The 119,368-nt window shown below is 39.9% G+C and overlaps 1 protein-coding gene and 1 pseudogene across 1 annotated transcript; one reads left to right on the forward strand and one right to left on the reverse strand.

Annotated features, from left to right (window-relative positions):
* Nucleotides 1–24,747: 24,747 nt before the first annotated feature.
* Nucleotides 24,748–28,138, forward strand: LOC100459909 (peptide chain release factor 1-like, mitochondrial; annotated as a pseudogene).
* Nucleotides 28,139–54,904: 26,766 nt separating this feature from the next.
* GSDMC (gasdermin C) lies at nt 54,905–96,551 on the reverse strand. Its single transcript, XM_002819427.3, has 14 exons — nt 95,931–96,551; nt 79,508–79,731; nt 78,235–78,418; nt 72,390–72,555; nt 69,383–69,488; nt 67,278–67,322; nt 59,397–59,519; nt 58,806–58,847; nt 58,563–58,592; nt 58,244–58,270; nt 57,138–57,277; nt 56,698–56,827; nt 56,161–56,234; nt 54,905–55,449 (listed from the first exon to the last, which is right to left on the reverse strand). Exons 2-14 carry the CDS (start codon nt 79,725–79,727, stop codon nt 55,210–55,212), a joined length of 1,527 nt encoding a protein of 508 aa, XP_002819473.2. The 5' UTR covers nt 79,728–79,731; nt 95,931–96,551; the 3' UTR covers nt 54,905–55,209.
* Nucleotides 96,552–119,368: the final 22,817 nt, after the last annotated feature.

A 119,368-nucleotide genomic window follows, 5' to 3' on the forward strand; every position in this document is an offset into this window, starting at 1 on the left:
GGCACTAAGCCATGTGCTTTCACAGATGCTGTCTGAGATAGTCCCAGAGCTCTTCAGGGTCAAAAAAACCCCTTCTTTCCCAGCCTCCACCAAGACCGAAGCACCCTCCATGACAGCCTGTGCTTGAGCCAAAGTTCAGTTCTGTCTTGTACTTTTTCTTTAAACTGAGCTGGACCACACCACCCAGAAGAGGCTATTTTGTCCTGAACCTCTTAGGTTCATATCTTTATGATCTTTCGTACACATAGGAATCCCGCCTTCCTAGGTCTAGGCAGGGGGCTGATGATCTTTAGTACACACAGGAATCTTTAGTACACATAGGAATCTTTAGTACACATAGGAATCCTGCCTTTCAAATCTTTAGTACACATAGGAATCCCACCTTCCTAGGTCTAGGAAGGGGGCTGATGATCTGCATGTTTAACAAGTATCCCCAGGTGATGTGTTTAGGTAGGTTGTCCCCAGAGCACACTTTGAAAGCATTTCTTCTTTTCTAGGCCATTGTCTTAAAGCCCCTTTTTTGGGACCAACACTAGCATGTGGCCCTACTGCCCTCTGCCCTCAGAACTCCCTGCTTCTGCCCTGATATCCAGGCCAGCTTCCAGCATCTTCATTTCAATAGCCCCTTGGTACAGCCTCCATGCACAGAAATGTGGGTTTTGTACCTCCCAGGTCACCTGACCATATTCCATCAGCCAAGCCATACACACTGACAGGTATGCCTGCAGGAGGACCCTTTATAAATTTGTCTTGCCCCTGTGAATTTCTCTTCTTGGCCTTCTGGATCCCAGCTCTCCTCTCATCCCTCGGTGCTTTTCCCCTAGCCCACCCCACGCCCTCGTACTCCACCCTTGGCCCCAAAGAACTCCATCATCTGAGCTGACTCCTTGTGCCCTAAGACTACATGGCAAGGGAGAGAGTCTTAAGGTCTCCAGAAGTTCTCAGGTGTCATACACATATGCGGTCTGGCAGGAAGGAGAAATTGAGCAAGTAAGTGCTTTTCAGAGTTTACAAAGGAAGTAGGCCAAATGGCAGGAGAAAATTCAATGATGTTGGAAATCTGACATGGAAGCCGAAATTAGCCTTCTGGAAAAAGGATGCTCCTTTAAGTTTCCAGTCTTGGCTTAAAGTTTTCTATGGATCATGCATACTACTCCATGCTAGAGCTGTGGTAGCTTGAATGCGAAATGAATGTCTTAAATAGGTTATGGCTAAAGGGGAAAAATGAAGAAACCTGTGCCTTTCTCTATGATGTGCTTAATTCTAGAGGTTAGGTTTTCATACTCCGACACAGCATAAAAAATCTCTAATCCATTTCTCAGAGATGCCTAGGAAGAAGGAGGCGAGGTGACTTTGGTTGTAGAGAATGGAGGGGCAAGAGCCCAGTGCATGAAATGAGCCAGTGTTTCAGGGGCTCAGTGATGAGCTTGGGCTTCGGAAGAAAAGGACATGACAGGAAGCAAGGTGATATGGACAGCACAATCTGCCATCGTTGGTCCTGCTAAGGGAGCACACATGCAGCAGAAGATCAGAGTGTTGTGTTATTCACTAGTGATAATTAGCAGAGAATAATATTAGTGCAGAAAAAAATGATACCCTCCCCAAAAAGAAAATCATCTTGCTCAGCCCCTCATTTTACAGATTGGAAAACTGAGGCCCAAAAAGAAGGAACCTACCCAAAAACATTGGCCTGGCTGGTCATCTACAGCAAAGATGAGAACAGCTGCCCAGTGAGCCCTGCTGCTCCCCAGCCCTGAGCATCTCCCTTAACAGTATCTGGCTTCTAATTCATCACGAGGCTTCAAGGGCTTCTGTGTTTGGCACAAAAGTGCAGCACTTTGACCTGCAATAAATCACTGTAGCTAATGATCTCCTTGCTCCTTGTCACTGTCTGTGGACAGCCTGTTCTCACTCACTCATGCAGTAAGACAGCTGAGGCCACTGCTTGCCTTGAGGGAACCAAGAGAAAGGGGGCATCAAAAGGAGGAAGCTAGATTTATATTCTTTTCCCCTCTCCCTCACCTCCTGTTCCTTCCTTCCTTCCCTCCTTCCTACCTCCTTTTCTCCTCCCTTCCCTGTGTCCCTTTTTCCTTCTGCCCCTCCCTTCTTCCCTCCTTTTTTCTTGTGTCACACAAATATGACGCTATAAACAAGCAATTTCTATGTTAAATCCCGATGCCACAGCCTTGATCATTTGGAATAGCCCCCTAATATGGTCACTTCAAGGTTGGAGTCTTATGCAGTGTGGAAGCACTTGGAGGCAAGCTTGGCCATTACCTCCTGCCACACAGCAGACTGCAAAGAGGCCCATGCCCTGGTCCCCCGGCCCTCCAGGTTGGACAGTTTCTGCTGCTTCGGGGCCAAGCTTTGGCCACAGGAATCCTTTGCCAGGCTGCCTCAGATCCCATCTGAATTGATGACCACCCAGCACCCTTTCCTGTGGCTCTTGCCTAGTATTCAGCTCCCTAGTATTCAGCTCCTGAATCTTCACTGCTATGGAACCTACAGATTCTGCTCGACTCCCCCAACCTGAGGGACTCTCATGCTGGCTTTAGGGTCTAAGTCAAGCACTTTCATTGCTTCTCATAGACATTGTGTCCATATATGAGACACGGCTTCTTCTAAGGACTCAGGCCTAAACCATTTGCCTCTCTGTGCTTCAGTTTCCTCTTCTATAAAAATAACTACCTACTCATAAGATTATTGAAAGGATTAAATAACTTAGTATTTAACAGTGCAACTTATTTAGAACAAACAGTGCAACTTATTTAGAACATTGGCTACCGTATAGAAAACACCATATAATCAATTACTATTATAACTAATGATGTGTTGCGGCTGCCAAAAAAAAAAAGTAATCATTCTTTAGGCTGCATTAATGGAAATATAATAAGTATAATAGTGGAGGTGACAGTCCTTGTATAATTGCCACTAATGAGATCACACACAGTATATCTCAATTTCAGAGGAACTATTTTAAGAGAAATTTAAATAAACTGAAGGGTATTCAAAGGAGATGGACCCAAATGGTGTAGATGAGCAACACTTTCTTATGTGAAAGGGGGCTGCATTAGTTCGTTCTCATGCTGTTAACAAAGACATACCTGAGACTGGGTAATTTATAAAAGAAAGAGGTTTAATTTACTCACAGTTCAGCATGGCTGGGGAGGCCTCAGGAAACTTACAGTCATGGCTGAAGGGGAAGCAAACACGTCCTTCTTCACATAGCAGCAGCAGGAGAAGTGCCAAGCAAAAGACAAAAAAGCCCCTTATAAAACCATTAGTTCTCATGAGAATTCACTCACTATCATGAGAACAGCATGAGGGTAACGACCCCCATGATTAAATTGCCTCCCACTGGGAACCTCCCATGACATGTGGGGATTACGGGAACTACAATTCAAGATGAGATTTGGGTGGGGACACAGCCAAACCATATTAAGGGCTGAAGATCAGAGATGGTTAATTGGATGCAGAGAAATGTGGAGTGAAGGGGAGGAGTAGAAGAGAGGGGGCATAGCATTTGTCTTCAAATATAGGAAGGGCTATTTTGCCATCTTCATCTTTGTGTCCCCGGGTCCTGGTAGGATGCTCGGCACTAAGGTCATGCTTAATAAATTTTATTGGTTCTACTTGGTTGAAAAGTCAATCAGGTAATCAATCAATCAATATATTCATATGGATGAACAGTGACCTGATATTGGAAATTATAGGGAAATAATAGTAATTAACATGAAGAAATTTTAAAAATAATTTTTACAGATAGGAAGGGAATTCCCTTGCTCTTGGAAGGATGACTCTTAGTGTCTGTTTAGGAAGGTGATGCTGCCGGAGGAGGGGCTCAGGTGTAGAGGAATTGAAACTGGATGATGTGGATGCTTTCCAGATTTTCTATTTCTCAGACAAATACAAATTTTCTCTACCAAAAAAAGTCAGAGGAATTACAGAGGGTTGCCAACTGTTTGCCAACAATGGATATTACAACTAATTCAATTATCATCCACTATCGCCATCATTCTGTAAAAACAAAAACCAAAAAAAGCACATTTTACCAGAGGGAAGAAAAGGAAAAACATGATCTCAGAAGAAAGGAAATGCTTTAAAGTCATAACCTTAGCTTTCCAAACATCACTCTTTTCCTCACTTTTCTGTAAAGCAGTGAAAACATCACTGAGCAGCACCAGTTTGAGGGTCTATATTTGAGAACTACTGAATTCAATGACTTCAAAGTCCTTTCCTGGCCCAGATACTTGCCGTTTCCAGTCCAAAAATGGAGCCAGGCACTTAGCATGCACTCAGTGTATATCTGTGGAAGAAATGATGGAATCACTTGCAGGCATTTGATTTTAGGCAACATTCCTCATCCTCAAGATGGAAACCCCATGCTACAAGTACAGAAGCAACTCCCCAAAAAGTTCATGGAGGAAAAAGTTCAGTTAAAACCATGAGGACAGAAGAGAGGCTACATTGCTCTGTTCCAGCTGACCTTTGGAAAACCATATTCTCTCTACCACCTGTATTTCCCCCACCATTAATGAACACCCTACTATTTCCATAGTATTCAGCTGTTAATAGGGCACTTATGTTCATTACACCATTTGTTCATTTATTAAACGTTTATGGAGTATTCACTGTGTACCAGGCACTGTGCTAGGTTCTGGAAAATAGAGAATATTTAATAATAAAGTGTTCTCTCTCCTCCAGACATGGTGATACCCCCATTCTGTGCTCCCCAGGCATCATTACCTGTCACTTCCCCTCACGGCACTGTAAACTCCTCCAGAGCAGGGGTTGCATCTGTTTATCTCTGGATGCCCAGTGCCTGGAAGGATGAAGTGATCAGATGGAAAGAACCAAAACAAGCTCTGCCATATTCCCAGCCTGGATAGAAAAAAAATGCCCAGATAAGTAATGTGGCTGGTGCTGATCAGGCATCTAAAAAATATTTGATTGGATAAGCCCTGAATGCAAGGATGGCTACACAATCTGCAGGGCCCAATAGGAAATGCAAATATAGAGCCTCTTGTTCAAAATGCAGGGAAAACATGACCTCATAAGAACTAAAATATAGAGCTTTTTTTCTTCCTTTCATGGTTTTTTTTTTTCAGTTAGGCATGGTGAGGGTTTTGTATTTGTTACTCAATATCATTCTAAGGAAAAAAATCTAAGTACCATTAATTTTACTGTTCTTTATATTGTGCCATGCCAGTTTTAAATGCAAATATAAGAGCATTTAACTCAAATGCAGAATCACCAAAATTATATAATTCGAAATTGGTAGTCTGTATTTCATTCTTACCAGAACAATGGAAATAGCACAGAGCTATTCTTACCAGAACAATGGAAACAGCACAAATGTTTTTATTACATTTCTTGATACACATATGTTCTACCAATGCTTTCTACCTTTGGTTTACTGATGAGTAAGGAAAGACTTCAAGGAAAGGAAACCATGGCTCATCTTATCTTTGCTTTTCATCAACCATCATTCTTGGCATAAGTGGTTGACTAATACAAGGAAGTAGCGCAAATAAAAACAGAGATAAGAGGATAGAATTCTTTGGTGGTTCATGCTTCTTTGAATGCCATTGCCTTCTTTTTGCACTCAGAGTAAGCTCTAGTCCAAATGGCCTGTCTTGTATGCACTTTAAGTCATGCTGATCTCCCAGGCATCGTGAGTCCACCAGAGTTCTGTGCTCATGGGCATCATGAATGCCCCAATGTGAATGGCATGGTGAGGTACTGTGGACACCCATACTGTGCATCTCTCCTCTGTTCAAGTGTGTGCTTCACTGTCCCGTTGGACTCCACTTACAAAACGTAAGTTCAAAGATAAAAAGACTAAGAATTTAAGACTGTGGCAGCAGAGCATTAAGCCAAGAATGAGTCATGGACAAGCTCCTAAAGCCAGCTCTGCTTAGAGGGGCCCCAGATTTCACAGCCAAGGGAACGGTTCCTGAAAGCTGACTGAGATGTTGAGTCCAGAGCCCTAAAGACCCAGGCTAGTTAGGCCAGGTAAAAAGGGGAGATTGGTTGCTTATGGGAGCTGCCTTAGCAAGGAGAAAATCACCCCAGGCTCTGCAGAGAAAATGGCAAATGAGCTTCTGTCTCCCTGTAGGACTCAGAGAGGAGTTTGGGATGAGAGGCAAAAGAGAGCAGTTACAGTCCTCCTACACTCAGCCTCAAGGAACCTCCTAGAACCCAGAAAGGGAAAAGTAGCCAAGACGACATTCTCATATTCACCAGGACTCTGAGGCCTGAGCAATTTCACTGCTAGCCATAGAAGGACCATCTTTCACATTGGTGATAGTTGTCATGGGAACGGAAGTTGGGGCAATGGATTCAGCACTGGCCACGCGGCCAAGTGGGTTTTCTCCTAGGACAGGGCCTAGGACACGGCCCACTCCTGGACTTTATTCAAGCCTTGCTAGATGGAAATTGGGAATGCCATCCTTAACTAACAGCAAACAAAACAGCTGAAATGCCTCTTCTAGCACCAAGTCTTCTTCAGCTGTAGGTGAACCATTGGTTTTCTCTCTGGTTCACCAGCCAGATGTTGAAAACCTTTCCAACTCTGGACAATGGCCCATGCCACCTTCTGGCTGAGTGTCCTTGGCTAGGTACCTTTATGGGCCTCAGTTTCCTCATCTGAATATAGGGGAAATAATGCCTTCCTCAAAGAGATGTTGTGGAGGTTAAACGAGGTAACACATGAAGAAGGGAGTATTCTCTTTGTTTTTCCTTACATGTCCCCCTTCATTTTGTATATTCTATGTCCCTGTTCAGAAGCATTCCTGCTCTCTGTGTCCAAGAAGGTCCTGAACAAATCTTACCCCATCCATGGTGCTTCTATTTCCAGCTGTCCCTGAATTCCCCATTTTTTTTTAATCTATCCCACACATTGGAGCAATTGGTTACATTCAGCTGGCTGAATGCTACTGTGAAAAAGGGACGAATGGTATTGGAGGAATTTCTAAACTCAGTAAGTCTCAGTAGTGTTTGTTTACTTTATCATCAGAGTCCTCAGCACAAATCCTGACACATCAGAGGCACACAGTAGATTGAATTATGACAGTGTTCAGCTTCAAACTCTTTTAAAAAGTTTCCCTTTGGCCTCAAAAGGTAGATGATAGATAGATAGATAGATAGATAGATAGATAGATAGATAGATAGATAGATAGATATAGATAGATGATAGATAGACAGATAATAGATAGATGATAGACAGATGATAGATATAGATGATAGACAGATAGTTGATAGATATAGATAGATAGATAACAGATAGATGATAGATAGATAGATAGATAGATAATAGATATGGAGATAGCTATTTATCTCCACACTTCCATCATGGCCTGCCAAGGCTCTCTGCATTATGTGGCCCCTTCCCAATTCTCTGTCCTCATCTCTTGTCATCCTTCCCCTCCATCATTACTTTCCAACCCCATTAGCCTGTTTTCAAAATGTCTTCTCAAAAATGTCAATCTCTTTCCTACAATAAGGCTTCACGTATGCCCTTCCCTCTGTCTGAAATGACCTTTCCCCACTGGTGGCAGCGCTAGTTCTTTCTCGCCATAGAGGTCTCAGCTTTATTGTGGTGTTCTCTGATCATCTCATCTAAGGTGGTCTTTCAAGTTTCTGTGATGTTAGAAACTATGTCGTTGTTGTTCATCTCTGGGTACCAGCATTTAGCATTGTGCATGACACACAGTTGGTAATTAACAAGTTGAATGAATGAATGCAAGCATATATGATAAATGAAGTAAATATTATTTTTTTCTTCTCCTCATGCACGTATTTTTTTTCTGGGTGCTTTGCAAATGCAAACAGTATCTTCCACTAGAATGCCAGCAGGGTGAGCATTATAGATTTCTTTTGTTTCCAGTCTAGCATGCAGCACAGTACAGTGCTTGTATACAACACTCAAAGAAATTTTGATGAATGAATGAATTATTAAATGAATGAGCAAATGGGCACGTACCCAAAACTTGCTGGACTGAACTGAATTAAGTAGACCTGCCGGCATAAAGGAAGTGCCACGTCCTTGCACCGGCCAACATGTGTTCTGCATTTGTCAGTGATGCTTTCTTGTGTTTGGTGTGTTCACATGGTCGTCACCATCAGCCTGCTAATGGGATCATAAAAGAAGGGGAATCAGGGTCCTGGGCTTTTTCAGAGTCATCAGCTCAAAGCCCTTTTAATGTGAGTTCCTGATTCGATTGGGTGTGGAGAGAAGAGAAAAGGTGATAAATGGCCCAAATACAAGGAAAATTCAAATACCTGACTTTGTTCTTATCTCGGGAAGAATGTGACAGCCTGAAAGAGTCAGCAGCAGGCATACTGAGTCATGATGAACTAAGAAACTCAAGAATGTCCCTTGATAAATGTTTGCTGGATGAATGAATGCTTCTGTTGCTTATTACCTTTTAAGTGAATAGGGTCAAAGGTTGCTATTAACCCAAGGCTCATGGGGGAAAGATATTCTTTGTGACCTGGCAGGAATTATTACCAAGGGCAGACAAGGCCAGCAAGTTCACATGGCTAATGAAGACAGGGTCACAGGTTTGAGGTCCCCTAGAGACTAGTTATCTGCAGGCAGAGGGAAAATCTGCTTCACAGCCATGTCACATGCCCTAATGCTGGGCAACCGTCTTGCAGATTCATGCATTCCTCCTGGACCATCTCGTCCAGGAAGGGAAGGTGTAGGACCGATGCCTTTGCTGAAACCCCTCATCAAAGGAAAACAATCAAATATTTGTTTACATTTGATTAGGACATGCTACTGGTGTTGGTGATGATGATTATAGTAGCATTTATTGAGTAGTTACTCTGTGACAGGTGGTATGCTAAGCTCTTTACATGAACTTTTTCACTTGATCTTTACATGCATGTACAATCATGCCACCTTACAAATGAGAAAACTGAAGTTAACAAAATTACTTCACATCCACTCTCTTACCCATGTCATCTAGTTGAATTCATGGCAGCCTTGCAAGATAGAATTTATTCTCTTTCTTTTACAGATGGGAAAACTGAAGGTGGCAGAGATTTGTTGATTTACCAAAAATTACTTATCTGGGAAGTGGCAGAGCCTCCTACCAGATTCCAAAAGTCAGTTCCATTCTCTTAGCTAGGACAAAACAGAGACCATTTTTTGATGAGTAGATTAATAACATGGTCTTTACACATGAAGTGTGATGAGTTCAAGACCAAGGAAAGCAAGGCTGACCGTTGCAAAGAATTGCCATCTAAGAGGTGACCTGACCCAACCCAAACCCAGGGGTTTCAAGGCTGATGAGGGGGCACAATGAGATACAAAGGGAGAGACCAAGGGTCCTTCCTGCAAGCCCAGTTTTGCCACTTACTGTGTGTGCTGGGCAAGTTACTTGACATCTCTAGGCCACTAGGCACTGCTCTAAATGTTTTAAACATACCAACTGATTTAGTCCTCATACTACCATTTGAAGTGATCATTAGTTAACCTCATTTTATGAATGAGATAACTGAAAAACAAAGAGACCAAGCAGCTTATCCAAGGTACCCAACTAAAACGAGGCACAATTGGGATTTCGATCCAGGTAGTCCAGTTATAGTGCCTGTGCTCTGAAGAGTCACAACATGCTACTAGAAATAATGATAAAAGGGCCTGGCATGATGGCACACATCCATAGTACCAGCTACTTGGGAGCCTGAGGCACAAGGATCACTTGAGCCCAGGAGTTTGAGGCCTGCCTGGGCACCATAGCAAGATCCTATCTCAAAAAATAAACATCTTAATTAATTAAGAATAATAATAACAGTAATAATAATACCTAGTTCATAGGCTTTGGGGGATAGAATGCATACAAAATGCATAGCAAAGTGTCTAACATGTAGCACTTATTCAATACATGGCATATTTTATCATTGAATACATTTCTACCTTAGGAGCTTTATTTTTCAATAGGTATACAGGAATATCATGATTAGCTACAGTTAGATGATAAGACTGATGGATGGTCCAGGATGGTCTAAGACTTGAAATTAAACATTTCGTGCATGGGCCAAGCTACAATTCCCAGAAAAGCATCTAACTCAGCAGGCCAGTTCTGGTTCTAGGCCTATTTCCTAATGATGGGTTCTAGTTTAGGGTTACCAGCAGTCACAGGAATACAAGCAGCAAGAAAACAGGGGCAAGTTGTACTCTACACAAGTCTATATCTAGGAGGTCCATCATCAGCCACCAAGACCCGAATCATTGGGCTGCAGCTCCAGGACAAGGCTATAAATCCTGGGGAGGAAGATCCCATGAGGGCAAGGCAGGTCTGGGAAGTAGATATGTTATGAAAACAAGGGCTTGGGCACAGAGACTAAGGGAGAGATAGGTGGCTGGGATCAAGATAAAGTTTATCCCAGTTACCAGATAACTGGACAGATGATAAATATTAGACAGGCAACCCAAGTGAGACCTGAAATTAAGTTTCATTTGACCCATCTAGAGTTTCTTAAAACTCTCCTGCCTTGGGGCAGCAGGGAGGCTCAGAGCTTGGCATGAGGGGAGACATAGATGAGGCTCAGAGGTTCCAGCTGGCAGTGAAGAGCTCACCAAGGCTGGGATCCAGGCATGGTCCAACACATTCAGACTGAAGCTGGATGAGCAACTGTCAGGGATGTTGGGGTGAGGAGGATGACCTCTGGTAAACGGTTGGATCAGTGATCTTTGCTATGCCTTTAACTCTGCAAACCCTTGAATGCAACAGACTCACGCACTTTTGCTCTTCACTCCTCCCTGGATCCTCATGAACTCACTATGGACTAAACAGAGACTTGCTAGAACCGCTTTACACGATAGCACTTTTGTTCCAAATGTGGAGACAGCACAATGCTCTAAGAGCTGAACCTGACAGAGATGTCTCTGAGAACAATCTCCCTACAACAGCAAAGCCATCCTGAAACCTACAATTTCACAGCCGTGTGTCTGTTTTCAAAGGTGATGCGACTGGCCGTGGGGAGGCAGGAGCCCCAAGAATGGTGCTGAAGCTCTCAAGGAGCAAGGAGGGGACAGTCCCAGCCATCAATGGAGCCTTGTGGCCTCAGTGGAAAGGGAGGAACGCCCTGTCTCAGGAATGCAACCTCCAGAGTGCAGAAGACAGCCACGCTTTGCCATTATGAAACCCCAAACACTCTGGGTGTGGTGAGACTTTTAAAAGCCTATTCTGCTGTCACTGAGGAGCCTTGGAAATGTGGAGAGCATACCACCCAAGGCCATTAAATACCCAGACAGCTCCGGACAGAGACAAGAACAAGGATCCAATGAGCTTGAGGCAGAGTGTCTCAAAGAAATAAACATGCGGTGAAGGTATTTCCATAGCCAGTAAATACTGTCTTTCAGGGGGTTCAGAAGGAGACCAAACAGCCTGCCCCCACCATCCCCCAATAAAAGAGTGACACTGTGTATCTAAGGAGTGAGCGGCCAGGCACAGAAGCCAGATTTCCCAACCACCCTTTAATTTATAGGCTATAAATGATGGAGCCCATGATCTATTGCCCCTGACTCAGGGGGGATTTATTCTGACTAAGAGCACACACAGAGCCCACTGATATAACTAATGGCCTTGGGTGGAAAAAGGTCGGGCTCTCACTAAATGCTAAGTAAAGACGTTTGGAGCAGACAGTTATAATACTGAGAGATGATTCCAAACATCACATGAAGCAGCAAACACTACTCATCTCAGCTGAGGTCAAGCTGCAGGGGAGAAAAACCCGGGATGCTGCAGACAGGGAGTGACAGCCTGAAGCAATTGGCAACAGAGCTTCATCTCTCACAACCTTTCCATTTTACATCTTTTCAAGTGTGCCTCTTACCCGAGCTTTCACCCATCAAAGCCCACTCTCAGGTAAAGGTTGGATCCACTCCTTCACACTAAGCTGCCAGTGCTGGGAGGGCCTAAACCTCGTCTGTCCCATGATTATTGCAGCTCCAGAGATAGTTCAGTGCCCATCACAGAATGTGGGCTTAATAAATCTTTATTCAATGAATAAAAAGACAGAAATAGTCTGTTTTTATTCATTCACTCATTCATTCATTCCTCTGTCCATCCATTCATCCAGCCAGTGTTTCTCAAAGGGAACTTGTTACAAAGAGAGAGGTTCTTTCATGACCAGTGCCAGGAAGGCAAAAGAGACTTTAATAATGTTTTATTTTCACTGTGTATCTTATTGCTGTCATCTATCTATAGCAAGCGATACTGATTTTCCATTTATGGTAGTGATTTCAAGTTTCATTTTGTCCAAATTTCCTCCTCCAAAATAAGAAGTCGATTTAAATAAAAAAAAACTTCAGTAAATAAACACACAGATTTTATAATTATATGGCAAAAATCTTCTAAAATAAAGACATTCTCAGATGAAAGATAGCTAAGAGGATTTGTCATCAGCAGACCTGCTTGAAAAAAATTGCCAAAGGAAGTTCTTCAGGCTGAAGAGGAATTATATCAAAAGGAATAAAACTTCAGAATTAAAAGAAGAGTGGCATAAATGGAAATAACTTGATAAATATAATAGTGATTTTTCTTCTCTTAAATTCTTAAAAATATGTACGACTATTGAAAGCAAAAATTCTAACATTGTCTGGGAGGTCTCCAATGTAATAGACATAATATACATGTCAATTATAACACCAAGGGTAAGGGTAAAATGACCTGAATGATGGTAAGGCATCTATGCTTTACCTGAAGTGATAACATATTAACTCTAAATAGAACATGAACATTTAGGTGTGTATATTGTAATGCTCAGAGAAACCACTAAAACAATATAAATATTATGACACAGGGTCATAAACAGTGTCTCTTCCCCAAGCTAGATGTGAAAGCCTTATGATTTTCTGGGCAGTAGATAGAATCCTCAGAGGGTCTTCTTAACTCAGTAGTGGAAAATAATCAGTCCTAGACTAAACACTGTTCTGGCCCAGCCTATAAAAAAGACATAAAAGCAACACTCCAAAAAATCTGTTTCCAAGTAACTTAACTGTGTCCCAGAACAAGACTCTGTAATATAGGAACACAAAAATATCCAGCATCAAACAGGGTAATTAGAGTCCTAAAGGAGAGTGATAGGAGACAGAAAAAAAAATTTGGAGAAATATTTCTCTAAAATGTCCAAATTTGATGAAATCTGTAAACCCACAGACAAGAATCTCAAAACCCTGAGTACAAGTATTGAAAGAAAAACTATCAACCTAGAATTTTATGCCCAGCTTAAAGGAGTTTCAAAATCAAACTAAAATAAAGTCAAAACAAAAACTTTTACAGATATATGAAAACTAAACAAATTTATTCACCAGCAAAGCTGCATTACAAGAAATAAAAAAAGACATCATTATTTAGGCAGAAGGAATACCATATCAGATGGAAATGTAGATCTACACAATTGAATGAATAACCCTGGAAGTGGTAACTGCATGAGTAAACATATAAGATTTTTTATTATTTAAATATCTTTAAACAAACTAGTCTGTTTAAGCAAAAACAATAACAATGTAGTACAGGTTTTATAACGTATGTACAAGTAGAATATATGTCAAAAATATAAGATTGTAAGGAGAAAAATAGATAATGCTATTGTAAGATTTTTATACTGTACATGAAGTAGTATAATATTACTTGAACCTAAAGCAACTTCTAAAATAACAATACAGAGTTACAGCAAATAAGCCAATAAAGAAGATAAAAAGGAATTCTTTTTTAAAAAAAATTACTCATTCCAAAAGAAGGCAAGAAAAAGGAAACAACATATGGACAAATTTTTTAAAAAGTGAAAAGATGAGAGACTTAAACATGCCATATCAAGAATCCCATTAAATGTAAGTGGTCTAAATATCCCAATTTAAAGGCAGAGATTTTCAGAACGTGGGAAAAAGCAAGACATAACCATATGCTTTCTACAAGAAATGTACTTTAAATATGTAGACACAAAGAGATTAAAAATAAAAAGGGAAGAAAAGATATAATGTATTAATACCAATCAAAAGAAAGGTGCATTTGTATATTATTCTCTTTGTAGCAATTGTAAATGGGAGTTCACTCATGATTTGGCTCTCTGTTTGTCTATTATTGGTGTATAGGAATGCTTGTGATTTTTGCACATTGATTTTGTATCCTGAGACTTTGCTGAAGTAGCTTATCAGCTTAAGGAGATTTTGGGCTGAGATGATGGTGTTTTCTAAATATACAATCATGTCATCTGCAAACAGAGACAACTTGACTTCCTCTCTTCCTATTTGAATACCCTTTATTTCTTCCTCTTGCCTGATTGCCCTGGCCACGACTTCCAATACTATGTTGAATAGGAGTGGTGAGAGAGGGCACCCTTGTCTTGTGCCAGTTTTCAAGGGAATGCTTCCAGCTTTTGCCTATTCATTATGACATTGGCTGTGGGTTGGCCATAAATAGCTCTTATTATTTTGAGATATATTCCATCAATACCAAGTTTATTGAGAGTTTTTAGCATAAAGGTGTGTTGAATTTTATTGAAGGCCTTTTCTGAATCTATTGACATAATCATGTGGTTTTTGTCATTAGTTCTGTTTAAGTGATGGATTACATTTATTGATTTGCAAATGTTGAACCAGCCTTGCATCCCAGGGATGAAGCTGACTTGATCATGGTGGATAAGTTTTTTGATGTGCTGCTGGATTCGGTTTGCCAGTATTTTATTAAGGATTTTTGCATTGATGTTCATCAGGGATATTGGCCTGACATTTTTTGTTGTTGTTGTGTCTCTGCCAGGTTTTGGTATCAGAATGATGCTGGCCTCATAAAATGAGTCAGGGAGGAGCCCCTCTTTTTCTATTGTTTGGAATAGTTTCAGAAGGAATGGTACCAACTCCTCTTTTACCTCTGGTAGAATTTGGCTGTGAATCCTTCTGGTCCTGGGCTTTTTTTTTTTTTTTTTTTGGTTGGTAGGCTATTAATTACTGCCTCAATTTCAGAACTTGTTATTGGTCTATTCAGGGATTGGACTTCTTCCTGGTTTAGTCTTGGGAGGGTGTATGTGTCCAGGAATTTATTCATTTCTTCTAGATTTTCTAGTTTATTTGCGTAGAGATGTTCATAGTATTCTCTGATGGTGGTTTGTATTTCTGTGGGATCAGTGGTGATATCAGCTTACAAGGGATGTGAAGGACCTCTTCAAGGAAAACTACAAACCACTGCTCAAGGAAATAAGACAGAACACAAACAAATGGAAAAACATTCCATGCTTATGAGAGGAAGAATTAATATCATGAAAATGGCCACACTGCCCAAAGTTATTTATAGATTCAATGCTATCCCCATCAAGCTACCATTGACTTTCCTCACAGAATTAGAAAAAAACTACTTTAAATTTCATATGGAACCAAAAAAGAGCCCATATAGAGAAGACAATCCTAAGCAAAAAGAACAAAGCTGGAGGCATCATGCTACCTGACTTCAAACTATACTACAAGGCTACAGTAACCAAAACAGTATAGTACTGGTACCAAAATATATATATATAGACCAGTGGAACAGAACAGAGACCTCAGAAATAATGGCACACATCTGCAACAATCTGACCACTGACAAACCTGACAAAAACAAGCAATAGGGAAAGAATTCTCTATTTAATAAATGGTGTTGGGAAAACTGGCTAGCCATATGCAGAAAACTGAAACTGGACTCCTTCCTTACACCTTATACAAAAATTAACTCAAGATGGATTAAAAACTTAAATGTAAGACCTAAAACCATAAAAATCCTAGAATAAAACTTAGTCAATACTATTCAGGACATAGGCATGGGCAAAGACTTCATGACTAAGACACCAAAAGCAATGGCAAAAAAAGCCGAAATTGACAAATAGGATCTAATTAAACCAAAGAGCTTCTGCACAGCAAAAGAAACTATCAACAGAGTAAACAGGCAACCTACCAAATGGGAGAAAATGTTTGCAATCTATCCATCTGACAAAGGGCTAATATACAGAATCTACAAGGAATTTGAACAAATTTACAAGAAAAAAACAAACAAACCCAACAAAAAGTGAGCAAAGGATATGAACAGACATTTCTCAAAAGAAGACATTCATGTGGCCAACAAACATATGAAAAAAAGCTCATCATCTCATCACTAGTCATTAGAGAAATGCAAATCAAAACCACAATGAGATACTACCATCTCATGCCAGGTAGAAGGGTGATTATTAAAAAGTCAGGAAACAACAGATGCTGGAGAGGATGTGGAGAAATAGTAACACTTTTACACTGTTAGTGGGAGTATAAATTAGTTTAACCATTGTGGAAGGCAGTGTGGAGATTCCTCAAGGATCTAGAACCAGATATACCATTTGACCCAGCAATCCCATTACTGGGTATATACCCAAAGGATTATAAATAATTCTACTATAAAGACACATGCACACATATGTTTATTGCAGTACTATTCACAATAGCAAAGACTTGGAATCAACCCAAATGCCCATCAACAATAGACTGGATAAAGCAAATGTGGCACTTATACACCATGGAATACTATGCAGCCATAAAAAAGGATGAGTTCCTGTCCCTTGCAGGGACATGGGTAAAGCTGGAAACCATCATTCTCAGCAAACTAACACAGGAACAGAAAACAAAACACCGCATGTTCTCACTCATAAGTGGGAGTTGAACAATGAGAACACATGGAAACAGGGATGGGAACATCACACACCGGGGCCTGTCGGGAGGTGGGGGGCTAGGGGAGGGATAGCATTAGTAGAAATACCTAATGTAGATGATGGGTTGATGGGTGCAGCAAACCACCATGGCATGTGTATACCTATGTAACAAACGTGCACATTCTGCACATGTATCCCAGGGCTTAAAGTATAATAATAAAAAAAAAAACTTAAAAAAGAAAGATGCATTTGGCTATATTAAATTCAGACAAAATAGACTTCAGATGACATAATATTATCACAGATAATAATGTTCATTTCATAATAATAAGAGATCAATTCATCAAGAAAACATAACAATTCTGAATGTTTATGCACCTAATAATAGAGTTTCAAAATACATGAAGTAAAAACTGATAAAACCAAAAAGAGACATAGAAAAATTGACAATTATGATCTAAGATTTCATTATCACTAACTCAGTAATTAATCAAACAAATTGACAGAATATTGGTAAAGAAACTGAAGACTTGATCAATACTATCAACTAACTTGGCCAAATTAACATGTATAGAATCCCCCACTCTATATACGCATAATACACATTTTTTTCCAACAGTACATGGAATACTTACTGAGGTAGATCATATTTTGGGCCACAAAATAACTCAATACATTTAAAAATGATTCAAGTGGCCAGGCACGGTGGCTCACACCTGTAATTCCAAAACTTTGGGAGGCTGAGGCAGGCAGATCACTTGAGGCCACGAATTTGAGACAAGCCTGGCCAACATGGTGAAACCCTGTCTCTACTAAAAATACAAAGATTAGCCAGGTGTGGTGGTGTGCACCTGTAATCCCATCTACTCAGGAGGCTGAGGCACAAGAATCGCTTGAAATCAGGAGGCAGAGGTTGCAGTGAGCCAATATCACTTCACTGCACTCCAGCCTGGGCAACAGAGCAAGACTCCATCTCTAAATAAATAAATAAATAAATATCCATGTCACATAACTACTCTAATAACAAGTGTTCTCATCCATAAATGAGAACAATATCTATCCTTTAGGAGTCCCTATGAAAAATTAGAAACAATATGTAAAAGAATATGAACAGAAAAGGCACTCAATCATGTAACTATTATAATGTGCTCAAGATAGCCAAGCTAGAAAGTAGACAGGATCCAGAGTAGAAGCCCTAGTCTGCCAAACATCAAAGCCAATACTTCCCAATATACAAATCAGATACCCTCACAGTGTTTTGGTGAGAACAAATAGAATAGTGCTTGTGATCATCCTTTGTAGGCTAAAGACCACAAATTCACATGTAGCAAATAATTACTATTATTATCAACATTCAAGATTATGAATTTGAGTATTTACAATGTTCTGATATTAGGACATATCAAAAAAAGTTTCTTTTTTTGTCTAAATTCTCATGTAATAGAGTACATTTTAAAAGCCAACAACTTGATTGTCTCCTGAGTACTGTAATAAATATACACACATTCATAGCCACATAAATATATCATGTATGAATATACATATAAGAATAATTCCACATACATAAAATATTAATGTTATTATATCTGTATATATACACGTTTTATTACATATTACATGTTCATGCACATGTGTACAAATAATATCTACATTTGCAATAATATCACCTTAAACACACACAAATATATAGTCAATAACAGATTTGCAATAGTAATGTCAGCTTGTACTTACATGTTAATTTATAGTTTCCAAAGCAATTTCATATACATCATCCCATTTGATGTTTCCAATTGTCCTACACTGTAGGTAGGCTAAAAATCATCACAGCAAAGCTTAGTGGGAAAAGCATGCCTTCTAGAATCAGGAAGATTTGGTTTCAAATTCTAGCCAGGTCTGTTGCAGAAGCAGACTCAGAGACATAGTGAAAATAAAATGGGATAAGTGCAGTGGGAAACTGAAATAGATACTGGGAAGCCCAACCTCAGGTGCACAAGATGGACAGGCAGAGAAGATGGGCTGGAAGAAGTTCTATCTGAACTGTCTTACAGAAGTGACTGACATAAGAGTAATGGATACCAGGGTATCAAGGCCCCACATGCAAAGGCACTGGGACAATAAACCATTTTTGTTGGTTTCACTTTTTCTTCTGGAATCCCAAACCTGGGTCTTCCAATGGCCCATTTTTCTTACCTATTCACCATGTTCTCCCTTCATGATTTTACTGGCTACATCATTTTTAATTATTGCCTCCCACTTTAGAAATGATCTCTCTGCATTGACTCAGTCCCAAATTTTCACCTACTAGGTTAGATGCTCAGCTATCAGTAGCAACTCAACATGTCTACAGTAGGTTTCACTCCCACCGCTTTGCCTTACTCCAAATCATTTTCCTGACTTCTTTGTTTCTGTTAAGAACAGACAGCACCATCTTCTTAATCATCTGGCTGAAGCTGGCAAATCCTACTGCCTTACTCTTCTCTCCTTCATCTACCACATCTTTTTGTAATTCTTCTCAAAAGCATCCCCAATTTTAATTACTTTACAACTGTTAGTGTTAAAGACATGATACTGCTCAATATTCTAGTGTACTAGCCCAGGATCTTCTTGTGGAAATGGTAGAAATTCCAACTCAAATTGCCTCTAATAAAGATAATAATTTGTGGGAAAATGTAACTGAAAATTAGACTTCAGACAGGGCTGGATCCAGGTCCTCATTATTACCAAATATCACTCTCCATATCACTGCTCTAGTTCTCTCTGACTTGACAGCACTCTCAGTCACTTTTTCTTATGTAATAGCAAACAGAACTTTGGGTTTACATCCTACCAACTGGCAACCCCATTGGTAAGAGGATGCCTCATTCATGGTTCCAGCAAACATTCCATGAATGATTGTTGTGGTTTCAGAACAATGCGCTGTATGTTTTCTCCTTGGCCAGACCTAGTTCACTAACCCCACCCTCAGAGTGGGGGTTAGATTAGCCCCACCGAAATCACAATGACTTAGAGCGGAAAAGACAGTCCCCAAAAGCAGAATTGAAGAGCTACTACCCTAAACTGAGAAAGGACAGCTAGTTGGCCAAAAAAAATTAAAAACATATAAAATATCCCTCCAGTATGCTCCTTTATGGTATTTCTTAATTCCAATTTCATTCCACTTTAAGTCACTCTATTCCCTGTTTGCAAATTAATCTTAAAGATACATTTGATTATTTCTTCCCACTGTTGATGACTCTTCAATGACTCCTCACTAGAAGCCCTATGGTGCTCAAGGAATAGCAATTTGCAAGCATGTGTGAAAAATTTCAGAGCCCTCCTTGAATGAGAGGGACAGATTTTGAAAGAGGTGAAGCTTTAATGAATAATCAATGTGGGTGAGTGAAGGAGTTAGAGTTTTCTTTCTGGTAGCCCATCTGGACACCTTGGGTTAGTGCAGCTTATAAACAAGTCCGTTACATAAGAATTCACCTGTCGTGGATGGGATTCATAGAAAAGCATCCAGAAAGGCAGAATTTGGCAGCTCTGATTTTCCTGTGTAGTTGTCAAAATCCTTATTTCACCTACTGGAGTCCTTTGGCCCTTCTACTGCCCCAGGAGAGCTACATGAGTTTTTCTCTCTTTCTCATATGTCATGAGCCCCACTAGAATGCAATACTATGAGGACAAGGAATGTGTCTATTTTATTGATGTCTATATTCCAATGCCTAACAGAGCACCTGGAAAATTGTACCTTTAATATTTATTGAAAAAATGAATGAATGAATGGTAAATGCCAAACAATGTCTTTCTCACTTCAACATATGTTAACCCAGTCTTACATATAGCATAGTCTTGCATACAGATGGATTTAACTTTTTTCAGAACACATTTTTAAAAAGGATTCTAGTCATATGTTTTTGTTTGGGGCCAGCGCGAAGTTTGAGAAGTAAGCTGATTTGAATTATCTATGCACCAGAGTTCTAAAATTGATAGCTTCTAATCATAAAACTGTAGAATGTTCATAAACAAGAGGGACGTACTCACCACGTTCTATTTTTCTGTGTCATTCCCATTTCAGTGTAAGCACCGCTGAAAGCAAACACCAAGAACATTTTCTAACAAATGTTATCTATTCTTAGATGTGAATCACGCCACTGTTAGCCAAACATGGGTAAAACTACCATCGTGCATGCACATCCTTCCTCCCAACCTAGAAAAATTCTACCCGTCCCAGGGTCTTCTGACCTTGACACTCACCCTCTGCACTGCTAGGTGGCCATCCGGGCTCAGCATGTAGCAGTTTTTTTTGTTTTTGTTTTTGTTTTTTGAGACGGAGTCTCTCTCTGTCGCCCAAGCTGGAGTGCAGTGGCATGATCTCGGCTCACTGCAACCTCTGCCTCCCGGGTTCAAGCTATTCTCATGCCTCAGCCTCCTGAGTAGCTGGGATTACGGGCATGTGCCACCACGCCTGGCTATTTTTTCTTTTTCTTTTTCTTTTTTTTTTTTTATACTTTTAGTAGAGACAGGGTTTCACCATCCTGGTCAGATTGGTCTCAAACTCCTGACCTCATGATCCCCCCGCCTCGGCCTCCCAAAGTGCTGGGATTACAGGCGTGAGCCACCACGCCCGGCCGCATCTAGCAGTTTTTTACTGCTTGGGAAACCTAGTGAATTTTAATGCTATTGATCAACTCTGCTCAAACTGAGCATGAACTGAGCAAAGCCCTGGTTGCTAGGCAGCCATTACAAAAGCACAAGGATTTCCAAAATAAAAAGAGACCCAGAGCACACTTGAATCAAGTGCAATTGCACTGTTTATTTGCGAGTGATTGGATTGCACCCCTACCTTGGTTAAATGGTTTATTTCTCTATGAATTACTCTAGAAAATACTACTACTCTAGCCCTTTCAATTTTTAACTAAGCTGAAAGTATTTTTACTTTTTCCAGACTCTCAGTGAGGAAAGAATGAGGTATGTTTCAATGCTGGAACTTCTAGCAAATAGTAGGTGTTCAATAAACACTTGTTGAATTAACTAATTAGTTAATATGTGGGCACAAAAGCTTGCTTTTGCATCCTGAGGCAATCATGGCCTCTGGGGAAAGCCAGGCTTGCTGTATCCTGAGGCAATCACTCACTCTGGAGAAATCCAGCCTCCATGTTGAGAGGGCACTCAAGCCATCTATGGAGAGACCACATGGTTAGGAACTAAGGCCTCCTGCCTACAGCCATGCAAGAGAGCCATCTTCAAAACAGATCCTCCAGCCTCAATTAAGCTTTCAGTTGGCTATAGCCTTTGCCAACATCCAACTGCAGTCACATGTAAGACCCTAAGCCAGAACCAGCCAAGTAGGCCATTCCCAAATTCTTAACCAGCAGAAAAAGGAAAATATAAGTTAAATGTTTATTATTTTAAGCCATTATGTTTTGGGGGTGATTTGTTATGTAATAGATAATACAATCTATTTGTTTATCAATAGATTGTGTTGATAACACAATAGATAATACAATAATTTGTTATGCAATAGATAATACAATCTTCTTTCACCTTGTGTGAGATGACAGCTTATTAAAATACAAACTCCTGGAAGGCAGGTTTTCTGTCTTATTCGCTCCTGTATTCCTGATATCTTGTATGCATCTAATAAACAATGAGTAACAACTCACTTAATGACAAGCTGGTTCCTAATTTTTTATAGAAAACTATATATGTTCACACACAGAAACAGAAGTAGAATTCTTCAATAAAATGACACTTTTTAGCGAAAAAGCATTAGATAGCATAATTACCTAAAAAGGAACTATTGGAAATTATGGAAAAAAATGTTATTAGAATTCACATAATCCCCCTCCCTTACTGGGGTGGGAGGGAGCTACATGTAGAAGGAATACAGGGTCTTGAAGTATTCAAAGAAAGAAAAATTAACAAAGGGCATACTTTGAGAAGCCCAGCTTCTCATGAGAAGAAAAAGGCATTGCAAGGTGGCACAGAGGGACTAAGATCTCAAGCTCTACTTGGAGGTTTTCTTAAAGTGCTCCTGAAGCAATATCATAAAAGGAATTTGAGAATACAAGGCCAGTTGAACAAGTTGACCCTTTAGCCCCTTTCTAACTTGAGCTGTTGTGATTGCTCCTGTCCTCTGCTAGCCTCAGAAAGCTCAAGAGGAAGACCATGCGGCCATCATTTTCCACATTCACATTCACACACGCTCTCTCTCCATCAAGTATCTTATTAGACTATCTGTTTGAGCACAAGCTAAATAAGTGTCCTCAAATAAGAGATGGTGAATAATGGCAGCAAGTCCCTCTCCTGTTCCCTGACCATAAAGCTGGTATAGATTAAAGGCAAAATTTATCCTCCCTGGAACCTCAGGTAATGAAGAGACTACCTGTATTCAAATCAAAGACACAGTCATGCGTTCTTTTCTTTCTAACGGCTCAATTTCCAGAGTTGATATTGTGTACTCTGCCACATGCTGTGAGGTATGTAAGAAAAGTGGCATGTGACCTGGCATCTCAGTTACTTATCACCCCCCTCTAGAGCCAGGGGGCAGTTCAAATGTGTTCGATTGCCCAAGATCTAAAAATTAAAAATAGTAATTTAAATGTCCCAGATCAGAGAATCATATTCTTCTCTTCTCTCCATTTGTTGGTTTTCAGTCTCGCCACGACCACAATATCAGGTACACAGCAGGCCTCTAAAACTCAATATTGCTATTGCTGTTAGTTCCATTCATTCAAGAAAAGCTTGTTGGGCATCAACTATGTGCTAGCACTATACTAAGTTCTTTATATACACTATTTAATTTATGTCAATAGCAATCCAATGCGCTGAGAAAAATGAAGCTCAAAGATTTTGAATTATTTACTGGAGGTTGCAAAGTTAGAAATCGGCCCAACTCCAAACCCAGGTTTTTCTGGTTAGCCCTGCTGCCCTAATCAATACAGTCTTTTAAATGAAGACAACTTTGTATCCACCAAGATAATGAATCCCAAGATTCTCACCACCCCTGCTTTTTTATGTGTTAACCAAGATTCCAATGTTTTGAAAGAGTTTAATTGCCTGGCTGAATTTATTTAGAGATAATATTTTTCTGCTTATGGAAAAATATTTGAAACTCCCAACCCAGGTCTTTGCTCAGCGTGAGACAATCAGATTTATCACAGAATCCATAATGATCCTAGCATAAGCAGTTGACATTTTATCAAGGCATGGCTTTTCTGAAATATGGACAATTGTTCTAAGTTCCTCATCATTCTGCTCTTACCTCCCAGAGATTTTTAAGGGAGACATTTAATACTATCAATGTAGTGTTTCAAGAAGGAGGTTCTATTCTGATATTAATATAAAAGGAGACCAGTGTTAGGCCCTCTGTTGGTGCCCCACTTCTCCCAGCCCACTCCATGTTAACCCAGCAAGGAGAAAGACATGGAAGAGGGGATGCAGGAGGACAGGGGGTGTCAGAGAGGAGATGGCCATGAATTCAGTAGGTCCGGAAGCATGTAAAGGAGAGTGGCAGGCAGCACCAAGCATCCTGCTGTTTGACAATGCTGCCACCTTCTGGCATATATTGGAAATTTACTAGAAAAATATTACTAGTCACTGTCATTTTATAGATAACCCACAAAGATGTGATCGGATATACGAATAAAGTTTGTTTTAATTACCTCCAAGGTATTCCTGGCATCTATTGAAACTAGAATTCAATACACTTACTTTTCAAGCTCCTGTCTTTTAAAGTATTCCATACTGTGCCTGGACGATTAGAGAAACTTCCTGGATGTTGTACTTACCTCCATGCAGGCTCCCTTCCAATCCAGTCCCTCCCCTCACCCACCCCCTGCCTCTAGCAGTCAGAGTCTCCATGACTTAATTTCACTTGGAACAAATTCAAATGTGTTTCTCTGGCCCAGGAAGGATCCCAAACTGGTAGCCTGCAAGCCCAGTTACAGCAGCGCAGCTTTTATATATGTGACCAGAATAGTGTTTTAAATGACTATAGTGGGATACCCCCATGTCTTAGTCTTCCAGCAACTTCCCAACCACACACAATACCCACACACACACACACACACACACACACCCCTATTCACATACTCATTTACGCACATGGCCCCTGAAGTCAAGAAAGTTTACTTGGAAATTTACATTCATCCAGAACCTCAGAATGTGCCCTTATTTGGAAATAGAGCCCTTGCAGATGTATTTAGCTAAAAAGAAGTCATACTGGATTAGAGTGAGCTCTAAATCCATGACTTACGATGGACATATAAGGACATATGACTTATGTCCTTATAAGAAAAGACAAATTTTTTTTTCAAGATGGTGGATTAAAGGCTTTTAGTGTGTACTCAGCCACTTGGAAATAGCAAGACAGTGCATAAAGATCAACTCTGTGAGCTTAATTCAAGAAGGAAAATGGGAATCCACCAGAATTGTGAAGGACATTCCAAATCCCAGGGAGGAGAACGCTGGCAAACAGCCCCCATGACAGTGTATGGCTGATAAAAGTAAGTGAAGTCCCAGTACGTGAGAGAGGCAGAGAACCTCCCTCTGTAAGTCACATTTCCGTGGGGATCGAGAAAGACAGGCCGAGGGGGAGCACTTTGTTTCTCTCAAGCCGTGGAACCAAGTTGGGGAGAGGTTTGAAGCCACTGTGAAGGAATGGGAATGGGAAAAGCTACAGACATATTCCCAGACTCAGGACTGAGATCAGGATGCCATTTTTAATCTAGGCGCATACAAAGTCACCCATTCTTTGCTGACCCGGTAGCATGACTGCACAGGCATTTTAGTCTCGGGTAAGAGATTGGAGCACCTGCTCTGGAGTAGGGTAGGAGCCTCCACAGTCAGAACTGTGGAAAGTGCCTCAGCAGTAGGTGCTAGAATTGTATTCTCTCCCATCACAGGTCTGGGGCAGGAGGAAAGCTGCTACAGCTGCAGTTTTATGTGGGCAGCAAGACTTCAGCCACGGCCATCTTGGCAACCCGGAACCCACCTGCATATGCCATTGCTGGGTGCCCAGACTGCTCCTCTGAGATCATGGTGTAGCAGGGCCCTCTCCACTCCACCCCAGACAGAAATCCAGGCATTCAGAGCACACTTGGCCTGGACCAGCAGCCTAAGCTGCCCCATCCATCCTGCACATAGACTGTGGTGCAGCAAGGTCTTCACTGCTCTACGCCCAGGCAGATCTCCAGGCATTCAGAGCACCTGCTTGCCCAGATCAGCAGCCTGAGTCTCCTCACCCCTCTTGTGCAGAGATCTTGGTGCAGGGGTCCCTCTCTCCTCCATACTCAGGTAGATCTCCAGGCATTTGGAACACCCACTCAAATTGATAAGAAGCCTGACCTGCCTCACTGTTTCTGTGCAGAGACCCTGGTGCAGAGGAGTCCTATCTGCTACACACCCAGGCGGATCTCCAGGCATCTGGAGCATCCACTCTCCTGGATTAGAGTTCAGGTCGCCCCCCATCACCATACAGAGAACAGGGGACTGAGGAAGTTTTCCAGCTCCACACCTAGGCACTACTCTGGGTGCTTGGTGGCCACCCACTGGATTCTCCCTCAGCACAGGTGCTTGTGCTTGCCATCACGGGACCTGTAGGTGTACCCCCAATGAGCACCACCTCCCCCCAGGGGCTGAGCAGGGAGCTCAGACCACTATGCATTCCACGAATCAGTTCATTATCTAGGGTAACACAGAGCTTCTGCCAGTAAACAAGGATCAAGTATATACCCAGCCACACTGGCTGCACCAGCTCTTACCTATAAACACCATCTACTGGCTTGTAGATCAAACTGCACAGTGCGATATAAAACTTGCTGAGGGCGCTGCCTGGTGGCTCTGGTCCCACAGGGGCCGTTGGCCCAGCCCGATGGACCCTGAGCTGCGGTAGCCTGCTGCTGGAGAGGCTGTTAGTCTGGGGTGGGCTCTTGCGGACCTTCCTCAAGCGCCAGGTGGGGTCCGAAGCCCATTTGAAGGTCAGGAGGCCCGAGTTGTTGGCAGTGGCCAAGTTGCTGAATGAGAAGGAGCAGGAGCTGCAGAAGACCGAGCACTTGCTGCACAACGAGGATGAAGATTTAAGGAAATTTGCAGAGAATGAAATAACTTTGTGTCAGAAAGAAATAACTCAGTTGAAGCATCAGAAGAAACAGATGAAAATGATTTGATCCTGGAAATAACTGCAGGAGTTGGCGGTCAGGAGGCAATGTTGTTTACTTCAGAGATATTTGATATGTATTAGCAATATGCTGCATTTAAAAGATGGCATTTTGAAACCCTGGAATATTTTCCAAGTGAAATAGGTGGCCTTAGACATGCATCTGCCAACATTGGGGGTTCAGAAGCCTATAGGCACATGAAATTTGGTTTTTTTTAATTATACTTTAAGTTCTAGGGTACATGTGAACAACATGCAGGTTTGTTACATATGTATACATGTGCCATGTTGGTGTGCTGCACCCATTAACTCGTCATTTACATTGGGTATATCTCCTAATGCTTTCCCTCCCCCCTTCCCCCACTCCACAACAGGCCCCGGTGTGTGATGTTCCCCTTCCTGTGTCCAAGTGTTCTCATTGTTCAATTCTCACCTGTGAGTGAGAACATGTGGTGTTTGGTTTTTTGTTCTTGCGATAGTTTGCTGAGAATGATGGTTTCCAGCTTCATCCATGTCCCTACAAAGGACATGAACTCATCCTTTTTTATGGCTGTATAGTATTCCATGGTGTATACGTGCCAAATTTTCTTTATCCAGTCTATCATTGATGGACATTTGGGTTGGTTCCAAGTCTTTGCTATTGTGAAAAGTGTCACAATAAACATACGTGAGGCACATGAAATTTGAAGGAGGTGTGCAGAGTACAAAGAGTGCCAAAGACAGAAAAGCAAGGCCGCATCCATGCTAGCACCATGACTGTAAGCAGTATTGCCCCAACCTACTGAGATTAATCTGGTGATTAATCCAAAAGATTTGAGAATCGACACTAAGCGAGCCAGTGGAGCTGCAGGGGCAGCGTGTAAATACCATGGACAGTGCTGTCCAGATAGTTCATCTTCCAACAGGAAGAAGATAAAGGATGAGAAGGAAAAGGAGTATTCCTTGAAAATAAGTAAAGAAGATTTTTCTGTTAAAACTTTTTAATTCTTGTAACACTATTCAGGTGTTTCTGAATGTCAACAAGAGAGATCTCACCTGAAAAAATAAAGAGCTGGCTATGAAAAAGTTATGTGTAAAACTGTACAACATGTATCTAGAAGAAGAAATGAATAAAAGACACATGCTAGAAAAATTCAGATTGGAAGTAAAGGAAGATCAGAGAAAATAAGAACATATAATTTTCCACAGAACCAGGTCACAGATCACAGAATAAGCAAGTCACTGCATGATCTTGAAACTGTTATGCAAGGAGATTATCTACTGGATGAACTTGTACAGTCATTGAAGAAATACGCTGATTATGAATCTTTAGTAGAAATTATTTCCCAAAAAGTTTAAGTTGGTTTTTTATTCATACACTTTTGTAGCTTAGAAAAATTCTACTACAGCACATCCACATAGTGTAAAAATACCATTATTCTCTTAAAAAACATGAGTTAACACAGTTGGAAGTAATATGCATATTCTGAAGTCATAGATAATTTACACAGATCTCTTTCAATGCATTAGTAAAAATCACACAATATACAGATGGTCCTCAATTTACATTGTGGTTAATTCCCAATAAACCCATCATAAGTCAAAAATACATATAACATTAGCAACACAGCAGTCTCCTACTTAATGAAAGCTTGACTTAACAATTTTCCAACTTTACCGTGGTGTGAAAGAGGTATGATTCATAAGTCCTAAGGAGCTCCTCAGTTTGAAATGGGGCTACATGCCGATAAACCCATCATAAAGTCAAAAAATCCTAAAACCATCATAAGCTGGTGACCATCTGTAATCGTGACATGGTGGTAAATCCTGGATGCTTCTTTACAATAAGTAGACAACGGAAAATCATCCTTTGTCCTGTTCTATGTAAATATTTAGTGAATTATCAAAAATTCAGTTTAAATCTTTATTATGAAAAACTTTGAACATAAAGTAGTAGAAATATGACAGTAAATATTATATCCTAATATCTAGTCAGGAGACAGAAACCACACCATTAACTTGAACAGAGATAATTTTAATATAAAAAACTTTTAACTGATAATGGTATTAGCTATTAAGTAGGATAAAAAAGAGCTATAATGTCCTAGGACTGAGAGTACCCAAGGAAAGAATATCCTTGGAAGGGGCTCCTCTTCTCCATGGTGAAGTCAGACCTAATGGAAAGAGTGTGGCTACTCACTACTCAGTGATAGGGAAGTTCCCTGCCTTGCCCTGGGCCAGAGCTGGTGTGCAGCTGGTGGATCAGGTCTTGCAAGCAAACAACTTCACACCCTCAGGACTGGTAAGCCAGGAGCCTCCTGCTAGGGTGTGAGCAAAACTTGGACAGGAACTCTCAGTAGATGTTTGTGTTTGTCAAGGTTCTCCAGAGAAACTCCCTTAAAAGGATTGGCTTGTGTGATTATTATTAAGTCTAACAAGTCCAAAAGCTGGAATGTGAGGCAAGAGGCTGGAGACCCAAGAAAGCTGATGGTGCAGGTCCAGTCCGGAGGTATCTGTTGGAGGATTCTCTTTTTCTTGGAAGAGGGCAGTCTTTTTTCTCTTCAGCCCTTCAATTGACTGGATCAAGCCCACTAACATCGAGGAGGGCAGTCTGTATTATTTAAAGTTCACTGATTTAAATGTCAATCTCATGTAAAAACACTCTCACAGAAACACCCAGAATAAAGTTTGACCTTATAACTGGAAAGTCAGAGCAAAAGTTAAATATCTAAAATTTTAAAAAAATATAGACCAAATAGTTAGGCACCCTGTGGCCCAGCCACATTGACACCTAAAATTAACTGTCACAGCATCCTCTTAGAAGCAAGAGGAGAAGCAAGAGAAGCCCCTTTATTCTGCAGTGTCCCTCTACCACCACCTACTGACAAAGAACATGGTCCTATCTGGCAAAAGGGAAATGATCAGTTTGCCATGACTTGAATGGGTCCCCTCAAATTCAAGTGGTACCAATATGATAGCATCAAGAGGTGGAGCCTTTAAGAGGTCACTGGGCCATGAAGGGTTCTCTCTCAGGACTGGGATTAAGGCCCTTACAAAAGGGGCTTCAGGGAGCATCCTGCTAGCTTGCTTTCTGTATGTGAGAACACAGCAAGAAAGCCCTAGTCAAACAAGTACCAGATCATTGATCTTAGACTTCCCATATTCCAGAACTGTGAGAAATATATTTGTTCTTTATAAATTAAAAAAAAACTTGCTGAAAGAAGTGCACAGGGCTATAGAAGGAAAGCCAAAAGACCCTACCCACCATTCTCTACAGTTACACACCCTAGGGAGGGGGGAAAAGGGAAAGAAAAAATAATACTATTATAGGGAAATAAAAAGAAAAACTCCTACCCACACTAAAATAATTATAAATATTAGAAGTGCCAAGGTCTCCACATGAGAAGGAACCAGCACAAAAAATCTGAATGTAGTGACACCACCAAATGATCACACTGGATTTACAGCAATGGTCTGTAATCAAAATGGAAACTCGGAAATGACAGATAAAGAATTCAGAGTATGGATTGCAAGGAAGCTCAATGAGCTCCAAGACAAGGTTGAAAATCAACACAAAGAAACTTGTAAAGGATTCCATTCCAAGATGGCCGAATAGGAACAGCTCCAGTCTGTAGCTCCCAGCGTGATCAATGCAGAAGATGGTTGATTTCTGCATTTCCAACTGAGGTACCTGGTTCATCTCAATAGGACTGGTTGGACAGTGGGTGCAGCCCACAGAAGGCAAGCTGAAGCAGGGCGGGGCATCGCCTCACCCAGGAAGTGCAAGGGGTCACGGGATTTCCCTTTCCTAGCCGAGGGAAGCCGTGACAGACTGTACCTGGAAAATCAGGACACTCTCTCCCAAATACTGTGCTTTTCCAATGGTCTTAGCAAATGGCACACCAGGAGATTATATCCCACGCCTGGCTCAGCAAGTCCCACACCCACGGAGCCTTGCTCACTGCTAGCGCAGCAGTCTGAGGTCAACCTGCAAGGCAACAACCTGGCAGGGGAGGGAGGCATCTGCCATTGCTGAGGCTTGAGTAGGTAAACAAAGCAGCTGGGGAAGCTCAAACTGGGCAGAGCCCACCACAGCTCAGCAAGGTCTGTTGCCTCTGTAGATTCCACCTCTGGGGACAGGGCATAGCTGAACAAAAGGCAGCAGAAACTTCTGCAGACTTAAATGTCCCTGTCTGGCAGCTCTTAATAGAGCAGTGGTTCTCCCAGCATGGTGTTTGAGCTCTTAGGAGAGACTGCCTCCTCGAGTGGGTCCCTGACCCCCGTTGTAGCCTAACTGGGAGACGCCTCCCAGCAGGGGCCGACTAACACCTCATACAGGCAGATGCCCCTCTGGGATGAAGCTTCCAGAGGAAGGATCAGGCAGCAATATTTGCTGTTCTGCAGCCTCTGCTGGTGATACCCAGGCAAACAGGGTCTGGAGTGGACCTCCAGCAAACTCCAACAGACCTGCAGCTGAGGGACCTGACTATTAGAAGGAAAACTACAAACAGAAAAGAATAGCATCAACATCAACAAAAAGCACATCCACACCAAAACCCCATCTGTAGGTCACCAACATCAAAGACCAAAGGTAGATAAAACCACAAAGATGGAGAGAAACCACAGCAGAAAAGTTGAAAATTCTAAAAACCAGATCGCTTCTTCTCCTCCAAAGGATCACAGCTCCTCACCAGCAATGAAACAAAGCTGGATGGAGAATGACTTTGATGAGCTGACAGAAGTAGACTTCAGAAGGTCGGTAATAACAAACTTCTCTGAGCTAAAGGAGGATGTTCAAACCCATCGCAAGGAAGCTAAAAACCTTGAAAAAAGATTAGATGAATGGCTAACTAGAATAAACAGTGCAGAGAACACCTTAAATGACCTGATGGAGCTGAAAACCATGGCACGAGAACTACGTAACGCGTGCACAAGCTTCAATAGCTGATTCAATCAAGAGGAAGAAAGGGTATCAGTGACTGAAGATCAAATTAATGAGATAAAGCGAGAAGAGAAGTTTAGAGAAAAAAAGAGTAAAAAGAAATGAACAAAGTCTCCAAGAAATATGGGACTATGTGAAAAGACCAAATCTACATTTGATTGGTATACCTGAAAGTGATGGGGAGAATGGAACCAAGTTGTAAAACACTCTTCAGGATATTATCCAGGAGAACTTTCCCAACCTAGCAAGGCAGGCCAACATTCAAATTCAGGAAATACAGAGAACACCACAAAGATACTCCTCAAGAAGAGCAACCCCAAGACACATAATTGTCAGATTCACCAAGATTGAAACGAAGGAAAAAAATGTTAAGGGCAGCCAAAGAGAAAAGTCAGGTTACCCACAAAGGAAAGCCCAACAGACTAACAGCAGATCTCTCAGCAGAAACTCCACAAGCCAGAAGAGAGTGGGGGCCAATATTCAACATTCCTAAAGAAAAGAATTTTCAAACCAGAATTTCATATCAAGCCAAACTAAGTTTCATAAGTGAAGAAGAAATAAAACCCTTTACAGACAAGCAAATGCTGAAAGATTTTGTCACCACCAGGCCTGCCCTACAAGAGCTCCTGAAGGAAGCACTAAACATGGAAAGGAACAACCAGTACCCACACACTGCAAAAACAGCCAAATTGTAAAGACCATTGATGCTAGGAAGAAGCTGCATCAATTAACGAGCAAAATAACTAGCTAACATCATAATGACAGGATCAAATTCACACATAAAAATATTAACCTTAAATGTAAATGGCTAAATGCTCCAATTAAAAGACACAGACTGGCAAATTGGATAAAGAGTCAAGACCCATCAGTGTGCTGTATTTAGAAGACCCATCTCACATGCAGAGACATGCTCAAATAGAGAGATGGAGGAAGATCTACCAAGCAAATGGGAAACAAAAAAAAGCAGGGGTTGCATTCCTAGTCTCTGATAAAACAGACTTTAAACCAACAAAGATCAGAAGAGACAAAGAAGGCCATTACATAATGGTAAAGGGATCAATTCAACAAGAAGAGCTAACTATCCTAAATATATATGCACCCAATACAGGAGCACCCAGATTCATAAAGCAAGGCCTAAGAGAACTACATAGAGACTTAGACTCCCACACAATAATAATGGGAAACTTCAACACCCCACTGTTAATATTAGACAGATCAACGAGACAGAAGGTTAACAAGGATATCCAGGACTTGAACTCAGCTCTGCACCAAGTGGACCTAATAGACATCTACAGAACTCTCCACCCCAAATCAACAGAATATACATTCTTCTCAGCACCACATCGCACTTATTCCAAAATTGACCACAAAGTTGGAAGTAAAGCACTCCTCAGCAAATGTAAAAGAACAGAAATCACAACAGACTGTCTCTCAGACCACAGTGCAATCAAATTAGAATTCAAGATTAAGAAACTCACTCAAAACCACACAACTACATGGAAACTGAACAACCTGCTCCTGAATGACTACTGGGTAAACAACGAAATGAAGGCAGAAATAAAGATGTTCTTTGAAACCAATGAGAACAAAAACACAATGTACCAGAATCTCTGGGACACATTTAAAGCATTGTGTACAGGGAAATTTATAGCACTAAATGCCCACAAGAGAAAGCAGGCAAGATCTAAAATTGACACCCTAATATCACAATTAAAAGAACTAGAGAAGCAAGAGCAAACAAATTCAAAAGCTAGCAGAAAGTAAGAAATAACTAAGATCAGAGCAGAACTAAAGGAGACAGAGATACAAAAACCCTTCAAAAAATCAATGAATCCAGGAACTTGTTTTTTGAAAAGATCAACAGAATTGATGGACCGCTAGCAAGACTAATAAAGAAGAAAAGAGAGAAGAATCAAATAGACACAATAAAAAAATGATAAAGGGGATATCACCAACAATCCCACAGGAATACAAACTACCATCAGAGAATACTATAAACACCTCTTCTCAAATAAACTAGAAAATCCAGAAGAAATGGATAAATTGCTGGACACATACACCCTCCGGAAGAAATTGAATCTTTGAATACATCAATAACAGGCTCTGAAATTGAGGCAATAATTAATAGCCTACCAACCAAAAAAAGTCCAGGACCAGATGGATTCACAGCCAAATTCTACCAGAGGTACAAAGAGGAGCTGGTACCATTCCTTCTGAAACTGTTCCAATCAATAGAAAAAGAGTGAATCCTCCCTAACTCATTTTATGAGGCCAGCATCATTCTGATACCAAAGCCTGGCAGAGACGCAACAAAAAAAGAGAATCTTAGACCAATATCCCCGATGAACATCGATGCAAAAATCCTCAATAAAATACTGGCAAACCGAATCCAGCAGCACATCAAAAAGCTATCCATCACAATCAAGTCGGCTTCATCCTTGGGATGCAAGGCTGGTTCAACATACACAAATCAATAAACGTAATCCATCACATAAACAGAACCATCAACAAACAACACATGATTATCTCAATAGATGCAGAAAAGGCCTTTGACAAAATTCAACAGCCCTTCATGCTAAAAACACTCAATAAATTAGGAATTGATGGGACGTATCTCAAAATAATAAGAGCTATTTATGACAAACCCACAGCCAATATCATACTGAATGGGCAAAAACTGGAAGCATTCCTTTTGAAAACTGGCACAAGGCAGGGATGCCCTCTCTCACCACTCCTATTCAACATACTGTTGGAAGTTCTGGCCAGGGCAATCAGGCAAGAGAAAGAAAGAAAGGGTATTCAATTAAGAAAAGAGGAAGTCAAATTTTCCCTGTTTGCAGATGACATGATTGTATATTTAGAAAACCCCATCGTCTCAGCCCAAAATCTCCTTAAGCTAATAAGCAACTTCAGCAAAGTCTCAGGATATAAAATCAATGTGCAAAAATCACAAGCATTCCTATACACCAATAACAGACAAACAGAGAGCCAAATCATGAATGAACTCCCATTCACAATTGCTACAAAGAGACTAAAATACCTAGGAATCTACCTTACAAGGGATGTGAAGGACCTCTTCAAGAAGAACTACAAACCACTGCTCAACGAAATAAAAGAGGACACAAACAAATGGAAGAACATTAACGCTTATGGATAGGAACAATCAAGATCGTGAAAATGGCCATACTGCCCAAGGTAATTTATAGATTCAATGCCATCCCCATCAAGCTACCAATGACTTTCTTCACAGAATTGGAAAAAACTACTTTAAAGTTCATATGGAACCAAAAAAGAGCCCGCATTGCCAAGTCAATTCTAAGCAAAAAGAACAAAGCTGGAAGCATCACACTACCTGACTCCAAACTACAAGGCTACAGTAACCAAAACAGCATGGTACTGGTACCAAAACAGAGATATAGACCAATGGAACAGAACAGAGCCCTCAGAAATAATACCACACATCTACAACCATCTGATCTTTGACAAACGTGACAAAAACAAGAAATAGGGAAAGAATTCTCTATTTAATAAACGGTGCTGGGAAAACTGGCCAGTTATATGTAGAAAACTGAAACTGGATCCCTTCCTTACACCTTATACAAACATTAATTCAAGATGGATTAAAGACTTAAATGTAAGACCTAAAACCATAAAAACTCTAGAAGAAAACCGAGGCAACACCATTCAGGATATAGGCATGGGAAAGGACTTCATGACTAAAACACCAAAAGCAATGGCAACAAAAGCCAAAACAGACAAATAGGATCTAATTAAACTAAAGAGCTTCTGCACAGCAAAAGAAGCTACCATCAGAGTGAACAGGCAACCTACAGGATGGGAGAAAATTTTTGCAATTTACTCATCTGACAAAGGGCTAATATCCGGAATCTACAAAGAACTCAAACAAATTTACGAGAAAAAAACAAGCAACCCCATCAAAAAGTGGGCAAAGGATATGAACAGAAACTTCTCAAAAGAAGACATTTATGCAGCCAACAGACAGACATGTGAAAAAATGCTCATCACCACTGGCCACCAGAGAAATGCAAATCAAAACCACAATGAGATACCATCTCACACCAGTTAGAATGGCGATCATTAAAAAGTAAGAAACAATAGATGCTGAAGAGGATGTGGAGAAATAGGAACACTTTTACATTGTTGGTGGGAGTGTAAACTAGTTCAACCATTGTGGAAGACAGTGTGACGATTCCTCAAGGATCTAGACCCATTTGACCCATTGATCCCATTACTGGGTATATACCCAAAGGATTATAAATCAGGCTATAAAGACACATGCACACGTATGTTTATTGCGGCACTATTCACAATAGCAAAGACTTGGAACCAACCCAAATGTTCATCAATGATAGACTGGATTAAGAAAATGTGGTAAATATACAACATGGAATACTATGCAGCCATAAAAAAGGATGAGTTCATGTCCTTTGCAAGGACATGGATGAAGCTGGAAACCATCATTCTCAGCAAACTATTGCAAAGACAGAAAACCAAATACCGCATGTTCTCACTCATAGGTGGGAATTGAAAAATGAGAACAGTTGGACACAGGGTGGGGAACGTCACACACTGGGGCCTGTCATAGGGTGGGGGGCAGGGGGAGGGATAGCATTAGGAGAAGTACCTAATGTAAACGACGACTTAACAGGTGCAGCACACCAACATGGCTTATGTATACCTATGTAACAAACCTGCATGTTGTGCACATGTACCCTAGAACTTATAGTTTTAAAAAAAAAAGAAAGAAAAAAAAACTTCTAAAGCGATCTAGAAAATGAAGGAAGAGATAAACATCTTAAAAAGAAATCAGTCAGAGTTTCTAGATTTGAAAAACTCACTTAAGGCATTTCAAAATAAAATTGAAATCTTTACCAATAGACTGGACCAAGCAGAAGAAAAAGTCTCAGCTAGAGCTTGAAGACCAGTTTTTGAACTAATCCAGTCAGACAAAAATAAAGAAAAAAGAGTTTTTATTTTTTTATTATACTTTAAGTTCTGGGGTTTGTTACATAGGTATACATGTTTGATGTTGGTTTGCTGAAGACCTGAAGGAAGTGGGTGGCAAGCCATGTGCACGTTCAGGGCAGGTCATTCCAGGCAGAAGGAACAGCAGGTGAGAATGCCCTGAGATGGGACTGTGCCTGAGGGCTTAAGGGACAGCAATTATGCCATGTGGCTGGAGGGAGCAGCTAAGGAAAAATTATGAAGCGATAGGGACAGAAGCAAGCAAGGGCAAATCCTGTGCACTATTGGGATTCTGCTTTTTACTTTGAACTGGAGGGGAAATTATTAGAGCATTTTGAGTAGAAAAAAATGCAGAAAAGTTTATTTGTATCTCTCCTTTTGAGAAATGTCTATTTGGATCCCTTGCCCATTTTTTAATCAGATTATTTGTTTTCTTGCTATTGAGTTGTTTCAGTTCTTTATATGATCATGCATCATATAAAGACATTTCTGTCAATGACAGACTACACGTATGACGGTGGTCCCATAAGATTATAATGGAATTGAAAAATCCTATCGCCTGCTGACATTGCAGCTGTCCTAACACCCTGGCAGAATGCGTTCTTCACATGTATGTGGTGATGCTTCTGTCAACAAACCTACTGCACAGCCAGCCATAAAAGAGTATAGCACACACAATTATGTATAATACAGAATACTTACTAATAATCACAAATGACTGCATTACTGGCTTACGTGTTTACTATAGATTGTTATTTTAGAATATACTCATTTATCATATTTTTTTAATTTAATATAAAACAGACTCAGGCATGTCCTTCAGGATGCATTCCAGAAAAAAGCCTTCTTATGCTAGGAGATGACAGCTCCATGCATGTTATTGTCCCTGAAGAACTTCCAGTGGGACAAGGTGTGGAGGTGGAAGAAAGTGATACTGATTACCCTAACCTTGTGTAGGGCTGGGCTAATGTGTGCGGGTTTGTGTCTTCGTTTTTAACAAAAAGTTTACAAACTAAAGAAAAAGAAATTTTATGTAGAAAAAAGCTTATAGAATAAGGATATAAGAAAATGTTTTGTACAGCTTTAGAATGTTTGTGTTTTAAGCTAAATATTACAAGAGTCAAAAAGTTTGCAAAAAAATAAAAAGTTTATAAAGTAAAAAGTCACAGTAAGCTAAGTTTATTGTTGAAGAAAGAAAAATATTTTTTGTAAGTTTAGTGTAGCCTAAGTGTATAGTATTTATAAAGTCTACTGTAGTGTATAGCAATCCTAGGCCTTCTCATTCACTCACCACTCATTTACTGACTCACTCAGAGCAACTTTCAGTTCATAGTAAGCTATTTCTGCAAGCTCTGTTCATGGTAAGGGCTTTATACAGGTGTACCATTTTTAACTTTTATACTTTATTTTTACTGTACCTTTACTACTTTAGATATGTTTAGATACACAAATTCTTATAATTGCATTATAGCTGTCTATAGTATTCAGTACATTAACATGCTGTACAGGTTTATAGCCTTTGAGCAATAGGCCATACCATATAGCTTAGGCGTGCAGTAGACTATACTGTCTACATTTGTGTAAGTACACTTTATGGTGTTCCCACAACTGAAGCCACCTAATGATGCATTTATTAGAATGTAGCTCCATTGTTAAGCAACTGGTATATATATGACTATATATGTTGGATATTAGCTCCTTATCGGATGTATGGATTGCAAATATTTTCTCCTAATCCATAGGTTGTCTCTTCACTCTGTTAATTTCTTCTTTTACTGTACAGAAGCTTTTTAGCTTAATGGAATCCATTTGTCTATTTTTGCTATTGTTGCCTGTGCTTTCAGAGTTCTACCCAATAAATCATTGCCCAGACCAGTGTCATGGAGCTTTTCCCTATGTTTTCTTCTGGTAGCCTTGCTGCTTCAAGTCTTATGTTTAAGTCTTTTATCCATTTTGAATTGATTTTTTATGGTGTGAGTATAAAGGTCCAATTTTATTCTTCTGAATGTGGATATCCAGTTTTCCCAATACCATTTATTGAAGAGATTGTTCTTTCCCCATTATGCATTCTTGGCACTTTTGTTGAAAAGTAATTGACCCTAAATACTTGGGTTTATTTCTGGGCTTTTTATTCTGTTACATTGGCCAATTTGTCTGTGGTAATGCCAGTACCATGTTGTTTTGATTATAATATCTTTATAATATATTTTAAAAATCAGAAACCATGATGCCTCCAGCTTTCTTATTTTGACTCAAAATTGCTTTGGCTATTCACAATCTTTTCTGGTTGTATATGAATTTGGGGTTTTTTTCCTATTTCTGTGAAAATGATATTAGAATTTTGATAAGAATTGCATTGAATCTGTAGATCACTTTGGGTAGCAGGGATATTTTAACAGCATCAGTTCTTCCAATCCATAAACATGGGATTTTTCTAATTTATTCGTGTCTTCTTTAATTTTTCTCATCAATGCTCAATCATCAGGGAAATATTCTAAGCATCAGGAAAATGCAAATTAAAATTACAATGAGCTATCCCCTCACACCTGTTAGAATGGCTATTAGCAGATAAATGAAAGATAAATGTTGGTGAGGATGTGAAAAAAAGGAAAGTCCTATAGGCTGCTGCTGGGAATGTAAATTAGTACAGCTGTGTTAGAAGACAGTATGGAGGTTCCTCAAAAAACTAAAAACAACAGAACTACCATATGATTCAACAATCCCACTTCTAGTTATATATCCACAAAAATTGAAATCAATGTTAGAGAAATATCTGCACTCCCATATTCATTGCCATATTATTTACAATAGCCAAGATATGAAACCAATCTAAGTGTTCATAAACAGATGAGCAAATAAAGAAAATGTAATATATATATGAAATAATATTCAGCCTTAACAAAGAAGGATATTCTTTCATTTGTGACAACACCGATGAATGTGGAGGACATAATGCTAAGTGAAATAAGCCAGGCACAAAAGGAAAAATACTGCATGATTTCACTTATATGAATAATTTTTAAGTCAAACTCATAGAAATAGAGAGTAGAACAGAGGCTACCAGATACTAGGGCACGACTGAGATGGGGGTTATTGAAGAGATGTTGGTCAAAGAGTACAAAGTTTCAATTAAACAGAAGGAATAAGTTTTTGAGATCTATTGTACAACAGAGTGACAATAGTTAATTGCTGAGAGTAAATTGCAAACGCTCCATCACCAAAAATGATGAGAAAGTGAAGTGATAGATATATTAATGTGCTTGATTGAATCATCCCCTATTGTATACATATATCAAAATATCACATTGTGCCCCATAAAAAATATACAATTATGATTTGTCAACTTAAAATAATATTCATTTTAAAAACAAAAAATCTGTTCAATAATTTAATGATACCTCACTTAGTCAACACACAATTGCAAGCCATCCAACCAGGGTCATTCTACAGGTCTCTAGGGTTTTCTCTCTGTACAACTCTTTCTTCTCTGGTACTCTGTCCTGAAAACTCTAGCTGCCTTGGCTTCCCCAGACTCTCACCTTCATCCATGCAACTCAAGAAGGTTCCTAGGCTGTTCTTGGGTTCCTCCTTCCTGTGCCATGCTGGAAACTCTCTCAAGACAGTAATCTGGGGCAATTGGAGGGCTCATCTTGGTTTTCTTCCATTTCTCAAGGCTTACTGTCCTTTTTAACTGCTGTCCAACTACTTGAAAACCATTATTTCATATACTTTATGGGTTTTTTAGTTGTTTCCAGCAGAAGGAAAAATCTAGTCTCTGCTACTCCATGTTAGCCAGAATCAAAAGTTTACTTTCATTTTTGAAAGTTATTTTGCTTAAAATTATTGTCAATTCTAGATTGATAGTTTTCCTTTATTTTGCTTTGCTTTTCATCATGGACTTGTATTATAATCATCAACAATTGTAATCTTTCTTTCTCTGAATGCATTGTGTCTTTCTGTGCCTGCTTTTAAAGTTTTCCCTTTATCATTGGTTTTCAGGAATGTGATTATTATACATCTTGGGATAGTGTTTTTGTGTGCTTATCCTGTTCAGAGTTCACCAAGCCATTTGGGTCTGTGGAGTTTGGTTTTTATTACATTTTCATTAAATTTTCAGCACATATTTCTTTTAAGTATTGTTTTTGCCCACTTTAGTTATGGGGCTCCAATTACATGTTTTATATCATATCACAGGTCCTTGAATGTCTTTGCACTTTTTGTTTTTTGTGCTTCAGTTGAGCTTCTATTACTATATCTTAAATTTCATTTATCATTCCATCTGCATTACCTATCCTACTAACAAGCCTGTACAGTGTATTTTTATTTCACACATGGTATTTTTTAGCTCTAGACATTCCATTTGGTTATTTTCAATTTATTCTTTTCTTTCCTCAATAGGCTTCTTTTTCTTTTAAACACTTGAGGATATTTATAATAAGCTGTTTTAAAGTCCTTATCAGCCAAACCACTATCGTCATCCCATCTGTCATTTCTGTATTCTGTTTATTAACTAATTGATACGTTATAGATCACATTTACCTGCCTCTTCCCATGTGTAGTAATACTGGAATTGTGAACGTTACATTATTGAATGTGTCTGGATTTTGTTGTATTCCTTTAAGAAGTGTTAAATTTTGCTTTAGCTGGCAGCTAGTTATATGCAGATCCACTTGATTCTTTTGAGGCTTTTTTTAATATTCTGTTAAAGTGGGGTTTATACAGCCTCCACTCTACATCTTAACCCTTCTACTAAGACATGATCCTTCTGGGACCTCTAATGAATGTCCTGAGTGTTCAATGAGTTCTGTCCATGGTAGCTGGTTGAAACCCAAATATCTGCCAGACCCAGTCAAGCTCTAGAAATTTTGCAGGCTACAGCTACCTGATAGCTTTTAAATCTATTATTTTGAAGCCTTATGCTATACATGCACAAGTTAAGTATTTAGACCAAGGCTCAAGGTACCCTATGTAAATTACTGGATAATACTCCATTTTTCCTGGAACTCTGCCCTAAAAATGTTAGTTCCTTTGGCCTCCTCAAGCTCCTATCTCTGTGTTGTTAATGCAGAGAGACCACTCCACCTTACACAGGTTTCTCTTTCTGAACTGTGGTTCAGAATGTGCTCCAGGCAGAAACCTGGGGCAATCTTAGGACTCCTGTTTGTTTGCCTGTGCTTCCTATTACACAATATCTGAATACAGTTGTTTAATACATTTTGGTGAGGTTTTTATTTATTTGCAGAAAGAGAGCAGATTCACTAAAAGCTATTTAATCAAGCTAAAAGTGAAAGCCTACTCAATATTTTAAGAAATATATCTGAAGGTTGAGGTTTGCTCTAGAGATAGAGGTTAAGTAATTATTTGAAAAATAGACAGCAAATGAAATAGTAACTGTGAACAATATTGCCCAGGAAACGTATAACAGTTAGAATTGGGTTGAGAGAGAAGTAATGCAGATCCAACATAATAGTAATTTCAATAAGAAATTGATTTTCATTCGTGCAGAAGTAAAAGGTAAGCAGTGTAGGGCTGACAGGGCAGCTGTGTTTCACAAAGTCCTCAGGAACTTAGTCTTCATCCAACTCAATGCTCTACCCTCCCATCCGTATTCCAGCAGACAAATGAATAAAGGGACCAGTAAGAGACAAGGAAGGCACACACCAACTCTCTTTAAGAATAGTTTCTGGATATTAACTCAGAAAACTACTGCTTACATCCCCCTTGTAATATGGCTAACCTAGCTGTATAGGAAACTAGAAAACATACTATTTCTTCTGAATGACCGTGTGCTCATTTAACAATGCTATCATACTGGTAGTAGTGGAAAATGGATATTGGAAGTCAATATTTTGTATAGACACTTGTTTCTCTGCCACAAATGTATAAAGAGAATAGATGAGACCTGGAGAGGTCCACTGTTTAAGGATGAATAAGTATAAACACAGCCTATAAGGGATAATGGGTTGCCTACCCTGACCGTCTCTCACAGATTTCTTCCCATTCCCTCTTAAATCCATTCCAAACAAGTTTTCATACTACAAGCCCATGAAAATTGCTTTTGCCAAAGTTATCAGTGACCTCAATGTAGCAAAATTCAATAGTCAGTTCTCAGTTCTCCTCTCAATCTATTAGCACCATTTGATCTATTAGCACTGTTTATACCACACTTAAGGAAGTTTTTGAAACCTTTTTCATATGGCTTCCAAGTGTCGCATTCTCTCCTAGTTTTCTCCTTACTTTACATTCAGTCGTCCTCATCTTCTTTGATGTTCCCTCCTCTTCACTCAACCTCTAAACAGTAGGGTTCCCTAGGGATTAGTCTCTGGAACTTTTTACTCTCTCATAGTGATTTTTCACTGCTTCCTAAGTTGTCTTATCCAGCCTCATGACTTTAATACATCTATAGTGTCTGTGTTCAAATGATTGTCTTCAACTCAGGCATCTTCCCCAATTAAATGCTATAACCTTAATATCTCTACTTGGATAAATAATGACACTTGTTACTTTCTAATATACTATATAATACATTTATTTATTTTCTCTTTGTTTTCCATTGAACTATAAAATCAATGGGAAGTGGAACTCCAGGTGCATAGAATAATGACTGGCGCATAATAGGCCTTCAGTAAATAATGTTTAGTGAATAAAAACAAATAGGTGATAGGGAAAACAAGAGCACTACTTCTCTGCAGCCACAAAAGGAGGAAATTTGAAGAAGGAATGAGTAGTTCAGAATGTATAATTCAATATTAAGTCTCCTATAAAACTAGGACTATGATTTTTTCATTAGTTTAAATGATTAGGAGGTCATGGTAACCATGATGACAGCAAATTCAATAAATGTGTCAGGTATGCAGACAGATTGCATTGGGCTGAAAAGTGACTATAAAGTGAGTTAATAAAGATAATAAGCATATTGTTTTACTAAATTTTGAGAAGTTTGGAAGAAAAAAGGAAAAAAGATTAAAAGACTAAAATTAATTTTAAAGGATTGGAAAAATGTAGACATTTTTCAGGCCAGAAAGAATCTGAACAGTTTTGAGGGCGAGATTGAGATTCAGAAGATGGAAGAGACAATTAATAGAGAAGATTACTCAGGGAGGGAGAATAGGTTCTGCTCAGTCTACAGCTGGCCTTGAACAGTGTGTGAGACAGGCTAACCTCTAAGGAGGAAAGAAAGCTTGTTTTGTGTATGAATCTGTCAGTAGGGAATGTGAAATCGATGTGAGGGCAGGAAGAAAGGCTCTAACATGTGGAGAGAGGCGAAGATAGAAGCAAATATTTGGAATGTGTTTAGAGAGAGAGAGTGTTGGCCAAAATAATATAAAAGGGGCATCAGTTAAAGAAGTTGGGTGACTAAAGCAAAGGAAGTCTCAAAGACTTTTAAGGGCCAAAGCAAGATTGAGAGTTTAGCTAAAAGTGAAGACCAGAATCACAGAAAATGAAAGCCCTAGAAGTAGGATCCATCTAGTCAAAAACACTTCATTTTACAAAAGAGAAAACCAAAATCAACTCAAATAAAATAACTTATCCATATGCCTTATCTCTTCAACCTCTCCCTCTTTATTAATATTTCCTGTTCATTTTTAATCATGCTCAAATGAAAAAAAAATTTCTAGTCAACCCTCCAACCCCCTCGAGGAACTTACTGCCTTATAATTACCTTATTTTCCTACCAACAAGAAGGGAAGTTCCAAAGATGTCTATACTTGCCATCTCCTTTAATTTACCTCCCACTGTTCTCAATCCATGCCAACCAAATTTCAGGGCTCGTCACTCCAGACAATAGGTCTTGTTAACCTCTTCAAATTATATCTGTGTACCTAAACCTAATATGTAGGGTTAATTCTTTGTTTTTATTTCTTAGCAGCATTCAGATCTGTTAGCCATTTTCTCTTTCTTGAAAAACACTCTTTCTATAATGTTGATTATTCAACACACTTGGCTCTTCCTCCTAACTCTCGTTAACTGTATTAGTTTTCAGTTGTTGCATAAGAGGGGAAAAAGCTCGGAAGTTTACAACACTCTATTGTTATTACTATCTAACATTCTGTAGGTCAGAATTCAAGGCAGGCTTGACTGGATTCTCTCCTGAGAGTCTCACAAGGCTGAAGTCAAGGTTACAGAAAACAGCCAGTCTGGTTGGGCTGTTTTCTGTAAGCTCTAGGAATAAGTTACTTGCAAGCTCATTCAGTTCGTTGGCAGAATCCGGTTCCTTGTGATCATAGGACTGAGGTCCATTTCTTTACTGATTCCAGGGGCGTCACTCTCAGCCCCTTAAAGCTTCCATATTCCTTCTTACATACACCACCCCATCTTCAGTCAGCAGCGGCACATGGACCCCTTCTCATGTTTGGAATCTCTCTGAATTCTTCTGCCATCAGGTATAGAAAATTCCTTGCCTTTAAGGACTTATTTGATTAGATTAGACCCATGAAGATACTCCATTTTTTTAAATCAACACTGCTTTATAACATAACACAATCACATGAGTGATGTCACATTCACAGATTCCAGGGATTAGGGCATGGAATACTGGGGACCATTCCAAAAGGTTCTGCCTACTATACCACCCCATTTTAGTTTTATTTGCTGGATCAACCTCCTCTAACCACCTTTAAATGTTGGGGAGCCTCAGGCTCAGCCTTAGGTTCTCTTTTCTTCTGTCATGTACTGTCTCTGAAGCCAGTCTTACTTATCTCTCCCCATGCCGTCAGTTACCATCTGTAGAGCAATAACTCTAAAATTTACATCATCACCCCAACCTCTCAACTCCAAAACCATTATGTGAAACTACCTTTTTTTTTTTTTTTTGAGATGGAGTCTCGCCCAGGCTGGAGTACAGTGGCGTGATCTCAGTTCACTGCAAGCTCCGTCTCCCGGGTTCACACCATTCTCGTGCCTCAGCCTCCCAAGTAGCTGGGACTACAGGTGCCTGCCACCACACTGGGCTAATTTCTTTGTATTTTTAGTAGAGACGAGGTTTCACCATGTTAGCCAGGATGGTCTCAATCTCCTGACCTCATGATCCGCCTGCCTCAGCGTCCCAAAGTGCTGGGATTACAGGCGTGAACCACCACGCCTGGCCGTGAAACTACTTATTCTACACCTTCACTTGGAGATCTCACAGACTTTTCAAATTCAATATGCCTAAACGTGAATGCAAGATCCTCCCCACCCAAGACTGATGCTCAGCCATTGCCCCTCAATGCGCAGCACTACCAGCCACTCAGCTGCACAAGCTGGAAAGCTAAACATCGTCTTCGACCTATACAGAAATCAGTATATCATTCTGAATACTCATTTCATCATCAAATCCTGCACTTCTACCACCTAAATATTTATAAAATCCCTCCACTTTTCTATATCTCCATTCTTAGCACCCTAGTACAAACTATCAGTCATCCCTCACCTGGCCTACTACAACTACCACCTCAGAGAGTACCCTGATAGCTACTATACCCCAACTAACTTATTCTCATCACCATCAGAATGTTCTTTTTAAACCCCATATTTTGCATATCATTGATATGCAAAAATTAACCCAACATAATCATAGACCTAAACATAAAACCAACCTTTAAAACATAAGAAAACACATAAGAGAAATTTGTATGGCCTTGAGTTAATCAAAGATTTCTCAGATACTACACAAAAGACACAATCCATAAAATAAATAAATGATAAATTGGATTTTATCCAAAATTCAACTGCTCTTTAAAAGACACTATTAAGAGAATGAAAAGACAAGTGACAGATTAGGAGAAAATATCTGCAAACATATATCTGATGAGAAACTATACATAAAGAACACTGATAACTCACTAATAATAAGACAACCCAATTTTAAAATTACAAAGAATTTGAGTCCAGAGAATATATACAAATGACCAATAAGCACATGAAAAGATGTTATTAGCCAAAAGGAAAATGCAAATCAAAACCACAATGAAATACCAAATCATAGCCACTAAGATGGCTATATTCAAAAAAACAGATGTAACAAGTGTTCTCATGGATGTGGAGAAAGCTGAACCCTGTTACACTGCTGGGGGGAATGTAAAATGATACAGCTGGTTTGGAAAATGGTTTGACAGTTCACTAAGATGTTAAACACTGAGTAATCATAACACTCAGAATATCCACGCCTAGCTATACAGTCAAGAGAAATGAAAGCATATGTCCAACATAAAAATGTGTACATGAATCTCCATAGCAAAGTAATTCATAATAGCCAAAATGTAGAAATAATCCAAATGTCCATTAATCTATGAATGGATAAAATAAAATGTTGTATATCTACACAATAGAATATTATTTAGACTTACCAAGAAAGGAATTTTTTTTTCTTTTGAGACAGAATCTTGCTCTGTCACCCAGGCTGGAGTGCAGAGGCGATCTCGGCTCATTGCAAGCTGTGCCTCTCAGGTTCACACCATTCTCCCGCCTCAGCCTCCTGAGTAGCTAGGACTACAGGCGCCTGCCACCACGCCCAGCTAATTTTTTGTATTTTTAGTAAAGACAGGGTTTCACCGTGTTAAGCCAGGATGGTGTCGATCTCCTGACCTCGTGATCCACCCACCTCAGCCTCCCAAAGGGCTGGGATTACAGGCGTGAGCCACTGTGCCCAGCCACAAAGAAAGGAAATTCTAACAAAAACTACAACATGGGTGAACCTTGAAAACATTATGCTAAGTGAAGGAAGCCAATTGCAAAAGACCACAAATTGTACGATTCCATTTATATGAAATGTCATTAAGCAAATCCATAATGTCAGATTAGTGGTTGCCTAGGATTGGGGAAAATGCTCAGTGGCTGCAAATGGGTGTGGGGTTTCCTTTTGGGGTGATAAAAATGTTCTAACATTTATTGTAGTGATAGTCGCACAACTCTATGAACATATGAAAAAAACGTTGATTTGCACACTTTAGGGGAATTAGGTTGTATGTGAATTATATCTCAAAGCTGTTTTTAAAAGCTGTTAAAAAAAATATAAATAAATAAAACATCTGATAAAAGACTTGTACCAAGAATATATAAAGAACTCTCAAAACACAATAAGAAAATTAAAAAAAAATTTTTTTAAGACAATGTCTCTCTGCTGCCCAGGCTGGAGTGCAGCAGCATGATCACAGCTCACTGAAATTCCAAATCCCTGGGCTCAAGTCATCCTTTGGCCTCAGCATCCTGAGCTGGTTCTACCACACTTTGATAATTTCTTTCTTTCCTTTTTTTTTTTTTATTCTGAGACAGAGTCTCACTCTGTCGCCCAGGCTGGAGTGCAGTGGAGTGATCTGGGCTCACAACAAGCTCCGCCTCCCAGGTTCACACCATTCTCCTGCCTCAGCCTCCCGAGTAGCTGGGACTACAGGCGCCCGCCACCACGCCCGGCTAATTTTTTTGCATTTTTAGTAGAGAACGGGGTTTCACCATGTTAGTCAGGATCGTCTCGATCTCCTGACCTCGTGATCCGCCTGCTTCGGCCTCCCGAATTGCTGGGATTACAGGCGTGAGCCACCGCGCCTGGCCAGAAAAAAGATTTAAATAAACATTTCACCAAAGAAGACATATGGATGGCAAAAACTAAAAAATTAAATGACATCATTAGTCGTTAGGGAAATGAAAATCAAAGCCACAATGAGACACCACTATACAATTATCAGAATGGCTGCAATCAAAATGCATGACAATGCTATTGAGACTGCTCTGGAGAGTACAGATAAACTGGAACTCTACTGGGAATACAAAATAATACAGCCAAAAGAGTTGGCAATTTAATTAAAGAGTACATACCATACAACCCAGCAATGCAACAATTAAGTGTTTAAAGTGAAATAAAACTTATGTTCACAGAAAAACATGCTCACAAATGTTTTTAGGGTCTTCATTCAAAATTGCTGAAAACTGGAAACAATCCAAATATTCTTCACTGATGAGTGGATCAAGAGACTGTATAAAATGGAATAAAACAAATGCAGAAATGAAAATGAACAACTGATACATGCAACAACATGGATGAATCTAAAGTGCTTTAGGCTAAGAAGCCAAACTTAAAAGGCTACCTAAAGTATGATTCCATTTCCGTGTTAGGACACAAAACCAATCAATGCTCATAATGGGCTGAAGGTCGGAAGAGTGGCTAACTACAAAAACCCACAAGGGAACTTTGGGAAGGTGACAATATTCTGTATTTTGATTGTTGTGGTGGTTACATACTTGTATGCATTTGTTAAAACTACTAGAATTTTTAAGGGTGAATTTTACATTATGCCAATTATGGTCTATGAAAAAGGAAACCTTCTCTGACACCCCCATACCAGAGGTGCTCCCTTATTTGTGTGCTGTCACACTATTATGCCATTTGTCCCTCGTGTTGAAATAACAATATTTTAGATATAATACAATAATGCCACTATGAGCATTAATTTTACTGGTTTCATGTTTACTTTTTTAATGCAGCTGCTGGGAAAGTTATGATTACATATGTGGCTGCACTATATTTCCATTGGACAGTTTTGCCTTAGCACCTGCCTAAATTGGTAGGAGAAGAAACCCTTAGACCTTTAACCCTCACCAGTTAGAAAAAGAAATAGTTTGGCTATATTCTTTTCAAATCCATCCTTTGGTTTTCCCACTATAAGTTCTATGCTGAGCTAGACTCAATATAGATGTCTAACTTTTCCTCATCCTTTTCCATTCAGTAGAAAATCAGCAGATCATCTTCCCCTCCCAGCTGATGCGTGCTTCCCTTTCTGTGTCCATTCACCTTGGGAAAGTTTCTCCACACCTGAACAACATGCCTGTAAGTCAGTCACGTACTTAGACAACAAGGAACCTGAACTGCAAAGCTTCCTCCAAAGGACACCCCTTCATATAGTACAGGCTCAACAAAGCCAATGTTTATTTTTGTCTTTTGGAAACACTTGTGTGATGTGAGCCAATTCCTCTAATAACTCTCCTCATGTATACATGGTTCTGTCTTTCTGGAGAACCCTAACTTGATATTTCTATTATTCTCACTTTTTTTCCCATTCTCTGGAGAACAATGGGCTCAATCAACGTATGTCAGCATGGGACAGCAAGGAAGCCAGACGTCAGCTTCAGGAGGAGGGACAAATCCAAGGGCCAGGACCCTGGGAAGCACCTCTGAACTGCCTGGCTGTGGGAGTCTGGACATCTGTACAAGCAGAATTAATGTTTTTAACACCTCCTTTCTGTCAAGCACCTTGCATATATTATATAATCCAATCTTACAACAATATTCTAAAGATAAAGCAAAAGGACAAAAAAAATCTTGCCCCAAACCCATTCCCTTTCCATTTACTCCTTGTGGGCTTACAGGAATAAGTGAAGTGCCTGAGGAGGAGAAACTGTGTTAACAGGATTGCCACACCTGTAACTTCTGAGTAGCATCCCAGAACTGACACACAAAATAGTCACACTCCTTTCCATTGACAGTATTCACAACGCATTTATTTTACTTTTGCCTTCTCTAATATTCATAAAAATCCCATGCCCTTCTTTCTCAATCTTAGGAATCTGATATGCAGCCCATTGAGAACATAGCTTAGAGCTGTACTTGCTGCATATCACCACCAGACAAGATTTACCAAAATGGACTTTTACTTCCTATCATTTACATTGTAAAAACTACAGAATTGAAATATAAAATCTTAATTACATATGCCACTCCTCCGTACACCAACATGCTGAGGGTCCTGCTTCAGGTGAGGTTCCTTGATTGATGATATTCTGTATACCTTGATGTGCCAAGAGGGTGAGCTGTCCCTGAGGACATGAGAGTTTCACATTTATGTTCATTTGCTTCACCATAGTAACTGATATGGTTTGGCTGTGTCCCCAGCCAAATCTTATCTTGAATTGTAGCTCCTATAATTCCCAAGTGTTTTGGGAGGTACTGGGTGGGAGATAATTGAATCACGGGGGCAGTTTCTCCCATACTGCTCTCGTGGTAGTGAATAAGTCTCACGAGATCTGATGGTTTTGTAAGGGGTTTCCGTTTTAATTTGGTTGTCATCCCCTCTTTGCCTGCCTCTTTTTTCTTTATACATTACCCAGTCTCGGGTATGTCTTTATCAGCAGCATGAAACTGGACTAATACAGTGACCATTTTACTATTTATATGCATGCCATAATATCATGTCATATATCTTAAATATATGCAATAAAAGATATTTTTTAAAGAAACAAATTTCACATATCAGAACCTCCTAGACCTCACCCTATGCAACTCTACCTTTTGCTGATTCTGATTTATATCCTTTTGCTATAATAAAATGTAAATGCATGTATGACACTTTCGATGAGTTCTGTGAGTTGTGTCAGTGAATTATTACACCTGAAGGTATAGTGAGAAACCCCAAGTTTGTAGCCAGCTGGTCAAAAGTGAAGATGTCCTGGGAACCCCCAAATTTGCAGCTGGTGTCTGAGGTGAGGGCAGTGCCCTGCATCCGTGAAATTCAGCCTGACTCCATGTAGTTAGTGTCAGAAGTCATTTTTCTGATCTCACAAAAGTGGTATTGGCTACTGACCTGGACTCACTGAAACATGTGTTTTGGGAGAGAAAGAATGAAAGGGTGAGAGATAAATACTCATTGATTCCTGAATGGCTACCTGGTCCCTAGTGACCTGTGATATAAAATTGCAGCTGTGCAGTGATCAGTTATGACATAAGTTGAGGATCTCTGTTTTCTAATTGCTAACTCTTATCTTAATTGGTAAGATTTAAGCAATGGAATTTTTCTTTCTTTTTTTTTTTTTTTTTTTGAGACGGAGTCTGGCTCTGTCACCCAGGCTGGAGTACAGTGGCACGATCTTGGCTCCCTGCAGCCTCCACGTCCCGGGTTCAAGCAATTCTCCTACCTCAGCCTCCAGAGTAGCTGGGACTACTACAGGGGCACACCACCACTTCTGGCTAATTTTTGTAGTTTTAGTAGAGAGAGTTTCACCACGTTGGCCAGGCTGGTCTCAAACTCCTGACCTCAAGTGATTCACCCGCCTTGGCCTCCCAAAGCGCTGGGATTACAGACATGAGCCACTGAGCTGGGCCAGCAGTGGAATTTAGAAAAGAGATATCCAACTCCTAAGGAAGTTGGCTCATTGTAATGCATCAGGAAATGCAAAGTAACAAGAAAGAGCAAAACATACAATTCTTTGCTTATTGTGATCCATGGTAGCTAAAATCAAAGAAATAGACAAGCCAAGCTTAGATTCTGGCTGGCCTGACTACAGCCTGAGGACTCAGGATCATCATGGAAAGGATGTGTTGGGGCAGATCCTGATCCTGGATCAAGTTCATATCCTGGCCCACCGGAGATATAGCCACCAGCCTCAAAGCCATTTCCAAAGGGAAAGGTTATGCTGAAACTTGGACAGTGAAGAAGACTGGTGTAGTTCCTAAGAGAATGGGGAAAAATGAAGAGGGTGAAATAAAAAAGAAAGAGAAAGGATGTCAGGGATCTCATCCCAGCAGGGTGGAAATCTTTAAATGCCTATAAAGAAATGGAGTGAATAAAGCAGATGTTCATGGGCCAAAAAAAGCTCTTAATGCAGCACTCTTAGGATTTGGGACGGGAGCCCCTGCTGTTCCTCTAATAATGAAGGGTCTGCTTCATTCACCCTAGTTTGATGGAATTAAGAAATCTGACCTCAGATCACCTGTCATGATGATCCCACAATCTAATCAGTACAAGGATTGACAAAAGGACCTGAGTTCCTTGAATGAATTCAGGTAGTTGGTGTCAGAAGTCATTTCCAAAAGGGCAAAATCCCTTGATGAGGTGAGGGAACTCAGGTACAGAGAATGTTTAAAATCGTAGAAGGTGAGAGAGAGGCCGGGGCAATCATCCAAGACTGCCCAGACCCCCAGGTGAGCCCTACTGCCGTTCTACATGCCATGACCTTAAGCACTGGAAAACACAGGTTTCAATCCATAGTTTGCAGAGGAACAGAAACCATCTCATTTAATTGATAAAAGAGTTGAGAAAAACTTATTTACCCTATTGTCTTTGTGCAAATAGAGTTTGGACAGAGCTGCCCATGCTGAGGATAAGCATTATAGGGGGAGGAGAATGTGGGAAGTGACAGAGATTCCATACAAACACACTACAGGAAAAGAAGAGAGTGGAGGAATCAATTCAGGCAGAAAACATAGCTCAAGAAAAAGAACTGTTTTATTCCATGGAAGAATTTAAGAGAAATACTTTAATAAGGTAAAAACCTCAAAGCTGCAAAGATACAACAACAGAAATATGTGAAAAGAGAGATTGTAAAGCTAAGGAAATGAACTGAAGGTCACAACACAGTATCTGAACTGATGAATTGGAAAGTAATTATAGTTGAAAGTTGAGTTATAGACATAGAGGAAAGAGCTGCCGTGATCTCAGAGAATGCAGATGAACAAAAATCAAAGATGCAAGAATTAGACAAGATAATGTATGGAGAATCCTAAAGGACAATTGGTATCTGTGAGGTAGGGAACCTAACAAATAGAATATAAAAGATATTTAATTATTATAAGAGGAAATTTTCCTGAAAGGAAAGAAATGAATCTGTAGCTCCCAGGAAAAGTGACATAGAGTGACTGAGACACAGGTATTGCCTGGTTAAAGTGCTTAACTTCAAGGATGAAGAAAGAATTCTTCAGGCATACATTTAGATGTATATGCAAAGAGTTTGGGAAAATTTGATTAGCCTTGTTCTTCTTCAAAGCATCAATAAGTCAATGGGAGACCTTTGCATGGCTACAAAAGACTGAGGGCAAGAAGGTGTTACCTGTTACCTAAAAATATAATCTCTCTCCAAGGAGTTCTTCAAGAATAAAGGCAAGAGGCAAAGTTTCTCAAATATGAAGGGACTTGGGGAGTGAAGCACTACTGAAAAAATTATTTGATCACAGCCATTCAAGGAATAAAATAAAATGACTGGTATTTACCAATGAATAAATTTAAACAGACTGGGAATGGTGGCTCACACCTGTAATCCCAGCACTTGGGAGGCCGAAGCAGGCAGATCACTTGAGGCCAGGAGTTCAAGACCATCCTGGCCAACATGGTGAAACCCTGTCTGTACAAAAAAAAAATACAAAAATTAGCTGAGTGTGGTGGTGCATGCCTGTAATCCCAGCTATTCAGGAAGATGAGGCACAAGAATCACTTGAACCTGGGAGACGGAGGTTGCAGTGAGCCGAGATCGTGCCACTGCATTCCAGCCTGAGTGACAGAGCAAGACTCTGTCTCAAAAAAAAAAATTAATAAAGAATTAACACTAAACAGCCATGAGGAATACGGTTACACTCCTTGGCAATTTACAAATAATAAAATAATTGGAGATAGGAGATGATAGAAGAGCAAGATGGGAGAAGAACTCATTTTCTTGCCTTTTTTAGCAGAAAAAAAGTAAACACTGTCTAAAAGTGAAGACACGATGTGAGCAATAGGGATTACTGGAATACACTAGAGTGAAGTGGTGATTAGTCACTTGATTACTATCATGTGGAAATGCCGGCCAAGGTGATTCTGATGAGACATCATATTTAAAATCTTGGTTGATGATTCTAGATGACAGGGAGCCTCTAAAGGATTTTAGGCAGAGGAGTGACATACAAAGGTTGCATTTTTAAATTATTCCCCATGCCTGCTGTGATATGAGCCTCCAGGATTCAAGGAAAATTTGAAGAGAACAAGATGGTGGCAGGACAACCAGCTGGGAGCACCAGACCAGCTGTCCAGGTGAGAAGAGGAGGGCTATGGTGAGTCAGCTGGACTGTGTTGATAGGGGATTAAGGAGAGAGAGGAGTCAAGGTGGACTCCCAAGTTTCAGCTTAGGAGGCGAGGTGACATTAGCAAATGACACAGAGAGCACAGAATGAGACAGATACATGACCAAGAAAATGTGACAAAATGTTAATAATTGAGGAATATGCACATACACACACACACACATGTGGGGGCTAACATTTAATGTGAAACAATTTCAGACTCACAAAATGTTTCAAGGAAAAAAAAAAACCTCTTCTATATCCTTCACCCATATTCCCCAATTACTAATACTTTATCACATTTACTTGGTCACGTATCTGTCTATCATCAAGTCAACTCACTTTTTGTTGCATTTCAATGTAAGTTACCGTTATCGGTACACTTCACCCAAAACAATTCAAAATGCACACCATTAACTAGAGTCAGTATTTGTTTTTATTATTTTGAAGTAAAAATTATACATAGTGAAATGCTTACGTCTTTAACATACTATTTGAGGAGTTTTGACAAATATATAAACTCTTGTCAGTATATAAACTCTTGTCAATATATAGAGTATTGCACCACCCCAAAACATTTCCTAAAGTCTCTACCCATTACTGTCTCTACTCCACCTGGAAATGCAGAGAGGCACAGCCCTATCTCTCACACCCATAAGGACACTCACAGCATAGACTGGGCAAGGGCCAGCATCTCTGGACTGACTGCCCATCAGGGAGGGCTTAGGCCTCAGCCAGCTGCTGCAGCAATGAGAGAGTCCCATAGAGGGCAGACAGGGGCATCTTAGCTTCTACATCCCAGGTTGACCTGGGGTTATCCAGCTCCATCCTAAGGCCACACTCCTCCAGCAGGCCATAGGTGATGGCCAAACCCTCACTCTGGAGTGGGGCGAGGAGCTCAGGTTTGAGGGTGAAGGGAATGCTCCAGGGGTATCTGAAGTTCGGCTCCAGGATGCTCCTTACCTAGAAGAAAGATGATCAAGTTCTACAGACCAGCCTTTAAGATCAGGAAGAGAAGGCTTCTGCCCCAGCATCCAGGGGCCATGCAGGATAATAAAAGGAGCAAGATCTTTGGGATCCAGAGGACCAGGAGTAACATGCTGGTCATACCCTATGATCTGCAGATCAAGTTATAGGAAATTAGGGAGCATTGGTTCCACATCTACGAAATGGTGAAAATAAAACTCCCCTTGTAAAAGAGTGGTGTTTTTATTTCTAAAAGTATATGCACATATGTATGTATATAGTATATGCATGTAAAGGTATGTATTTATATATACATATACTTGGAGAGAGAAAAACAGAAAAAACAGCAAATCATAACAGTATAACAAGAGCAGGAGTAATTAGCAAATGGTAACAGTGTGACTAGAGCAGGAATATTATATCCCCTTAGACCTCAAAGTCCTGTGCTCCTATATGGCTATTTTAGACCTGCTGGGGAATGCTGCAGGGATTGCCATGGAAACTAAGACCCTCCTGAGGGAGGCTTATACCCACTGGACCAGGTCTCCAGAAGGACACTGCAGCTAAGGATTCCCCAGTGGCCACCCTGTGATCTGGACTCCCCTCCCAGCATAAACCTGTATCATCTCTCTTTCCTCAGAATCATTCTTCTTATCTCTGGTTCCCTCACCCTCTTCCCTGAACTTCTGGCCCCTGGGAAGTTCTCACCAGCTCCTGTTGCTGAAGCAGGATCCTCTTCTCCACGGAACGGGCCAGCAAATCATGTTGGAAGTCACTCAGCACTGAGGGTGGGGGACATGTGGGGAAAGACAGTAGTGAAGAATCCAGATTTTTACTCCCACCATAAAGCAGGAGATCCCCTGAGAGAATAACTCCAAGGCAGAGGAATAAAACGCATTAGACTTGAAGGTCAAGCTCCCTGCCCTGGGAAGCCCTTCAGAATGGTCTCCAGGATGCTAAATAAGAGGGACCAGAGGATGGGATTCAGGGGCTGAAAGCTGGAATCACCCACCTCCAATGATCTGTGGATGAACATAAACTGGTGACTTCCTAGGCCTTAAACTCATTCTGTATCATATGACAAGTTATCACAGTGAGCCCTCTGACCTTGGAGAGAGCTGTGATATAAGGACAAAAGATCATGGCATTCAAAGGGCTTTGGAGACATGGCATCTAACACAGTTTTTTGGGGGCCCTGGGGACCAACCTTATGATTCTCCCATTCTTCCCTTAAATTACTCTTACCCATTATGGCTTCAAGGAGATAAAGAATGGGGTCCTTTGCGTTAAACCATGCATGGTTTGAATCCTGTTGAAGTTTCTTTAGGATGGCACCACCAGGGCCATCCAAATGACCTGAGCTGTCCAATTCCAGCTATACAAGACAGGTATTATTGTTAATAATAATACTAATAACAGTAACGTTATATAATTTGTGTGTGTCTACTGGTGATAACCAAGGGGTAGGGGTGAGGGCTCTCTACCTCCCCCAGGGGATTCCAAGCAGCCTCAGTAGTGGGGGCAGCACTTCTTGGCCCATTGTGCCTGGTGCCAGAGTCCCCAGTCTTTCTCATTCCCCTGGCATCTTGCTTATTCTTCCTCCTCCATGTAACTTGGGAGTCATATCTCCTAACCAATCCCATTTACAGCTTTTACCAGACCTATGCAGCTGTGGAGCCCCTCACCATGTTCATCAGGTCCTGTAGAGCCCCTCTGTCTCTGAGCATGGCCAGGATACTATAGAACACGACATCCTGAACATCCTTTGAGAGCTGAGCCAGTGTCTTTATTTTCTGGAAAACCTCCTCTTGTAGATGCTTGAAATCTGCTCTCAGGCATCAACGCCGACCAGAAAGTGGGGACAAGTCTTTGATTAGGACATCCTTGGAATGACAGCCTGTTTGCACGAATATGAACCAAACTCCTCTATCCCTTTCAGCTGCTAACCAAAATTGTCTCTGCTAATGGCATGCTTGAGTTTTGTGGATAGAGCTGTCATAAGAAGCTAAAAAGATGGACAATCCAGTGTTCTGAAAAGAGGAAATAGGGTACTGGGAGCAGAGATCGAGATTCTGAAAAGACATCATTACAAATGGAAGAGAATGACAAAGTGGTCATTTCTAGGACATGTCAGGAATACTGTAAAATCTAGCATTGGGCTTTAGAGGCAAAAAACTTAGGTGCTCTGGAATCAGTTTCCATATTGGTTAAATGGGATGTTATGAGGAGTAAAAGAGTTTATGTAGGCCAAGCATGATTGCTCACACCTGTAATCCCAGCACTTCGGGAGGCTGACATGGGGGGATTGCTTCAGGCCAGGAATTCAAGACCAGCCTGGTCAACATAGTGAGACCCCATCTCAAAAAAACAAGAGAGAGAGAGAGTTTATGTACATAAGGCACTTGGCACATATAAGCTACCCTTATTGTCATGCAATTTTGCCAGTATCCTCAATGTTTATGAAGAATTAAGGGGTGGATGTTGGGGGCCCTCTGTCTCTCCCAGGAGACATCTGGCGCCCTCAGGGTGATCTGCTTGGGATGCGAGATCACTGGATTGGAAGCTCCAAAGAGGCAAGAATTTGTCTGCTTGGTTCACAGCCATAACTTTCAGGTTCAGAATAATTCTTGTCGTCCAATAAGTCCTCAATAAATGTTTGTTTGTTTCATGAGCAAAGTGCAAATTTGGAAGTGGACCTCAGTTTCTGACTTGCATAGAAACCACCAACTTAGGTGCTCAGACTTGCAGCTCCCACCCAGAAGCCCCAGGTTCCCCCTTAATAAATACTTACTTTGCCAGAAGCGTTCCTCTATTCTTCCTAGAAGGAGAATCAAGTCATCATCTTACTTCCTCACCCCCACAAATTTGCTTTTCAGATGTTTTGGAGGGTTCTGCTGTCCTACCACCTCCTCCCTCTTACTTAACTTCCTGCCTCCATCCCCATTCATCCCTCCATGTTCTCAGCCTTTCTGGACCCTTCCCATTCCATATGACCAAGGGCCAGGCCCTAGGGCAGTGGTGGCAAAGGCAAGGCAGGGGCAATCTGCCCTACTTACCCCATGTGTGCAGGATGGGATCCCCACCCCCACCTCCAGCAAACTCACACTCACCTACTGGGAGGATGCGAACTTGTTCGTATTCTAAAAAGAGAAATGAAATTCCTCACCAAAGAGGCTCAAAGACTAGATTTCTCCAACCTTCTGCCCTTCTTTCCCTGAACCCCTCTTCTCTATCTGTTCCTGCCCTTTTCCCAAGAGGGCAGACCCCAAGACCTTGGGGAATAGCACCAAAGGTGATCAGTGGTTTTTTGTTGTGCAGATTGTCCTAGAAGGGGAGGGCCAGATTCCACTCACTTGGCAAATGCCCACTCAAAAATTTCTGTGTCAGAAATAGCTCTGGAAAGAGAAAGAAAAGTATTTACTCACCAAACATTAATCTACCCCTACTTTTCCTCTTCTACTTCTTTCCCTCTTGGTCTCACCTCTAACTCCTCTATCCTCCCCTTATTTCTCACATGTACCATCAGTTCAGTTGAAAAACTTCCCCAGAGAGATGGATCCCCAGGCAGCCTCTTTCCCCAGTAGACTCACACCTATCCCAATGTTCAAAGGAGAAAGCCTGATTTCCCTGTGGCCCCAGGGGACAGTGGCTGGGTCAGAGGAAGGGGACAGTTGCAGGAAATGGAGGAGCCTGACCAGGGGAACGTTCTCTGTGGGTCTGTGTGGGCTAAGCCCAAGCAGGGCTCTTGTGGGAATCCAAAGGGGGTCAGGGATCAGCACTGCCTAAATTCTAGGCCAAAAAAAACTGCCAGAGGAGGATGAGCAAGATGGTGCAACAGAAGCCTACATGGTTCATACACCCACACAAACACCAAATTTTAACAACTATCTGCACAAAGCAAAGCACCATCATAGAAGCAAAAATCAGGTGAGCAATCACAGTACCTGGTTTTAACTTCATATCATTGGACGAGGCATTGAAGAGGGTTGGAGAGATGGTAGGAAATGATGGTAGCCACTCCTCACTCCTCGCAGCACAGTAGCCTACCATCTGGGAAATTTCGTACTCTTGGGAGAGAGGGAGAGCAGAGTGACTGGGTAACTTTACGTTGAACTCAGTACTGCCTTGTCATAGCAGAGAGCAGAGCCAGGCTGGGCTCAATCAGTGCCAGTGCATGAAGGGAGCATTTGAACAAGACCCACTCAAAGAGGAATTGCCCATTCCTTCTTTCAGAACTCAAGTTTCTTGGCAAGCCTCGCAAATGCCAGCCAAAGAGCTCTGGAGTCCTAGGTAAACTTAAAGGTCAGTCTAGGACAGAAGGACTGCAATGTTTAGGCAATTTCTAATGCTGAGCTAGGCTCAGAGCCAGAGGACTAGAGTGACATGTGACCTAAAGAGACACCAGCTGGGGTGACTAAAAAAAGATGCTTGCGCTACCCCACCCCCAATCTCAGGCAGTGCAGCTCACAGAAATGAAAGTGTCTCATTCCCTTTGTTTAAGTGGAAGAGAGTGAAGAGTACAGAGGATTCTGTCCCGCATCGTGGATACCATCTCAGCCACAGTAGGATAGGAGACTGGGTAGAGTTGTGAGGCCCCCATTCCAAGCCCTAGCTCCTGGACAACATCTCTAGACACCCCTGGGTGAAAAGGGGACCTACTGCCTTGAAGGGAAGAAAGAACACAGTCCTGGCAGAATTCATCATCTGCTGAATAAAGAACCATTGGGCCCTAAATAACCAGCAGCAGTACCCAGATGGTATGTAGTGGGCCTTGGGCTCTGAGATGTGCTAACTAAAGGTGTGACTCAGCATATTCCCAGCTGTGGTGGCTATGGTGAAAGACTCCTTCTGTTTGAGAAAAGCAGAGGGAAAGGTAAAGAGGAGGCTTTGCCTTGCATCTTAGGTACCAGTTCAGCCACAGTGGCGTAGTGCACCAAGCAGGCTCTTGGGGCCCTCATGACCAGGCCTAGGGTCTTCAACAGCAGTTCTGGACCTGCCCTGGGCCAGAGGAGAGCCCACTTTCCTAAAGGGTGAGACCCAGGCCAGACACCATTTACCACAAGCTGACTGATGGGCCCTTGGGCTGTCAGCAAACATATGCAGTGGCCTGGCAGAACCCCTCATGGGCCAGTGGTAATAGTGGCCACAGAGAGAGCTCCTCTACTTGTGAAAAGGGGAGGGAAGAGTGGGAAAAACTTTGTCTTGTGATTTGAGTGACAGCTTAGCAGCAGTAGAGTAGAACATAAGGTAAATTTATAAGATATTTTACTTCAATCCCTAGCTCCCAAACAGCATCTCTGTACCCACCCAGGCCCTAGGAAAACTCACTGCTCTGAAGGGAAGTGAAAAAACCTCACTGGCTTTGTCACCTGCTGATTGTAGAGCCCTAGGGCCTTCAGTGAACACAGGTAGTAGCCAAGTAGTGGTTACAGCAGGCCTTGGGTGAGACCCAGTGCTGTGCTGGCTTCAGGTCTAACCCAGTGCAGTGCCAGTGGTGGTGGCCACAGGGGTGCTTGCATCACCACACTCCCAATTTCAGGTGGCTCAGTACAGAGAGAGAGAGAGACCCCATTTGTTTGGTAGAAAGTAAGGGGAAAAAACAAGAGTCTCTGCCTGGAAATCCAGGTAATTTTTCTGGATCTTATGCAAGACCACCAAAGCAGAACCTCTATGAGTCTGCAACAACCACAGAGATAACAAACAGGAAGACCAAGTCCCTTTGAATACCTGGAAAGCCTTCTCAAGGACAGGCACAAACAAGCCCAGACTGAGAAGACTACAATAAATACCTAACTCATCAATGCCTAGATACCAAAAAAACATCTACAAGAATCAGGATCATCCAGGAAAACATGACCTCACCAATGAACTAAACAAGGCACCAGGGATAAATCCTGGAAGAAAAAGAGACATGTGACCTTTCAGATAAAGAATTCAGAATAGTATTTTGAAGAAACTCAAAGGAATTCAAGATAACTTGAGAAGAAATTCAGAATTCTATCAGGTACATTTTAAAAAGACATTGAAATAATTAAAAAGAATTAAGCCGAAATTCTGGAGTTGAAAAATGCAATTGACATACTGAAGAATGCCTGAGAGTCACTTAATAATAGACTCGATCAAGCATAAAGAAGTATTAGTGAGCTTGAAGACAGCCTATTTGAAAATATACAGTCAGAGGAACCAAAACAAAAAAGAATAAAAAACAATGAAGCACACACATATGATCTAGAAAATTGCCTCAGAAAGACAAATCTAAAAGTTGTTGACCTTAAAGAGGACACAGAGAAAGAGATAGGGTAAGAAAGTTTATCCAAAGGAATAATATTAAAGAATTTCCCAAACCTATAGAAAGATATCAACATTCAAGTACAAGTAAGTTATAGAACACCACGCAGATTTAACCCAAAGCAGACTACCTCAAGGTGTCTCATAATCAAACTCTCAAAGATCAAGGATAAAGAAAGGATCTTAAAGCGGCAAGGAAAAAGAAACAAATAGCATACAATGGAGTTGCAATATGTCTGGCAGCAGACTTTTCACTGGAACCCTTACAGGCCAGGAGAGAATGGCATGACATATTTAAATTGCTGAAGAAAAAAACCTTTTATCCTAGAAGAGTATAACTGGCAAAAATATCCTCCAAGGATGAAGGAGAAATAAAGACATCTCCAGACAAACAAAAGCTGAGTAATTTCATCAACACCAGACCTGTCTTATAAGAAATATTAAAGGGAGTTCTTCAGTCTGAAAGAAAAGGACATTAATGAGCAAGAAGAAATCATCTAAAGATACAAAACTCACTGGTAATAGGAAGCACATGGAAAAACATAAACATTATAACACTATAATTATGGCATGTAAACTACTCTTAAGCAGAAAGACTAAATGATGAATCAATCAAAAATAACTACAACAACTTTTCAAGATATGGTACAATAAGACATAACGACAAACAACAAGAAGTTAGAAAGTGGGAAGGTAAAGTGTAGAGTTTTTACTTTATTAGGTTTCTTTTTGCTTATTAGTTCATTTGTTTATGCAATCAATGTTAAGTTCTCATCAGTTTAAAATAATGGGTTATGAGACAGTATTTGCAAGTCTTACAGTAACTTCAAATCAAAAAACTTACAATGGATACAGAAAACAAAAAGCAAAAAAAAAACACCATCAGAGAAAATCACCTTCACTAAAAGGAAGGCAAAAAGGAAGAAAAGAAGGACGGCCAGAAAACAATAACAAAATGGCAGGATTAAATCCCTATTTATCAACAATAACATTAATTGTAAATGGGCTAAACTCATCAATCAAAAGATGAAGACTGGCTGAATGGATTAAAAAAAAAAAGATTCCATGATCTGTTACCTACAAGAAACACACTTCACCTATAAAGATACACATAGATTGAAAATAAAGGGATGGAAAAAGATATTCCATGCTAATAGAAACCAAAAAAAAAAAAAGCAGAAATAGCTATACTTACATCAGACAAAATAGATTTCAAGACAAAAACTGTAAGGAGAGACAAAAAAGGTTATTATATAAAGATAAGGGGGTCAATCTAACAACAGGATATAATGATGGTAAATATATATGCACTCAACACTGGAGTACCCAGATATATAAAGCAAATATTATTAGAGCTAAAGAGAGAGATATTATTAGAGCTAAAGAGAGAGAGAGATAAAGAGAGATTATTAGAGCTAAAGAGACAGTAATAGGTGGAGACCTCAACACCCTACTTTCAACACTGAACAGATCTCGCAGAAAGAAACTCAAGAAAGAAGCATGAGACTTATTCTGCACCATAGAGCAAATAGACCTAATAGATACTTACAGAACATTTCATCTAAAGGCTGCAGAATACACATTTTTTTCTCCTTAGCACATGGATCATTCTCAATGATACACCATATGTTAGGTTATAAAATAAGCGTTAAAACATTCCAAAATATTGAAATAATATCAGCCATCTTCTCTGACCACAATGGAATAAAACTAGAAATCAACAATAAGAGGAATTTTGGAAACAATACAAATACAGGGAAATTAAACAATATGCTCCTGAATGACCAGTGGGTCAAGGAAAACATTAATAAGGAAATTGAAACATTTCTTGAAACAAATGAGAATGGAAACACAACATACCAAAAGCTGTGGGACAAAGCAAAGCAGTACAAGGATGCATATTTATAGCTATAAGTGCCTACATCAAAAAAGAAGAAAAACTTCATAAAAAACTACCTAATGATGCTTCTTAAAGAAATAGAAAAGCAAGATCAAACCAAACCCACAATTAGAAAAAAAGAAATAATAAAGATCAGAGTAGAAATAAATGAAATTAAAGTGAAGAAAACAATACAAAAGATCAATGAAACAAAAAGATTAATGAAACAAAAAGTTAGCTTTTTGAAAAGATATACAAAACTGACAAAACTTTAGCCAGAACAATAAAAAAAAAATGGAGAGGACGCAAATAAATAAAACCAGAGATGAAAACGGAGACATTACAACTGATATAGCAGAAATTTAAAGGATCATTAGTGGCTACTATGAACAACCATATGCCAATAAATTGGAAAATCTAGAGAAAAATGATACATTCCTAGACATAGAGAACCTACCAAGATTAAACCATGAAGAAATTTAAAACCTGAACAGATCAGTAATGAGTAATGAGATAGAAGCCATAATAAAAAGTCTCCCAGTAAAGAAAAGCCCAGGACCTGATGGATTCACTGCTGAATTCTACCAAACACTTAAAGCAAAATATGAATACTAGTCCTACTCAAACTATTCCAAAAAATAGAAGAGAGAATACTTCAAAACTCATTCTATGAGGCCAGTATTACCCAGATACCAAAACTAAATTAAGATACATCAAAAAAAAAGAAAAAAAACCCTATAGGCAATATCTCTGATAAATATTGATGCAAAAATCTTCAATAAAATACTAGCAAACTGAATTCAATGAAACATTAACAAGGTCATTTACAGCCAGGTGTCATGACTCACACCTGTAATCCCAGCACTTTGGGAGGCCAAGGTGGCTAGATTACTTGAGCTCAGGAGTTTGTGACCAGCCTGGGCAACATGGTGAGACCATGTCTCTACAAAAAAAATATGAAAATTAGCCAGGCATGGTGACACATGCCTGTAGTCCTAGCTACTTGGGGGCTGAGGTGGGAGGATCATTTGAGTATGTGAGGCAGAGGTTGCAGTGAGCCATGTTCACGCCACTACCACTACAGCCTGAGCAACAAAGTAAAACCCTTGTCTCAAAAAAAGAAAAGAAAAGAATTCATTATGAGCAAGTAAGATTTATCCCAGGGATGCAACATACACAAATCAATCAATGTGATACATTATATCAACAGAATGAAGGACAAAAACCATATGATCATTTCAATTGATGCTAAAAAGGTATTTCATAAAGTTAAATATCCCTTCATGATAAAAACCCTTTAAAAACCAGGCATAGAAGAAAGATACCTCAACATGATAAAAGCCATATATGACAAAGCCACAGCTAGTTTCATACTGAGTGGGGAAAAATTGAAAGCCTTTCATCTTAGATCTGGAACATGACAAAGAGGTCCACATTCACTATTCCTATTTAGCATAGTGCTGGAAGTCTTAGCTAGAGCAATCAGACAAGAGAAAGAACTAAAGGGCATCCAAATTGGAAAGGAAGAAGTCAAATCATCCTTTTTCGCAGATGATACGATCTTATATTTGGAAAAACCTATAGGCTCCACTAAAAAAACTATTAGAACTGATAAACAAATTCAGTAAAGCTGAGGAATATAAATTCAACATACAAAAATCAGTAGCATTTCTATACGCCAACAGTGGACACTCTAAAATAGAAATTTAAAAATTAATCTCATTGACAATAGGGATAAAATAAAACACCTAGGAATTAACTTAACCAAAGAAGTGAAAGGTCTCTACAATAAAAACTATAAAAAATTGATGAAAGAAATTGAAGAAGACACCAAAGAAGTGAAAAGATATTCCATGTTCATGGATTGGAATAATTAAAATTGTTAAAATGTCCATACTCCCCAAAGCAATCTACAGATTCAATGCAATCCCTATCAAAACACCAATGACATTCTTCACAGTAAGAAAAAAAAAATTCTAAAATTCATATGGAAGCACAAAAGACCCAGAATAGCCAAAGCTATCCTGAGCAAAAAGAACAAAACCAGAAGAATCACATTACCTGACTTCAAATTAAACTGCAGAGCTATAGTAACCAAAACAACATAGTACTGCCATAAAAACAGACACATAACCAATGGAACAAAATGGAGAACCTAGAAACAAATCTATGTACCTACAGTGAACCATCTTTGACAAAGGTGCCAAGCACATACAATGGAGAAAGGACAGTCTCTTCAATAAATGGTACTGGGAAAACTGGATATCCATATCCAGGAGAATGAAACTAGACCCCTATCTCTTACCATATACAAAAATCAAATCAAAATCATTTAAAGACTTAAATCTAAGTCCTCAAACTATGAAACTACTAAAATAAAACATTAAGGAAACTTTTCAGGACAATGGTCTGGGCAAAGATTTCTTGAGTAAATACTCCACAAGCACTGGCAACTAAGCAAAAATAGACAAATGGGATCGCATCAAGTTAAAAAGCTTCTTCACAGCAAAGGAAACAAACAACAAAGTGAAGACACAACCCACAGAATCAGAGAAGATATTTGCAAACTACCCATCTGAGAAGGGATTAATAACCAGAATATTTAAGAAGCTCAAACGACTCTATAGAAATAAATCTAATAATCTGATTGAAAATGGGCAAAAGATGTGAGTAGACATTTCTCAAAAGAAGACATACAAATAGCAAACAGACATACGAAAATGTGCTCAACATCACTGATCATCTGAGAAACGCAAATCAAAATTACAATGAGGTATCATCTCACCCCTGTTAAAATGGCTTATATCCAAGACAGGCAATAACACATGCTGGGGAGGATGCAGACAAAAGGAGACTTTCGTATGCTGTTGATGGGAATGTAAATTAGTACAACTACTCTGGAGAACAGTTTGGACCTTCCTCAAAAAATGAAAACTAGAGTTACCATATGATCCAGCAATCTCACTACTGGGTATATACACCAAAAGGCAGGCAATCAGTATATCAAAGAGAGATTTAAGAACAAACATTGCAACACTGTTCACAATAGTCAAGATTTGGAAGCAAACCAACTGTCCATCAACAGATGAATGTATAAAGAAAATATCATACATCTACACAATGGTATACTATTTACCCGTTAAAAAAAAATGGAACGAGATTCTATTATTTGCAAAAACATGAATGAAACTGGAGTTCATTATGTTAAGTGAAATAAGTCAGGAATAGAAAGACAAACATCTTATGTTTTCACTTACTTGTGGGATGTAAAAATCAAAACAGTTGAACACATAGAGATAGAAGGATGCTACCTGAGACTGGGAAAGGTGGTGGGGGGCCTGGGGGAGAGGTAGGGATGGTTAATGGGCACATTTTAAAAAGCTAGAAAGAATGAATAATACCTAGCATTTGATAGCACAACAGGGTGACTACAGTCAAAATAATTTAATTGTACATTTTTAAAAAACTAAAAGAGTATAACTGGACTGCTTATAACATGAAGGATAAATGCTTGAGGAGATGAATACTCCATTTTCCATTATGTGATTATTACACATTGCATGCCTGTATCAAAACATCTCATGTACCTTATAAATATATATACCTCCTATGTACTCACAAAAATAAAAAAATAAAAAGACCAGGCTTTGGAACTCACCATCTTGAAAGGTTCTCTGTTCATCATCATCCGAGATGAGAATGGCTGAATGGAAAAGAAGAACTTCCATTAGGAGAGTTGAGGTTATTCCTGCCTGAGTCTTTCCCATAGCCTGAACCTGGACCAGGGAACCCCTTGTATCAAAACCACCGGGATGCCTGTTAAATATGACCACTGGCCTCACTCTGTGCCTTCTGAATCACTTTGAAGGGTGCCCTGGAACCTGCATTTAAATAAGCAATTTATGTAATCATTTTGCCATCCAACATTTGGAAATTACCTTGATAGAGTAAAGGAACTCAGCTCCCTTTGACCTTCACTAGGTAGGATTGCCTCTTGCTGCCCTTTTCTTACTGATCTGCCTTACTTACCACTCTCAATTTGGCATCTTCTTGGAGGATTTCACATTCCATGTAGAGAAATATGCTGAGGCCTGAAATTCACCTAACACTAGAGTGTAAGGGTTCAACAGGGGAAAGAGCCTATGAAGAAGACAAAAAGGTTGTATAAGGGTTGAAAAGTGTGAACTGAATGAAGTTAGAGGAAAAGCTAACCTCACAGCAGTGACTGCAAGTCACATTCTGACTACTAGTGGGGAGAGTGGTGCTCCTCTATGTCAGACGCCTCATCTGTAAAATGGAAATGAGATCTTCTCTCCCTAGCTGATGCAAGGAATGGAGATACATGTCCAGCAATGTAACTGACACCAATTCATCTTCACCCTCTCCAGTTCATCAGGATCTTTCCCCTAGCTTGACAACAGGCTCAAGTCTTCACCATCTCATAAACCCCCTTCCCAAAGCTAAGTGTCCTCCTTTAGTTATCACCTCCTCCCACCTATTGTCCCCTCACAGCCAACTTCCTTTAAGAATCAGCTACACACTGGGTCCTCACGTCCCCTCTTTGCATTCACACTTCAACCACTGTAGTTTATTCTCCAATGAATCCACCTGGCTTCAGTCACCAATGAATACTGACCTGATTCTATCTGGATACTACCACATCATGTTCTGTAGGGTCTTCTTTTATCTGACCACATCATTTTTCGTTTGTTGTTGATGATGATGATATTTTGAAACTAGAGCTCCTTTTCTTTTCCTTCTATGTTAAAATCATCTTATCATTCACTATGACCTTTGATAGTGCCACCATCTCCTGGTGCCCTCAGCAGGAGTCTCTGACCTCTCCTGAGAGTGGGAATCCCATTCTCACCCCTTCTCCTCATTAGAGAGCTGCTTTGGATATAGTCAGTCTTTCCAGAAGCCAGAGTCCTCTAACTGAAAGATCGGAGAGAGTTCAGCCTCATTCTGTCTATGGCCACTGATGGGAGGTAACTGACATCAGGACACTCCCTTGACCATGTTGCAGTGAGGATACTATAGGCAGTAGAGTGTGAGAGTGAGTGTGCGAGAAGGAGGAGCTGAGCTCGATCTCTGTTAGAATGAGCTCTAGCTGGGACTCAGCATTTGGGAAGGGAGAGAACAAGGACTCTGAGAGCCGGTTGTGTTCCCAGCACTCACCGTCACACCCAGGTATGCAACTGACGCAGATGCTTCTGCCCACATAGAGTCTGAACCCAAAGTGTGTGTGGTCAGGAATTGTGCATTTTGAGGCTGATGAAGGAGGGAAAGGTGTAGATAAAATTCGGGCTTATGTTCTTAGGGCATCGTGTCTGCAGTTTTGTTTGTGATTGTGATGTTGTTACCTCATAGGACCTTAATGTGGGGTTATGGGTAACCTTGGGTAAGCCTCTGTGGCTGATGAGTTGCTGAGGGTACTTAAATGAATAAGGATGGTTAGGATTAGGGTTGGAATTTGCCCAGTGCTAACAACACTCCAAGATGAACAAGTTGGATTATTTTCCATGTACGAGACTGTCTCTGTATCTGTCAATAGCAGCATTTCAGCCAGGCCATGCTTGGAGGTGCCTCCATGTGTTGAGAAGGGTGTGTGCCCTGGACAGTAAGAAACATGCATGCTTCTTCTTGGATAGGCAGAGCAGCAAAGGTTGCATACTATGGTTATTTTCCTCTCATTTCTCTCTTAGGAGAAGCAGACACCCCCCTCCACTGCCATCTGCCTTGCTGAGCTCTGCTTACTCCCACCTTTCTCCTTGATAACCAGCTGCTTTCTCTTATAAGCCAACACCATGCCTTTCTGCAGAGTCAGTGCCTTCTTCTTCACTCTGAGACTCTCTCCTTGGCCTTGACCCTGGGGAGAGAAACCAGACAATATGGTATTAAATGTATGTAATTTTAAAGGTCAGATGGCTCTAGAAAGCTCATTAGGAAAAACACCAGCATTCCCTGCTCTCATCCTCCCTACTGCTGACTTCTGATTTCCAATCACTGCTCTTCCTTCCTTATTTCATCCTGTGCTCATCTTCCCATTTCTCAATTTCCTGTTGATACTGCAATGTTTTTCTTTCTTTCCAGAATTAACTATTTATTCTCTCTTTTTGATTACGTTGAATTTGTTTTCCTTCTCTTTCCTCATTCCTTATTTCCCTTCTCCCATCTTCCTAAAATATTAACATCCCAATGTTTAAGTGAATATTCACTGTTTATACTTGGGGAAAACCGCTTTTCCCCACTCCCGATCTTTCCTTTATCAGTTAATGTGATGTCCCTGTGCCTTCTCTGTCTCTTTAATCATTCTCTCCAGAGGACATGGGGGACACATTTTTTTGAGACCTTGTACATCTAAAGACATTTTTATTGTACCTCTCATACTTGATTGATATTTTGACTGGCCATAGAATTCTTGGCTGGAATTCTCTGGAATATGACTTTATTTCCCTTTTAGAAATACTTATGGTTGTCTTTTTGAGGTAAGTGTTCTGAAAATTCACAGTTATGTTTTATGGGGTGGATCTATGTTGACTCAAGAAACAATGCCTTCAGTGGACACTTTCATTCTGGAAACACATTCTTTGGGTCTCAGAACCTTCCTTGTATTTCATCCTGAAAGATTTTCCACATTGCATTATGTCTTTGTTCTCCCCTTCTGGAACTCGTATTATTTACGAGTAGTTAAATCTCCTTGACTGATCCTCAAGTTTTGTTTTGTTTTAATTGAGACAGTGTCTCATTCTGTCGCCCAGGCTGGAATGCAGTGGCACAATCATGGCTCACAACAGCCGCAACTTCCCAGCCTCAAGCAATTCTCCCACCTCAGCCTCCCAAGTAGCTGGAACTACAGGCATGCACCACCACACCTGGCTAATTTTTTGTTTATATTTTGTAGAGACAACGTCTCACTATGTTGCCCAGGCTGGTTTTGAACTCCTGAGCTCAAGCAATCCACCTGCATGAGCCTCCCAAAGTGCTAGGATTACAGGCATGAGCCACTGTGCCTAGCCTCCAAATTTTTTTAATGAATATTCTCCTGTCTTTTTGCTTACTTTTTCCTGGAAATTTCTTCGATTTTGCTTTTTGACTCTTCTATTTAAGAAAAAGAATAATAAATTTCTACTACTCTATTTTTAATTTCTAAGAGCTATAAATACCCTTTTTGCAAAGCATTATTCTTTCATGAAAATAAAATATATCTCTTAAAGAGGATCAAGTATTTCTTACCTTCCTATGTTGTTTTTGTTTCCTCTAATTTCCTAATTTCAAAGTGTTTTTGTTTTGGGTTTTAGGCTTTCCTCAAGTGTCTGTGATTTTTTTTCTGTTTTGCTAACGAGTGAAGCATGAAAGCTGTTAAATGTGCATAGGCAGGACATGTTGAGTAGATGTTTCACTTTGGGGCAACCAGGCAGGGATTAAACTATCTCTTTGGAGTCTCCAGTTGTTGGGGTTTTTTCAGTTATTTCTTTTGTACTGGTTAATTTTCTTAGGAAATAATTCTTCAATCTCCCGCCTAGGCTGTGTGTTGTAGGGGTAAAAAGGGTAGAGATGTGATGCCTGGAGCTGAATGGGGAAAGGGGCTCAATGTCCCCACTCTCAATGAGGACTTGCACTTATTTTCCTTTTCCATTATGGCTTCTCACTCCCACCCTTCACTGTAACTAGTCTCCCTAAATCTAGAACCCACAGGAAATAAGTTTTCCAGAAGGTCTTCTGCCAGAGTGGGTGAGGGTAGGTGCCTGGCTATGCAGAGGTGGGAAGGGATTTGGGCTCTGAGTGTTCCTTATAAAAACCCCCTGAAGTGATTATCACACATTGTATGCCTGTATCAAAATATCTCATATACCCCATGAATGTATACATCTACTATATACCCACAAACATTTTTTTAAAAGTTTAAAAGATTTCCAATTGATATTCTTACTTTCAGTCCCACCTACACCCTATCTTCAGAGGTAGCTAGTGCCTCCGATTCCTGAACATTTTGGGGGTTCTTGTTTCTAGACTTTCTTCCCTGCTGCAGGTGGGGGTCCACTATTCCTGCTTTCCAGGGTCTGTTACCATTTGTCCACTCTTTAGCAGTAACTCATTGGCATTGGGAAACTTAGTACACATATCAGGTTTCTTCTTTAGTTTCTAAAGCTCTTAAGTAAGGACAAATTACACAGACATAGTGCAAAAGCACATTATAACACATATGAACTTTATAAGCCCTTGACCCATACTTAATCTGAATAGTTGATAAATGAATTTATTTATATTAAAAAATATTATACTTGGTTATTGTGAGTGAATTATGTAAGTCACATGTGCTTGAAGATACTCTGATCTCACTCCTTGAAATATTTCTTATCAGGTTATTTTAGAGTTTAAAGTACTTTAACAACCGGGGTTTGGTGTTAGTGGTCCCTCATTTCTTCCAGCCATAAAACTAGACTGTATATAATACAGTGGCCACTCATTTGAATTCTGCAGAGCTTATCATTTACCCAAAGCAAAACACAATACTAAATAATTAAATATATTTCTGATTTTGTCAATACTGTATGACCCCGTATAGTAAAACAGTGTAACGGAGGATATTAGAATATACTCTCAGATCAGAAGTCAGGATACATTGACATGTAAGAAGTGGGAAATAATGAGTCCATCCCTTGTAATCCCTGGAAATAGAGTCCAGAGCCCCCTAGGAAATGAAGCTTGGCTGCCAGGACTGGCTGTATTTTTTGAATTTCAATCCCACTGCAGGACAACTTTATACCTTGCCATAGGTAATCCAAAGAGAAATTTTCCCTAAAATATTCACACTACTGCTATCGTACAGCACAGTATTGTTGATCAGTTCAACAGCCTCTGTCACCACATACAGGTTGTCCCCTCTCCTCCGGCACTCCTTCAGAAATGATGGCTCTGGATCCAACAGTTTCCTGGGGATTTAAGGAAGGAGGACGAGAGTCAGAGTGGGAAAGTGATGCCTTTTCAGGTTACTCTGGGTGCCCTTCTCCTCAAGACTTGGGAGGGGTGCAATGCCTTTGGACCCTGACAGGTGAGTCCCCAGTGGGTGGTAGGGCAGCAGAATGTTTTATCTGAAATACAGGATAGAGGAGATCCCATTGATGGTGGTTCGGGTGTGAAAGTATATGTACCATATTGTTAAAGGCATCTGCATTTTACTAAATTATACTGGTCCTGTTAAGGGGTCATTTATAGAATTTTAGCACTAGGGTCTCTCAGAAAAAAAAGGGATAGAAGCAGACAGGTCCAGATGATTGAGAACAGTCTTTAGGAGGTCCTGTTGTCAAAGCTGGGTATTCACACCGAACGTGTCCATTAGCACAGTCAGGGTGGGCTGGGGAGCAGACAGATAAAGTGGAATGAAGCAGGGAAGACTCTGGATGATTTCACGACCATTACGGATTTACTGTCCTTGGTGGGTGGATTGGTAGGGCTGACTTGATAACGTAGTTTCCAGGGATATATGAATGGTTGGAAGTACTGAAGGTAGATTTCATTTCTATTTCAGTTCTTTCTGAGGCTCAACCTTGATTCTACTCAAGGCACCCATGGAGTCAGTGTCCTAGATAACAGTCATGTGGAATATTGAGGGATTCTTTATTGGCTTTTCAGTAGAGAAGGTTACTGTGCACACAATATTAGGTTTTGTCATTGCTGTCTTCTTACCATGTCCTTAGATGCTATGTTATGTGACATCTACTTATCTTCCAAGCTTCATGTTATATCTCCTTTATCTTGGTTGTCTAAGCTTCCAACTCACTGACCTTGCCCCTTATCCTGAAAACACCAAGCTTGGTGTTTCACTCTTCATTAGAAGGGTAAGAGTAAGAGTTTTACTTTGGCAGCATCACCCCTCCCCCAAGTGCCATCACAACATGAATGGAGTTCCCCTGGGAACTCCATTCCAAGATAGATCATATGTTAGGCCACAAAACAAGTCTTAACAAATTTAAGAAGACAAAAATTATTTCAAGTATCTTTTCCAATAACAATGGCACAAAACTAGAAACAATAACAAGGAATTTCAGAAAATTCACAAATATGTGGAAATTAAATTGAACAACCAGTGGGTCAAAGAAGAAATCAAAAGGGAATTCAAAAAATATCTGAGACAAACAAAAATGAAAACACAACATATCAAAACTTATGGGATACAACAAAAGCAGTTCTAATTTAAGAAGACAGAAATTATTTCAAGTATCTTTTCCAATAACAATGACACAAAACTAGAAATAATAACAAGGAATTTCAGAAAATTCACAAATATGTGGAAATTAAACTGAACAACCAGTGGGTCAAAGAAGAAATCAAAAGGGAATTCAAAAAATATCTGAGACAAACAAAAATGAAAACACAACATACCAAAACTTATGGGATACAACAAAAGCAGTTCTAAGAGGAAAGTTTATAAACACCTACATTAAGAAAATAGAAAGAATTCAAATCAACAACCTAACTTTATACCTTAAAGAACTAGAAAAGAAGAACAGACCAGGCGCAGTGGCTCACACCTGTAATCCCAGCACTTTAGGAGGCCAAGGCGGGCAGATCACTAGGTCAGGAGATCAAGACCATCCTGGCTAACACGATGAAACCCCCATCTCTACTAAAAATACAAAAAATTCAGGCATGGTGGCAGGCGCCTGTACTCCCAGCTGCTCGGGAGGCTTAGGCAGGAGAATGGCGTGATCCCAGGAGGCGGAGCATGCAGTGAGCAGAGATCGCGCCACTGCACTCCAGCCTGGGCGACAGAGCGAGACTCCATCTCAAAAAAAAAAAAAAGATTAGAGCAGAATAAATTAAATGGAAAATAGAAAAACAATAGAAAAGAAAAGGTAATAAAACTGAGGGGTTTTTTGAAAAAAATTAAAAATTGACAAACCCTTAGCTAGACAAACCAAGAAAAAAGAACTCCAATAAATAAAATTATAGTTAAAAGGAGACATTACAAATGATGCCACAGAAATAAAAAAGATCATGAGAGCCTATTATCAATAATTATATACCAACAAACTGGGGTAGATAAGAGAAATGGATAAATTCCTAGAAACATATGATCTATCAAGATTGAGTCATGAAGAAATAGAAAATATAAACATATCATTAACAAACAAGGTGATTGAATCAGTAATCAAAAAAGCTCCAAAAATCATGCCCATGACCAAATGCTTTTACTGGTGAATTCTACTAAACATTTAAAGAAGGTTAATATCAATCCTGCTCAAACCAAAAAATTGAAGAGGAAAGAATAATTCAAATTCATTGTGCAAGGCCAGCATTACTCTAATACCAAAGCCAGATAAGGACATTACAAGAAAAGAAAATTATAGGCCAATATATCTGATAAACATAGATGCACAAGTCCTTAACAAAATTTTAGCGAACCAAATTTAACAGCACATTAAAAGGATCATACACCACAATCAAGTGGAATTTATACCTGGAATGAAAGGATAGTTCAACATTTGCAAATCAGTAAATATAATACAGCATATTAACATAATCAAGGACAAAAACCATATGATCATCTCAGTAGATGCAGAAAAAGCATTTCATGAAATTAATCATCCTTTCATGATAAAAACTCTCAGCAAATTAGATATAGAAGAAATGTACCTTAACATAATGAAGGCTATACATGGTCATAATAAAGTCCACAGCTAACATTATGCTCAATGTTGAAAAGCTGAAAGCTTTTCCTTTAAAATAAGGAACAAAGCAAGAATGTCCACCCTCACCACTTCTATTCAGTATGGCACTGGAAATGCTTGCCAGTGAAATTAGGGAAAAATAAATAAATAAAAGGAGCCTAAATAGGAAAGAAAGAAGTAAATTGCCTCTGTTTACAGATGACACTATCTTATACATCGAAAATCCTAAAAACTTCATTTAAAAAATATTAGAATTAATAAATAAATGCAGTCAAGTTGCTGGATACAAAATCAACATTAAAAGTCAGTGTATCTCTATAAATTAACAATGAACTATCTTTAAAAATCAATTTATAGGCTAGGCATGGTGGCTCTCACCTGTAATTCCAGCTCTTTGGGAGGCTGAGGTGGGTGGATCACCTGAGGTCAGGAGTTCGAGACCAGCCTGGCCAACATGGCAAAACCCCGTCTGTACTGAAAATACAAAACATTAGCCAGGTATTGTGGCACGCACCTGTAATCCCAGCTACTTGGGAGGCTGAGGCAGGAGAATTGCTTGAACCTGGGAGGCAGAGGTTGCAGTGAGCCAAGATCATGCCATTGCACTCCAGCCTGGGTGACAGAGTGAGACTCTGTCTCAAAAAAAAAAAAAATCCGTTTATAACAGCATCAAAAATAATAAAATACTTGTGAATACATTTCACCAAGGAGGCAAAAGATCTATATACTGAAAAACTACAAAATGGATGAAAGAAATTAAAGAAGAAAAAAATAAACAGCAAAATATTTGTGCTCATGGATAAGAAGAATTGATATTATTAAAATGTCATACTACTCAAAGCAATTTACAGATTCAATGCAATTCTTATCAAAATACCAATGACAATCTTCACAGAAATAGAAAAAACAATCTTAAAACTCTTATGGAAAGACCCAGAATAGCTAAAGCAATCTCAAGAAAGAACAAAGCTAGACACCCCATACTTCCTGATTTCAAAGTATATTACAAAGCTATAGAAGTTAAAACTTATGGCACTTGCATAAAAACAGACATATAAACTAGTGGAATCGAGTAGAGGGCCAAGAAATAAACTCATACGTGTATGATCAACTAATATCTGACAAGCATGACAAGAATAGACAGTGGGATAAAGGATAGTGTCTTCCAAAAAATGGTGTTGAGAAAACTGGATATTCTCATGCAAAAGAGTGAAACTAGGTCCTTACTTTATACACAAGGATCAACTCAAAGTAGATTAGAAACCTGAATATAAGACCTGGAACCTTAAAACATTTTTAGAAGAAAATACAGGGGGAAAGGTCCTCAAGATTGGTTATGGCAACGATTTGTTTGATATGACATCAAAAGCAACAGCAGCAAAAAAAAAGAAAAAATTAGTGGTACTCTAGCAAACTAAAAAGTTTCTGCACAGCAAAGGAAACAATCAACAGAGTGAAAATGCAACCTACAGAATGGTCAAAAATATTTGCAAACCATATGCCTGATAAAGGGTTAATACCTAAAATATATAAGGAACTCATACAGCTAAATTGCAAAAACAAAAACAAAAATCTTGATTTAAAAAATGGGAAAATGGGCAAAGGACCTAAATAGATATTTTCTCCAAAAAAGATGTACAAATAAGCTAACAGGCACATTAAATGGTGCTCAAAATTACTTATCAGGGACATACAAATCAAAACCACAATGAGACATAACTTCACATCTGTTTGGATGGCTTTTAACAATGAGATAAGTGTTGGCAAAGATGTGAATTAAAGGAAATCCTTGTATGCTATTAGTGGGAATGTAATTGATATAGCCACATGGAAAACAGTATGTTGGTTCTTCAAAAAACTAAAACTAGAACTACAATATGATCCAGCAATCCCATTTCTAGGTATACAGCCAATGAAAACTAAATCAGTAGCTCAAAGACATATCTGCACTTCCATGTTCATTGCAGCATTATTCACAGAAACCAAGACACCAAAACAACTTAAGTGCCTGTCAACAGATGAATGGAAAAGGAAATTGTGGTATGTGTATACAGTGGAATATTATTCAGCCATAAAAAAGAAAGAAACCCTGCTATTTGCAACAACGTGAATAAACCTTGATGGCATTATGCTAAATAAAAGTCAAACAGAGAAATACAAATACTGTATAATCTCACATATATGTGGAACCTAAAAAAGTCGAACTTATAGAAACAAAATATAATGGTGGTTAGCAGGGGTTAGGAAGTCAGGCAAATGGGGCACGTTGGTCAAAGGGAACACAGACTATAATTAACAATACTATACCGTGTATCTGAAATTTGCTAAGAGAGTAGATATTAAACGTTCTCACCACAAAAAAATGATAACTAGGTGAAGTAATAGATATGTTAACTGACTTTATTGTGGTCTTTTCACAATATATACATACATCAAATCATCACATTGTATACCTTAAATTCACACAATTCTATTTGTCAACTATATCTCAATAGAGCTGAAAAAAATAAAAATAAATCCCAAGACAGTAATGTACATGTTATTTAAATAAACAGTTTTAGAGTCTTTGTCTCACTTAAATTAATACTTTGTTAATTTATTTTTTATTGCTTATTTTCTTACTCCCTGCCCATCCCTTGTCTCCACTAAATGTAAGCTGCTTTATGACAGGTGTTTACATCTGTCTTGTTTTCATTCTATCCCCAACATATAACAACACAGTAGTGGGTAGTTACTGCTGTAATAAGTATTTGTTAGGTAACTAATAGCTATTGCTTGAGTAAAGGGAGGTAGGAATACTCAAGAAGAGTAGCAAAATCTGGGATGTCATCATCTTGATTTTCATCCCTGCAGCAACACTTGCTAGATGTATTTTTGTGTTCAAGGAAAACACCCCCTGGGATGTTGATGATCCATCCCCTTCCTCTCCCATGGCCTCACCTTTTTTGAAAGTCTTCCAGGTTTGGAGATGGGATGGTAACAATTTGAAACTCGAGGGAGCATCCATGGTCCACAGAGGCCTCCCCTGACACACTCACTTCTACACCAACATTCACACCCACGTCAGCCTTATGCTTCTGGATCATAATGTCACTGAAGTGGAACGGTCCTGTCACAACAGTTTCTGGGGAAAGAAAAGATGACCATAGGTTTAGCCAAGAATTCATTCAAGAATTCAAAGGTTTAGCCAAGAACAGCTGGTGTGCAAAATGAAATAACAAAGACCTATTTTGCCCCAATCCTCCCACTCATTTAAACTCTGTTGAAAACTAATCAATTAATGTTTGAATGTAAATTACTACAGATGGAAAATATTCAAATGTTTAAATGGGCATTGTGTGACAGAGATAAAATCTTCACCCTGAAAAATAGTGGTGTCAAATGTACAGTGTCCAGAAGACCCCTGGGATCACCCTTCCAGGCACACTGTCTCCTCTGCAGCAGGCGCAGCACCCAGCTGCAGAGGGCAGCACACAGGGGCAGAAAATGTTTGGGATGTGGAGCCAGACAGACCTGGGTTTGTATCCCAGTTCTACCAGTTCCCAGGGACGTAACTGTTTTTTTGTTTGCTTTTTGTTGTTGTTTTTGTTGTTGTTGTTGTTGTTGTTTTGAGACAGAGTCTCACTCTGTCTGTCATCCAGGCTGGAGTGCATTGGTGCAATCTCAGCTCACTGCAACCTCCGCCTTCTGGGCTCAAGCAATTTTTGAGCCTCAGCCTCCCGAGTAGTTGGGACTACTCGGGTAGTAGAGTGCACCACCCATGCCTGGATAATTTTTTTTTTTTTTTGTATTTTTAATAGCGACAGGGTTTCGGCATGTTGGCCAGACAGGTCTCGAACTCCTGGCCTCAAGTGATCTGCCCACCTCAGTCTCCCAAAGCGCTGGGATTATAGGCATGAGCCACAGTGCCCAGCCCCCTAGGTACATAACTTTGAACAGATAATTTTATAACCTTCTATTTACTCTTATGTAAAATGGGGATAATATCCTCACCTCATGAACCTGATACAAATATTAAATGACCTAATGAATGCCTACATCCAGATATTTAGTAGGATTCTCAGTTTGTCTTCGTTTCTTGCCCCTTGCCTATAGGCAAGGCTAGTCCTGAGAGCTCCTTTCTGGGTGCTCAGTTATCTTTGGATGGTGGGCCATCTTTTTCTGACCACCCATGTTTTTCACCCCTCACCTCCTTGGCCTCGGCTGACAATACCTGGGACTGAAGAACTTGGCTCCAGGATGTCATTGAGGGAGAATTCAACTGGAACATAGTCAGATTGTTCCCAAAATGATGAACGAGAATCCTTCTTCTTTCGTAATATAACAAACTGACGTAATTTGGTGGCAGTCAATAGGTATTTGACAGGTGTCAGGTCTTTGCTTCCAATCTCTTTGACCAAATTTTTGCTAATGCGTTCCAACATGGAGGGCATGTTGCTAGGAGGAGATGAAAGGAGAGCATCAGTTGGGAGGGGAAGAAAATGGTTAAACTCTCACCAATTATTGATATTTCCCCTCAAGGAAAAGATCTACATATGAGATTAGCAGGTCTTAACTTAAAATAGTGACTAGATTATAACTTTCTCAACTTTGAGTTCATTTTTTTGTTGTTTTTGAGACAGGGTCTTGCCATGTTGCCCAGACTGATCTTGAACTCTTGGGCTCAAGTGATTCTCCCGCCTCAGCCTACCTAGCATCTGGGATTATAGGCACACACCACCACACCTGGCTTCCAACTTTGGAATTCTTAAGACAATTTGGGCTTCTGACTGAGGGACTGCTGTGAAACTCATTGCCCCTTATTGTTGGAGTAGGAAAGCCTGGGTATCTCCTCACCTCTAACCCAGGGATACTCTAAATAACAGGAAGAAGGAAGGGCTCAATACTGTCATCAACTAAAGGGCCAGAGGGAAGGCGGGGCTTATGTTAAGATGATATGAGTAGTGGTAGAGAATATGTTGGTGTTTGCAGTTTCACAGAGAAAGCCACACTGAGAAGTGACATTTGAACAATAATGTAGAGGAGGCAGGGTATAAACAATGAACATTATGTGGAGAAAAGAATTCCAGGTACAGAAATCAGCAAGTGCAAAGATTTGGAAGCAATGCATGCCTGGAATATGTGAGGTAGAAAGGAAAGAAGATGAGGTCAGAAGAAAGTGAGGGCAAGTTGGTGAAGGCCCAAGATTGCATTGTTGGCTGCATATATGTCTTCTTCATTCAATAAATGGTGCTGGGATACCTGGCTAGCCATAGGCAGAAGAGTGAAAATGGACCATTTCCTTACACCATATACAAAAATCAACTCAAGATGAAGAAAAGACTGAAATGTAAAACCCGAAACTATAAAAATAAAACACTAGAAGACAATCTAGGCAATACCATTCTGGACATAGGAACTGGCAAAGATTTCACGATGATGCCAAAAGCAATTGCAATAAAAGCAAAAATTGATAAATGAGATCTAATTAAACTTAAGAGCTTCTGCACAGCAAAAGAAGTTATGAACAGAGTGAACAGGTAACCTACAGAATGGGAGAAAATTTTTGCAAACTATGAATCTGACAAAGGTCTAATATCCAGCATTTATAAGGAACTTGAGCCAATTTACAAGAAAAAAAAACATTAAAAAGTGGGCAAACGACATGAAGAGGCACCTTTCAAAAGAAGACATACATGTGGCCAACAATCGTATAAAAAAAAAGCTCAACATCACTGATCATTAGACAAATACAAATCAAAACCACAATGAGATATCATCTCACACAAGTCTGAATTATTAAAAAGTCAAAAAATAACAGATGCTGGCAAGGTTGTGGAGAAAAAGGAATGCTTATACACTGTTGATGGGAATGTAAATTAGTTCAACCACTGTGAAAAACAGTTCGGTGATTCCTCAAAGTCCTAAAGACAGAAATACCATCTGACCCAGCAAGCTCATTACTGGGTATATACCCAAAGGAATAGATATTATTTTATAACAAAGACACATGCATGCATATGTTCATTGCAGCACTATTCACAATAGCAAAGACATGGAATAAACCTAAATGCCCATCAACTGTGGACTAGGTAAAGAAAACGTGGTATATATACCTCATGGAATACTATGCAGCCAAAAAAAGAACAAGATCAAGAACAGCTCCCAGTGGAGCTGGCAGCCATTATACTTAGTAAACTAACACAGAAACAGAAAACCAAATACCGGGGGGGAGGAGCCAAGATGGCCGAATAGGAACAGCTCCGGTCTACAGCTCCCAGCGCGAGCAACGCAGAAGACGGGTGATTTCTGCATTTCCATCTGAGGTACCGTGTTCATCTCACTAGGGGGTGCCAGACAGTGGGCGCAGGTCAGTGGGTGAGCGCACCGTGCGCCAGCCGAAGCAGGGGCGAGGCATTGCCTCACTCGGGAAGCGCAAGGGGCCAGGGAGTTCCCCTTCCAGGGGTGACAGACGGCACCTGGAAAATCGGGCCACTACCACCCGAATACTGTGCTTTTCCGACCGGCTTAGGAAACGGTGCCCCAGGAGAGTATAGCCCGCACCTGCCTCAGAGGGTCCTACGCCCACGGAGTCTCGCTGATTGCTAGCACAGCAGTCTGAGATCAAACAGCAAGTCGGCAGCGAGGCTGGGGGAGGGGCGCCCGCCATTGCCCAGGCTCGCTTAGGTAAACAAAGCAGCCTGGAAGCTTGAACTGGGTGGAGCCCACCACAGCTCAAGGAGGCCTGCCTGCCTCTGTAGGCTCCACCTCTGGGGGCAGGGCACAGACAAACAAAAAGCAGTAACCTCTGCAGACTTAAATGTCCCTGTCTGACAGCTGTGAGGAGAGCAGTGGTTCTCCCAGCACGCAGCTGGAGATCTGAGAACGGGCTGACTGCCTCCTCAAGTGGGTCCCTGACCCCTGACCCCCGAGCAGCCTAACTGGGAGGCACCCCCCAGCAGGGGCAGACTGACACCTCACGTGGCCGGCCAGGTACTCCAACAGACCTGCAGCTGAGGGTTCTGTCTGTTAGAAGGAAAACTAACAGAAAGGACATCCACACCAAAAACCCATCTGTACATCACCATCATCAAAGACCAAAAGTAGATAAAACCACAAAGATGGGGAAAAAACAGAGCAGAAAAACTGGAAACTCTAAAAACCAGAGTACCTCTCCTCCTCCAAAGGAACGCAGTTCCTCATCAGCAACGGAACAAAGCTGGACGGAGAATGACTTTGACGAGCTGAGAGAAGAAGGCTTCAGACGATCAAATTACTCCGAGCTACGGGAGGATATTCAAACCAAAGGCAAAGAAGTTGAAAACTTTGAAAAAAATTTAGAAGAATGTATAACTAGAATAACCAATACAGAGAAGTGCTTAAAGGAGCTGATGGAGCTGAAAACCAAGGCTCGAGAACTACGTGAAGAATGCAGAAGCCTCAGGAGCCGATGCGATCAAATGGAAGAAAGGGTATCAGCCCTGGAAGATGAAATGAATGAAATGAAGTGAGAAGGGAAGTTTAGAGAAAAAAGAATAAAAAGAAACGAGCAAAGCCTCCAAGAAATGTGGGACTATGTGAAAAGACCAAATCTACGTCTGATTGGTGTACCTGAAAGTGACGGGGAGAATGGAAACAAGTTGGAAAACACTCTGCAGGATATTATCCAGGAGAACTTCCCCAATCTAGCAAGGCAGGCCAACATTCAGATTCAGGAAATACAGAGAACGCCACAAAGATACTCCTCGAGAAGAGCAACTCCAAGACACATAATTGTCAGATTCACCAAAGTTGAAATGAAGGAAAAAATGTTAAGGGCAGCCAGAGAGAAAGGTCGGGTTACCATCAAAGGGAAGCCCATCAGACTAACAGCGGATCTCTCGGCAGAAACCCTACAAGCCAAAAGAGAGTGGGGGCCAATATTCAACATTCTTAAAGAAAAGAATTTTCAACCCAGAATTTCATATCCTGCCAAACTAAGCTTCATAAGTGAAGGAGAAATAAAATACTTTACAGACAAGCAAATGCTGAGAGATTTTGTCACCACCAGGCCTGCCCTAAAAGAGCTCCTGAAGGAAGCGCTAAACATCGAAAGGCACAACCGGTACCAGCCACTGCAAAATCATACCGAAATGTAAAGACCATCGAGACTAGGAAGAGACTGCATCAACTAATGAGCAAAATATCCAGCTAACATCATAATGACAGGATCAAATTCACACATAATAATATTAACTTTAAATGTAAATGGACTAAATTCTCCAATTAAAAGACACAGACTGGCAAATTGGATAAAGACTCAAGACCCATCAGTGTGCTATATTCAGGAAACCCATCTCACGTGCAGAGACACACATAGGCTCAAAATAAAAGGATGGAGGAAGATCTACCAAGCAAATGGGAAACAAAAAAAGGCAGGGGTTGCAATCCTAGTCTCTGATAAAACAGACTTTAAACCAACAAAGATCAAAAGAGACAAAGAAGGCCATTACATAATGGTAAAGGGATTAATTCAACAAGAAGAGCTAACTATCCTAAATATATATGCACCCAATACAGGAGCACCCAGATTCATAAAGCAAGTCCTGAGTGACCTACAAAGAGACTTAGACTCCCACACATTAATAATGGGAGACTTTAACACCCCACTGTCAACATTAGATAGATCAACGAGACAGAAAGTCAACAAGGATACCCAGGAATTGAACTCAGCTCTGCACCAAGCGGACCTAATAGACATCTACAGAACTCTCCACCCCAAATCAACAGAATATACATTTTTTTCAGCACCACACCACACCTATTCCAAAATTGACCACATACTTGGAAGTAAAGCTCTCCTCAATAAATGTAAAAGAACAGAAATTGTAACAAACTGTCTCTCAGATCACAGTGCAATCAAGCTAGAACTCAGGATTAAGAATCTCACTCAAAACTGCTCAACTATGTGGAAACTGAACAACCTGCTCCTGAATGACTACTGGGTACATAACGAAATGAAGGCAGAAATAAAGATGTTCTTTGAAACCAACGAGAACCAAGACACAACATACCAGAATCTCTGGGATGCATTCAAAGCAGTGTGTAGAGGGAAATTTATAGCACTAAATGCCCACAAGAGAAAGCAGGAAAGATCCAAAATTGACACCCTAACATCACAATTAAAAGAACTAGAAAAGCAAGAGCAAACACATTCAAAAGCTAGCAGAAGGCAAGAAATAACTAAAATCAGAGCAGAACTGAAGGAAATAGAGACACAAAAAACCCTTCAAAAAATAAATGAATCCAGGAGCTGGTTTTTTGAAAGGATCAACAAAATTGATAGACCGCTAGCAAGATTAATAAAGAAAAAAAGAGAGAAGAATCAAATAGATGCAATAAAAAATGATAAAGGGGATATCACCACCGATCCCACAGAAATACAAACTACCATCAGAGAATATTACAAACACCTCTACGCAAATAAACTAGAAAATCTAGAAGAAATGGATAAATTCCTCAACACATTCACCCTCCCAAGACTAAACCAGGAAGAAGTTGAATCTCTGAATAGACCAATAACAGGAGCTGAAATTGTGGCAATAATCAATAGCTTACCAACCAAAAAAAGTCCAGGACCAGATGGGTTCACAGCCGAATTCTACCAGAGGTACAAGGAGGAGCTGGTACCATTCCTTCTGAAACTATTCCAATCAATAGAAAAAGAGGGAATCCTCCCTAACTCATTTTATGAGGCCAGCATCATCCTGATACCAAAGCCTGGCAGAGACACAACAAAAAAAGAGAATTTTAGACCAATATCCTTGATGAACATTGATGCAAAAATCCTCAATAAAATACTGGCAAACAGAATCCAGCAGCACATCAAAAAGCTTATCCACCATGATCAAGTGGGCTTCATCCCTGGGATGCAAGGCTGGTTCAATATACGCAAATCAATAAATGTAATCCAGCATATAAACAGAACCAAAGACAAAAACCACATGATTATCTCAATAGATGCAGAAAAGGCCTTTGACAAAATTCAACAACCCTTCATGCTAAAAACTCTCAATAAATTAGGAATTGATGGGACGTATCTCAAAATAATAAGAGCTATTTATGACAAACCCACAGCCAATATCATACTGAATGGGCAAAAACTGGAAGCATTCCCTTTGAAAACTGGCACAAGACAGGGATGCCCCCTCTCACCACTTCTATTCAACATAGTGTTGGAAGTAATGGCCAGGGCAATTAGGCAGGAGAAGGAAATCAAGGGTATTCAATTAGGAAAAGAGGAAGTCAAATTGTCCCTGTTTGCAGATGACATGATAGTATATCTAGAAAACCCCATTGTCTCAGCCCAAAATCTCCTTAAGCTGATAAGCAACTTCAGCAAAGTCTCAGGATACAAAATCAATGTGCAAAAATCACAAGCATTCTTATACATCAATAACAGACAAACAGAGAGCCAAATCATGAGTGAACTCCCATTCACAATTGCTTCAAAGAGAATAAAATACCTAGGAATCCAACTTACAAGGAATGTGAAAGACCTCTTCAAGGAGAACTACAAACCACTGCTCAAGGAAATAAAAGAGGATACAAACAAATGGAAGAACATTCCATGCTCATGGGTAGGAATAATCAATATCATGAAAATGGCCATCCTTCCCAAGGTAATTTACAGATTCAATGCCATCCCCATCAAGCTACCAATGACTTTCTTCACAGAATTGGAAAAAACTACTTTAAAGTTCATATGGAACCAAAAAAGAGCCCGCATCGCCAAGTCAATCCTAAGCCAAAAGAACAAAGCTGGAGGCATCACACTACCTGACTTCAAACTATACTACAAAGCTACAGTAACCAAAACAGCATGGTACTGGTACCAAAACAGAGATATAGACCAATGGAACAGAACAGAGCCCTCAGAAATAATGCCACATATCTACAAGTATCTGATCTTTGACAAACCTGACAAAAACAAGAAATGGGGAAAGGATTCCCTATTTAATAAATGGTGCTGGGAAAACTGGCTAGCCATATGGAGAAAGCTGAAACTGGATCCCTTCCTTACACCTTATACAAAAATCAATTCAAGATGGATTAAAGACTTAAATGTTAGACCTAAAACCATAAAAACCCTAGAAGAAAACCTAGGCATTACCATTCAGGACATAGGCATGGGCAAGGACTTCATGTCTAAAACACCAAAAGCAATGGCAACAAAAGCCAACATTGACAAATGGGATCTAATTAAACTCAAGAGCTTCTGCACAGCAAAAGAAACTACCATCAGAGTGAACAGGCAACCTACAAAATGGGAGAAAATTTTCGCAACCTACTCATCTGACAAAGGGCTAATATCCAGAATCTACAATGAACTCCAACAAATTTACAAGAAAAAAACAAACAACCCCATCAAAAAGTGGGCGAAGGACATGAACAGACACTTCTCAAAAGAAGACATTTATGCTGCCAAAAAACACATGAAAAAATGCTCACCATCACTGGCCATCAGAGAAATGCAAATCAAAACCACAATGAGATACCATCTCACACCAGTTAGAATGGCAATCATTAAAAAGTCAGGAAACAACAGGTGCTGGAGAGGATGTGGAGAAATAGGAACACTTTTACACTGTTGGTGGGACTGTAAACTAGTTCAACCCTTGTGGAAGTCAGTGTGGCAATTCCTCAGGGATCTAGAACTAGAAATTCCATTCGACCCAGCCATCCCATTACTGGGTATATACCCAAAGGACTATAAATCATGCTGCTATAAAGACACATGCACACGTATGTTTATTGCAGCATTATTCACAATAGCAAAGACATGGAACCAACCCAAATGTCCAACAATGATAGACTGGATTAAGAAAATGTGGCACATATACACCATGGAATACTATGCAGCCATAAAAAATGATGAGTTTATGTCCTTTGTAGGGACATGGATGAAATTGGAAATCATCATTCTCAGTAAACTATCGCAAGAACAAAAAACCAAACACCGCATATTCTCACTCATAGGTGGGAATTGAACAATGAGAACACATGGACACAGGAAGGGGAACATCACACTTCGGGGACTGTTGTGGGGTGGGGGGAGGGGGGAGCGATAGCATTGGGAGATATACCTAATGCTAGATGACGAGTTGGTGGGTGCAGCGCACCAGCATGGCACATGTATACATATGTAACTTACCTGCACATTGCGCACATGTACCATAAAACCTAAAGTATAATAATAATAATAAAAGAAAAAAAAAAAGAAAAGAAATAGCTGTGAGCAAAAGAGATAACATCCTTGCCCTCATGGAAGCAAGTTCCTAGTGAGAACAGACATGGTAATAACTCAGATGGCCACCTACGCTATTGAAGAGCAACAAGGAAGGATAAAAGGGAGAGAGCCAAGTATGACGGTGGGAGGAGACAGGCAGGAGATTATAATCTTATATAAGGCTGTCAAACGGCCTGTTTGACAAGGTGACATCTAAATAGAAACCTGAAGAAGAGATGAAAACAATGGGATACATGAAGGAAGGTGTCCTGCCTGGAGGAAGCAGTGGAAAGGCTCTGAGACCAAAGTGTGCTTTATATCTGAGGAGTAGGCTCAGTGAGGTGAAGCAGAATGAAGGGGTGGAAAAGAGCAGGAGATGAAGTCTGCAGGGTCTGAAGGTTGGGTCACACAGAATCCTGTAGGCCTTTCTAAGCTCTGAGTAAAACAGGAAGCCTTTCCTGGTTTTTGAGCAGAAGAATGACACATTACTACAGCTTTTAAAATGATCACTCTGGTTACTGCTTTGAGAACATACCACAGGAGGAAGACTATAAGCAGGAGGCTCAGTTATGAAATGATTCTAAGAGAAAGAACAGGTCTTCTGTCCCGGACCAACATGAATTTGATGAATTGAATAAGTAGTTGTTTCTTAATTTATTGTGAAAGCACAGCTGACATGGTTTGCTAACAGAGTGGGTGCAGCGTGAGAGAAAGAGAATTTAGAATGACTCCAGAGTTTAAGCCCTAAAAGATGGAAAGATGAAATTGTTGTCCACTGAAATGAGGATGGCTCTTTTAGGGAGAAAAGCAGCAGTTCGATTTTGGGCTTGTCATATTTGAGATGTATATTAGATGTCTAAGGAAACTTGTCAAGTAGATGGTTGAATATCTGAGCATGGAACTCAGGGGAAAGGTGTGGGTTGGAAATATAAATTGAGGGTTGTCAGTAAATGGATGATATGAGATGGCCAGGGCATGAGGAGACAGAGAAGAGGCCAAGCCCAAGGGCCACCCCCGGGGGCACTCCACAGTGACCAAGTGAAGATAAGCCAACAGAGATGCGCTTGAACCCAGGAGGCGGAGGCTGCAGTGAGCTGAGATCGCACCACTGCACCCCAGCCTGGGTGATAGAGTGAGACTCCATCTCTCAAAAAAAAAAGAAAAAAAAAGGAAAAGAAAAGAAAATGAGCCAACAAAAGGAACTGAGAAGGAGAACCTAGTGAGAGAAGAGAAAAAGCAAAGACAGTGATGTTCCAGAAGCCAAGAGAAGAAACTATTTCAAGGAGGATGGAATGGTCAACTGTATCAAAAGCTGCTGATCAGTCAAGATAGGGACTGAGATCTGACCACTGGATTTGGCAAGAGAGGATACTGGTGAGCCTGACCGGTGTGGTTTTGGTGGTGTGATGGGTACAAAAGACTGATCATATTGAGTTTAAATGAGAATGAGAGAAGAGGGAATGCAGGGTGCAAATGCAGACAACTCTCTCCAGGAGCAGAAAAACTAGGCACACCCCCTCCCTCTTCACCTCCTGCAGCGAGTAAAAGCTTCCTGAAGCCTCACCAGAAGATGATGTAGGTGCCATGCCTGTACAGCCTGCAGAATCACGAGCCAAATAAACCTCTTCTCTTTATAAATTAAAAAAAAAAAAAAAAGAAAACCAAATACCACATGTTTTCACTTATAAGTGGGAGCTAAATGATGAGAACACATAGACTCATGGAGGGGACCAACACACACTGGGGCCTACTGGAAGGTAGAGTATGGAGGGTGGGAGGAGGGAGATGATCAGGAAAAATAACGAATGGGTACTAGGCTTAATACCTGGGTGATAAAATAATTTGTACAACAAACTCCCATGACACAAGTTTACCTATATAACAAACCTACACATGTACCCCTGAACTTAAAATAAAAGTATAAAAAAAGAAAATATATATAAAAAAATAATTTTATATATTTATATATATATATATATATATATATATATATATATATATATATAATTTAAAAAAGAAAGAAAGAAAATGTAAGTTACCAGTCCAGGAAGCCTAGAAGGAAAATTATTTTTAAATTCTGCAATAAAATGTAATTTTGAATTTAAAAAAAGATGATTCAGGAAAACATCACCTTACCAAATGGACTAAGTAAGGCACCAGGGACCAATCCCAGAGAGACAGAAATATGTAATGATTCAAACAAAGAATTCAAAATAGCTGTTTTGAGGACACTCAAAGGAATTCAAGATAACACATAGAAGGAATTCAGAATTCTATCAGATAAATTTTTTAAGGAAATTGAAATAATTAAAAAGAAGCAGAAATTCTGGAGTTGAAAAATACATTGACCTACAGAAGAATGCATCAGCATCTCTTAATAACAGAATTGATCAAACAGAAGGAAGAATTAGTGATCTTGAAAACAGGCTATTTGAAAACATACAGTCAAAGGAGACAAAAGAAAAAAGAATGAAGCATGCTACAAGATGTAGAAAATAGCCTCAAAACGGCAATAGAAAATAGCCTCAAAAGGGCAAATCTAAGAGTTACTGGCCTTAAAGAGAAGATTGAGAAACAGATAGGTGTAGAAAGTTTATGCAAAGGGAGAACTTCCCAAACCTAGAGTAAGATACCAATGTTCAAGTACAAGGTACAAGAAGGTAACAGAACACCTAGCAGATTTAACCCAAAGAAGACTACCTCAGGCATTTGATAATAAAACTCCCAAATATCAAGTATAAAGTAAGAATTCTAAAGTGGCAAAAGAAAAGAAAAAATAACAAACAATAAAATTCCAATACGTCTAGTAGCAGACTTTTCACTGGAAACCTTATAGGCCAAGAGACAGTGGCATGACATATTTAATGTGCTGAAGGGAAAAAAACTTTTACCCTAGAATAATATATCTGGCAAAAAAAATATGCTTCAAGGATGAAGGAGAAATAAAGACCTTCCCAGACAAACAAAAACTGAGAGATTTCATCAACACCAAACCTGTCTTACAAGAAATACTAAAGGGAGTTGTTCTGTCTGAAAGAAAATGATGTTAATGAGCAAGAAGAAATCATCTGAAGGTACAAAACTCAATGGTAGTAGGAAGCACACAGAAAAACACAGAATATTATAACACTGTAATTGTGGTGTGTAAACTACTCTTACTTTAAGTAGAAAGGCCAAACAATAAACCAATCAAAAACAACTACAACTTTCAAGACATAGTACCATAGGACATAAAGACAAACAACAAACAGTTAAAAAGCAGGCAGACAAAGTTAAAGTGTAGAGTTTTTATTAGTTTTCTGTTTGTGTTTGTTTGTTTATGCAATCACTGTTTTCATCCATTTAAAATAATGAGTTATAAGACAGCATTTGCAATCCTCATAGTAATTTCAAATCTAAAAACATACAATGAATAAGCAAAAAATGAAAAGCAAGAAATTAAAATATACCGTCAGTGAAGATTACCTTCACTAAAAGGAAGAAGAAAATGAAGAACAAACAGAAGATCACAAAACAACCAGAAAACAAAAAATAAAATACCAAAAGTCTCACTTATTAGTAATAACATTAAATGTAAATGAACTAAACTGTCCAATCTAAAGATATAGAGTGGTTGAATTAATTAAAAAAAAGATCCAATGATCTGTTACTACAAGAAATACACTTCTCCTAGAAAGATACACATGGAATAAAAACATAGGAATGGAAAATATATTCTTGTCAATGGAAACCAAAAAAGAGCAGGAATAGCTATACTTCTATCAGACAAAATAGATTTAGATTCAGATTAGAGCTAAAGAGATAGACCCCAATGCAATAATAGCTAGAGACTTCAGGCCGGACGCGATGGCTCACGCCTGTAATCCCAGCACTTTGGGAGGCCGAGCGGGGCAGATCACGAGGTCAGGAGATCAAGACCATCCTGGCTAACACGGTGAAACCCTGTCTCTACTAAAAATACAAAAAAAAATTAGCTGGGCATGGTGGTGGGCGCCTGTAGTCCCAGCTACTCGTGAGGCTGAGGCAGGAGAATGGCGTGAATCCAGGAGGCGGAGCTTGCAGTGGGCCAAGCGGAGATGGCGCCACTGCACTCCAACCTGGGCGGCAGAGCTAGACTCCATCTCAAAAAAAAAAAAAAAAAAATAGCTAGAGACTTCAACATCTCGCTTTCGGCATTGGACAGATCTCCCAGACAGAAAATCAACAAGGAAACTTTGGACTCAATCTGTACTATAGAACAAATGAACCTAATAGGTATTTACAGAACATTTTATCCAGTGGATGCAGAATACACGTTTTTCTCCTCATCACATGGATCATCCTGCAGCATAGATCATATTTTAGGTCACAGAACCAGTCTTAAAACACTCAAAAAGTTGAAATAATATAATGTATCTTCTCTGAACACAATGGAATAAAACTATAAATCAATAACAAGAGCAATTTTAGAAATTATACAAACACATGGAAATTAAACAATATGCTCCTGAATGACCAATGGGTCAATGAAGAAATTGATGAGGAAATTGAAACATTTCTTTAAACAAATGATAATGCAAACATACCAAAACCCATGGGATACAGCAAAAGCAGTACAAAGAGGGAAATTTATAGCTATAAGTGTCTACATCAAAACAGAAGAAAAACTTCAAATAAATAACCTAATGATGCATTTTAAAGAACTAGAAAACCAAGAGCAGCCCCAACCCAAAATTAGTAGAAAATAAAAAACAATAATGATCAGAGCAGAAATAAATGAAGTTAAAATAAAGAAAACCATACAAAAGATGAATGAAATGAAAGTTGCTTTGTTGAAAAGATAAACAAAATAGACAAATCTTTAGCCAGACTAAGAAAAAAGAGAGAAGGCCCAAATAAATAAAATCACAGATGAAAAAGAAAACATTACAACTGATACTGCAGGAATTCAAAGGATTATTGGCGGCTACTATGAGCAACTATACACCAATAAATTGGAAAATCTAGAGGAAATGGATAAATTCCCAGAAACATACAACCTACCAAGATTGAATCTTGAAGAAATCCAAAACCCGAACAGATCAAAAACAAGTAATGAGATCAAGGCCGTAATAAAGTCTCCCAGTAAATAAAGCCTGGGACCCAGTGAATTCAATGCTGAATTGTACCAAACATTTAAATAAGAACTAATACCAATCCTATTCAAACTATTTTTAAAAATAGACAAAGAGGGAATACTTTCAAACTCATTCTATGAGGCCAATATTACCCTAACAAAAAACAGGACAAAGAAACTTCAAAAAAAAAAACTACAAGCCAATATCTCTGATGAATATTGATGGAAACATCCTTGACAAAATACTAGGAAACCAAATTCAACAATACATTGAAAACATCATTTATCATGACCAAGTGGGATTTATCCCAGGGATGCAAGGATGGTACAACATATACAAATCAATCAATGTGATACATTATATCAACAGAATGAAGGACAAAAACCATGTGATCATTTCCATTAACGCTGAAAAAGCATTTGATAAAACTCAATATCCCTTGATGATAAAACCCCTCAAAAAACTGGGTATAGAAGGAACATAACTCAACATAATAAAAAGTCATATATGACAGACTCACTAAATGGGGGGAAAAGAGAAAAACATAAAGGGCATCCAAATTGGAAAGGAAGAAGTCAAATTGTCCTTGTTTGTGGATGATGTGGCCTTTTATTTGGAACAACCTAAAGATTCCAACAACAAAAAACTATTAGAAGTTACAAATTCATTAAAGTTGCAGGATACAAAACAACATCCAAAAATCAGTAGCACTTCTATATGCCAACAGCGAAGAATCTGAAAAAGAAATCAAGAAAGTAATCCCATTTACAAGAGCTACAAATAAAATTAAATTCCTAGGAATTAATTTAACTGAAGAAGTGAAAAATCTCTTCAATGAAAACTATAAAATATTGATGAAAGAAACTGAAGAGGACACAAAAAATGGAAAGATATTCCACGTTCATAGATTGGAAGAATCAATATTGTTAAAAGGTCCATACTATCCAAAGCAATATTCAGATTCTATGCAAATTATATCAAAATACCAATGACATTCTTCACAGAAAGAGAAAAAACAATCCTAAAATTTATATGGAAACACAAAAGACCCAGAATAGCCAAATCTATCCTGAGCAAAAAGAACAAAACTCAAGGAATCATATTATCTGACATCAAATTATACTACAGAGCTACAGTAACCAAAACAGCATGGTACTGGCATGAAAACAGACACATAGACCAAAGAAAAAAAATCAAGAAACCAGAAACAAATCTATACACCTACAGTGAGCTCATTTTTTACCAAGGTGCCAAGAACATACATTAGAGAAAGGACAGTCTCTTCAATAAATGGTGCTGGGAAACCTGGATATCCATATGCAGAAGACTGAAACTAGACCACTCTCTCTCATCATGTACAAAAATAAAATCAAAATAGATTAAAGCCTTCAATTTAGAGCCTTAAACTGTGAAACTACTACAGGAAAACATTGGGGAAACTCTCCAGGACATTGGTCTAGGCAAAAATTTCTTAAGTAATACACGTAAGCACAGACAACCAAAGCAAAAATAGACAAATTGGATCTCATCAAGTTACAAAGCTTCCCTCCAGCAAAGGAAAAAATCAACAACAGAAAAAGACAACCCACAGAATGGGAGAAAATATTTGCAAACTGCCCATCTGATAAGGGATTAATAACCAGGAAATATAAGGAGCCCACACAACTCTATAGGAAAAAATCTAATAATCGGATTAAAATATGGGCAAAAGAGTTGAATAAACATTTCTCAAAGGAATACATACAAATGAAAAAAAGGCATATTAAAAGGTCCTCAACATTATTAGTTATCAGAAAAATGTAAATTGAAACTACAATGAGATATCATCTCACCCCTGTTAAAATGGCTTATATCCAAAAGACAAGTAATAAAAAATGCTGGAGAGAAGGTGGAGAAAAAGGAACCTTGTATCCTGTTTGTGGGAATGTAAATTAGTACAGCCGCTATGGAGAACAGTTTGGACCTTCCTCAAAAAGCTAAAAATAGACCTGCCATACAACCCAGCAACCTCTCTGCTGGGTATACACCAAAAAGAAAGAAAACCAGTATATTGAAGAGATATCTTCACTCCCATGTTTGTTGCAGCACTGTTCACAATAGCCAAGATTGGGAAGCAATGCAAGTGTCCATCAACAAATGAACAGATAAACAAAATGTGGTACATATACATAACAGAGCACTACTCAGCCATAAAAAAGAATGAGATTGGCTGGGTGCAGTGGCTCATGCCTGTAATGCCAGCACTTTGGGAGGCTGAGGTGGGTGGATCACCTGAGGTCAGGAGTTCAAGACCAGCCTGACCAACATGCAGAAACCCCACTCTACTAAAAATACAAAATTAGCCAGGCATGGTAGCGCATGACTGTAATCCCAGCTACTTGGGAGGCTGAGGCAGGAGAATCACTTGAACTGGGGAGGCAGAGGTTGCAGTGAGCTGAGATCACACTGTTGCACTCCAGCCTGGGCAACAAGAGCAAAACTCCGTGTCAAAAAAAAAAAAAAAAGTGAGATCCTGTCATTCGCAACAACATAGATGGGACTAGAGGTTATTAAGTGAAATAAGCCAGGCACAGAAAGACAAACTTTACATGTTCTCACTTATTTATGAAAGCTAAAAATTAAGACAATTGAAGTTACGGAGATAGAGAGTAAAATGATGGTTACCAGAGGCTGGGAAGGGTCTTAGGGGGTAGGAGGGAGGTGAGGATGGTTAATGAGTACAAAAAAAATAGTTAGACTGAATAAGATCTAGTATTTCTGAATAAGATCTAGTATTTGATAGCACAATAGGGTGACTATAGTCAATAATTGTACAGTTAAAAATAACTAAAACAGTATAATTGTATTGTTACAATTAAGAGTATAATTGTATTGTTACAATTATAACAAATAGGAATAGGACTTCCTAACTACATGGAATTCAGTTTTTGAACATTCTAAATATGTTCAATGAAGAGAGACAGAATTTTCAACAGTTCATGTAAAAGTCCTGATGTGACCATTTCAATTTTGTCTGATATGGGCCACGTAAGAGGTCACTGGACAACAGAGAATAACGAGAACATAAGAAGCTTCTCTAAGACTGGACCTGTACAATAATGTATCAAAGATATATTCCTTAGCTTTCCATGCTATCAGGAATTCTCCATTATTAAGAAGAACTTAACTTCCTTTTCAGTCAAATTATGTAGGAAAAAAAAATATTCAACTCATTTCACAAACCCATCCTGAACATTTTTGTTGCTGATGATAGTATCTTTTCTTTTTCATCCCCTGATCCCATTAGGACTTACCAGATTATATATCCTTTAGTCCTGTAGAGAAATAGCACGATTGGCCGGGCGTAGTGGCTCACGTCTGTAATCCCAGCACTTTGGGAGGCTGAGGCCGGTGGATCACAAGGTCAGGAGTTCAAAATCAGCCTGGTCAAGATGGTGAAACCCCGTCTCTACTGAAAATACAAAAATTAGCCAGGAGTGGTGGCGGGCACCTATAATCCCAGCTACTTGGGAGGCTGAGGCAGAGAACTGCTTGAACCCGGGAGGCAGAGGTTGCAGTGAGCTGAGACCGTGCCGCTGCACTCCAGCCTGGGTGACTCCGTCTCAAGAAAAGAAAAAAAAAAATAGAGAAAAATAGCACAATTGAGTAGGGCCCCTTCCAATCTTCAGACCTCCTGCAGTCAAGTAGAAATTGTCGGACAAACTCCAGGACCAGATCAATGTGATTCTGCTCACTGCTCTCTTCTCACCAATGGGTCCCTGACTCAATTTCCAATGCAGTATCCTGGAAAAATAAGCACAGGAGGGCCCTCTTCATTTCCAGAAGAGTAAGTCGGGAACTAGTTCTGGATCACAGAACCTTAGCTCTCAAGTCCTTTTCAGCAAAAATCTGTGGAACAAAATCAAGTGGCATCTAATTATGTATCTCCTGAATCAGAATTAAAAAGGCTTCTTCAGAGTCACACCCATTTCCTTCCACATACAGAACTAGCTGAGCAAGTCTTTGATTCATGGATTCCCAGCAACTGTAGCTGGAACAACTTCTTTGACTCGTATTCCTCTGGTATATGTGCTGAATTTAGAATTCAATCATTGGACACCAGGAGGAAAGGCAACTTCAGCAGGAGGGACAGGCACTAGTGCCAGGGCCCTGGGAAGCACCTCTGAACTGCCTACATGTGGGGCTCTGTACAACAGGAATTACTGCGCTTAATGCCTCCTCTGTGTTAAGTAACATGCATGTATTATCTAAATCCAATCTTACAACAATCTTTATTTTAAAGATAAATAAAAAGGGGATTTGTGAAAAGAATTAAAAACTTGCCTGAAACCCACGTCCTTTCCAATTACTCCCTATGGGTTTCAAGATGAAGTAAAGTGCCTATAGGAGGAGAAACTGTATAAACAGGATTGCTACACCTTTAAGTTTTGAGTAACTTCCTGGAACTGACACTCAATACAGCAACATTCCTTTCAGCTGACAGTATTTCACAATGCATTTACTTTACTTTTGTTTTCTTTTAATATTCACAAAAGCCTTATGCCTTCCCTTTCCGCTATAAGAACCTGATATGCACAAAGCTCAGACTGTACTTTCTGCATATCACATCACCACCAGACACGATGTTCCAAATTAACTTTCACGTTCTATAATTTTCATTGTAAAAACTATAGACTTGAAATATAAAATTATAATTACATACATAACCCTTCTGTGTACCAACATTCTACAGGCCCCAACCTGCTACTGGGTATTCCAGAAGTCGGAGAAAAGTAACTTAGCTGTTTGGGAACAGTTATGTGAGTCACATCAACCTAAATAACAGATAAAGAAAAGCTCTCTAAAAGAAAGTGATATTTATTCAAGAATGAGCATTGCAATGGGAATATGCGTGCCATCACAAACTATGTGTGTTTTCAGACAGGTAAGGGAAGAAAAAAGTTTTAAAAAGAAAAATAAGAAGGATTACACAATTGTTTTGAATCAATTATCTTTGCTTACAAGGATCAGTAACAAAGGTGGCACCAGTCCAAGGTTAGACAGGCAGTTGGTGGACAGATGTCCTGGCAGAAGTATTTTTTGTTTAAGGTTGCAATAACCTTTGTGCAAGGCTGTAGTTTTTGGTTTTGTTTTGTCTTTAATTTTTACGGGTACATAGATGTATATATTTATTTATGGGATATATGGGATATTTTAATACAGGCATACAATGTATAATAATCACACCAGGGTAAATGAGGTATCTATCATCTCAGATATTTATTTTTTGTGTTAAAATATTATACTCTTTTAGTTATTTTTAAATGTACAATTAAATTATTGACTATAGTCAATAATATATTGTGCTATCAGACATTAGATCTTATTCATTCTAAATTTTTTTTGTACTCATTAACCATTCCCCCTACCCCTGCACACCCACCCCACTACCCTTCCTAGCCTATCTGGTAACCATCATTCTATTCTCTATCTCCGTAAGTTCAATTGTTTTAATTTTCAGCTTTCACAAATAAGAGAGAACATGTAAAGTTTGTCTTTCTGTGCTTGGCTTATTTCACTTAACATAATGACCTCCAGTTCCATCCATGTTGTTGCAAATGATAGGATCTCATTCTTTTTATGGCTGAATAGTACTCCATTATGTATACATACCATTTTTTTAATTCATTCATTTGTTGATGAACACTTGGATTGCTTCCAAATCTTGGCTATTGTGAATGGAACTGCAATAAACATGGGAGTGCAGATATCTTTTCAATATATTGATTTCCTATTCTGGGGGTATATACTTAGCAGTTTGCTGGATCATACAATAGTTCTATTTTCAGTTTTTTTGAGGAAGGCCCAAGCTGTTCTCCATAGTAGTTGTACTAATTTACATTCCCACAAACAGTGTCCAAGGGTCCCCTTTTCTCCACATCCTGTCCAGCCTGTTATTGCCTGTCTTTTGGATAAAATCCATTTTAACAGATGTGAGATGATATCTCATTGTAGTTTTAATTGGCGTTTCTCTGATGATCAGTAATGTCAAGCACCTTTTCATATGCATGTTTGCCATTTGTATGTCGTCTTTTGAGAAATGTCTATTTAGAAATTTGCCTATATTTTAATTGGTTTATTAGATTTTTTCCTGTATAGTTGTTTGAGCTCCTTGTGTGTTCTGCTTACAAATCCTTTGTCAGATGCTTAGTTTGCAAATATTTTCTCCCATTCTTTGGGTTTTCTTCTTCTGTTATTGATTGTTCTTTGCTGGAAGGAAGCTTTTTACTTTGATATGGTTGCATTTGTCCATTTTTGCTTTGGCTGCCTGTGTTGTGGGGTATTACTCAAGAAATGTTTGCCCATTCCAATGTCCTGGGGAGTTTCCCCAATGTTTTATTGTAGTAGTTTCTTAATTTGAGTCCTTAGATTCAATTATTTAATCTATTTTAATTTAGTTCTTGTATATAGTGAGAGATAAGGGTCTAGTTTCAGTCTTCTACATGTGGATATCTAGTTTTTGCAACACCATTTATTGAAGAGACTGTCTTTTCCTCAATGTATAGTCTTGGCACCTTTGTAAAAAATGAGTTCACTGTAGGTGTATGGATTTGTTTCTGGGTTCTCTATTCTTTTTTCATTGGTCTATGTGTCTGTTTTTATGACAATACCATGCTCTTTTGGTTACTGTAGCTCTGTAGTATAATTTGAAGTCAAGTAATGTGATTCCTTGAGTTGTGTTATTTTTGTTCAGGATAGTTTTGGTTATTCTGGGCCTTTTGTGTTTGCATATAAATTTTAGGATTGATTTTTCTCTTTCTGTGAAGGATGTCATTGGTAGTTTGATAGAGATTGTATAGAATCTGAAGATTGCTTTGGATAGTATGGACATTTTAACAATATTGATTCTTCCAATCTATGAACATGGAATATCTTTCCATTTTTTGTACCCTCTTCAGTTTCTTTCATCAATGTTTTATGGTTTTCATCGAAGAGACTTTTCACTTCTTCAGTTAAATTAATTCCTAAGAATTTAATTTTATTTGTAGCTCTTGTAAATGGGATTACTTTCTTGATTTCTTTTTCAGATTCTTCGCTGTTGGCATATAGAAGTGCTACTGATTTTTGGATGTTGATTTTGTATCTGGCAACTTTAATTTATTTATCACTTCTAATAGTGTTTTATGTTGGAATCTTTAGGTTGTTCCATATATAAGACCACATCATCCACAAACAAGGATAATTTGACTTTTCCTTTCCAATTTGGATGCCCTTTACTTTTTTCTCTTGTCTGATTGCTCTAGCTAGGAGTTCCAGTAGTATGTTGAATAATAGTGGTAAAAGTGTACATCCTTCTTGTGTTCCTGATCTTAGAGAAAAGGCTTTCAGTTTTTCCCCATCCAGTATAATACTAGGTATGAGTCTGTAGTATATGGCTTTTATTATGTTGAAGTATGTTTCTTCTACATCCAGTTTTTTAGAATTTTTATCATGAAGGGATATTGAATTTATTTATTCAAATGGTTTTTCAATACCAATTGAAATGATCATGTGGTTTTTGTCCTTTATTCTATTGATATGATGTATCGCATTGATTGATTTGTGTATGTTGAACCATCCTTACATCCCTAGGATACATCCCACTTGGTCTTCATGAATGAGCTTTTTAATGTATTATTGAATTCAGTTTGCTCATGTTTTGTTGATGTTTCCATCAATATTCATCAAAGCTGTTGGCTTGTAGTTTTCTTTTTTTTTTTTTGTTTTGATGAATCTTTGTCTGATTTTGGTATCAGGGTATTACTGGCCTCATAGAATAGGTTTAGACATATTCCTGCCTCTATTTTTTGAAATAGTTTGAAAGAATTGATATTAATTTGAAAAAAAATCAGGAGGGAAGTTGATGGGTCCTGGGCTTTTTTTGCTGAGAGACTTTTTATTATAGCTTTGATCACATTACTTATTATTGGCCTACTCAGGTTTTGGATTTCTTCCTGGTTGAATCTTGCTAGGTTGTACATGTCTAGGAATGTATCAATTGCTTCTAGGTTTTCCAATTTATTGGCATGTAGTTGCTCATAGTAGCCTCTAATGATCCTTTGAATTTCTGTGGTATCAGTTGTAATGTCTCATTTTTTTATCTCCGATTTCATTCATTTGGGTCTTCTCTCTTTTTTTTAGTTAGTCTGGCCAAAAATGGGTCAATTTTGGCCAGGTATGGTGGCTCACACCTGTAGTCCCAGCACTTTGGGAGGCCAAGGCGGGCAGATCACTTGAGGTCAGGAATTTCGAGACGAGCCTGGCCAACATGGTGAAACCCCATCTCCACTAAAAATACAAAAATTAGCCAGGTGTGGTAGCATGCACCTGTAATCCCAGCTACTCAGGAGGCTGAGGTAGGAGAATTGCTTGAACCTAGGAGGCAGAGGTTGCAGTGAGCCAAGATCACACCACTGCACTTCAGCCTGGGCAACAGAGCAAGACTCCATCTCAAAAAATATTGATTATAATAATAGAAAATGGGTTAATTTTATCTTCTTAAAAAAATGACTTATTTTTTAATCTTTTGTGTTGTTTTCTTCTTTTCAATATAATTTCTTTCCAATTTGATCTTTAATATTTCATTTCTTCTACTAACTTTGGGTTGGGTTTGCTCTTGCTTTTCTAGTTCTTTAAGAGGTATCATTAGGTAGTTTATCTAAAGTTTCTCTTCTTTTTTGATGTAGGCCCTTATAGCTATACATTTTTCTCTTATTACTTCTTTTACCATATCCTATAGATTTGGGTATACTGTGTTTCCATTATCATTCATTTCAAAAAAATTTTCAATTTCCTTCTTAGTCTCTTTATTGACTCCCTAGTCATTCAGGAGCATATTGTTTAATTTCCATGTGTTTGCATAGTTTCCAAAATTTTTCTTGTTATGGATTTCCAGTTTTATTCCATTGCGGTCAGAGAAGATACTTGATATTATTTCAACTTCTTTAATGGTTTACATCTTGTTTTGTGACCTAACATATGGTCTTTTCTTGAGAATGATCCATTTGATGAGGAGAAAAACGTGTATTCTGCAGCCACTGAATGATAGGTATTCTGTAAATACCCATTAGGTTCATTTGTTCTATAGTGCAGATGAAGTCCAATGTTTCTTCGTTGGGTTTCTGTCTAGGAAATCTGTCCAATACTAAAAGTTGTGGGTTGAAGTCTCCAGCTGTTATTGTACTAAGGTCTAACTCTCTCTTTGGCGCTAATATTTCCTTTACATATCAGGGTACTCCCATGTTGAGTGCATATATATTTGGAATTGTTATATCTCCCTGGTGAATTGACCCCTTTGTCATTGTATACTGACCTTATCTGTCTCTTGATACAGTATGTGTCTTGAAATCCATTTTGTCTGATACAGGATGGCTATTCCTGCTCTTTTTTGTTTCCATTGGCATGGTATATCTTTTTCCATCCTTTATTTTCCCTCTAGGTGTGTCTTTATAGGTGAATTGTGTTTCCTGAAGGCAACAGATCATTGGTGCTTGTTTTTTTGTTTTTTGGGGGTTTTTTGTTTGTTTGTTTTTTGTTTTTGTTGTTGTTGTTGTTGTTTTGAGACAGAGTCTCGCTCTGTTGCCCAGGCTGGAGTGCAGTGGTGTGATCTCGGCTCACTGCAACCTCCACCTCCTGGGTTCAAGTGATTTTCCTACCTCAGCCTCCCAAGTAGCTGGGATTACAGGCTTGCACCACCACACCCAGCTAATTTTTGTGTTTTTAGTAGAGACAGGGTTTCACCATGTTGGCCAGGCTAGCCTCAAACTCCTGACCTCAAGTGATCCACCCACCTCAACCTCCCAAAGTGCTTGGATTACAGGTGCGAGCCACCATGCCCAGCCTTTTTGTTGCTGTTGTTTTGTTTTTTAATCCATTCAGCTAATCTACATCTTCTCACTGGGAAGTTTAGACCATTTACACTCAGTGTTATTAGTGATAAGTAAAGACTTACTCATGCCATTTTGTTATTTGTTTTCTGCTTGTTTTGTGAAATTCTGTTCCTTCTTTCCTTCTTTCCTCTCTTATTTTTAGTGAAGGTGATTTTCTCTGGTGGTATGTTTTAGTTTCTTTTTTTTTTTTTTTTTTTGAATATCCATTGTATGTTTTTAGATTTGAAGTTACCCTGAGGCTTCCAAATACTATCTAACAACCCATTATTTTAAACTGATGACAACACTGATTGCATAAACAAACAAGCAAAAATAAAACTAATAAAAACTATACACTTTAACTTTGTCTCCCCACTTTTTAACTTTTTTTGTGTCTGTTTATGTCCATTGTACTCTATCTTGAAAAGTTGTTGTAGTAATTTTTGATCAGTTCATCTTTTGTTTTCCTACTTAAGATACGAATAGTTTACCCACCACAATTACAGTTATAATATTCTGTGTTTTTATGTGTACTTACTATTACCATTGAGGTTTGTACCTTCAGATAATTTCTTCTTGCTCATTAACATCCTTTCCTTTTAGATTGAAGAACTCTCTTTAATTTTTCTTGTAGGACAGGTCTGGTGTTGATGAAATCCCTCAGCTTTTGTCTGTCTGGGAAAGTTTTCATTTCTCCTTCATCCTTGAAGGATATTTTTGCTGGATATACTATTCTAGGGTAAAAGTTTTTTCCTTCAGCACTTTTAATATGTCATGTCACTCTCTACTGGCCTGTAAGGTTTCCAGTGAAAAGTCTGCTGCCAGATGTATTGGAGTGCCATTGTATGTTTTTTTGTTTTTTTTTTTTTTTTTCCTTCTCTCTTGCTGCTTTAGTTTTGCTTTCTTTATACTTGACCTTTGGGAGTTTGATTATGAGATGACTTAAGGTACTCTTTTTTGGATTAAATCTGCTAAGTTTTCTATAACTTTCTTGTACATGAATATTGTTACCTTTCCTAGATCTGGGAAGTTCTCTGATATCCCTTTGAGGTTTTTTTTTATTATTTCCATAGTTTTTGGGGAACAGGTGGTGTTTGGTTACATGAATAAATTCTTTAGTGGTGGTTTCTGAAATTTAGTAGTGATTTCTGAAATTTTGGTGCACCTAAAAGCAACTGCTGTTGCTTTAAAGTTTGTTTTGTCTAATGTAAGAATAGCTACTTTTGCTTGCTTTTGCTGTTGATTTGCATGCAGTATCTTTTTTGACCACTTTACCTTAAGTTTATGTGAGTCCTTATGTGTTAGGTGAGTCTCTTGAAGACACCTGAGCAGTGTACACTGTACCCAATGTGTACTCTTTTGCCCCACACCCCCTCCCACCCTTCTGTATTAGTTTGTTTAGAATTATTTAATTTCCATGCATTTGCATGGTTTTGAGGGTTCGTTTTGGAGCAGATTTCCAATTTTATTCCCCTGTGGTCTGAGCAAGTACTTGATATAATTTTGATTTTTCTTAAATGTATTGAGACTTGTTTTGTGGCCTATCACAGGGTCTATCTTAGAGAATGTTCCACGTGTTGATGAATAGAATGTATATTCTGCAGTGTTGGGTAAAATTTTTTGTAAATATCTATAAAGTCCATTTGTTCTAGGGTATAGTTTAAGTCCATTGTTTCTTTGTTAACTGTCTTGATGACCTGTCTATTGCTGTCAGGGGAGTATTGAAGTCCCCCACTATTATTGCATTGCCTTCTATCTCATTTCTTAGGTCTAGTGGTTATTGTTTTATATATTTGGAAGCTCCGGTGTTAGATGCATATATATTTAAGACTGTGACAATTTCCTGTTGGACTAGTTCTTTTATCATTACCCTATAATGTCCCTCTTTGTCTTTTTTAACGGCTATTGCTTTAAAGTTTGTTTTGTCTGATATAAGAATAGCTACTCCTGCTTGCTTTTGCTGTTCATTTGCATGGAATATCTTTTTCCACCCCTTTACCTTAAATTTATGTGAGTCCTTATGTGTTAAGTGAGTCCTTATGTGTTAGGTTGAAGACAGCAGATATTTGGTTGGTGAATTCTTATCCATCTGCCATTCCGTATTTTTTAAGTGAAGCATTTAGTCCATTTATATTCAACATTAGTATTGAGATGTGAGGTACTGTTCTATTCATCATGCTAGTTTTTGACTGAATACCTCTTTTCTTCATTGTATTATTGTTTTATAGGTCCTATGAGATTTATGCTTTAAGAAGGTTCTATTTTGGTATATTTTGAGGATTTGTTTCAAGATTTAGGGCTGCTTTTAGCTGTTCTTATAGTGCTGGCTTGGTAGTTGTGAGTTCTCTTAGCATTTGTTTGTCTGGAAAAGACTGTACGTTTCCTTCATTTATGAAGCTTAGTTTCATGGAATATAAAACTCTTGGCTGGGCCAGGTATGTGGCTCACCCCTGTAATCCCAGCACTTTGGGAGACTGAGGCAGGAGGATCACCTGAGGTCAAGAGCTTGAGACCAGCCTGGCCAACATGGCAAAACCCCATCTCTACTAAAAATACAAAAATTAGCTAGGCGTGGTGGCGCATGCCTGTAATCCCATCTACTTGGGAGGCTGAGGCAGGAGAATCACTTGAATCCAGGAGGTGGAGGTTGCAGTGAGCCAAGATCACACCACTGCACTCCAATCTGGGCAACAGAATGAGACTCTGTCTCAAAAAAAAAAAAAAGAAACTCTTGGCTGATAATTGTTTTGTTTAAGGAGGCTGAAGATAGGACCCCAATCCGTTCTAGCTTGTAGGGTTTCTGCTGAGAAATCTACTGTTAATCTGATAGGCTTTCCTTTATAGGTAACCTGATGCTTTTGCCTCACAGCTTTTAAGGTTCTTTCCTTCATCTTGATTTTAGATAACCTGATGAATATGTGCCTAGGTGATGATCTTTTTGCAATGAATTTCCTGGGTGTTCTTTGAGCTTCTTGTATTTAGATGTCTAGATCTCTAGCAAGGTCAGAGAAGTTTTTTCAATTATTCCCTCAAATAAGTTTCCCAAACTTTTAGATTTTTCTTCTTCCTCGTGAACACCACTTATTCTTAGGTTTGGTCACTTAACGTAATCCTAAACTTCTTGGAGGCTTTGTTCTTTTTTTTTTATTATTTTTTCTTTGTCCTTGTTGATTTGGGTTCATTTGAAAGCCTTGTCTTCAAGCACTGAAGTTCTTCCTTCTACTTGTTTGATTCTATTGTTGAAACTTTCCAGTGTATTTTGCATTTTTCTAAGTGTGTTTTTCGTTTCCAGAAGTTGTCATTCTTTTTTATGCAATCTATTTCTCTGGAGTTTTTAAATCCATATCCTGTAAATGTTTTTTAATTTCTTTTTTTTTTTTTTTTTTTTTTTGAGATGGAGTTTTGGAGTTTTGCTCTTTCTGCCTGGGCTGGAGTGCAATGGCATGATCTCAGCTCACTGCAATTTCTGTCCCCCAGGTACAAGTGATTTCTCCTGTCTCAGCCTCCCAAGTAGCTCAAATTACATGCATGAGCCACCACACCTGGCTAATTTTTTTGTATTAAGTAGAGACGGGGTTTCACCATGTTAGTCAGGCTAGTTGCGAACTCCTGATCTCAGGTGATCCACCCACCTCGGCCTCCCAAAGTGTTGGGAATGCATGTGTGTGCCACCATGCTCAGCCTTTTTAATTTCTTTAAGTTAGCTTTCACCTTTCTCTGGTGCCTCCTTGAGTAGCTTAATAATCAACCTTCTGTTTTCCAATTTCTTTTCTGGCAATTCGGAGATATCTTCTTGGTTTGAATTCATTGCTGATGAGCTCATGTGACCTTTTGGTGGTGGTAAAGATCCTTGTTTTGTCATATTACCAAAACTGTTTTTCTAGGACTATGTCAGAGGAAAGATCTGAGGCTCAAGGGCTGCTGTTCAGATTCTTTTGTCCCATAGAGTGATACTTTGATTTGGTGCTCTCCCTCTTCCCCTAGGGATGGGGCTTCTTAAGAGCCAGACTGCAGTGATTGTTATTGCTCTTCTGGGTCTAGCCACCCAGTGGAGCTACCAGGCTCCGGGCTGGTACTGGGGAGTGTGCGCAAAGAGTCCTGGGATGTGATTTGTCTTTAGGTCTCTCAGCCATGGGTACCAGCACCTGCTCTGGTGGAGGTAACAGGGGAGGGAAGTGAACTCTGTGACGGTCCTTGGTTGTAGTTTTTTTAGTGTGCTGGTTTTCTCAAATGGTGGTTGTGCTATCAGTGAAGCTGTCACATGGACAGACTCAGGATGTGTGGTTATCCAGGATGTTGCAGGCAGTGGAATTAGGTGTTGTTTTCTCCTTTCTTGGAGCAGGAGTTTTCTTTTATGAGTTGCTCTAAAGGCTTGAGTTGGTTGACCACCAGCGAGGATGTGGTTCTTTTAAGAGAGCATCAACTGTGGTAGTATAGCAGGGATACAATCCTGTCTGGATAAGTATTTGGGTTTCTCAGGCAATGAGCAGAGCCAAAGAGCTTCCAAGAGATTATATCTTTTGTCTTTGGCTCCCAGGGCAGGTAGAGAAAGACCATCAGTTGGGGGCAGGGTTAAGCATGTCTGAGTTCAGACTCTCCTTGAGCAGGACTTGCTGCAGCCACTGTGGGGTTGGTGGTTCTCAGGCCAATGAGGTTATGTTCCCAGTGGGATTATGGCTGCCTCTGCTGCATCATACAAGTCACCAGGGAAGTGGGGGAAAGCCAGCCATGATGGGCCTCAGCCAGCTTTCATGCAGCCAGCAAGGCCAGTCTCACTCTCACCATGCCCCACCAAATCACCAGGTTTATATCCAGGCAGCCGGTGTGCAGGGCTGAGTTCTTGCCCCAGGCTACAAGCCTCCCTGCTGAGAAAGCAAGTAGGGCTTTCAGGCTTCACCCCTACCCACTTGCCATGGCTTCTGTGCTTGAATCTGCACTTCCTGTTTTCCCCTCACCCCCGGATTTTACCCTGGAAAATTCATGCTTGGCTAAAATTATTACAAAGTTCAGCTGGAAGTTTCCTTTACCCTGTGGTCCTTCCACAATTCCACTGGCAGCCCTCCCCAAGGACCCCTGTGAGATAAAGTCTTACATGGCCAGAGCAGTGGGAAGAGAGAGAAGGGGGAGGTGCTACACCCTTATAAACAACCAAATCTCATAACTCACTCACTATCATGAGAACAGCAAGGGGAAAATCTACCCCCGTGACCCAATTACCTCCCACAAGGCCCCTCCTCCAACACTGGGAATTACAATTAGACATGAGATTTGGGCAGGGACACAAATCCAAACCATATTATTCTGCCCTTGATGCCTCCCAAATCTCATGTCCTTCTCACATTGCAAAATACAATCCTCCCTTCTCAACAATCCCCCAAGTCTTTACTCATTTCACCATTAACTCAGAAGTCCATAGTCCAAAGTCTCATCTGAGACAAAGCAAATCCCTTCCACCTATGAGCCAATGAAATAAAAAGCAGGTTATTTACTTCCAAGATAAAATAGGGGTGCAGGCATTGGCTAAATACTCCCATTACAAAAGGTAGAAATTGACCAGAACACAGGGGCTACAGGCCCCCATACAAGACCAAAACCTAGCAGGGCAGTCATTAAATCTTAAAGCTCCAAAAGAATCTCCTTTGACTCCATGTCTCTAATCCAGGCCACGCTGATGCAAGGGGTGGGCTCCCAAGGCCTTGGGCAGCTCTGCCCCTGTGGCTCTGCAGGATACAGCTCCCATGGCTGCTTTTATGGCATTGAGTGCAGTGCCTGCTGCTTTTTCAGGTGCACAGTGCAAGCTGTCAGTGGATCTACCATTCTGGGTTCTGGAGGATGGTTGTCCTCTCCTCACAGGTCCACTAGGCAGTGCCCCAGGGGGGACTCTGTGTGAGGGTTTCAATCCCACATTTCCCTTCTGTACTCCTGTAATAGAGGTTCTCCATGAGGGCTCCACTCCTGCAGCATACTTCTGCCTGGACATTCAGGCACTTCCACACCTCCTCTGAAATCTAGGTGGAGTCTCCCAAGCCTTAACCATTGCCTTCTGCACACCTGTAGAATTAACACCACATGGAAGCTGCTAAGGCTTACAGCTTTAACCCTTTGGAGCAGTGGCCTGAGACACACCTGGAACACTTTTAGCTAAGGCTGGAGCTGGAACAGCTGGGACACAGGGAGCAGCATCCTGAGGTTGTGCAGGGCAGCAGAACCCTGGTCCTGGCCCATGAAACCATTCTTCTTTTCTAGGCCTCCAGGCCTGTAATGGAAGGGGCTGCCATGGAGGTCTCTGAAATACCTTCCAGGCCTTTTCTCCATTATCTTGGCTATTAACATTCCTGCTCCTCTTTACTCATGCAAACTTCTGCAACCAGCTTGAACACCTCCCCTGAAAATGGGTTTTTCTTTTCTGCCACATGGTTAGGCTGCAAATTTTCCAAACTTTTATGCTCTGCTTCCTTTTAAACATAACTTTCAGTTTCAGATCATCTATTTGCTCACACATATAAGCAAATGCTATTAGATGCAGCCAGGCCACATCTTGAACACTTTGCAGCTTAAAAATTTCTTCCACCAGATACCCTAAATCATATCTCTCAAGTCCAAATCTTTAGGGCAGGGGCACAATACATCTAACCTCTTTGCTAATGCATAACAAAACTGGCCTTTGTTCTAGTTCCCAGTAAGTTCCTCTTCTCCATCTAAGACCACCTCAGCCTGGACTTCATTGTCCATATCACTATCAGTACTATCAGTATTTTGGTCACAACAATTTAATAAGTCTCTAGAAAGTCCCGAACTTTCCCTCATCTTTCTTTCTTCTTCTGAGCCCTCCAAACTGTTCTAACCTCTGCCTGTTACCCTATTCTAATGTCACTTCCACATTTTCAGGTATCTTTATAGCAATGCCCCACTCCTACGTAACAATTTTCTGTATTAGTCGATTCTCGCATTGCTATAACTACTTGAGACTGGGTAATTTATAAAGAAAAGAGGTTTAATTGACTCACAGTTTCACAGACTTCACAGGAAGCATGGCTAGGGATGCCTCAGGAAACTTATAATCATGGCAGAAGGCAAACAGGAAGGAGGCACAACTTACATGGCCAGAGCAGGAGGAAGAGAGAGAAGGAGGAGGTGCTACACACTTCTAAACAACCAGATATTGTGAGAATTCACTGTCAGGAGAACAGCAATGGGGAAATCTGCCCTCATAATCCACTCACCTCCCACCAGACCCATCCTCCAACAGTGGGGATTACAATTCAACACGAGATTTGGGAAGGGGACACAGATCCAAACCATACCACACAATCACTTCTGTGGCTACCACCACTGGGACTGCACTAGGTCTTGCCCAGAGCCCTATCCAGGCCCAGCGATGCTATCCAGAAGCCAGGACCTGAAGAAATCTACCTGGTGCTCTATTCTACTGCAGCTGAGCTGGAGCGGAAACCACCCTATCCTTCCCACTCTCCCCTTCTCTTTCCATAGACAGAGGAGTTTATCCCCATGTCTACCACCACAGGCCCCAGAGAATACTGCCAGGGTACTGTCAATGTTCACTTAAGGCCCAAGAGCACTTCAGTAAGCTCATGGTGAATGCTGCCAGGCCTGGGCCTTACTCTTCAGGGCAGTGGGCTCCTCTCTGGTAGGTTCAGAGATCTCATCCAACAGCCAAGACCTGTACTTAGGGACCTAAAGAGCCTGCTTGGTGCTCTTCTCCACTGCAGCCAAGCTGGTACCTAAGCTCAAGACAAAGTCACCTTTACTCTTCTTTTTGCTTTTCTCAAGCAGAAGGGGGTCTCTCCTCATAGCTACCACAACTGTAAATGTACTGAGTCACACCTGAACCTAGCACATCTCAGAGTCTCATCCAAGGCCCACAGCATGTACTAACTGGTTACTGCTGCTGATTATATTATTCAGGACCCAAGGGATCTTTAGTCATCTAGTGATAAATCTTGCCAGGACTGGGTCCTTCCTTTCAAGGCAGCAGTTTCCCTTCTGTGCCAGGGTGTGTCTAGAAATGTTGTCCGTGAGCTAGGGTCTTAAATGGGGGCCTCACAACTCTGCCCGGTGTCCTATCCTTCTGTGGCTGAGGTGGTATCCAAGTTGCAAGACAAAGTCCTCTTTACTCTTTCCTCCCCTCAAGTGGAAGGAAGGGGTCTCTTTTGGAGCTGCAAGTTGCACTGCCTGGCGTTGGGGGAGGAGTGACATAAGCATTCCATTAGGTTCCCTGGCTGGCATCTCACTAGGTCACATGCTCCCAAAGTCCACTGGCTCTGAAACACACTCAGCACCAGGACTTGCCTAGGAATTGCAGTCCTTGTGACCCATTCAGCTTTTAAAGTTTATGTAGAACCCCAGAGCATTTTAGCCCATGGTGAGCCTTGCTGAAACTCAAGTTCTGACTGCTGGGATGGGTGATTCCCTTCTGGCTAAGGCCAGTCTAAATGCTCCCTCTGAGAGCACTGACTGAATTCTGCCCAGTGTTGACAGCACTGCTTTCCAATGCAAAGCCCCACGATCGCTGCACTTTCCCTCCTTCAAGCACAGATTCTCTCTCTGTACCACACAGCCAGCCATTGCTGGGGTGATGGAGAAGGGGTGGTGTCGGCAATTTAAGACTCTCTTTCCTATTCTCTTCAGTACTTCTTTCAGCAATATGATGTTGAAACCAGGTACTGTGATTGCTCACCTGAATTTTGGTTCTTATAAAGGTGGTTGTTTATCTATATAGCTGTTAAATTTGGTGTTCCTGCAGAGAGTACAATTGGTGGAGGCTTCTGTTCTGCCATCCTTCTCTGCCTCCTCAGGTTGTGGTTTTGCAGAGTGTTTTGTGACAGTTCTTGTTATCAGGCATTCCTGCATGAGTCCCTCCTGTCATGGCCTTTTCCTGCTCCATTTGTCAGAATTTTTAATGCAAGTGACTCCATTTTTATTCTGAAAAATTTCACAGTCCAACAAACCATCAGAACTTTTTGATTAGGCTTAGAACAAAAGAGATTTAGTATTATGATCATCATAATAAATAGCCAAGAAAGTTACTGACACATTTTCTTATTCTCCACCCCAAAGCACCCTACAACATCCCAGAGGATGGGTATAAAGGATAAAATATGGGAAACCAAACATGTAGCGGCAGCTAAGAATGTCTGATTCTCCTATGTGGGAAACAGCATCTTGTTAAGGAAACAGCAATCTTGGAAAACATGAGAAGAAAACTCCAAGTTTCTTCTGCAAGGAATCATGCTAAGTGTATAAATAGCACCCTCTTGTTATTTATCTCTGCAACAGCCTCTGCTTCACTCCTGGCAAGCCTGTTTGGCATCGTCAAAGAAAATCAGAACTGGACAGCAGTTAAGGGGGTAGCAAAAGTAATTTATTTAGGAACTATTGCAGTGAGAGGTAAAATAGAACGCTGCTCAATACTGAACACAACAAGGAAAAGTAGGGAGTTAACCAAAGCAGCGTGGTGGGTCAGTGAATGGAAAACTACTATGAAAGTAGGGTAATTTTTGCTAAACTGACCTTGGAGGATTCTTGCTGCAGGCAGGCCAAGGTGATCAAATATCACCTGGGGAATGGTGGGAGAATAAGGAATTTGATCAGATTTGAGGGTGATCAAGTATTTAGGATGGGAATTCTGGCTAAACCCACTCAATAGGATTTTTTTTCTAAAACTGGGCAATACAGGACAACACAGAAGCCCAAAGTCGAGGTCTAGTTGAGAAGAGGGCTCAGAGGAACCTGCCTAAAGTGTGGTCAAGGAGGTAGTCTTTGTCTAGATATAGAGGTTAATGAGATAAAATCCCAGAGCCAAAGAGCTTGCCTTTTAGTGTGGGAGCCAGACCAGCCACATGTTTTTTAAAAAAGAATAAATATGACAGTTTCAAGGACTAATAAGAGTTATAGGCCGAGTGTGGTGGCTCACACCTGTAATTCTGGTGCTTTAGGAGGCCAAGGCAAAAGGATTGATTGAAGCCAGGAGTTCAAGACCAGCCTGAGCAACACAGTGAGATGCCATCTCTACAAAAATAAACATAGAAAAATTAGCTGGGTGTAGTGTCATCCTCCTGTAAGTCCTAGCTACTTGGCAGGATTGTCCGAGCCCAGAAGTTGAGGTTACAGTGAGCTATGATCTTGCCACTGCTGGACTCCAGTCTGGGTGACAGAGGAAGAGAAAGACCCCATCTTTAAAAGAAAAAAAAAGTTGTTGACAAAATAAATGAAATTAAATGGCAAAGAGAGAGTTGGCAGTGAGGGTACTATCACAGGGTGCTCACCTCTAAGTTTGAGTGGGACATGAATGATAAGAAGACAGGCATGACAAAAACTGGCGAAGAGCATTCTTTGTGAAGAAAAGTGAGTGGAAAAGGCCTCAGATGGGCACAAGCCTGGCCTGGTAAGAGGCAGGAAGAAGAGCAACATGGTTGGTTCTTAGGGAACAGAAAGAGAATGAGGAGACAAGCAGGAGCCAGGAAGACTGGGCCTTTCTCCTTCTCTTTGCCACTTCCAGTAAATTCACTAGGTGCTCACTGGTCTGCCTTGATCCTGGCAAGGACTCACAGCCTAGTTTTCTCATCTCTGTTCCCTAAAGATCATCCTGCTAGGTAGGACGTGGCTTAGGACTTAGGACTTATTCCAGCTACTAACAGGAAGGAACAAGACAGAGCATGAAAGTGAAATAAAAATGGTTTGAAACACTTTCAGTGAATGAATGTCGCCATTTGAGTGTCAGTTAGAGGATTTCCCAGAAAACTTACAGTTGTGGCCTTCCTGTCCTACAGTTTCCTCTCCTAGGGGAACTTCACTTACTCCATAAGGCTAAGGGGAACAATTGAGAAAACATGGGTTTGGGTAAGTTGTCCTGTTTACAAATCTCCTTTCTCTTTATCTTTAAAATAAAAGTCGTTGCAAGATTGGATTACATAATCTGTCCAATTAATTCCTGGTGTACAGAGCTCCACATGGAAGGAGTTCAGAGGCGTTCCCCTGGACCTTGGCGCTCCTGCCCATCCCAACCACTGACAATCATGTCTACATCTCTTCAGTCCTGCGCTGATGTTTCTAGAGGATTATGGTCTAGTTGGCTCAACAGTGAGGCTTCTGGGTTTTTATATTTAACCATTTCATGCCCATCTTTGTGAAGGTTATAGCCTTGTCCTATTTCAGTCACAACAACTATGCGTAAATGCTTGAAAAGCATGGGTTTTGCAGCACCAAGCAGGCAATTTACACACATATATAAAGCAGTCTTCTAGTTGATGAATACAAATCAGACAGTTTGGTCAGCTTGATCTTAACTACAGTGGCATAAGACAGGCATATGTTTACCTATTGGAAGGAAAATTCTCCTTCTCTTTGCCACTTCCAACAAATTCACCTGGTGCTCACTGGCCATCCACAAGATTTCTTTTAGGTTTTTCTTCATATTGAAAGAGGCTCAATTTATATGATAAATTTTATTAGCTAGCACTAAAAGAAATAAGTAACCCTGAGGTCAAAGCTTTAAATATGAAACAAATAAGGCATGGGATTCTTTTAGTAAATGGGATGCAGGATATGTAATGTTTCTCAGCCAGCTACAAAGTTAATTGATTTTCCTACCTATTGAGGGTTCACCTGTCACCCCAGAGGCACTGCACAATGTCCAGCACCTGAGGAGATGTGTAATTCAGAACAAATAAGGTGTTCTTCCCCAACTCTTACTCTTTTCCTCCTGCCTTATATCCCAGGAAACTGTTGGACTGATGGACCGAGAACCATTATTTCTGGTTCATAAGAGAAGGGAGAACCTGTATGTGGTATCAGAGGCCACAGAACTGATCAGCCCTCCTGTGCTAAAGGACAATAGCAGTATGATTGATTTCAGCAAATGTCCATCCTTGGAATACTTATGTCAAGATACAGAGCCACTGACTGAGTGTTGTGGCTCACACCTGTAATCCCAGTAATTTGGGAGGTCAAGGTGAGAGGATTGCTGGGGCCCAGGAGTTCAAGATCAGCCGGATCAAATGTGGCAAGACTCTATCTCTACAATTTTTTTTTAATTAGCTAGGAATGCTGGTACATCCCTGTGGTCCCAGCTACTCAAGAGGCTGAGGTGGGAGGATCACTTGAGCCCAGAAGATCGAGGCTGCAGTAAGCTGTGGTAGTGCCACTGTACTCCAGCCTGGAGAGAGACCGAGATTCTGTTTCAAAAAAAAAAAAACACAGAGCCACCCTAAAGTGGAATGCGGACACCAAGAGCAAGCCAGCCCAGCCTCACTTCCAAGAGGTGACTGGATCCTAATCAGGACCTGTTTCTGGGAGGTCACAAGGGGTGGGGTAATTATTTCCCACTTCTTGGGTGCCATGAAAACCTGACTCCTGTCCTGAGACTATCTTCTAACATTCTCACTTATAGTGCTTTAATATATGAGATTATTTAGTATTGATAAAATTGGAAGTCAATTTAATTATGTGATACTACATTTTGCTTTGGGTAAATGATGGATTCTAGAAGATCTAAAGGGGTGGCTGCTATACTACATACATGTTTGGTTTTATAGCTGGAAAAAAAAATAAGGAACCACCAGCAACAAACCTTCGCAGTTAAAGTACCCTAAATGCTATAACATCCTGAGCAGAAATGGTTTATGGCATGAGACTGAAAAGTCTTCAAGCACATGTGATTTACCTAAGTCACTCGCAATAACGAACTATAATATTTTAAATTAACTTAACCAAATGCATTTATCAAATGTGTATTCACTTAAAGTGTATGCTAGGGACATAGAAAGTTTGTGAGTGTGTGTGTGTGTGTGTGTGTGTGTGTTATAATATTAAACAATACGCAATGTATTTTAAGTGTCATTTGTCCGCACTTAAGAGCTTTAGAAACTAAAGAAAAGTAACTGGGAAGTGAAATGATCTTCCCAAGGCTAGTTGGTGAGTTACTCCTAGAAGAGGACTCACCAAGGTCGGTGAGTTAGTCCCGCAAGAGGCACAGGCCCCACTGAGGTCTTTTGATTCCAAGCCCCATAAACAAAAGCACTTAAACCAAATAAAACATCACTCTCATTTGAGATTGCTTTGATACCTAGCTTTAGGTTTCCACCTCCTTGAAATGGTGGACTGTGCTTTGTAAGAAGGAGGCAGAAGCCCTGTATTCTTTCACACAGGGCAGCTGCTCAGCTAAAGTGGTACACTCTAGTTCTTTTCTCTTCTGTGTGTATTTTCTATAGGTATTTTTTTTATTATTATTATTATACTTTAAGTTTTAGGGTACATGTGCACAACGTGCAGGTTTGTTACATATGTAGACATGTGCCATGTTGGTGTCCTGCACCCATTAACTCATCATTTAACAAAATATCTCCTAATGCTATCCCTCCCCTCCTCCCTTCCCCCACCCCACAACAGGCCCCAGTGTGTGATGTTCCCCTTCCTGTGTCCACGTGTTCTCATTGTTCAATTCCCACCTATGAGTGAGAACATGCAGTGTTTGGTTTTTTGTCCTTGCGATAGTTTGCTGAGAATGATGGTTTCCAGCTTCATCCATGTCCCTACAAAAGACATGAACTCATCATTTTTTATGGCTGCATAGTATTGTATAGGTATTTTCTTTGTGGTTATTACCACAAGGATTACATAAAACATTTTATAACTATAACTGTGGATTATAGGCTGGTAACAATATAACTTTAATTGGATAATAAAACTCGACACTTATTTCTCTCATCATCACACTTTACATTCTTCATGTCAGAGTTTATGTCTTTTTAAGATATAACATCTTTGTCACTCAGGCTGGAGTGCAGCGGCACAATCATAGCTCACTGCAGCCTTGAACTCCTGGACTCCAGTGATCCTCCTGCCTCAGGATCCACAGTAGCAGGTATTATGGGTACACAGCACCACATCGGTTAATTTTAAAAGAATTTTTTAGAAGTGGGGTCTGATATGGTTTGGATATGCATCCCCTCCAAATGTTGAACTGTGATCCCTAATTTGGAGGTGGAACTTAGTGGGAGGTATTGGATAATGAAGGTGGATCCCTTGTGAATGGTTTAGTGTCACCAGGTTGATGATGAGTGAGTCCTCACTATTTGTTTACATGAGTGCTAGTTGTTTAAAAAGGCCTGGCACCTCTTCCTCTCTCTCTCTCTCACTCCCTCTCTCACCATATGACACACCTGCTCCCCCTTTACCTCCTGCCATGAGTAAAAGCTTCCTGAGGCCTCACTAGAAGCCGAGGAGATGCTGGTGCCATGTTTATACAGCCTGCAGAATCATGCGCCAAATAAACCCTTTTTATTTATAAGTTACAGTTATTTCTTTACAACAATGTAAAATGGACTAACACAGGAAATTGGTGTTGAGGGATGGGACATTGCTATAAAAATACTTGAAAATGTGGAAGCAGCCTTGAAACTGGGTAATGGGCAGAGGTTACACAAGTTTGGAGGGCTCAGAAGAAGAAAGAAAGACAAGGGAAAATTTGGAACTTCTTAAAGACTTGTTAAGTGGTTGTGACCAAAATGCTGATGGAAAGTGAAGGCTAGGCTGATGAGGTCTCAGATGGAAATTAGAAACTTAATGAGAACCAAAGCAAAGGTCACCTTGTTATGCCCTAGCAAAGAACTTGGCTACATTATGTACATGTCCTAGGGATTTCTAAGCAGGGAGTATTCAAGATGTAGCCCAGCTGCTTCTAACAATCTATGATCAAGTATGGCAGCAAATGAGTGACTTAAGGTTGGAACTTACATTTAAAAGGGAAACAGGGCATAAAAGTTTGGAAAATTTGCAACCAGGCTGTGTTAGAGAAGGAAAGAGGATTTTCAAGACAGAAATCCAAGAGGGTTGCAGAGCAACCACTTGCTAGAGAGATTTGCATGACTAAAAGGGAGCCAAGTGTTATAAGCCAAGATGATGGGGAAAAAGACCTTAAGGCATTTTCAGAATCTTCTAGACTGCCCTTCAATCACAAGTCCAGAGGCCTAAAAGGACTGAATGGTTTCAGGAGCCAGGTCCAGGGCACCACTGTACTGTGCCACCTTGGTAAGCTTGTCTGCCCCATCCCCACTCCTCCAGCTCCAGCCTTGGCTCAAAGGTCCCCTGATACAGCTCAAACTGCCACTTTGAAGAATGCAAGATGCTGTAAACCTTGTTAGCTTCCATGGCATGTTAAGTCTGCAGGATCAGACAATACAAGAGTAAAGGAGGCTTGGCAGCTTCCACCTAGATTTCAGAGGGTGTATGAGAAAGCCTAGGTGCTCAGACAGAAGCCTGGCACAGGGGCAAAGCCCCTGCACAATGACTCAGCTAGGGCAGTGCCAAGGGGAGATGTGGGGTTGGAACCCCCACAGAGAGTCCATACTGGAGCACTGCTTAGTGCAGCTGTAGGAACAGAGGCGCTGCCCTTCAGACTCTAGGATGGTAGAGCTGCTGGCAGCTTCTGACATCAGTCTGGAAAAACCACAGGAGCAGAGCCGGCCAAACCCTTGGAAGCTCACCCCTCACACTATGACGCACACCATGGAGTCAAGGATTATTTTGGAGCTTTAGGGTTTAAAGCCTGCCCTGCTGGATTTCAAATCTGTGAGGGACCTATTGCCCCTTTCTTTTGATTGATTTCTCCCTTTAGAATGGAAATGTTTACCCAATGCCTGTACCACCACTGTATCCTGGGAGAAAATAACTTGGTTTTGATCTTAGAGGCTCATAGGTAGAAGGCACATGCCTTGAGTTTCAGATGAGATTCTGGACTTTTGAGTTGATGCTGAAACAAGTTGACACTTTTGAGGACTACTGGGAAGAGATTATTGTATTTTTCCATAGAAGGATGTGTGATTTGGGGAACAAGGGGTGGAATGATATGGTTTGGATGTGTGTCCCCTACGAATCTTATGTTGAAATGTGATCCTCAATGTTGAAGGTGGGGCCCGGTGAGAAATGTTGGATTAGGAGGACGGATCCCTCACGAACAGCTTAGTGCCATCCCCTTGGTGATATGTGAGTTCTCCTTCTATTAGTTCATTCAAGAGCTAGTTGTTTAAAGGAGCTTGGCATATTTCTTGCTCCCTCTCTTGCCATGTGACACACCTGCTCCCTTTTCACCTTCCAACTTGATAAAAAGCTCCCTGACACCTCACCAGAAGACAAGCAGATGCTTGTCCCATGCATGAACCGTGAGACAAATAAAACAATTTTCTTTATAAATTACCCAGTCTCCAGGTTTTCTTTTACAGCAGTGCAAAATGGACTAATACAGGGTCCTGCTATGTTGACCGGATTGTTTTTGAACAATCTTGATCTCCAGCAATCCCCCTCAGCCTCCTAAGTAGCTGGGATTAGAAACATGAGCCAACATGCCTAGTAGTTTACATATTTTTATATTGTATATCCATCAATGATTTGTATAATTATACGTATTCTTAATACTTTTGCTGATTTTTTAACTTTACATGAAAATTAAAAATGATTTATACAACACCAATTTACAATATTACAGTTTTCTGTATTTGTATATTTACCTTCTCCAGTGAGTTTTATGCTTTCATATGCTTTCATGTTGTTATTTAACATCCTTTTGTATCAACTCAGAGGACTCGCTTTAGCATTTCTGGCAAGGCAAGTTTAATGGTGATAAACTGCCTCAGTATTTGTCTAGGAAAGTCTTTATCTCTTCTTCATTTTGTTGTTTTTAGGGGAAGGTTGTGGATTTAGCTTTATTTATAGGTATGAATCTTGACTCCAAGACAATGAAGAAAACAACCTTAAATTGATTTATACCACATTTTAACTTTATAATGCAGACATAATAACATTTTATGTCTGCATTATAAAGTTATTTC

Source organism: Pongo abelii, chromosome 7 (assembly GCF_028885655.2).
Source record: "Pongo abelii isolate AG06213 chromosome 7, NHGRI_mPonAbe1-v2.0_pri, whole genome shotgun sequence".
Classification (NCBI taxonomy): domain Eukaryota; kingdom Metazoa; phylum Chordata; class Mammalia; order Primates; family Hominidae; genus Pongo; species Pongo abelii.

Coding starts and splice junctions, on each gene's coding strand:
- GSDMC (XM_002819427.3), bottom strand. CDS start 79,727: ATGCCCTCCATGTTGGAACGCATTAGCAAAAATTTGGTCAAAGAGATT. Junction 56,828..57,137: donor TACAGGACCTGATGAACATG/GTGAGGGGCTCC, acceptor TGTCTTGTATAG/CTGGAATTGGACAGCTCAGG. Junction 55,450..56,160: donor TGCTTCAGCAACAGGAGCTG/GTGAGAACTTCC, acceptor TCTTTCTTCTAG/GTAAGGAGCATCCTGGAGCC.